The sequence below is a fragment of the Rutilus rutilus genome (genome assembly GCF_951802725.1).
Source record: "Rutilus rutilus genome assembly, chromosome: 8".
Lineage (NCBI taxonomy): Eukaryota > Metazoa > Chordata > Actinopteri > Cypriniformes > Leuciscidae > Rutilus > Rutilus rutilus.
The window spans coordinates 13160946-13270910 of NC_140222.1; the positions used below are offsets into that span (position 1 = coordinate 13160946).

Sequence of the window (109965 nt, forward strand, 5' to 3'; positions counted from 1 at the left end):
TAATGAATGCCCACCAACAAGCAGACCAAACCACATCTCTGCAGGTTTCAGTTTGATTAAGATGAGCTGCTGGTGTCACAATGTGAAAATGTTTGACATGCTTGCTTTGTTCTGTTTGTGCTGGTGCCATCTGACTGGTAAGTTACAAATTGGGTTTTAAATTATGTTAATATCCAGAAAAACGAAACTTTCCATGTTGTAATCATAATATTATGTTCATATATCTCACCTTTCTTTAGTAAGTTATTTACAAACTACAGCTGATTTCAGGCTTTGTAAACCATCAGGAGCCTTAATCTGTGTAAAATGTTTTTGTTCTCCAGGTGTGTTTGCTGATTCAGTGTCAGTGATGGAGGGAGATTCTGTCACTCTAAACTCTGATACTCAAATACGTGAAGACGACTACATACTGTGGAAATTTGGAGCTGAAAAGGCTCTCATAGCTATAATGAAGGAAAAAAAGCAAATCTTCTCTACAAATGATGACGCTCTTGATGGGAGATTCAGAGACAGACTGAAGCTGGACGATCAAACTGGATCTCTGACCATCACAAACACCAGAACTGAACATGCTGGAGTTTATCAACTAGAGATAACTGGAGCGAAACTGACATCAAAAACATTCAGTGTTTCTGTCTATAGTGAGTAGAGATAATTTGTCCTCTCCTTCAAATATTCTTGTTTTATGAAATGAATATTCTATACAAATTATATTCAAATCAACAGCATTTGTGGTGTAATGTTGATTACCAAAACTCTAAACAGATTTTTACTCTAAACTCATGTTAACTTAAATGAGAACTCTGGTCAATTTTAACATTGAGCTCATTTTTTTATTTGGAGTGCTGTCAATACAGAGAACAACGACAAAAATCGGTGTTGCCTACACCGTGTTATCCTCTTTTTAAAATTTGCACCCTGTTGACTTCAATGGGGCAATATTTAAACCTGCTTTTAGCCTTTTAACAGCCTTGATGTGTCATTACAAGTGCACAGGTCATGTGAGTGATTCCTACAGAGTGAACACGAGTGAATCTGACTGCAGTAGATGTGAAAGATAGGGATAAAAATGATGTTTATTCAGCCAGCGCTCATACCTGTATTTACATCCTGTTTTCGGTCAAAGTCCAAAGTAGTCGATTGTCGAGTTCATGCGCATAGGTTTAGTTACCTATGATCACGCGCGTGAACTCGACAATCGATTACTTTGGACTTTGACCGAAAACAGTATGTAAATACAGGTATGTGCGCTGGCTGAAATAACATCATTTTTATCCATTTCTTTCACATCTACTGCAGTCAGATTCACCGTGTTCACTCAGAAGGAATCACTCACATGACCTGTGCGCTTGTAATGACACATCAAGGATGTTAAGAGGCTAAAAGCAGGTTTAAAACTTGCCCCATTGAAGTCAACAGGGTGCAAATTTTAAAAAGAGGATAACACGGTGTAGGCAACACCGATTTTTGTCGTTGTTCTCTGTACTGACAGCACTCCATATTGACAAAAAAAAAATGAGCTCAATGTTAAAATTGACCGGAGTTCTCCTTTAACACTCATATTGCTTACGTATTTTGTCTTTACTATTGTAACAGTTTTTGAAGATTTACAGATGGGACTCATTGACTTTTCATTGTAAGCATATGTCAATAGTAATATCTTAAAAACAATCTTAAAATGAATTGGTAACCCATGTAGTGAAGCTTAAACTGGACTTGAAACCGGATATGAATAACATAACTAGTTTGTGTCAGTAATCTGGCAGCGGCATTTTGTTTTCTCTGAAGCCAGACTGAAATTTCTCAAAATATTGTTTTCATTCATAATCTCCAACAGTTGCATAGCTACTGCTTTTTTCTAGTTTTTTTTTTTTTAATAAAATGTCAGGATCTAATGATGGCTTCTTCAGAAGTGGTTGAACTGTCGCAATCTTGAGCTCCTTTTGTTACTCGAGGATGCATCTGTACCAGCTGTTCCTGATCCAGCTTACAGTCTCCAGATCGATACTAGTCACGGCAGTAATGAAAGGGAAAGCACACACTTTATTACAGTTTATAAGAGTAGTTTTACGGATATAAAGTTTACCACTTTATTAAGCAACCCCTGAAAAGGTGTGTAGCTTATATATTTGTTTACTGTTAGTTGTAGCAAGTGTTTTGTGTAATTCGCTGTGTATGATAATGAAAGGGAGAGAGAGAGAGAGTTTATGGATAAGACTTTAATGCTCACTTCTTATACCGTGTTTATTCAGCTCTTACTGTGATTCTCTGGAGTAAAACTAACGCTTCATCTTTTATGTGATGTACAATAAACTTCATTAATCGCATCAGTACATTTTTGGCCATCATTCGGACCCGATCTACTACAACAGGCTTGTATTAATAGTGGATAAAAGTAGATGACAAATAAGTTACAACCGTAATTAAACTAAACTATACCTGTTCAATCTCCAAACAGCATATATTCTCTGGATCTGTAGTAGGGCTGTCAAACGATTAATCGCGATTAATCGCATCCAAAATAAAAGTTTGTGTTTACATAATATATGTGTGTGTATGGAGTATAATTATTTTCTATATATAAATACACACACATGCATATATATTTTTTAAAAATGTGTTATTTATATATAAAATATTTATATATAATATAAATTATATATAATATAAATATATATATACACAGTATATACATGCAAATATTTCTTAAATATGTACATGCATGTGTGTGTATTTATACATAGAAAATAATTATACACCGTACACACACATATATTATGTAAAAACAAACTTTTATTTTGGATGCGATTAATCGCGATTAATCGTTTGACAGCCCTACTCTGTAGGCATTATTGTCCGACTCCGGGTCGAAATGAACACCGCCACTGAGTTTCTGTTTTGATATTATCAGATGAGATTGTCCTGCCTCTGACCGCGACCTCTTGAGGCTCCGCCCTCTGTGCCGGAAGCAGCAGCTCATTTAGCTCATTAGTCATTAGCCGCATTTCCACTGTCGGGCCAGTGCGAGCCAGGGCTTTAAACGGGCCGTGCCAGGCTAATAGCCACGGGCCAGTAGCACCGGGCCCAAAATCTGCTGCATTTCCACTGTCAGGCCAGAAGCTCCGCAGCGCTTCACTAAAACACGCTCATAACACGCCTCTCTGGAACAACATCACACTAACCCATCTTTTAGAGAATAGTCTGTTATAAAGAGACAAGAAGTAGGCTACTGACAGGTCAAATAAAAACAGGATTATGATAACCTATATGATTTGTCAGATTTCTTCAAGCGTTCATATTTACAATGTTTATTATGTTAATGGTTAGCGACGGCGTGCATAGTCTTTTGCATCGGGAATAAATATTTCTACCTTATACGGTGTTCAGAATCCACATCGGATCACAAACAGAAGGCATTATTTTAGCTGACAGCATTATCTGGCACAAAACCGCCTGGTTGCGGATGCGCAAAAAGATGTACACTCAAAGTAATCGGATCAGCTCATTTACATGGTGTAATCTTTCGTTTGATCGGTTCATGAAAAGGTTTATTCCACCCCCTTCAATCTGACTGAAATTTCAATAGGTTTGAGCATTTTTATTGTATCTATTGTAACTAAGTGTGTAAAAGTCCTGGCAGAAAGCGATGCATAAGGATGTAGTGTAACGTTGAATTAGCCTATTATTTTTTTCCGAAGTGTTAACAACTTAGTGTTAACTAATAATTGTTGTAAACTGGTACTACTAACAAAATATTAGTGCATTCCTGGAACTGGGCGTCGTTACACTACATCCTTATGCATCGCTTTCTGCCAGAACTTTTACGGGCTTTTCTCTGTAACGGTAAAAGATGAGGAAGCAATTGCAAGTATACTCATTTATTGAAGTGTGATAAACAAAGAACAATGATCAGCTGAGACACAGGATGGTAACGCAGGGACCCCGATGGTCAGATGTTCCAGTGAAGACGGTGAAGTGGTACGGTGAGAATCCCAGGTGACGAGTAATCCAAATCCAGGTGAACAGGAACAGGAACAGGAACAGGAACATGAGCTGCAGCTGGTGACGGGAGTGATGAGCTTAATTGTTGATGATCGCTGATCAGACGACCCGCCCACACAATCAATGCACAACACACACATGACAACAGAACACGAGACAAGAAGAAGACAATGGATTTATGAACCGTGACATTCTCAACACACTGAAGTGATGTTGACATCCGGGTTAGCATTAGCATGAGCCGTCAGGCAAGTGTTATTTAAATAAACTCCTGATGTACTTACAAACTTTCCAATGCCTCGTTTTATGAGTACAGAACCTGTTGTGTGACGTCGTTCTATGGAGGCATGTTAAGGGCAATTTTTAGGGTAACACTGCTAGGCTATTGGCATTAACCGTGGAAACAACTTGTTGGGCTATTGGCCGCGTACGGCATGTTGTTAGCCCTGGCTCGCACTTGTCCAACAGAGGAAAAGTGGCTAATGACGGTTTTGAATCATTTTGAGATATAAGCAGAACTTGTAGTCTTTGCTGATGAACTAAAATTTCTTTCAACTTCTCAAAATGAATATGAAGTTTTGTTGATTTCCATGCACTTTCTAACTTCCTACACTCTCTCCTTAAATTACAAAAATCCTCATTCATCCAAGGTACTTGATGAAAAGTGGCAAATGTAAATTATTTTTGTGGTAATCAACATTATTCCACAAATGATGTCAATTGAGTTTAACTGGAACTGAAACCAGAATATTACTAAACTATTTACGTAATGAAATGTTGAATCATTTTGTAGTTTGAGATGATAGAAACACCATCATCACACTAAACACTCAATCAACACATTGAGCCGAAAATATGATTTTGTTGACAAGTTCTACACAGATTTCTGTTTATTCGCTCATGTTTTCTCAGCTCGTCTGCCTGTTCCTGTCATCAGCAGAAACTGTTCATCATCATCATCATCATCATCACACCAGAATTGTTCACTGGTGTGTTCATCAGTGTTGAATGTGAGTGATGCGACTCTCTCCTGGTACACAGGAATCAGTGTATTGTCCAGCATCAGTGTGTGTGATCTCAGCATCAGTCTCTCTCTACCTCTGGAGGTGGAATATCAGGATAAAAACACCTACAGCTGTGTGCTGAACAATCCCATCAGCAACCAGACCACACATCTGGACATCAACACACTCTGTCACACATGTGCAGGTACCACAGCACTGATGATAGATGTGTGTATTTACTGACCTGATCTCTGTCTTCTGTTGTAGATCGGACTGATGCATTCACTTCTTTCTTTAATTATCATTACAGAACGGGATGGTCAGTCTACTTCACAGCCAGTCTCAGTGTCTCTGATAGTGTTGATCTCTGTACGGGATGGTCAGTCTCCTTCAGTTCCTCCAGTCTCAGTGTCTCTGATAGTGTTGATCTCTGCTTCTGCTGGATCTCTGATGATTGTGGTTGCAGTCGTTGTGATCTTCTGCATCTGCAGGAAATGTAGAAAAACAGGTCAGGAGAGCAAGCAATTAATGTATAAGGCGAAACATTTTTAAGGTACAAATTTCAATATAGGATTAAAAAACATTGTTGTTTTAACATACTGTTTCTGTGATTATTAATGCAGTTCAGACCTGTGAGGAAGACAGAAATAATTCAGCATCCTGTCAAGAAAAACCACGAAAAATGGTAAGATCATTTATGACTGTGTTGCAATAAGTTGCAGTCAGTCTGATTCAAGCTTTTGTGAGTAAAATGCCTTAAACAGAACACACACAAAAAATGCTTTTATACTATTTATACTAAGTATAGGCCTTTTGTTTGTACCTCAGTGTAAAAATTAACATACAGTTCCATTTTGCTGTCCTACAAATTAATTAGCACAAATCAAAATTTATAAGCACGCAGAAAAGTATGGTATTTTTCCTCAATAACAATAAAAGTTTATTGATAAATTATGTTCAATTCATCCAAACATAAAAATTCTCGTATTTATGTAACATACCGTACTGTTACAAACCTGCATGTCACTGTCAGTAAACTTTCTGATTAAGTTATGTTGTCTCTCCTTTTGTGGTCCCCGGAAGAAAGTAACGTATCTTCTCCATCGTGAGTTATAACGGCACTTCCGTGTTTAGGCAGAAAGTGATGCCTGAAGACGCTCGTCCTTCTTTATTCGTGCTCTTTTATTTATCACTAAGAACAAGTTTCTAAGCTTGGACATATTTAGAAAGTTAAGTTGTAACTTAAGTAAAGTGAAAGGTCGGGGCCGCAGATTTGTCAGTTATAAAAAATAAACTTTTTTAGCGCAATATGTTCTTTCTTACATGATATTATTGTGATTTCATTACCTGAAAGGGAAAAGCACGCTGATTGTCATCGAGTCGATCGAATATGATATCTTCCACCAGACAGTAACCATTAGCAATGCAACAAGAGATCAACTTTATACAGTAGAACGTCACGGAGAAGCAGGTAAAGTCGCGCATGCGCAATAGAACGCCGTTCCATCAGTGGCCAGAGCCGAGGCTGTGTCTTGAACAGTTACCGTGGATTCTTGGAAGAATCACTAGAAAATATAGACTATCCTGCACATAAAAATATAGATTATACATTACATAGACGACAGCGATCATTAAACAATGTATACAATAAATTTGAATTTTCAAATCTTAACACGATGGCCGGTCAAATAAGTTATTTTACAGAAACAGTTCATATTCAGGTATTTAAATTTAAACCCAAATTTTGTTACTTTTGTTTGTTTGAGTTTTTTTTATTATTATTATTTTTAAATATGACTACATTTTTCCTTGCAGAAATCAAAGAAGGAGGCTGTGTATGCAAATGTCCCCAAAAAACGATGATCAATAACCGTGTCTATACTGGAATAAATGTTAGAGCTCATACAGCCTTGACTCACATCTCTTAGTTCACATTATTCTTTAGTTTCATGCTTTTTACACTCTCATGTGTTGTTATTGTAATGTCTGAGATTGTGTTTGCATGTGTTAGTTTAATTTAGTGGTTCACGCATCCAGAAACTCAACTAAATTGACTATTTATAACTTAATGTACATTGAAATTCACTTTTGACTCAACACAGTATTTTTGGATACATTCTTTTTTTTTTTTTTGTCAATAATATTATTTATTTATTTCCATTCTTTATTCTTGTGTTACATTCTGTAGCCTATTTTGTACCGTATCTTATATATTGTCTATTCATGTTGTTAATTTATGTTGGCCTAACCATAAAGTGCTCTGTCTGGAGTGCACCCAACTATGGAATGACAAAGCTGACATAATAATAAATAAATATATGAAGAAATAAAAAAAAATACATAATTAAGAAAAAAAAAATTCCACATTTATTTCTTTTTTTTCATTTACTTATTTATGCATTTATTTATTTATACTTTTATTTATTTTCACATTTGCTTATGCATTTATGTATGTCTACATCTTGTATTCATTTTGATGTTTTTGAGGTGGCGAAAGAAAGTAGGCCATCTAACCCACACTGTCTAGCTGTGTCTTGTCTGTACACCACCATTACCCACATGTATCTGACTACAAACCACTAGAAGATATGCACCACCTTCACTGACGTCGTCCATATAGTACGTCGTCGGCCATTTTAGATTGGCTTTCTTCTGTCATCTCGCAATCATCAAAATTAATAATAAAAAAAGTCCCATTTAAAAATGGCGCAAAAAAGCCTATGTATGTGATAATTTTATGATATAACATAATATGATAGGCTATAATAAATATCACACGAGAAGAGTGTTTATCCGAATATTTTTTTGTTGTTGTTTTGCACACACAAAATAAAAAAAAAATAAAAAATCCAAACTCCACAGAACCGCTCCACCTCTAAGCAACATGTGGTGTTTTCTTAATGAATTAATCAGTATTTGAACAAATCGGCTGAATTAAATCACTGTTTCCATCTACATATCATAATAGGAATAACACCTGGTCACCAATTCAATTAATAAAAAATATAATAAACTATAAGATCTCCCTCTTGATGGAAATAAATGATGTTATTTCAATAAAGAGGTGCATCAAAGATCTTGTAGTGACAATGCAAGAGTCAAGCACACTGAAAAGTCTCCTCCAGCTCATCTCAAAGATTTTAAATGATTTTTAAAGTCTGTATCTTTTACAGTCTATAGTCTGGACTGACAATTCATGGGTGAAATCCAGGCATAGACTCTTAAGTATTTGCCTATTTAAATCCAAACAGCGACTTTTTTCTTTCTTAACCGGGCAGTGTATATATACACAGTTGAGGCTAAACAAACCCTTACTTATTGTAATGAAACCTATTAATAAACGTGTGCAGTGTCACTAAATTACCCTCTCTCACACACACCAACATGATTGCTAGCATTATGAATGAAACTATAACATCAGAAATTAAACATTATTTGACCACTGGAGGGATTGAGTAACAACAGCAATAAAGTCACACCTTAAAGGAACACTCCACTGGTTTTTGAAATAGGGCTTATTCACCTTCTTTCCTACATTTAGATAGGGGGCAAATGCATGTTTGTCTCAGTGCATGCATTGGTTTAGTTTGACAGGGTCGGCGTTAGCTTAGCTTAGCACAATGAATTGAATCCTTTGTTGCCAGCTAGCATGTCCTGAGTAAAAGTGATCAAAAAAAAAAAAAAAAAAAAAACACCTAATTATTCACCTGCGTATTATTCACAACGAGTATTGGCCTGTGTATTCACAACGAGTACAAATAGCGATGCAGATTAACACTAGGCGATTTCCTGGGCAAATATTGACTTGGGACAATATTAGGGGGAAGCACTGGCGAAGCACAGCTACTTGGGCGCAGAGGTATCACGCAACACATTAAATCCCACGACTTCCGTCAACATACCGGCGTGAATAGTAGCTGGCTATTTTTCCTACAGTACATGAATGGCGATGAACATGGCTGATTTTGTGAGAGACGAAGAGGGTGACTTCTCAGACAGTCAAGATCCAGAAGAACCATACCTCTATGAACCAGAGTTTTCAGAAGATGAGCTGCATGCTTTTGAAATAGAACGACAGGAGGAGGAGGTTGCGATCGAACAGCCTGAGGACATGAGGATGAGAGCCAACACGAACTGGTGGTGTGAATGTGGGGGAATATGCCAATCTATGCCGACTGAAATAGAGTGTCTGTGCTGTAGAGAGTGGGACAAGGTCCAGCCATCGATAACCAGGCTCAACGCATCAGATCAAGATGAGCGTGCCCGCAGTTGTGTCACAGCTACCACGGATTTCACAGTGCCGTTTATTCATCCTGCAGTACTCGATTTTTTTTTGCCACCGTGTTTAAAAAAAAAAAAAAAAAAGATCACTTTTATTCAGGACATGCTAGCTGGCAACAAAGGATTCCATTCATTAAGCTAAGCTAAGCTAAGCTAGCGTCGGCCCTGTAAAACTAAAACAATGCATGCACTGAGACAAAAATGCATTTGCCCACCTATCTAAATGTAGGAAAGAAGGTGAATAAGCCCTATTTCCAAAAACGGTGGAGTGTTCCTTTAAAAAAAAATGCTTTTCACCACTCCCAAAGTGTATGATTGCAGAAAAATACATGCTTTTATTGAACACTAATGGAGTAACAGATTTTGTGTGAAAATAAAGTGACGTGGACAACTGCGTTACGTCTAGCTAGCGGTACGTTCACACGGGGCGTCAGCGTCATTGACTTTGAATGGGTGACGTCAAGCGTTGCCGAAAAGAATTGTGGATCCGTCGGCGGTGCTTCACTGGCGTTGCTCGCGGCAGAAGTTGAGAATTTTTCAACTTCTGCCGCGAGCAAAGCCAGTGAAGCGCCGCAGACGGAAGCGTCAGCCAATAGGATCGCTCTATGCAAATACAGTAGCCAGGCGGCAGCCAATCACGTTCATCCTGTTCAAGAGCAGCAAACTGAGGATCCATTTTAAATTTCATTGGCTAACGCTGCTATGACCATGGCGTCAGTGCCAAACTTCAGCCACGCCTTCCGTCAAGCGTTGACGCTGACGCCCCGTGTGAACGTACCGTAATACGTCTAGCGTGCCGCTAGCTAGACGTAACGCAGTTGTCCACGTCTGTTGCCATGGTTACTATGGCAGTACAAGCGGAAACCAGGGATAATGTGGATATTACGTCATTGACAGGTTTACAAGGGACGGGCACTATTTTAAATTGTGAATTTCTCTGAATTTACAAATTCTCTGAAGCAGTTATGATAATATAAGAACACAATTAAAAGAAATATATAACCGTGCAAATGATTTTGGATTTTTTAATACAAAATCTTACATATTTTACCTTTAACGTCCGTGACAACCTAACTACTCTCTACAAAAAAAAAAAAAAAAAAAAGGGGTGGCAATCGCCCCTAATACTCCAATACAATGGTAGACCCTACGTGTTGCATTGAATGCGACATAACTTTCTAACCTATGCAGGCCTCGTAACATATTAAACACTTGATGAAAAAAGTTGCATTACAATGGAGAGAAACAAATATACAGGAAGAATCTGAACCAGGAGCCATCATTTCAGAAGTGAAGGGACAGAAATGTCAGGTTTTATCTGACCATTGTCTAATTGACAGATACATATTTTATCCCATCTCCTGCTTTTAATTCAATAAGGAATCAATGTATTTTAAAATATTATATAAATGTACAATTTTTTTTTTCATAAACATCAATGGGAGACTATAAAAATTGCTTTTTGTTACATAATTGTCAAAAAAAAAAAAAAAATGAAGGGCCGATATCACAACACATCTCTTGTGGGGTGTAATGGAAAATTTTGATTTTCATTTATTTTTCAGTAAGACATTGAGATGACCCTTGCTGTACGTGGTCTGCCAACTTATGACTAATGTGTGTGTGTTTTTAAACACGGGGAAACAGGTGAGATGTCAGAAGGAGGCAGATTGAAAAGGGGACCTCTGACCCCTTAGAACATGTGAGTTTGTAAGAATAAACTCAGCAGGATTAGATCACTAGCAGAGAAAACCTTCCCTTGTTTAGATAAGAGCCTGTGAGCAGGAAACCTTGAAAGAGAGTATAAAGGCTGCTCTGCCCTCCCTACCTCGTCGCACTTGTTTCACAGACTGTACTGGTATCTCTGTGCGGCAACTGGGCCTTCTTGCAAGAATAAATTCTTTTAAAAGACTATTTGACTCAGAAATGTCTCTTACATTGTGATTGATTGATACTTCAATAGTTTAAAAAACAATTTGTGTAGCCAACATTAACATTTACATACATAAGACTACATTAAAAACTACAATTGCATTTACAAACAGTATACAGAACAAATTTTTTTTTTCAAATCTTCAAAAATTTAAATGCAAAATTATCCAAAAACAGAAGAAGAAAATACTACATTGTAACATATATTGACTCTCATATTGCTTTGCTTATATTGTTATACTTCATTTATTTGTTGATTTACATTGATCATAATAAAGGACAATAAAAAGGAAAACCGTTCTCACATTTGTTACAACCTGACCCAAAAGCAAAATCATAATAATAATTATAGAATTAATACTACTACTACTAATAAAAATAATAATAATAATAATAAATGTATCTATTCATTTTTTACTTAAACCATGAAATAGCAGTGCACTTTTGTATGTAATGATATTTGAATGAAACCACACATAGAGGAAACTCAAATTCCACTTTGAGATCTGACACAGATTCAGTGCAGATGGGATTTCACTTGATCGTTGTGCTGCATCCTGTCATCTGTTTCAACAATGACAACATACTCAATTAGACACATTATTTATTTGGTGAATCAAATACATACAGAGGAAATACATAATTTTATAAATCTATAATATCTATTTGTGTTAAATTGTTTGTAATATTCACCGTTCTGACATAGAAGTTGTGTGCAACAGGAATAAACAGCCACCAGCAGAACAGCAGCAGCAACAGCAGCGGGAATCAGACTGGGAACTGGAATTACAGACAGTCATTATTACTGGAATGCTACTGATTTTACAGAAATACTTTCGACTTTGGTCATCCATTGAATGAGACTGTTTACATAAATGGCGCCATCTGGTGGGTTTTTGAATAACAGCGGCTCAAACAGCTCAATGGTTAACATCAGCCTTTTTTTAAATAAAATTTTCATGTTAAATAGGTTATCCTATGATTCACTTACCCTCAAGCCACCCTACATGTATATGACTATTTTCTTTCAGACGAGCGCAATCAAAGTATTTAAAATATATATATATATATATATATATATATATATTGTAGCGACAATGGGTAGAAAGCAACCACCAACTAATCTTCTTTTTGAATATTAATTCAAATTCTCTACTTCTCGATGACTGAGGGGGGAAGATTTGTTCAGAACGTCTCATGATCATCACCGGTCTGACTAATTGAAGGAGCCCCCGGCACTAACACATAACTGGTCAATGGCTAGCTTTGTGGCCTACTACGGACTGGTTAAGATAAAGACAGTGTCCGCACATTCCAGAGTCAAATCACCAAGACCAGAGCCATAAGTCACCCATCCCGGTGCCAGAGAGTCTGCAAAAGACCCTTTAAAAGAAGAATCGACACCAGCAGATGTTACTGAAACCCCCGACAACATTCCTGAACACCTCCTCCTTAAGACCTCTGAACAAACAGAGTTCTGTCTCTTCACCAGAGAACTGATTCTTATCAATAACTATACATAAAATCATTCAAGAACAATTTTCAATGGACTCATGATCAAACAATCATGCAACTACCTGGGTTGTTTCCACCACTTATATGCATATTTTAATAAGATAATATGTTTTGATCCCATTTAATTCAGGTAATAGTTATTATATTAACTATTAGAAGGAGTGAATGAATGAAAGTGTGTATGTTTCATATCAATGCTATCTTACGAACACAACTAGCAAGATGGCTTGAATGATATCGGTGTAATATGTTTTGATCTTCTTTTAATTAGAAATCATGTCTAAACTGTAGCCTCTGTTCTCTCTGCTAGTAAGGAGATCCCAGATAGCGCATGATTTATGACTTTGCAAACAAAGGCAGTGTCTAATTGGTCAGAACTCATCCTGGAGGTTGGACAAACTTTTAGTTTAAAACCTTAGACCCAAAAACAAGCCTTCTCTCTCTCGCTGCTCTCGAAGGTCTCTCTTGAAGCTCTCTCTCTCTCGGTGCTCTCTCTCTCTCTATAGGAACCATGTAAACGCGCAAACGAAATAACCCAAATCAAGATCTGAAGAACATGGGTTAAACAGCTTCATTCAAGCCATCATCATCTACTCTCAATTTCCTTTCTTTTCTTAGTTTCATTTCTTTTCCGTTGTGAGTGTCGGTTCTAAGTTAAGTTTTGCGACAAGATTTCGAGCCATGTTTCTTCTGCAAAGCCAGCTTCAAACAAAGACTTTCATTCCGCCAGCACACCACGTGACTGACCACGTGACCCAGACATCAGGCACGAGGAGACCGAACGGACCGGGAAAACCCCTTTCACGCAACAAAAATGGAATCCCCAAAAGCTAATACGCAAGTACTCCAGACTTTTAAGCTGAAACTGGTGTTTTGATAAGGGTAATAACCAGTCTTAAGAAACGATAGAAGGGTTAAATTAATGATTGATGGTTCGTTCAGGTCATGGCTAAGTGCATATGGAATCGTGAGATTTCATCCTTTCACTCTTAAACCCACTCTTTCCTCACTCTATCCCTTTCTGCAACGCGTATGAATGTGTATGTGTGTGTGTGTGTGTGTGTGTGCGTGTGTTTGTGTTAGAGATTAGCTTTATGTATTAGTATATAATCAATAAAGTATTGTTTGTATTTGAAAAGAGATTGCTTGTGTATGTGCTTATCAGATTTATTGTCTTGAACTTCGATTTAAGTTACCTATGCTTTTACCCTTAATTTACTTCGTAATTTATTGTTAGCTGGGGATTGATTCTTTCTTGGCTAGGAATATATTATATTTCCTAGAGTTAATACTTGTTTATGCTTTCTGTTCATTGGATGAACTGATAAAATGATCATACTATTGATTCTGCTACAGTAAATTCTGAAAATAATTAAAAATAATTAAAATATTAATTATTGGTCATATTCCGTTATGAATAATAATTAATAATATTTATACGTGGGCGTATAAACGCTACAATATATATATATATATATATATATATATATATATATATATATATATATATATATATATATATATCCTTGCTCTTCCAAGCTTTAGTGATTGAAGCACGAGATTTTGAAGCCTGAAAAAGTGCATCCATCCATCATAAAAATAATCCACATGACTCAATGGTTTATTAAAGGCCTTATGAAGCGAAGCAATGGGTTTTTGTTAGAAAAATATCCATATTTAAACCGTTAAAAACTATAACCAACTTACGGTGGTATAGTGCAACTTCTTGTGTGATGTTAGGTAAGAATAGACATTTCTTGTGATTCAAACAAATAGGTCTGGGTAACAAATTCAAGTTCCTCTTCCTTTGTATCGAAATCGTCCAATAATTCTCTTTAAAAATGCTCATTGTTTATTGTTGTAAAAATTTGTGACCAGTGTTTTATTTTGCTGTATCCTATCCTCTGTGTGTCGGCGTTCGTCAATACGTTGTATAGAAGTTACACTTCCGTTGTAAGTCGACTACGTAAGCTCGACGGAAGCTGGTTATTATTGTTTATAAAGTTTTAAACATGGATGTTTTTTGCATGTGCATGTGATATGGCTTGAGGGGAGAGTAAATCATGGGAGAATTTTCATTTTTGGGTGAACTATCACTTTACATTGGTAAACATCAAATGATTGTAAGAGTAACACGCGAGGTGAAAATTATGTTACTTTGACATGCATGCGAAGGTGGAATGATATTCACTTCACAATAAGTTTTACAAAAAATGTTTTCTAAAACTGCAAGGGAGAAGTGCCCTGAATGATTAAATGACACTCACCAGTAACAGTCACAGTGACGTTCCTCATGATGCCGAAACTGCCCCTGTTGATCTTTAGTGTATAAAGTCCAGAGTCTGTAAATCTCATGTTTGTGATGATCAGAGACCATGAAAACCAATAATTCAGCTTCAGTCTGTCTCTGAATCTCTCATTACTATCCTTCCACTGAACATCTGTACAGATCTTACTGAGATCTCCAGTGACTAGAGCGATGAGAGTGTCATTAAAATACCATGTTACCATATCATTTTGTTTCATTACACCAGCGTCTAAAATGACAGATCCTCCCACCGCAATCTTCTTTTGTTTTCCAACAGATAAACCTGAAACACAAACCAACGGATGCTGGAAGGAGCCATTTTTGACCCACACGCTACTCATTTTACACATGCATGTATAACATACAATTTAATGCATTACTAAAATGAGAATATAAACGACCATAATTTAGAACTTTATATATATATATATATATATATATATATATATATATATATATATATATATATATATATATATATATATATATATATAAAATAGCTTCTTGTGATCACAAAATTATATAAACTTTAAATGTACTACAGGGATGTTTACAATTAAAATAAAAATGATTATGTGATTTAAACATATAGCCTATAACCTGCCTTTCACTCAACTTACTCTGGACAGAAACCTTGAAGATCTGTTCACTGTCGCTGCTGCTGCTAAACTGTATACGATAAACTCCAGAGTGTGTTTTTCTGATGTTCATGATGGTCAGAGATCCAGTCTGATGATCCAGCTCAAGTCTGTCAATGAATCTCTCTTTACACTGAACATTTGTACAGATCTGACTCTGATCTCCAGTGATTTCAGCGATGACAATGCCATTATAATACCATCTTATCTCTCCTTGTTGGGCTGTTGTAACACCAGTGTTTAAAGTGACTGAAACTCCCTTTGCCACATTCACTTCATGTTCACTAACACCATGAACACCTGAAGAAGACACAAAGTTATTATAAGCTGAACACAATTATGTAACAGGAAAGTCCTGTGAAAATATTTTTTGCTTGAAGGGAAGGGAAGCACCACGAGTTTCAACTCTGCTCTTGCATTCGGTTTAGAATATCCAGCATTAGAACAAATCAGTCTGGACAGTTTTAATCATCTGTAGAGCTCTTAAATTGAATATTTGTTGGGAAGAAATTAGATAAGATTCTTAAGGGTGTATGCATTGTCATGTACTTTTTATGTATTGATTATAAATGACCCTGGATGAAAAAACCAGTCACATGTGTCATTTTTTTTTTAAATTGAGATGTATACATTACCTAAAAGCTGAATAAATAAGCTTTCCATTGGTGTGTGGTTTGGTAGGATAGGACAATATTTGGCCGATAACAACTATTTGAAAATCTGGAATCTGAGGTTGCCAAAAAATTAATTGAGAAAGTTGTCCATTTTTGTTCGCGATTGTGCCTGCATTCACTCACAAAAATAAATGGTTTATATATTTAATAGGAAATTTACAAAATATCTGCATGGAAAATTATCTTTACTTAATATCCTAATTTCTTTTGGCATAAAAGAAAAATCAATCATTTTGACCCATACAATGTATTATTGGCTATTGCCACAAATATGCCCGTGCTACTTAAGACTGGTTTTGTGATCCAGGGTCACATGTCTAAATGCTGCAATCAAATCGCCTTCAATTAGACACATGAAATCAAACAGCAGAAGAACATCATTTATTTACACATTTATACTCTTACACATCACTCACAAACACCTCTTCAAACACATCCCCTTCCCACACAGAGATCATTACTCGTTTTATCAATCCCTGGACCCCGGTGTAAATGAGCTTATTGCTATTTTCCACCATATTAGTTAATTTCTTTTTAATTGTACAGTATCAATGCCCTTTTATTTCAAATGCATTTATAGAATCCGATTTATCAGCAATTGAAAGTGTTAGACTGATTCAACAGAACAATTCAAATTATTTTGACTATTCCTCTTAAATATTAATAGTGATTCAGAATAAATGACCAGGACACAATTTTACATGCAAATGTGTTACAGCAACCTCATAAAATAACAATTTTATCCAAAACCCAACTGCAATAGCTAAAAAATGATTACACCAGAATAAATTTACACAGGGTCATGTTCACACTACACACTTTTTGTTTCATTATCTTCAAAAAAGACATTGTAACAAATAAATACACTTACCACTCTTTAACACACACACTGAGAGCAAAATAAAGACCCTCATTTTACAGTAGTCACACAGCCCTGATTCTGTGGAAATAAAAGCTTTTGTCTGTGTAAATGCACAAGTAAAATTGTGTTCTTCTGTATAAATGCAAACCGAAAGTTGTTTATGACTAGTTGTGTCTGCGCTTGTTTCGCTGACACTCCCAGATAAAATGTCCAGACAGCAGGTTATGCAACATAGGTGTTTTTACTAGAAACAGACATTTTCTTTCTAAACCTAAAGTTATGATAAAGGGATAGTTCAACCAAAAATGAAACCGATATCATTTACTCAACCTCATGTTGTCCCTCCACTGACGGCCCACAGATTTATCTACTGTCGCTTCAAAAAGTTGAAGAGCACTTCCATTGAAGAGCACTTGCATCTTGGTAAGATTTTTGTGTAAACACAATCACCTCTATTATGTGTATTCTTGTATGGACTACTGAAATCTGTTATTGTGACAAAACTATTGCCATGTTAGCAATGTGCTCAAATTGCTATGAAGTTCAGGTAGTGGCGTACTGTCTTGAGTGTTTAAAAGATGCAGATTGTGCTGGAGTTTATGCTGAATTTAGTGCGTAAATCATATTGTTTACACACTGGCCGCTTTGCAGTTGATGCTTTCTGTTGGACTCACAACCCTGAGTCCAAAAGAACGCAACAAAGGAAGGGACACACACTATCGTCGAATTTAACCCAAGGTTTGTTAACAAAATAGAAAGTAAAACAAACGCGTGCTAATGTAACGTCAGCAAAATCAGTAATGTAGAGCAGTAGTTCCCAAACCTGTCCTGCCGGCACCCCAACACTGCACATTTTCTTTGTCTCCCTAATCAAACACACCTGATTCAACTCATCAGCTCATTATCACATGGGTTAATGAGCTGATGAGTTGAATCAGGTGTGTTTGATTAGGGAGACAAAGAAAACGTGCAGTGCCGGCAGGACAGGTTTGGGAACTACTGATGTAGAGTAAGTGCAGGCATGGTCTGTGGTGTACTGTGGCTCCAGTGTAAAAAAGTGTAGAAAAGAAAAAAATACAACAAACCGTACAAACAAAGTCAACAAAATAAGGAGCGCCAGAGTGGTAACAAATGTCCAAAATAGTACAAATGTCCTTAATTTACATTATATGATAAAGTTAAACACATTTTCCCGAATATCTGCTTAATTGCAATTAAGATATTGATTTTATACAACAGAATACAGCAGATGTTTATTTTAAACAAGTTAAAATTGTGTTACATTTTAAACACAATATTGTCTGTTTTTTCTACTTTGAAAAAAATAGTTTTAAACAAAAGCCACACACAGAGGAGTTTTGTTACTGAATGAATCTGCAAATCAAGTGAGCAGTTTTAGTTTAATATTTAATTATGAGTTTCATGTTGTTCCTGTTGTTTCTCTGATGTTCTTGTTCCCTTCACCTATTAAAGCCTTTGTCCACCGTCACCTTGTTGTCCACCTGGGCCTGTTGGCCACCCTGGTCCCTGTCATATTTATATTTCTATGAAAATAAGGAAATTATTTTAACTATAGTAAAACTTTTAGTGTGATTTCTTTATTTATTATAATTGTTGTTGTTCAAACAGTTCAGACTTGTGAAGATGAGATCATTTACACAGAGCCAACGTTCCACAAACGAAAAGCACAGAAATCGGTAAGATCATACTAGTTTATGTTCGGGGTCTCTATCACTTCAGCAGATTTAAACACTGACTCAAATCACATATTGCTCAGTACACTCACACAGGATATTATGAAATATTTCCACTGATGTCATTTTTCCTGTGAACATACTTCATGTAACTGTCACAGTGTTTGAGAAGAAGATAAAGTAAGAATGTTTAACGGAATCAGGGTTCCATTCATAACTTCCATTCATAACAAAACTGAAATAAGTGTGTGTGGTTTATCTGTAAATCACTGGCCGACAGCTGATCTGTTTCACTGACATCCTGAGCACAAGCTTTAGCTTTAGCGCTGTTAGCAGCTAAACACAACAACAACAACAGAAACTCTTCTAAATCTCCAACGTAGCTGAACATTAAACACACAAATATTTTCCTTTACTAAGAAACACATGAAATACAAGTTCATTTCAACATTTACTCTCCAGCTGGAGCATCTAATCACTGATGCTGTGAACATTGACACATTACTTGCACTTCAGTGAAATCCTTTGTTGAAATCAAGAAGTCACATGTGTCAAGGCCAAATAAATGGGTCACAGATCTGTTGTGAGGGGGTTACAGACAGCAGGGCAAAACTAAAAAAAAAAAAAAAAAAAAACTGTTGTGCCAAATATTGGTCTATAAATAGACTCATCAACCTCTAAAAGGTAAGGATGTTTTCCATATCTTTTGTTGTTGATGTCAAAAGGCTGTGTCCAATCTAACTCGGGCAGAGTGTCACAAACAGCCGCAGTCTGGGCTAAATCAAGCACAGATATTGCCTCTTCTGAAATGTTTCTCATACATTTTTATGAAAACAATTTTTTTTTTTTAAGTTACAGCAAGGTTAGACCCATGTTTAGATTTCACTGTATTCCTTGAATTATTTCTTTTGATTTCAGTCAGTCAGCTTTATCCGTCTATGGGAAAATGCGCTGATGGATGTTCATTAAAAGAAGAGTGGATCTGCCGCATTACAATGAAATTCAGTTCTGGTTCACGTGTCTTCCAAATACCCTGAATTCTCTAGAACACCTTTTCATTCATGAAACACTTCACTTGGCTCAAGGTAATATAATGCTGGGTCCCAGGTTGCTTTAAATAGCACTCGAGTTGTTATATTTAGCTTAATATAAACATGTGCAGTTCATGCTAATATTACTATGTCAATATTTGACTTGAATAAAACTCCCTTACCCATGAAAGATACACAATTTTGCTATGTGACATCATTATTTGATGTCCTGTGTAAAAACCACCGATATAGAGGAATATTTTTTTAAAAGATATATCTAGTGATTGTTTTTTTTTTTTTTTTTTTTTTTTTTTTTTTTACAGAATGTTAAAGAAGAGGATCACACAGAGTACGCACCTGTCGCCATGAGAAGATCAGATCCAGCTTTTGAAAACCTTATCTGTGTCTATGGGGACTGAGAATCACACATGTAGCACACATTAAAATCTATTGATGACATTATATTCAAACTTCAGATTTTTATTCTAACCAAGGAATTTAACAATTTTAGACTGGTTTAACTTTGAGTGTTATTTGGAAATCCCAGCAGACACACAGCAGGATCATTCTGAGGGGTTTGAAGAGAGATATTCAGAGATGGATTCATGAAGGGCTAAAGAATTATTCTCCTAACTTTACCATCATCAAAACTGTATGAATCAATTAAGCATTTTCAAGTTCGACTCTCAAAGCCTCACAATCCCGACTGTGCATTTACATCTCCTTTTTCTCTTTCTCTCTCTCTCTCTTTACACCACAGAAATGTGGTTTGACCTGATGGGTGGACAAATATCACGTGGCATTACTGTAAGTTGGTAACCTATTGTTTCAAACAGGAAGCTTCAATGCTCCACGTATTGATTTTCCTAAACACCACATTTTCTTTGCAGACACGTGACTACTTCACCTTTCCTGTAAGGATGTGTGACGACGGGTTATGGACGTTCAAGTCTAATTTAAAACGCACACGCACACACACTCTCTCTCTCACACACACACACACACACACACACACACACACACACTTGTCTGGTTTACTATCTTTGTGGGGACTCTCCATAGACTTAATCAGGCATGAAAACAGGTCAGGGGTAAAAAAGGTGAGAAGGATGCAGCATATATAATGCCCCCCCCCCCCCCCCCCCCCCCCCCCCCCCCCCCCCCCCCCCCCCCCCCCCCCCATTTTTACATTTCCAAAAAAAAACATTCTGTATGATTTATAAGCTTATTTACCCATGGGGACCTCTATTTAGGTCCCCACTGTGACACGAGTCCCCATGAGTCTGTGTGCATTCAGGTTAAAGTCCCCACCGGGATAGAAACACACACACACACGCGCTGTTTTATACACTCCTGATGCTTTGAAAGTTTTCATGAAACTTTCATCGCTTTTAAAGGCTTTGTTTCTCCATTCCTAATCGGAAGTGTGTGGTTGTTGTCAGTTTGTGTCTGTCAATAAAATGTGGTTGAAGGGCATTTTTTCCCCATTACTGTATAGATGAAACTAGATTGACTTCTGCTTTACAAAAAAACTGTTTTTATAACGTAGGCCTACTGAATATCAATGCTGTTTGACTGAATGACTGAACATAACATTCATTCCGAGGCAAAAAAACAAAACAGTAATTACAGATTTTGTAGCTGCACATTTTGTCAAAATTGTATTGTTGCTGTAAAACAGGTAGGTTTAGCGATGTTATTGTAACGGGTCCCGGCCAGGGGTCCGCTAGCAGATGTATTTTGATACTTCTGGTTGAAGTGCCCTGAAAATGTTGCAAATATAACAAAGTTATAAGAGACGCGGGACAACTGTTGCTCACTTTCCATTCAACCGGAATATATCTTTTATTAACAACTTCATTTCAACTTTATATCTGCATTCAAGAATTATTAGTGTTATCTTTTGTTGCTCTGTATTGAAACACGGGTAATATCCACAATTGGATAACATGAAGTCACATTCTCTTCAAAAGTACATTTCCACAACATTCACTTATCACAGTTTTATCTTACCGTAAACACATTTTTTTCTCTAACCATATTCTCTGGTATCTTTCATTAACCGAGTATTTCTGTATTCATAATACCTTTTGTAAGTTAACTCAATATAACAGAATAAATCCCATTTGCAGTTAAGTTAAATTGTATTTACATTACATGAGTACAAACTTCAATATTAAACATATTTGTCTCATAACTTTTACACTTAATTCCTATGAACCGAAATAAAATGATAATCTAATATTGTCACGTGCGTTTAATACTAACTTACCACGTGCGTTTCAACCAAAGCTACATCTGTAAACTGATATTTATTTATCTGTAAACGTCATTTATTACCGTAATGCATAGTCTTCCACACACAGTTACTTTACACAGTGCCGTCACAGGTGGGGTGCGAGGCCCTGTGCGAACTTGAAATGCGAGGCCCTGCTCTTTGATGTGGATGCTCAATTGCGCATGAATTACAGTCACACGGACATAGCTGTTCTAGTTCTATTGCACGCATAATCTCGCTGCAATACGTTTTTATCAAGCGTATAATACAGCATAATCATGCACATAGTCTCAACTATGACTTTTTGCTATTTATTTCAGAGGGAAAAAAATCAACTGTGCAACAACGAGTGGCTTTACATCAACTCAAGTCAGCTCGAGAATTTTCGTGTGAATAAATACATAGATCCACCTACTTAACCAACGTAGAACTTTCGCTTAGCGTGTTAGAGGTTCTGGGTTCTAATCCACATTCGTGTAGTTTTTTTTTTTTTTTTTCTTTCTCGTATAGTTTTTTTCTCTCATCAAAACCGATTATGTTCGTCAGTGGTTGTATATCAAGCTGGGGTGTTTTGTCATTTCACCAGAACGAATAGAGAGTATCCGCAACGGATTGAAGCGCGCGTCCGAGTGAAGACAGTGCGGTGTGTGGGCGAGCCACACGAGAAAACACTGTATCCGCGTGATCGCAGCGGCAACGAGCACTTTGATCACTTGATAAAAAAAAAAACACATTTCAGCACTAGATCGTCTCTTATTTAAAAAACGAACGAAATGAATGCTCTGCCAGTTAACTGGAGATGTTTTATTTATTTGTAGAATTGATACATTCGTGCCGCGAGATGTTTTAAAAAGTGGTGGGGACAAAAAAAAAAAAAAGAAAAAAAAAAAAGAAAAAAGAAAAACAGCAGGGTTGCGAGGCCCCGTAGTGGCGCGAGGCCCTGTGCAGTTGCACAGTTCGCACAGTCTATGAGATGGCTCTAACTTTACACATACACAGTAATAAACTCAGAAATATCCCTGATCAGTTAGGAATAGATAAAAGAAAACATTAGTGCGAGCGTCGGCCGCCATTTCCTCTCAACTTCACAACGTTATCATTGAACTTGACTATTTACACACTTATACCTTTAGCTTATTAAACACACATCACTGGGGATTTATATTAGCTTATAACTCTTTGCAAGTCATATAAAAGATGTACAACAAACCTGGAAATGTTACAAATATAACAAAGTTATAAGAGACGCGGGGCTGAGCTTCACTTCCTCTGCGCCTCGCTAAGGGTCCCAGAGTGACGCGGCTGAAAGGTACTGCCACCTTGTGTCTGTTCTGTGAAACAGCATGTCATAGCGTGCTTCTGTGCATTCTCTCAACAGTATTCAATTTGTAATAAAAGAAAAGAAAACAAAAGATAATGATCTCAACAAAACCTATTTTTTGTGAGTGTCACATCATAGCATTGTTACAGAGTTTTGTCTTTGTGTGTAAGGTTCTGCTATCATGACTGATATTAAATTGACTCAATATTAAAAGGTTATCTCACCTAAATATTAAAATAGCCATAATTCACTCACCCTCATGTCGGTCCAATCCACACCTGTAAGACTTTATTATTAGAGAGCAACAGATAATCAACTCTATCAATATCCTTGACTGAAATTTACACCTTTCTTTTTTTGAGTTAATTTTATGACATTGATATAATTTATAAATATCTCTATCTGGTGGGTTATTTAAGGAAATGCATCAGAGCACTGTGAACTCAACAGGAAACTGCACCGCACTCTCCATAAAGACAAAGAAGTTTTAGCAGCTAATGGATTTCCACCACCGAAAAACGCTTGCTATAGCTCTGCTACAAGATTTATTTACGGAGAAGAGAAAAACACCCGCAGTGTTTGTGTTGGGTAGACTAGTGTGGTGCTGGTGGATATTGAGCAGACATAAGTCGTCCGGTCAGAGACGAAGTACACTTTAATGGATTGAGGCTTGTAGAGACAGTTACAGTCGTAGAATTGAGTTGAGTGAACAATTGCAGTACCAGTAGTAGAGGGTATGACAGAGTAGTTTGGAGTGTAACGTAGTATGAGTGGTTCTAAAACAAACAGAAAATAATAATACTAAATTAGTCATGAACAGTAATAACAAGAATGAACACAATCTGTCAATTATACGTACATTATGTATATAATTATACACATAGCAATCGATTCAGACAAGTAGAGACTATATTAGCACTTAAGAAAAATGACATCACGTTCTCTGACACGTGAGCTGACTGGAATCGATACATATGGTTTCATTAATATGAACAATCTCCCTTTTCAAAGTAAACAAGAACATACACATAACCAAAACGACCCAAAGGGACACATAATTACAATATAATACGTAAATATCAATATATAACTGTCTGTGTATGCTTTCACTAGCGCCGTATATGGATGATGCAATCGACAATGCGTGTTGCGTACATACGCGATTATAACTAACTAACGCAGATACAATCAATCTCACATTCAAATCGCAGCTCTTTAAAGATAATGAATAACATAAAACAAATCACTCACTTGTATATGAACGCACTCTGCAACAACCACAGTAACAGCGGGACACTAGCAAAGTCTCTATACGAGCTCTCCGAACTGCTTCTGGTCAATATTGACCCGTTAAAAGGAAAATTACTGAGTCATCAGAGTAATGCGTCTTAAAGTCACAAGGGGGCGCTAATGTCTCAATATATGCATCGCTGGCCTTTTCAACAGTTTGAGTGCACCCCCATCCTTCCTGTTGACTGAGCTTTCAATGTTGTTACGGAAAGAGTGAAGCTGATTTTGTTGGTTCTTGTCACATGACCTGCGGTACGTTTGCAGCATTCTGAAGAGTTGAGACAGAGCCCGTCTACGGAGAGCCTGGCCACTCCCTATTAAGTCCTATTGTACCGAATTTTGGTAGTAGTTCCACCAGAGCTCCAATGGGGGCGATCGCTCATGAGTGCAAAATGAATGGGAGTCTATGGGGCTAGACGGCTAAATTTGTCTCTTTCACCCGATTGCCGTTGAGAAATCTCAGATTTGATTGTAGGTTTTGCAAGTTCAACATGGGTTATAGGTCGAAAGTTGAATGAACGAGTACTTATGTCCTTTCGATTTCTAACAGGCTGAGTTGTTGTTGCCCATAACAGGCTAGCATTCTGCTAATGAACGCTGATTGGTCAGTGAAGGACTGATCACGACCAGAGATACGGCTTGATGGCATCGTGGCGTCCGAAGCAGGACCAGAAACAAACAAAACAAAAACTCTTCTAGCACGTGTGTTTGCCTGTGTCAGCTGTGTTGTCGATGCCTCGAGAGAAAAGAAAGTGCAGAGCGCGAAAGCACCAGAGTGACTGAAGGATTGCCGTAAAGCAGAATCTCTGGTCGTACGATGTGTGACGTCATTGACTATTTAAAAGACTTTTTAAAGCAAATAAGTGACTCTAAAAAATCTAACACCCAGCAATGTGTAATTTCTTTGCATCTCCTTTCGAATACAACATTCAAATTACTAGACAAAAAATTATATCCTGAGAAAAGTGGATTTTGAGGGGTATAGCACCATAGACCTCCATTCATTCTGCACTCGTCCTGTGAGCGCCCTCATATGGAGCCAGAGTGGAACTGCAACCAGTTCAGAAGCCATGTACTGAGAGTGGAACTTCTCCCCTTATTAGACATTCTCTAGTTGAGATTTTTTTTTTATCTCGCTGCGCCTGGAAAAAAAACAAGCGCGTCGCTTCAATTGTGAGTGCGCTTCCCGCGCGCCTACATTTGAACGAACTTGATCGCACAAAAGACGCGATATGTGAACGGCCCCTCGGCGAGCTACCTCCAATCAGGCCACAAGCTACTGGTAGCTCACGAGCGACGTGTTGGAGACCCCTTTCTGCGCCCAGCGTTTCTGGAAATGAACGAGGGTAAAACCTTTTTAAGACCTGACTAAATGAAATGTAAGACCGAAATGAAGTCTGCATCCTCCGAAGGCCGTATTTGAAGGCCGATTGCGTCACAGCGGCACTACGAAACGTCACAGCGGAGCGACGAAGGATGTCCCAATTCAAAGGCTGCACACTTCGGAGGTCGCATTTGAAGTCCGATTGCGTCACCGTGGCGCTATGAAGGCTGTCCCAATTCAATTCTGCATCCTCCGAAGGCTGTATTCGAAGGCCGGTTGCGTCATCGCGGCGCGACGAAGGCTAAAGCGATGCCAAATGCACCCTTCGTTTCCCCGTGAAAGAAAGGATACATAAATGGACACTTTATTTATGGGCACTGGAGAGTAGGGAGAGGATGGACAGGCTGTTTTCTCTTCTTGAAAGAATGATTGAGAAATATGTATATATATTCTTTAACTTTTTTTCACTTATATTTTTTAAAAGGAAAAAAAAAAAATGCAACTTTAAATGTGTAAATAAAAGAGAATTCATTGCTCTGGACATTGTTTATTTTTGTAATGACAGTCATAATTTCTACATGAAACAAATTCTTCTATAATGTTTTTCCCCAAACTATTTACAACATACGTTAAACATATCAAAATCAACATAAACATTTAAATTTACAGTACATAAAATAAGAAAAAATTATGTAGACTTTTATTCAGCTGAGTGGGAGACCCTGGTGCTGCTGGACCGGGATGGGCTCCACAATAGAGATCCTGGTAAGGTTTCTGCTGGTGGACATCATCTGGGACAGTCTTCAGAGTGTTTTACTGCATATTTCCACTATCCACTAAGTTGTCTACCAACATGTTTGCTGGGCTGAATCATGGAATAAATATTGAGATACTTTATTACACTAAAGTACTTTTAATAACCACTACCGCATTGGGGAAAAACTACTAGTCATATATTTCAAACCTTAGTTAAGCAAAATTATCTTGCATACTCTAATGTACTTAAGGTATCAAGAGTAAAAGTAAAGGAATTCTGGAGGAAAAAAAAGCCTTGTCAGGGTTTTTATGATGGTTCTGCCTTTAAATTACTGCATATGTTGCATTTTACTTCTGAATATTTTCAAGGTTGATACATTTAAACTATATACTTTTGTGTAGTTTAATGTAAAACAATGCATCATATTGTAAAATAACATAATTTTGTATAACCACCACTGGTTATTTTGAAAAATAAAGTAAATGTAGGCCTATTGTCACAATATTAACAAATTGTTGCTAACTACAGCTCCGTCCCATTTCAAAGGGCGCATCTGAAGTGCTCGGACCCATAGATATCATATAAAGGCTAGATGTCTTAAGGCGGAGTCACTTCCGGCATCACCAGCGGCCATCTTACCACAGGGCTCTGTAAATTAAGGTGAGTGAGCAGCACGCACACAAATCCTCTTATCTCGCTGAAATCTGGACAGATTTACAAACGGTTTGGTTTCTTACAAACGTCATTGTGGCTATAATTCTTTCATATGGAAGTCCATTTGTATAATTATTCATATGTATGCAGTTTCATAGCTACATCTCTGACGTTTATAACAAACCAAACCGTTTGAAAATCGGTAGAAAATTTAGCAAGTTATGATTATTTTAAAGTACATGCACCATGTTACGAGTGAGTGAACACCCTGTGGTAAGATGGCCGCCGTGTGCGGACGTCGACCTCCATTGGCCAGCAGCGCGGACGAGACATCTAGCCTTATATGTAGTCGTTTAATAGCTGTCTAATTGATGACTGGTCTATTTTTGGGCTATGGTTAGACGTCTATTAGACGTATAAATGTAGTCATTCGATAGCTGTCTAATTGTCTATTCTTGGGCTATGGTTAGACGTCTATTTGACGTATATATGTAGTCAGTGGTGTAGTGCAGGGTATACGCAGGTATACGGCGTATACCCACTTCTTGTTCAGTCGGCATTGCGTATACCCACTTCTAAATCCCCTCTGATGTGCGTGTGAAAACACCCAGTCAGGGTCGTACCAACCATTGAGGTCCCCGAGGTCCGGACCTCAGTAATTGTTTTTAGTTTAGCCTATATAATGAAAGTTGTGAAATAATTGCCTAATATTAACTCTAATTTGGTGCTGCAATGATTTGCCCATCGCGACGATAACCGACATCTGAGCTGCTTCAGCACTCAAACACCCGCTCGTCAATGTCGAAATGTTTGAGACCAAAGCAAGCGGGATTTATGTTCACTCACAGAAGCGCGGGCCGAGCGCGAATCCCAACGCGACGCTTCACGCTTGAGGTAACGATAATACAAGTAGCTAAACTGAACAGCTGTTTTTCGATCGAAGTTTTAAATGACCGACAGAAATAAACAGTTTGATCAAAGACAGTGGAAACTATAAGCTCAATTTAACAACACAAGCACCATATTAAATATATTGCCATTATTATTATAAATACAATGTAATAAATGTATTTGTATAACGTTACCTCGAATGTATTTGAATATCAGCACTTAGACTTTTCACTGTTTGTATCACTCCGCTTGTCTGTGTTTGCGCAACTTGCATCATTAAGCCAGAAGGTGGCACAAGTGATGTCTTTATGAATGAGCAATTGAACCATTGATTAAATGAACATATTAGTCCAAAAACATAGATTAATTTAGGAAAGAAAAAGTAGCTGAAACTGATCTTTGATACTCATATAAATTGCTCATATGCCTCTGGTCTGGACACAGAAGGATTGCATTGGCGTTAGTTTGAAATGTAACATCTATGCAAAATAATCCTTGAACCATTTCTTATTTAAGGCCATTCCCGTTTCGAATATGTGATTGTGTATTGTCAACAATAAGCATAAACATTCTGCATTTCCATTTTGTAGTGTGGATCATTCATTGCGACATTTAAACTGATTCTCATGTTTAAAAATATCTGATAAAATACTTCATGCTAATGCCCACTGACATGCTTTTAAAGCTACTGTTGTCCATTTATTTTGGCCTTCAAAACACCTTAAAATGCACGTCGAGATCAGGAAAATCTATATTTTCTCAAGGGGGCATGCCCCCGAACCCCCCTAGCAAAATAATTTTTGGGACCTCGGTTTTTATAAAACCCTGCGTATGGCCCTGCGCCCAGGAAAGACAGTGTTGCAGTGATCCCTTGGTCGTCCAATTTTCATATGTGGTTGGACTAAGGAATAGTCACTCAAAATTCATAATTATTTAGTATTAATAAATAATTAAAAGCCAGTATTAATTACAAAAACTGCACCTCTTCTGTGGCTAATATTAATTTTATAATGATCCTTTTTCTGTGAAGTCAAGCAGCAAAAGTTAAGTGATATTGTGTAAATACTATACTGGCCCATTTTGGGGTGAACTTATATGCAAGACTATCTTACATCACTGTTTATAACACAGAGCGTTCATCGTTCCTGTGGCGCTTAAAAAAAAATTGAGGCATAAATTAAGAGTATACCCACTTCTCCAGGCACCACTACATCACTGTATGTAGTCATTCAATAGCTGTCTATTCTTGGGCTATGTTTAGACGTCTATTAGATTTTCACTGACAGCCCAAAATTAGCCTTGTTTTAGCCTAGACGTCTGGGCTGTGTTTTGACGGCTATTAGACGTCTATTAGACGCAAAATTGCTTGCTGGGTTATATGATATCTATGCTCGGACCGGTCTACGGAGGATTGTTCTTGTCGCCTAGCAACAGTGACTGACAGCTGCCGATGAAGAGCGGGAGTAACATTCGCACTGGACTTTTTATATTCAACTGAGTTTTATATTCAAATAGGGTTGAAAACCTGTGTAAATATATTTACAGGGTTCGTACACTTTTTCCAAGGTCAAATTTAAGCACTTTTCAAGCACTTTCCAAGTCCATTTTAAAGCTTTTTCCAGCACCCTACCGTAAATTACATACCAATACATAGTTAAAATTATTATTTAATGTTTTTATCACATCAAAAGAGATAAACAGCCAAATGTTTCATAATAGCAGAGGGCTGCACGATATTGAAGAAAAATTAGATATGCGTTCCCACTGAGCACAGACACGTCCAAACGACGTCATTACAACGTCTTTGTCGAACGTTCAGAAGACGTCCACTGAGTAGCCAGAATGAAAGTTTTTATGACGTCTTTTTTAGACGTCTTTTTGACGTTCAATGTTGACGTCCAAGTGACATAAAAAGTCAACGTTCAAAAGACGTCCAATGAAGAGTCAGCTTGAACGTCTTTTTTAGACGTCTTTTTGACGTTCACTGTTGACGTCCAACTGACATAAAAAGTGAACGTTCAGAAGACGTCCACTGAGGAGCCAGAATGAAAGTTTTTATGACGTCTTTTTTAGACGTCTTTTTGACGTTCAATGTTGACGTCCAACTGACATAAAAAGTGAACGTTCAGAAGACGTCCGCTGAGGAGCCAGAATGAAAGTTTTTATGACGTCTTTTTTAGACGTCTTTTTGACGTTCAATGTTGACGTCCAAGTGACATAAAAGGTGAACGTTCAAAAGACGTCCAATGAAGAGTCAGCTTGAACGTCTTTTTTAGACGTCTTTTTGACGTTCACTGTTGACGTCCAACTGACATAAAAAGTGAACGTTCAGAAGACGTCCGCTGAAGAGCCAGAATGAAAGTTTTTATGACGTCTTTTTTTAGACGTCTTTTTGACGTTCACTGTTGACGTCCAACTGACATAAAAAGTGAACGTTCAGAAGACGTCCGCTGAAGAGCCAGAATGAAAGTTTTTGACGTCTTTTTTAAACATCTTTTTAGCGTTCACTATTGACGTACATAGTGAACGTTCATTAGACATCTCTTTTAAATGTTGATTTTTGATGTCCAAGTAACATCTTTACAATATTGTAAATGAAAGTTTTCACAACGTCATTTCAACGTCACTTACAGACGTCTAAAGAACATTCATACAAAATTTTAAGATGCACAAACGAAATTAGCTTTACTATTAGCTTTATTAAACCATGTTTTGGTCATCAAACAGGCTTTTGTTCCAAGGTTGGATGACAGCATGGTATTCAATAAAACTCATTCTAGTCATAGTAAAAGCAGTGTGCAGAACTACTGCTTTAAAATTGTAAATAATAAATTAATACCTATCCCTTTGATGCACCTGTCTAAAACATGCAAATACTTTTTAGTAGCCTTATATTTTTGCAATTGGAAATAAGTGACATCTGATTATTGATTAAAAAAAAGCAAAAATAGTTTGAAATGACAATTTTTTTCCATCTTTAATGAGGTTTTCAGCAAATTATGAACAGGCTGATAAATAAAACAACTCTAATGGTTACACTGAACTGCCAAGTGAACAAAAAACAAATTACTCCAGACCAAGATTGGGGGTGGGTGGTTGGAAAGGGGGAGAGAGACATAAAGTCCCCTAAACTAGAAATAAACACACGCGCCTTACAGTACTCATGTAAAATTCCTCATTATTTCCACCCCTGTATGCCCTCCACGGCACGTTTAAGATGTTCTGCTGCATGATGCTTGATTGTAGCCTCTGTAGCTTCTTTATCCCATTTTATGACTGCAGCTGCAAGAGTTGAACAAAAACAAAAAATCCATAAGTAACATTGCAAGTTAACATACAATATTTTTATACCGGCTCATTGTTTACAAGCGTGGAGGAGGATTGTTCAAATTTATTGTATGTTGAATGACATATTTATGGATTTGTGTCAGTTTATTTAAAATGGTTTGTATTAGTCTTCGCAAGTTCACTTTGTAAACAACGGGGCGGTACTTCTGCCTACGTCCAGCATGAAACTGCATTGATTTGGACTTCAACAATTTGGTTACCGTTGAAGTCCATTGTGTGGAGAAAAATCCTGGAATGTTTTCCTCAAAAACTTAATTTCTTTTCCTCTGAAGAAAGAAAGACATGAATATCTTGGATGGCATTGGGGTGAGTAAATTATCAGGAAATTTTCATTTTGAGGTGAACTAATCCTTGAAGTGGCAATACTACAGTGACCAATGGTGACTGGTGTGGTATATGGCAGCAAACAAATGACTGAAAATGGGTTCTGTAAACTCGCGTCGCTGTATGTTAGGAAGGTGTAAGACTGCAATAGACAGTGGCCTTGGGTGACAAGATATTTAAGATAGCAATCATGAATTGAGAGAGACTGCATATAATAAAATTTCTCAAGCACAGCCCAAATGTAATGCTTTTGGATACTATAACTTCCATTTTAGCAAATACTAGATTACTTGTAGATGAGTTTAGAAAGAGGTAATCCAGTGAAGTATCCAGCTCCAGCGTTATCAGTACTGCTGTCAGTACTGGAGAAATTGAGAAAATGCACTTACTATTTATTAATGAAATATAGATGTTATCTTGCAAATTCCATCTTTGCCAGCCGTTTCTATACGAGATAATATTAAATCATCTGTCTATGATGCATTTTTGATATTTGCAATGCAGAAGAGAGTTGTTGTAAAATGCAGTCTCTACTGTTGCATTGCGGTTACTTGTTTGATAATAAAAAAGAGCTATTTAAGTAAGGGATAATGTAAAGCAAGGCGGATGTTATAGCGAATACAACCCCGCAGGCTGATGCGGAGGGGTCTTGAATCTGCCTGAAGTGGTTGTATTCGCTATAACAACCGCCTCGCTCTACATTATCCCGCTTATTACATGGCTACCCACCAAATAAATTAATAATTTGACATAAAAAATTGATTTAAAAAGGAGTTTATTCATTTAAAAAGGATTGTATTGCTTCTGCTAAAGAAAATACTCCGTTACGTCTCTACGGTTAGAATCCTGCGTCTATAGCAAACCTGTTTTTCATGGCAACGGTGTGTTATACTTAGCAGATGTGTTATCAAGAAATAACACACCGCTTTCTACATTAGAGTTCAACCAAGCCATGTAATAATGGACAATAATTTCGAGCAAGGGACGCTGTTTCCAACTTCAAGGTGGTTTATGTGTGTGCGCACCGAAACCGACCGCAACTAGACAAGGAAATTATATTTTAGGCTTTGTGTGCGCATTTAACCATCAAATACACAACAAAATATGTCAAAATGACCGGATTGGAGAGTATTCACTTAAACAGTTCATATCTTAAATTGGTGTAAATAGTTTGGAGAAAAGGGGAGATTGGTATTATTTGATCTGCATTCAGTCTAATAAACCTTCTGATGATGGCATCATTAATGTGAATCAAACAAAAGGCAAAGAGAAAATACTCACAGCCCTTGAATGATTAACTTTGTCTTGATGAATTGTCTTAATGCTTACCCTCACTTTTGTCTATCTGAGTGCTTTTAATTTATTAAAATAGAACAATGTAAAAAAAAAAGTAAAAAAAAAAGAAATTAGTTCATTGTGTTTTTAAACTTTATGCATGTAGCATGTGCTTTTCAATTTGCAATTTTTTTAAAAGTTTGTTCAGTAGGTTACCAGTTTAAAAAGTACAATTGGGTATCATTTTATTATAATAATACTAACATAATTTGTGTACCTTTACCTTTCAAAAGTTTTAGTCGTCTCCAGAGGCAGTTTCTGCTTCTTCACCTTCCCCTTCATATTGAATTTTGCCATCAGCCGGTTGGTAAAGAGCCTGAAGAAACAAATTCACCATTTAGAAATTACATGTGTGTGGTAATCTACAGGAACTGTAGCATGGGTGAGAGTGCCAAGAGTGAATTAAAGAAATGGGGGCATGGGACACTGTTGTTTTCTGGAATCGATTAAACAAACCTCTTAGAAGTGACCATTTGCTCTGAGAAAGACCTCCCAGAGTATCTTGAGATTGGCCTTTGAACATTTTCAGAATCTGAAAGACAAAATTTGTCAAATATTACTTTATTGTTCGTAATAGTGGATATAGCTCTTGTAGCAAGTTGTGTGCCCATATAACTCGAGCAACCCCAGTGCAGAGCTCCTGCCTCTGTTGTACTGAGCGGACAGTGTAAAGATATCTAGGCTATATACTTCTGGCAAGGGCTGCACGATTTGGGGAAAATGTCATTGTCATTGGAATTATTGAGGTCAATATTGTGATTGAGATATGCAATCACGATATAATAAACAAATGGTTTCATGAGTCAACTTGCTTGGTTCTCAAGGAAAATGCACACACAGATTATTGATGATAATGCTGAAATGTGTATTTCTCGACTCAAACTAGCAACAACAACTTAATTATTGATAATACCTATAATGATCAATAAGCCATTGATGACTGGATAAAAACTCTTAAAACTTAATTGTAGCTAAGAAGACACACCTAAGAAGACTGCTGACAAGAAATGTATACACACACACACAGACACAGTATATTGCTTTTAATTTATTTAGCATATAGTTAACAAAATAATACTAATATAAATGAAAGTCAAAAGCCCACAGTCATACCTGGAAACAAATCCTGTTCAAATAGGATATATGGGCCATTCTACAGAATTGGTTTAAAGTTAAACAAATTTTTATGCAAGCAAATTTTATAATATCCAATGTAAACATTTCTAGTAATTGTGCAGTTAATCATCATATTGTATTTTCAGACAGGTTTGGAATATTTATCCTCTCCCCAAAATTGTGACTAATGAAACACAATAATATGAAAGTCAACAACAATTACAATTTTAACTATTCCAAGTGTAATTTTTCCTTTGTAAAAAGCATAAATTTTATCATACGTATTTCAAAGTTAAGGATTCATTAGTATTGTCTAAAAACATTCATATTTCGTCTCAAGCATATATATTTTATGATACATTAATATAGGGCGTATACATTTTAATTTGCAGTGTAATAGCATACGTTTAAAACATTGCATTTTATTTAAACAACATATTTCATGAACATATTTCAGCAGATTTTTACTCATCTCAGTATTGCAATATAGTTAAGGAAAAGCTAAACTATAATAGCGTTACGTTCATGTAAAAATAGCATGTTGTAATTGTAGTAAACGAGCATCTGAGCCGTTCATTCACGCATACAAACGCGATTCATATTAGAACAAAGATATTTACGTTTGAATAGCGCGCGCTTTCAGCGGGTGATTAGCAGATAATGAGTTGCCATGAGAACGACTAACGTCTCTCTTTTTATATAGATTACATAAACAGAATATTCTCTTTCGTTTTGAATTAGATAATTAAAAAGTAAACACTTAAATTATTATAAAGATTACTCTTGACAGTGTGTATTTGCTGAGTTTTGCTTACGTTTAGAGACCTGCTCCAGAAAAAAAGTTCATGTAGAAGGAGAGGCAGAAAGCACACAAAAGCATAATGTTTTGTTTCGATTGTAAGTGGACACATAAAAAAGACATTTTACAGTTTATTTTTCCATATTTCAAGTCTGTATGACCATAAATGACGGAGTATTTTAAGTCTATTTTGCTGCTATGTGAAAAAAAAAAAAAAAACAGCAGAACGCGCGGGCGCATTTGTCGACTTTTCGGTTAATGTGCCCGCGCAAATTGCCGCAGTTTTAAGAAGTTTTTCAAGGTATTAGGGGGCATGTGTGACTTCCAATTCATCTGACATCATCTCTCAACTGAATAACATATTAAATTAATTTTTTTTTAATGTTTACTTACCTGTTTTAGGGTTTTAGTCCAATTAAGGCAGTGTCTCTCTCCACGTGTCAGCAGCCTCTTTCATCGGCAGGATACTTTTCCTGGTGACTTTGCAGTGTGACGTGCGATTCTTCTTCTTTGATTTTTTAACGGCGGTCGCAAACTGTTTTAGTGCATTACCGCCACCCTCAGGTTATAAATGATCTCTGGCTTACATGCTATGTCATTATACGAAATAAATAAATAAAACAAATGATTTTATCCAGCTTGGTAGCTCTTAGAAACTAAAAATAAATATTACATTATTTTATGGCCTGATGATTTATTTAATATTTCTTTTAAAATCCCTCCCATGCCCTAAATTTTCCTCTTCACTATGCTATCATATTTATTACACATCATAACAATACTCTGCTGATCAGGTACATTGCAATTATTACATAAACCAGTATCATGCTTCCCTATTAGATGCAGAGTTTTGTTTGGTCTAGTGTGCCCTAACTGTAACCTTGCAATGATTTCCCCCTTCGTACCCCAACTTAAGGGTTTATAAACATAGTTCCCCTCCCTTGTTTCCTCTATTCTATTGTTCCTGCCACATTCTCATAACTTCTTTCTTTATTATCGATTTAGCTTCTGATTTTCCTTCTTTGCTGTATATTGAAATATTTTGTGCTAGGGTTAGGGTAACCCTAACCCTAACCCTAACCCTAACCCTAATCTCACACATACGTATTTGCTATATTTGTTCATCAGTACAGGATTCTGTGTCCTCCAATGACATCAGGACATTTTGTGATGAGATATATGTGCTAAATCAACATTGAATTAGGAGTCTTTACAAAAACAAAAATACACATATGATCCCACTCCAACATTTTTTATATAAATCTGTAACATTTTAGGCCCTTTGTGGGCTCAACCCTATTTGGAAGATCCAGAGAATCATGAAGCGTGCTCTGCACCACTTGATAGTGGGTTGTAATTCTACTGAATTGCTTTTAATGCTGGAAATGTGCATGCACTGTGCAAGTTTGAGCACACATTCACATCCAAAATTTCACAGTTTCTATTACTTAATCCATATATCAAATAAATAATTGATTCATTTTAGAATGATTGCATAATATCAACTTATTATGCAATATCATTTGCCATTTTCATAATAATGTGATTATTTTAATTTTTTTATTTACCAGTATTTCGTATGACTATTTGTCAAAAAACTTTTTGCATTTCACAATGACACATTTCAGATTGGTTCAGATACTGAAATAGTCTTCTGTCCAAAAGGAGTCCTGGCTTTCTTGCACATCCATACATATCCACAGTAAGGGTCCCTATTCAGATGTTCGATATTAAACCAAATTTGCACTTCCACAGATGTCCAAAGGGTTCCCTAGTCAGATGTTCAGATTTTGAACCAGTTTTGCATGTCCACAGACATCCAAAAGAGTCCCTAGTCAGACGTTCAGATATTAAACCAGTTTTGCACGTCCATAGACGTCCAAAAAAGTCCCTAGTCAGACGTTCAGATATTGAATCTGTTTTGCACGTCCACAGACGTCCAAAAGAGTCCCTAGTCAGATGTTCAGATTTTGAACCAGTTTTGCACGTCCACAGACGTCAAAAAGAGTCCCTAGTCAGACGTTTAGATATTAAACCAGTTTTGCACGTCCACAGACGTCAAAAAGAGTCTCTAGTCAGACGTTCAGATATTAAACCAGTTTTGCACGTCCATAGACGTAAAAAAGAGTCCCTAGTCAGACGTTCAGATATTAAACCAGTTTTGCACGTCCATAGACGTAAAAAAGAGTCCCTAGTCAGACGTTCAGATTTTGAACCTGTTTTGCACGTCCACAGACGTCAAAAAGAGTCCCTAGTCAGACGTTCAGATATTAAACCAATTTTGCACGTCCATAGACGTAAAAAAGAGTCCCTAGTCAGACGTTTAAATATTGAACCTGTTTTGCACGTCCACAGACGTAAAAAAGAGTCCCTAGTCAGACGTTTAAATATTGAACCTGTTTTGCACGTCCACAGACGTCCAAAAGAGTCCCTAGTCAGACGTTCAGATTTTGAACCAGTTTTGTACGTCCACAGACGTCAAAAAGAGTCCCCAGTCAGACGTTCAGATTTTGAACCAGTTTTGCACGTCCACAGACGTCAAAAAGAGTCCCCAGTCAGACGTTTAAATTTCGAACCTGTTTTGCACGTCCAAAGACGTCGAAAAAAGTCCCTATTCAGACGTTCAGATATTTAACCAGTTTTGCACGTCCACAGACGTCCATAGGGGGTCCTAGTTAGACGTTCAGATTTTGAACCAGTTTTGCACGTCCACAGACGTCCATAGGGGGTCCTAGTCAGACGTTCAGATATTGAACAAGTTTTGCACGTCCACAGACGTCAAAAAGAGTCCCTTGGCAGACGTTCAGATTTTTAACCAGTTTTGCACGTCCACAGACGTCCATAGGGGGTCCTAGTTAGACGTTCAGATTTTGAACCTGTTTTGCACGTCCACAGACGTCCAAAAGAGTCCCTAGTCAGATGTTCAGATTTTGAACCAGTTTTGCACGTCCACAGACGTCCATAGGGGGTCCTAGTCAGACGTTCAGATATTGAACAAGTTTTGCACGTCCACAGACGTCAAAAAGAGTCCCTTGGCAGACGTTCAGATTTTTAACCAGTTTTGCACGTCCACAGACGTCCATAGGGGGTCCTAGTTAGACGTTCAGATTTTGAACCTGTTTTGCACGTCCACAGACGTCAAAAAGAGTCCCTAGTCAGACGTTCAGATATTGAACCAGTTTTGCACGTCCACAGACGTCCATAGGGGGTCCTAGTCAGACGTTCAGATTTTGAACCAGTTTTGCACGTCCACAGACGTCAAAAAAAGTCCCTATTCAGACGTTCAGATATTGAACCAGTTTTGGACGTCCACAGATGTCCATAGGGGGTCCTAGTCAGACGTTCAGATTTTGAACCAGTTTTGCACGTCCACAGACGTCAAAAAAAGTCGCTATTCAGACGTTCAGACATTTAACCAGTTTTGCACGTCCACAGACGTCCATAGGGGGTCCTAGTTAGACGTTCAGATTTTGAACCTGTTTTGCACGTCCACAGACGTCAAAAAGAGTCCCTAGTCAGACGTTCAGATTTTGAACCTGTTTTGCACGTCCACAGACGTCCATAGGGGGTCCTAGTCAGACGTTCAGATTTCGAACCTGTTTTGCACGTCCACAGACGTCAAAAAGAGTCCCTAGTCAGACGTTCAGATTTTGAACCTGTTTTGCACGTCCATAGACGTCCATAGGGGGTCCTAGTCAGACGTTCAAATTTTTAACCTGTTTTGCACGTCCACAGGACGTACAAAAGTGGTTCTGAACTGACAGACGTTATACAGACATGATCTGAACGTCTATCTGACGTCGCGTGTTTGCTGGGTTAACTCATTAAATAATGCGATATAATGCTTAAAGTCTGTCAAATTAACTTAAATTATCTTTAAAATATCTTTAAAATGATATAACCAACACATACGTGTTACACATTCTTTTTGTGATAAGAAAATATCCCTACAACTTCAAGACAGTGAACATCAGTGTTCTGTAGCATAAGAAGTGTTATTTTAACATCATTGGGGTTTAGGGGTTCAGGTTATCCTAGGTTTATTTAACAACAGAAACTGATTAATCAAATGTAAAAATAAACACTGCTTAGTTTTCACTGCATGAATTAAATATACTGATTCTTATTAAAGATACAAAAGTTAGCCTATTCAGCCAAAAGAGTGATTTTCTTTGTCTTTTGTTCATGACCGCAGTTATTGCAAGCAAGCCGTTGCGATATGCAATTATGCATATTGTAATTTATACATTTGCAATATTTCGATATATTGTGCAGCCCTAATATTTAAGCCAATCACAAGTTGTATTCTTCAAAATGTATCACTAAGTATAGCCTAAAGCATATGAAAAATATATTTTTCATTATATTAATGTCCAAATATTGCTTACCAGATAATGTGAAGACTTAGGATTTGAACAGAAATATTTAACAGGCTTTCCCGTTTTGGGACACATTCTTGATATAGACAAGGGCTGTTTCTCAATTCCAAGAACGCAGAGAACGGACTTGTGTACTCGTGGACCATGACGTAAAACCATAGACAGTAAAGGTGTGTTCGACATCGGCTGCGGCTGGATGTAACCGATCGGCGAGAGTAGCCGCGTGCAGGCGGGGAGGAGCTGCAAACGGAGACGTGAAGTCGGACACTTTCTGGTTCCCGTAGTAGTGACCGCTCACGTGGTGTTTGCATACTTTACCACAGCTGAAGTGAAATAAATGCAATATTTGCCAAATAATAGATGTTTCAGAGACATTTTCATTCAATACTTTATGTACTGCTCCATACAGCGTCTGTTGAACAAGAATAAAGTTCAACATAAGCTACTATCAATGAAGTGGAGTCTACGTTTTTAAATCAGTTTTAATTTGATAAACATGACACAATATAACATCGCAACGACATGAAAAGAGTGTTTCCTGTGATAAAAAACTGATTTGAGAGTTTTAGAGGAGCTAAAGGTGTTCGAATAAAAACGAAACACACGTGATCGTTGTCATGCAGTGAATCCGGCCAATCGTGGAACAGCTGTGTCGTCATCAGCCCTCGTGCAGCCCAGTGCAGCCGCTCTTGAGAAGCTGCGCTGGCTGAGTTCTCCGGCTACTCTCGAATGGCTCTCGCGGTACTTTGATGGCATACGACATCGTCGCTGTACTCGGGTCCACCAGACCCTCCGGAGGGTTTCAGGAGTTTCACAATTTGCTCCAGGAGGTAGGATAGTGACTTCATGCAGCTCTGCGCAGACCGATCGGCGGCTGACTTGAAGCAGTGCATGCCGGTTAGAAATTTTGTCCGACTTGATACAGCGCCGACTGCAACGTAACTTTCTTACCTATCCAGGCCTCGTAACATATTAAACACCTGATGAAAAAAGTTGCATTACAATGGAGAGAAACAAATATACAGGAAGAATCTGAACCAGGAGCCATCATTTCAATATATGTATCTGTCAATTAGACAAAGGTCAGATAAAACTATTATTTCTGACATTCTGTCCCCTCACTTCTGAAATGATGGCGAATAGCGCGTCAGGCGCGAGTGATTTCAATGTTAAGTCAATGCAAAGACGTGTTTCGCGCGTAAAAAATTCCTGCGGCGCGAATGAGCGCGTTTTTAAGCGCGAATGATTTTATAAGTGCTATTTGTGCATTCACGCGTTTGACGCGAATTCGCGTCTGCCGCCCGAGTTGAAAAATCTGAACTTCTGCGTCAATTCGCGCCGCGTTAACCAATCAGGAGCCTGCTTGCTGCTGTCACGTGGTGAATTGACAGTTTATAATGTTATTTTATGTTTGGCCTCAATAAATTATTTTGTAATATGACTAAAATGCACAACAAAGCAAATCTTTCACATAAAAACTCGATTTCAATATGAGAGATACTCATTTTTTTATTGAATGCTATTTATTCCATATCTATTCTAGATTATATGAAACTTTATTAATCTAATGTAAAGACAACAAACACAATTTAGTGTATAAAAACCTTTTTAAAAAAAATCACAGGACAGGTTTCACTTTTGGAGGCTGGCTCCATTTATTATCAAAACAAAAATAAATGACAGATTAGGTGCGGGCTGTACAGCGCGGGCTCGTCATGCAGCGACCACTCGAGGTATACGGCCTACGCTGTCCTCGTCAGCGTCCTCACCGTTAGGTCCACCAAACCTACCTCCTGGAGCAGATTGTGAAACTCCTGAAACCCTCCGGAGGGTCTGGTGGACCCGAGTACAGCGACGATGTCCCCTACGCAGCTGTTTCTGCTCTCCAGAGCATACGAGCGGTGACTCTCTCGATAAACATCTAAAAAAGATGGCCGCCAACAGGTTTCGAAACTTTCGCCTCCGGATTTCGCCTCTGACGCGCGTGACGCGCGTAAATTTCATTTCAAACTTTTGATTTTACCCGCGTCATTTTCGCTCTTGACGCGCGAATTAACACAAAGTGGTCAAGCGTAACTAGACGCGGCAGGCGCGAATTTGACGCGCTATTCGCGTTTGGTGTGAACGCAGCATAAGCTTTTTGATTGGTTCTATACAACGTGTAACACCATATTTGGAGAGCAGAGACGTTTCAGGGGATACCCGGGAAATGCTCAGAGGTGACGCGAGGAGTTGAGAAAAGCAATATTCATTTCCAGCGAATTTAGTAAAACTTTGTAAACTTTAATAGTCATTTAAATACCTTTACTCAATTATCTGGACTACGAAACTTTAGGAGATTATTTTTGAATGTCTGTTCTTTGAAATTTAGCACAAAAAAATAAATAAAATAAAAATATTATTTCATTGTTTTTCCACATAAACGGCCCATATCTTAAAATGGAACGTTGCGACTTCCGACTCATTTCGCCAGATCGGGTCACATATTATGTTACAAAATCCCATTTTATTTTCAATGGGTTTTCTTGAGATCCTGTACATCCTGGGTGTACATTAAAAAAATAATATATAGAGGTTAATAGCTGGTTTCTATGTGAATATATTGTAAATGTAATTTATTCCTGTGATCAAAGCTGAATTTTCAGCATCATTACTCCAGTCTTCAGTTGTAAAAAAACATTTGAAAGTGCATATACTTCAAAACCCATATGTGTAGCCTACATTAACATTTACATACATAAGTATATCAGACTACATTAAAAAAATACAATTGCATTTTACAAACATTATACAGAACAATAATTTTTTTCAAAATCTTCAAAAATTTAAATGCAACATTATCCAAAAACAGAAAGAAAGAAGAAAATACTTAATTGTAACATATATTGACTCTCATATTGCTTTGCTTATATTGTTATACTTCATTTATTTGTTGATTTGCATTGATCATGATAAAGGACAATAAAAAGGAAATCCGTTCTCACATTTGTTACAACCTGACCCTAAAGCAGAATCATAATATTATATTAATAAACAATTAATTACTACTACTACTACCACTACTACTACTACTACTAATAATAATAATAAATGTATCTATTCATTTTTAACTTAAACCATAAAATAGCAGTGTACTTTTGTAAGTAATGATATCTGAATGAAACCACACATAGAGGAAACTCAAATTCCACTTTGAGATCTGACACAGATTCAGTGCAGATGGGATTTCACTTGATCGTTGCGCTGCATCCTGTCTGTTTCAACAATGACAACATACTCAATTAAACTCATTATTTATTTGTTGAATCAGAGGAAATACATAATTTAGTTTTCTTTTAAAAACCACTATAAATCTATTTGTGTTAAATTGTCTGTTTGAAATATTTACCGTTCTGAAGTTGTGTGCAACAGGAACAAACCGCCACCAGCAGAACAGCAGTAGCAACAGCAGCGGGAATCAGACTTGGAACTGGAATTACAGACAGTCATTATTACTGGAATGCAACTGATTTTACAGATATACTTTCGACTTTGGCCCTCGTTGAATGAGACTGTTTACATAAATGGCGCCATCTGGTGGGTTTTTGAATAACAGCGGCTCAAACAGCTCAATGGGAAACATCAGCCCAGGGAAAAAATAATAATAAAATGTTCATGTTAAATAGGTTAGTTCACCCAAAAATGTTATCCTATGATTCACTTACCCTCAAGCCACCCTACATGTATATGACTATCTTCTTTCAGACGAACACAAAGTATTTTTTTTTAAATATCCTTGCTCTTCCAAGCTTAAGTGATTGAAGCACGAGATTTTGAAGCCCGAAAAAGTGCATCCATCCATCATAAAAATAATCCACATGACTCAATGGGTTATTAAAGGCCTTCTGAAGCGAAGCATGGGTTTTTTTGTTAGAAAAATATCCATATTTAAACCTTTATAAACTATAATAACCAGCTTACGGCGGTAGTGCAACTTCTTGTGTGACGTTGGAGTAGGTAAGAATAGACATTTCTTGTGGTTCAAACAAATAGGTCTGGGTAACAAATTCAAGTTCCTCTTCCTTTGTATCGAAATCGTCCAATAATTCTCTTTAAAAATGCTCATTGTTTATTGTTGTAAAAATGCCAATGTTTCATTTTGCTGTGTGTTTCCACTGTGTGTCGGCGTTCATCCATACGTTGTATAGAAGTTACACTTCCGTTGTAAGTCGACTACGCATACGGATGGTTGACGGAAGCTGGTTATTATTGTTTATAAAGTTTTAAACATGGATGTTTTTTGCATGTGCATGTGATATGGCTTGAGGGGAGAGTAAATCATGGGAGAATTTTCATTTTTGGGTGAACTATCACTTTACATTGGTAAACATCAAATGATTGTAAGAGTAACACGCGAGGTGAAAATTATGTTACTTTGACATGCATGCGAAGGTGGAATGATATTCACTTCACAATAAGTTTTACAAAAAAAATTTTATCATTGATTTAACAATTGTTTTCTAAAACTGCAAGGGAGAAGTGCCTTGAATGATTAAATGACACTCACCAGTAACAGTCACAGTGACGCTGCTCATGATGCTGTAACTGCCCCTGTTGATCTTTAGTGTATAAAGTCCAGAGTCTGTGGAACTCATGTTTGTGATGATCAGAGACCATGAAAACTGATAATTCAGCTTCAGTCTGTCTCTGAATCTATCATTACTATCCTTCCACTGAACATCTGTACAGATCTTACTGAGATCTCCAGTGACTAGAGCGATGAGAGTGTCATTAAAATACCATGTTACCATTTCATTTTGTTTCATTACACCAACGTCTGAAAGGATAGATCCTCCCTCTGCGACGTTCATTTGTTTTCCAACAGATAAACCTGAAACACAAACCAACGGATGCTGGAAGGAGCCATTTTTGACCCACACGCTGCTCATTTTACACATGCATGTATAACATACAATTTATTGCATTACTGAAATGAGAATATAAACGACCATAATTTAGAACATTATTTTTTTAAATAATATAAAATAGCTTCTTGTGATCACAAAATAATGTAAACTGTAAATTTACTACAGGAATGTCTGAACATTACTATTAAAATAAAAATTGTGATTTAAATATAACCTGCGTTTCACTCAACTTACCCCAGACAATAACATTGAAGATCTTTTCACTCTCGCTGCTGCTGTTAAACTGTATATGATAAACTCCAGCATCTGTGTTTCTGGTGTTTGTGATGGTCAGAGATCCAGTCTGATGATCCAGCTCAAGTCTGTCTCTGAATCTCTCTTCACACTGAACATCTGTACAGATCTGACTCTGATCTCCAGTGATTTCAGCGATGAGAGTGTCATTATAATACCATCTAATCTCTCCTTGTTGGGCTGTTGCAACATCAGTGTTTAAAGTGACTGAAACTCCCTCCATCACATTCACTTCATGTTCATTAACACCATGAACACCTGAAGACGACACAAAGTTAAATATAAGTTGAACACAATTATACAACAGGAAAGTCCTGTGAAAATATTCTTTGCTTTGCTTGAAGGGAAGGGAAGCACCACGAGTTTCAACTCTGCTCTTGCATTCGTTATAGAATATCCAGCATTAGAACAAATCAGTGTGGACAGTTTTAATCATCCGTAGAGCTCTTAAATTGAATATTTGTTGGGAAGATTCTTAATGGTACACTTTGTCAAGTACTTTTTATGTATTGTTTATATGTCTAAATGCTGCAATCAAATCGCCTTCAATTAGACACATGAAATCAAACAGCAGAAGAACATCATTTATTTACACATTTATACTCTTACACATCACTCACAAACACCTCTTCAAACACATCCCCTTCCCACACAGAGATCATTACTCGTTTTATCAATCCCTGGACCCCGGTGTAAATGAGCTTATTGCTATTTTCCACCATATTAATTTCTTTTTAATTGTACAGTATCAATGCCCTTTTATTTCGAATGCATTTATAGAATCCGATTTATCAGCAATTGAAAGTTTAAGACTGATTTAACAGAACAATTCAAATTATTTTGACTATTCCTCTTAAATATTAATAGTGATTCAGAATAAATGACCAGGACACAATTTTACACGCAAATTTGTTACAGCAACCTCATAAAATAACAATTTTATCCTAAACCCAACTGCAATAGCTAAAAAATGATTACACCAGAATAAATTAATACAGCGTCATGTTCACACTACACACTTTTTGTTTCATTATCATTCAAAAAAGACGTTATAAACATAACGTTATAAACACGTTACAAATAAATTTTGCACTTACCACTCTTTAACACACACACTGAGAGCAAAATAAAGACCCTCATTTTACATTAGTCACACAGCCCTGATTCTGTGGAAATAAAAGCTTTTGTCTGTGTAAATGCACAAGTAAAATTGTGTTCTTCTGTATAAATGCAAACTGAAAGTTGTTTATGACTAGTTGTGTCTGAGCTTGTTTCGCTGACACTCCCAGATAAAATGTCCAGACAGCAGGTTATGCAACATGTTTACTAGAAACAGCCATTTTCTTTCTTTCTTTCCTGCTCCGCAGCAAGTTATGATAAAGGGATAGTTAAACCAAAAATGAAACCGATATCATTTACTCAACCTCATGTTGTTCCAAAAATGAAATCGGAGACATTTCTGTCCCTCCTTTGACGGCCCACATAACTACCAATTTGTCGCTTCAAAAAGTTTGATCGCTTTATATGATTGAACAGATTGAATTAAGTATTTTATTCCCATATGATAAAATGTACAATGGGTTAAAAACACTCTATGTAGCAAAAATACTTCACAGCATTTAAATGATCTGATAAATGCATCTAAGCATCAGTTAATTGAGGAGAGTATAAGCAAAGAGTTTTAAGGATACTGTTCACCCCCATACATATCACAGATATTTGTTCACAGATGATAATAGAACAAGTCCATGAAGACTATACAAAAACACTATGAAAATAGTGCAAATTTGGTCACTTTTATCAAGTCATCACACATTTGTTTGCTGTAACATTTCACCTGACAAACATCACCATAAGTATTCACGCCAAAATAACAAATGGTGGTAAATAAAATTAAAAAGTTAGTAAAAATTAGCAACACAACAATACCAGTCTCTCCCAATACCTTTAACAATACCAGTAATAACAATTACAGTGTTTGAAGTGCAGACTCAATTCAATACTTGTGTGTTATTTGATTGGCAGCTGCTCTTTTGCATATTAATGCACAAAGATATTTGTGTAAACACAATCTAAACACAGTTCTACTATGTGTATTCTTGTAGGGACTACTGAAATCTGCTGAAATATTGCCATATAAAATATGCAAATTGCAAATATATTAAAAATATGCAAGTTGTGCTGGAGTTTATGCTAAATGTAGTGCATAAATTGTATTCTTTAAACATTGGACGCTTTGCAGTTGAGGCTTTCTGTTACGACCTGTGACTCCTAAAGGACACAACAAAGGAAGGGACACTATCGTCGAATTTAACCCAAGGTTTGTTAACAAAATAGAAAGTAAAACAAACGAATGTAACGTCAGCTAAATCAGTAATGTAGAGTAGCATAGTCTGTAATGTACTGTGGCGCGAGTGTAAGTGGAGAAAAGAAAAAAATACAACAAAACAAAGTCAACGAAAAGGAGCGCCGAAGAGTGGTAACAAATGTCCAATCAAGTATAGTTAAACACATTTTCCCAAATATCTGCTTAATTGCAAATGTGACATTGATTTTATACAACAATATACAGCAGATATTTATTCTAAACAAGTTAAAATTGTGTTACATTTTAAACACAATATTGTCAGTTTTTTCTCTATTTTGCCAACAAAAATTGTTTTAAACAAAAGCCACACACAGAGGAGTTTCGTTACTGAATGAATCCGCAAATCAAAACAAATCAAGTGTGCAGTTTTAGTTTAATATTTAATTATGAGTTTCATGTTGTTCCTGTTATTTGAAAGGCTATTAAAGCCTTTGTCCACCGTCACCTTGTTGGCCACCCTGTCATATTTATCTTTCTATGAAAATAAGCAAATTATTTTAGTTATTAAAACCTTTTGTGTGATTTCTTTATAAAGACATGAGGGCCAGTAAGTATTGTTTGAAAGTTTGACCAGATTTCTTTGTTTTTAAATGCTATTTAGAGAAGAAAGTGCAACGATATTAATTCTGCAAGTTGTAATGGAGGTAAATTAGCAAAAATGGAGGCTAAAAAGACTTTTACGATTAACTAAAATGTATTGTCGAGAAAGGGACTAAATATCTTTTTGAAAATCTATATTTGAGTTTGCTTTATTTGCCCGTGGCCTCATGGGATAGTAAAGTGTTCATCCTAGCTCACTTCAGAATCTTGCTGGAAGAAGTAGATCATCCGAGTACTGTGAATTAGGGCACATTCTCATTTTTCACTATACGGTAGTAAAGTATGTGATTTCAGACGCCATAAGAGAATGATATACAGTAGAAAGTGAATCGCGGATATGTGGTATAGTCAGGACTAGAACTGAAGATCATGAATCAGCCTGAAATTGACCTGTGATTCTATCCATGTCTGTCTGTTAGAGAAGACATCTCTCCGCTCACAAAAAATACCAGAGGAAGCTGACGCCTACATGTACAAGTCATTTGAACCAAGACTTAGAGAGTCTATACAGTGACAAAGAGAAGAAAATGTAACAAATCAGGCAGATCAAACTAAAGGTATCAACAGGTTTAAACACACACACACACACACACACACACACACACACATGACCACGTTTACTAAAGTCTGGGGTTAGTATAAACAAACACAGTTGTAGTCACATTTTATTCTCTATGATTTATTTAATGTTAATGCTTTCATGCTAATCAGAGAGGTAGATTAACAGAAGTCCTTTAGAAAACTAAATTATCAAATGTTAATGCTTTCTGTAAGAGCAATAATTGTATACATCATAAAAGCCAATATAGAAAATATAAAAATAAAAAAAAAGCAAAATAAATACACTAAAATGTAAACTTGCAGATAACTTTTCCAATAAATGGAGAAATGTTGAATTTGACGCTGGATGGTCAAATTATTTTTTACTATGTCTCTTTATGCTGAAGCTGATGAAAGCCTATAATGTAAAGGAGTGTGTGTCTCCTCTGAACTATTTCTTCGGTTTGCAGTGTAACCTAAAAGAAAACACACAAGACAGTAAAATAGAGACCAGTGTTTTTGCATGTACAGTGATGAGTAAAGACTCTCCACTAATAAAATGTGTTGCACAAATAACAATGAAGAATCTACTCAAAGAAATTACAGGATATATGAGGAGTTAATAGAATGTAAATATAATAAAACCATCTGAAGTCAATGTGTTTAATTGTTTTATCAGATAATTGAAATGAAAGATTATTGGAAATGAACAAAGTTCTTATGTTTTTCGTACTTCAAATTATTGCTTTTTATTCTGTGTTTTATGCTACGAGAAACTAAAGCAAGAAGTGACACAGTCAAAGACGTCTGTCTGGATGTAGACTTTAGACAGAAGATCAACAATGACAAATTCTGAAGACAGATGCAACACAATCATCTATATACAATCATACACACTATGACATTGTCTGATTCACAGAAATCAGGATGTTCTCTTCTGACACACACATCTACAGTCACATGATTAATCTGCTACTTGTATAAACCCATAGTCCTTCATTTAAATGATTGACACTACTTCTTTGGATAACCCTTAAATAAATGCTGTATTTGGATCCTCAATCTTAGTGTTTCTGAGCAGTGCGTGACAGACACGGTGTTGATCTAAGAATCTGTTGCACTGAAAGATTCGAGTTACTCACCAGAGACAGTGACACTGAATAACTTCAATTAGGTTTTTTTCATTTCTGTTGATTCTGATGAATCCCAGTGTGTGTGGTTCTGGAGTTCATCTCTCTGTATTTCAGGATCAGTCTTAAGTTTGTCAGATTCTCCTTTAACTGCCAAATCAGTACCTAGAAAAAAGAGAAATTAGAAATGTATCTTTAAACCCTTATTACACTAAATCACATTCACACTCACACCTTCACGAGAACATGAACAAACACATTATCTGATGCTTCATGTATTATCTTATAATAATTTACAATCCTTCAAGCAACAAGACTAGCACTTCAACAATATTACTCTAGACCTACAGTCTCCATGAAATAAAACATTTCAACAATTCCGATGTTTTATGCAAGTATGCAGGCCTTATTTATCTGTGCACATCATTATTTGTTTAAAATTTGTTAATGTGCCTCATAATCTTTAATCAAAATAACATCTCTTCTCTGATTACATGTTTACTGGCGCGAAGGCGGGGCAACCTGTCAATCACATGAGATCCACCAATAGCAAACAACAACAGTCCAGTCAATTCCCAATAGACAAAATCAAGACCTGCCTAACATTTGTTCTTATTCTAGAAGCTGTTTCACTTGTACAATCACAACTTCTGTTTCATGCCGACTTTGATACTGAAATCTTCAGGTTTCATTTTAAGTACATACAGTCGATACAGCTGATGGCATCAGCTGTGTTTGAATGAAACGAGAGAGTGTGTGTGTGATTTGAGACACATGAAATATGCGCTGGCCTCAAATACCCAGATAATAGTCATTATAGTGTTGCTATTAGGCGTATTCGACTTGAAGCGGCTGTGTGCAGACCGATCAGTGTAGGACATCAAAGCACCGTGAGAGCGATTAGAGAGCAGTATGCTTTCGAATCGATCTCGCCATACTTTGATGTCATATGCCGATCAGTCTACACAGCGATGGGTTGATGATGACCTGATGAAGGTCATTAACAGAAAAGCTGACCTGGGAATGTTGTGACTGGCCAAGACAGCAACATAGTATTAACCCAGATCCGGCCCACATCTGGTACACATGGGTTCCACATGTATCAGATGTGGGCTGGATCTGGGCCAACACTACACTTTAAAAAATGCTGGGTTGTTTCAACCCAACTTTGGGTCAAATATGGACAAATAAAGCCGTTGGGTTAAATTTTTAAATTACATTTTCTAACCCAACGTTTGGGTTTGTCCATATTTGACCCAAAGTTGGTATAAACAACCCAGCATTTTTTAGAGTGTATGTTGCTGCCTGGATCTGAATCAAGCATTTCAAAGAGCCATGTAATAAAGAAGTTTATTTATAATCCATGATTCTACAGCAAAACAGCATAAGTGTCATCTTGTGTATGGCCTATAACATTTATTTGTACATCACTATATAGGCTACCTGTATATTTCCATCCACATAAGTTAATGCACATTTTGGGATATCACATAAAAAATGTTGGATGGAAACAAGGTGTGCATAAATAAAAAAAATAAATAAAAAAATTAACACAATTGCATGGCATAACTGGACTACCCAATGGACTGATCTCTTTGCACTGCACCTGAAATCTTGGTTTGGTCATTCTGAAATGCCTCAGTCAAAGTCAAAGGGATCCGACTTAACATGCATGTCATATAACATGCATGTCAGCTTCCACTTTTCCACAACTTCCACTTTTCGTCAAAAGCCACTTTTAGTGGTTTCCAGCTACTTCCATTTTCTTAGAGATAATTGCCACTAGTTTATCATGAAGTTGCGGTTTTGTGTTTTCGACTCGTTGGATGGAAATGGTGCTTAATTGCAAATGTTTTATGCGATATTCCAATTCTGCACTCAAGTAAGGCTAAATTCACAACTTTGGATGGAATGTGTTTACATCACTAACACAAAATGCTGCAAACATGCAACTTTGAAAAATGATTATGAAAATGAAATTGTTACTTACACTTTGGTCTTCTTCGTTTACACTTCCTGTAGAGACAGTAAGTTATTGAGGCCACGACCAGCAGCGACACGGATATAAGTAAAATATATACTAAACCACCTGAAGGTTCATTCAGTGCTGGAGTTTCTGCATGTGAATCTGTAATGAATAGAGGCATACAGTCATAACTCCGACCTGTTAACAACAATTTTAAACATCAAGGGAAGGCAAGTTATTTATGTTGCACATTTTATACACTATGGTAATACTTGTAAAAGATAAGCAATACAAATTAACAACCAATTTATAATGTATTCAAATAAAATAAAATAAAATAGTTAAATAAAAATAAAGTGATACAGTGCAATAAGTAATATGCTGCACAGCGCACAGTCTGAAAATGCATAGTATGGTAGATTTTTCTTCTTACGCACCTGACTCCTAATTACCTGGGGCGTCTCCAATCTACACCCAAGCATCTCGACACTTAATATCTATATCTGGGGCGTCTCCAATCGACGCCGAATAATCTTTATACTCTAGCTCTGCATCTACAGTCAACAACTGGCTTCGAGTTCAGACAACGTCTCGTCCCTTTCCCTATAACTCTCTCAAAGTGTCTAGTAAGCTTCCCTAACTAACTTGCTCCACTAACTATCTTGCTGCGCAGCATTACCTAGACAGACTCCAAACAATGCCTTCGAATATGCTTTAATCACGGCCGGGGGATCTCAGACAGATTTCAGAGAGAATCCCACCAGCAAAAAGAATACAACAGTATTTATAGAATAGGAGCATGGCAAAAATGGCATTACCTAATGCATACATTACCTAATTTCCCTACAATTTGATTGGTTCTTCATATGCAAACCCTTCTGTTACTAAGTAGAAGCAAACTCTGTTTTCTTGTTTACTTCATTGTTAATCACAAGTTTTCAAACCTAGATGTCTGTCTAGTTTAATTTCCCCTATTTGTTATTTTTACACTCACTAACTCAAAGTCATGAGTTTTCGACCAAAGGGTTTGGAAACATTTAAAATTCAAAAGCATATGTTTCTGCAAGAAAAATAAATGTTGGTTATGTTTATGAAAATCCATCACAAATGGCCTCCATGAAGGAAACGCACATTCATTTGAGTATTTACATGACTTGTAAATATTCAAAGTATTTAGCATTTTTCAAAATCATTTTATAGAAATCACAGTTAGATAAGGAATGGGCATAACTAGATAAATTATATTTACTAAAGAACTTTTTTTTTTATTCATTTCCACAGTGATTTCAAAACAATATTTAAAAATGAGTTATACATGTCATCATGAATTCATGACATCATGGAGATATACTGTACTGATCAAAGGTTTGGAAACATTAACTTTAATGTTTTTGAAAGAAATATCTTATGCTCATGAAGGCTGCATTTATTTGATCAGAAATACCGAAAACACGGTAATATTATGAAATTTAAAATAATGGTTTTCAATTTTAATATACTTTAAAATATAATTTATTTCTGTGATGCATAGCTGAATTTTAAAAATCATTACTCCAGCCTTCAGTGTCACATGATCCTTCAGAAATAATTTGAATATCATTCTGATTTGATACTGTGATACTCTGATAATTTGTTATTATTGATGTTGTAAACAGTTTTGCTGCTTAAGATATTTTGTATTGATACATTACAGCATTTATTTAAAATAGAAATATTTTGTATCAATACACACTACAATTTAAAAGTTTGGGGTCAGTAATGTTTTTATTAATTTTTTGGAAAAAAGTAATACTTTTATTCAGCAAGGTTCAGCGGATGTTAAATTGATAAAAGGTGATAGTAAAGATTTATATTGTTAGAAAAGATTTCAATTTTGAATAAATGCTGGTCTTTTTTCACTTTTATTCATCAATAAATCCAGAAAAAAGCAGCACAACATTGATGATAACTGAGTAAAAAAATATATATAATGTAGGCATTTGATGAGCATAACAGACTTCTTTCAAAAACATTAAAAATAGTAATGTTTCCAAACTTTTGATCGTTACTGTATTTTAGTTAGGGGAAAAATAAATATAGGCCCACCTTTTTTTTTTCCCAACACAAAAATATGTTGCTACAAATCATAGTCTGTGAATATGACACTGGCCTGATGGGTCTAGAAGTGAGACATTAATGACTAAATTGTACTAACCAATAAGAGCAACATCAAAGCTCTTTATGATGCTGCATCTGTTGCTGATAATCTGTAGTTTATATTCTCCAGAGTCTGTGTTTGTGATGTTCATGATAGTCAGAGATCCAGTCTGATGATCCAGCTTCAGTCTGTCTCTGAATCTCTCAGTATCTTCATCACACTGAACATCTGTACAATCTCCAGTGATTTTAGCAATAAAAGTGCCATTAAAATACCATGTCATCACATCATTTGGTTTTCTTATTTCACCAGGATCGAAAGTGACAGATTCTCCCTCCTTCACTGACTTTCTCTTCATTTCATCAGTAACAGCTGAAACACAAATAAACATCTGACTGAAGAATCTTCTTGGGGAAAACTTCACAACAAAAAAGGAACATGAATTTGCATACTAATATTCTGGATTTTGAGAAATTCATTTGAAAGATTAATTCGATTGCTAAATAAAAAGTGAACTGTGATAATTTCAACCCAATTTCAGAACCCAAATTTGATCTAGCTCAATCGCCCGTCTTTCCCATCCTTCAAGCTTTCTCCCAATGCGGCACATCTTCCCCCTCCTCAAGCAGCCAGGAGCAATTCGTTCTCGGAGACGGAACAGCAAACTTTGGAGGAGCCTGGACATGGTGAGAGATGCATTCCCTGAACTTCTCCACCACTGTCTCAAGGGTAGCGCTGAAAAGTCTGGAAGGCGAGACTAGGGCATCAAGGAGGAAGGTCTTTTCACTCTCCTTAAAGGTGCGGTAAGTCGTTTTTAAAAATGCTGTTGGCCAATGTTGATATTTGAAATCAATCCAAACAAACACACCCCTTCATCATTGATCCGCCTCCAAAACTCACACTCCTCACAATCCTAACAGCTCTGCTCCGAGTCGCTCCTCAAACACAAAGATCCTCCTGCATGCGAGGTGAGCGCATTAACAATGACACTAAACATTACAAGCAGTCGTCAGTGCGACTCTCACTAGTTGGCCTCCGTTACGCACGCAATACAAGAGAGGATGTTTGTTTATCATAGCAGAAGCGCATCAGAATAATGCTGATGAAAAATAAAGTGCAGATGATGAACAAATGACAAGAAAACACAAAAAATGTACATACATTGGTAATTACAAAAAAGAGTTGGTTGTGCCAACAGCACAACAGCTCCAGACACACAATGACACTCAACCAGTGCTACTCACGTGTTGAGCAAATCAAAGCTACATCTGTGTCTGTTTTCAGGCCTTCCTGCTTCGCTCTCTCCAGCGCTGGACAGCTTTTCTAATATTAATGCAGGTCCTAAAACTCTTTCCCAGACATAACCCTTCATTTTCCAGTGATTTCTTCTGAACTTTTCTCTTTTGTACTGTGTCTCATCTCTATTTCTGTAGTCTTTCTTCAGTTCAAATCTCCCTCTTGATCGTTCTCTCTCATCCATGGTCAAACGCCCCCTAATTCTGATTGGCTACACGTTTGTTGTTGTGTCAGTCCGACTAACATCCAAACAGCATATTTCAAAAACGTCTCATCCCACCTTTAATGGCTGAAGGGTTAAGCCACAAATGCCTCTCCGTCACTACCATGGACTGTTCAATGCCTCAGAGGATAGACCCTCACCCTGGTCCAGGCCTTTGAGTAGGTCAGTCTGATTCATTAATTAATTAATTCCTTCCTTCATTCATTCATTTGCGAACCAGCCTAGATGTTATCTACCCAGTTAACACAGAACGTTCCCCTAATGTTATTTTTTGGTTATTTTTTTGGGAACCAAATACTTACGTTAGGGGAACGTTCTTTTTTGGTTTTATTTTTATGTAACAATAAAATAACGTTCCCAGAACGTTGCTGGGTGGTTACCATAAAAAATAACGTTCTGGGAACCATAAACTAACATTCTGAGAATGTTCTGGGTACCAAAAACTAACGTTATGGGAACCAAAAATTGTTAGCTGGGTAGCATGGCTTGGATGTAACAAAAATATCCTTGGGGAAATTCTCTTTACCCAAGGCATTTGTCCATAACCCTGCGCACACATCCACACAATAATCGCGTAACATGAATTTAAAGGAACTATGCGAGCAAAGTAAGGGTGCTTCCACGAACCCACCACCTCATTGTGCAGGTCCGGAAGAAAGGAAAGGCTCACCGGAGCTAGGGACTTATGATCTGTGTGACGGAATGGCTGCGTCCCCCTTATTATCATCACCACCCTGTCCCCCTTAAATCGCCACTCTTAGTCGGGTTCCTGACTGGAGTAGGTGTAAGAAAGAGAAGGGGCGTTGTAACAACCAGGACTGGCGGCGTGCGATGAGGCACACTTGAATCGAAAGGAGCCGTGTCACCGTCACTGTTAAAGGATTAGTTCACTTTCAAAAAAAAATTTGCTGATAATTTACTCACCCCAATGTCATCCAAGCTATCCATGTCTTTCTTTCTTCAGTCGAAAAGAAATTAAGGTTTTGGGGGAAAACATTCCAGGATTTTTCTCCATTTAATGGACTTCACTGGCAACCAACGGCTTGAAGGTTCAAATGTCCATCTCAGTGCAGTTTCAAAGTCTCTACACGATCCTAGTCGAGAAATAAGGGTCTTATCTAGCGAAACGATCGGTCATTTTCTAAAAAGAATATATATATATATAATTATAACTAATTATATATATATATATATATATATATATATATATATATATACTGTATATATATTATATATATAATTTTGAACTGCAAATGCTCATCGTGTACCATCTCTGAGATGTGACACGCATTGCGTCATCACGTTGGAAAGGTCACACATCACGTCAAGTTATTTGTCTGTGTACTCTGGTTCAAAAAGGTAGGCAAGGGCAAAAAATCCCATCTCATTTTCTCCTCCAACTTCAAAATCGTCCGACATCTTTCTTTTCATTTTTTTTTTGTGACCTTTCCAAGTTGATGACGTAATAAGTGGCACATCTCAGAGACTGTACAAGATGGGCATTTGTGGTTAAAAAGTATATATATATATATATTTTTTTTTTGAAAATGACCAATCGATTTGCGATAAGACCCTTATTTATCGACAGGGAACGTGTCAAGACTTGAAGCTGCATTGAGACGGACATTTGAACCTTCTTTGAACATTGGTATAGTTCAGGGTTCACCAATCTCGGTCCTGGAGGGCCGCTGTCCTGCAGAGTTTAGCTCCAACCAGCTCCAACACACCTGTTTGAAAGTTTCTAGTATGCCTAGTGAGACCTTGATTAGCTGGTTCAGGTGTGTTTAATTTGGGTTGGAGCTAAACTCTGCAGGACAGAGGCCCTCCAGGACTGATATTGGTGAACTCTGGTATAGTTGGTTTTCATTTTTAGTCCATTCTGTGTAGAAAATTTGTTTTGTTTTTTAATGGGAGCAGGAGCTTTTGAAAGCACAAGCAGGCGTCTATCAGTGGACCGGTCCACTGATCAGTGGGGATTTCTTTAAGACTGCAAGGGAAGCTCGGCTTCCCCTATAATGTCAAAAAAATTAATGGTCAAAAATGTACTATTGTGTTAACATTTTATTGACTAAAAATGCGTTAGAAAACGTTCATCTCAAAGACGAGTTCGTTCAGAATCCGCTACATACAGCAGGTTGGCTGACTCGATTTACTTCTCATACATTCCCGTAGCGTCACAGACAGCGCATTTCCCTGTTGAAGCCCAGCGTCCATTGACTTCAATGGGGCTGCTCTGAACAGTTTTTTTCAGCGCTTCGAAACTAGACGGTCATTGGATAAATGCTGCGATTATGAATGAGGAGTGAATGAGGAGTGGGCTGGCCCGGACTCCGGGCTTCCGCGTGATGATTGGAGGGGCTGCATCTCCTTTTGATTGACAGCGATTTCATACAATAAAAAGTCGCTGCCGCTGAAGCTATTCAAGCTCAGTCCCATCGCGGATTTTTCAAGTGATAGTCAAAAGACAAACTGCTGCTACCTCTTTTCTTGGTATTTGCTTGTCGAAATTGCTAGCCATTTTTCATAATACATTTCACACAATTATACATTTATACCTTTATTATATTATTACTTATCCTATTATATTTTTTATAATATTATTAGTAATAATTAAAACAATAATTATTAAAATAATTAAAAATAGCCTATATATTATTAGTAGTATTATTATTATACTTTATTATATTATTATTTATTCCTTTATTATATTATTACATTTATACAATTATAGCTAACTCTGCTGGCCATTGAGAGGACAGTGGTCAAGTCACTGGAAAAGACGCCTAGTTGGAACGATATAGGGTCACAGAGCATTTTCTTGAAAAGGAACGTTGGGCAGAATTTACGTATAAATAAATGGACAATTTTTATGATGTAGGCCGAAAATGAGCTTCCCCTCTTTGAAAGACCAGCAGCCGCCACTGCCACTGATAGACGCCTGCCTTCAAACGCTCCCATGTGTATCTGTGTTGCGCTCAGTGAAAATCGTCATTGAAATATTTTTCTCAAATGTATATTTAAAACATGTTTTTGAAGAGCTAATCCTTGTAGCCAATCACAGACATATTTGATGAGCGTGTGAGTACAACGGCCATTCAGAGGTGTTTACGATTACGCTCAATAGTGCTCAAAGTGTCACATTTTTTACATTACAGTATCGACTTGGTACCGAAGTCTGAAATTTTGACAACACTACGTGTCACTGCCATCAGGCTGAAGAATGGCCTTTCTTTCCCATCGGAAGATGAGCCGCTGGAGCCACCGGGACCACGCACACTTTACCTGGACCATCCCATCTGAGCAATATCTTCCCTGCATGTGCCCCAGCACAACGAGGACACCAGATCCCCTATTTATTTTGGACACTTTTTTCCCCATTGACACTTTATTCCCATTTTTGACATTTTTGACCTCTCCGAGGTCTGACACCTCATCCACTGTCTGTCGCTGCTCCTCCCTCCACACCTGCCAGATATTTTCCTTCTAAGTGGCCACAGAAAATGTCGTGCTTCAGGCCAGACCAATTCAAACATAGTCTGCCCGTGGAACAAGTCATAAGCTCCCATAGCTCATCGTATGCACGGCTTTGATAGGAGGGAAGTGTATCAGACTTAGATGCAATGTCTGTTAATTACTCCACATCTAGTTCCTAGTGAACCAAAAGTCAGCATCCAATCCAACCTGGGCCAGATACAAGAGCCACTTCCCCATATCCTCAGCAAATGACAGTGCCGAGTTCCCTCAAAAGGGAACAATGAGTATGAAAGAGTAGATGCAGATGATAAGAATTGATTCATTAATTTAATCAATTTCTATTCAAACTGAAATGATGCAGGTAATTGTAAAAATAAATATATTTCAGCTAATAAACACAATGATCTGAATATAACATAATTTTAAACATTCAACTCACCATGGACCGAAACATTAAAGGTCCTATCATTGTTATTGATGCTGATGATTTTTAGTTCATATTCTCCAGAGTCTGTGTTTCTGGTGTTCGTGATGGTCAGAGATCCAGTCTGATGATCCAGCTTCAGTCTGTCTCTGAATCTCTCAGTGCCTTCATTACACTGAACATCTGTACAGATAAAACTGAGATCTCCATTGATTTGAGCGATACGAGTGTCATTAAAATACCATTTAATCTTTTCTTGTTGGTTTGTTTTAATACCAGTGAACAAAGTGACTGAATCTCCCTCCATCACTGACACGCCATCTGATCCAACACCAACACCTGGAGAAGAATTGAACAGTTTTGTAAATGGCATTTTAAGCCAAACGAAACTAAAACAATGTTGCTGTGAAGATGTTTTATTCTACAGATCACAAAGACTGTGTGTAGAGAAATCTGACTGTTTTCATACTGCAACACATGTAATCAAACAGCAGAAGAACATCACTGATTTACACATTCACTCATTAGACAACAAGATTATCATGGACGATCTTCTACATAACACACATCCTGATTTAAATTCCCCATTCTCACACATATAAAACCCAGCATTCATACAACCAAGTAATCAGCATATTGTCATAGACCTCTAATGCATATTACTCATATACATTATTTTCAGTTTACTCTTTAAATATCCCCTGTACATAACATGTTAACATTTACATCTTTATGCATTTACAGATGCTTTTATCCATAGTGATTTAATACACATTCAAGGTATATTTGATACACATACATACATACAAACGTACGTACGTACGTACATACATACATACATTAAAAGTCCGTGCCCTGACATAGACTACGTTACCCATATTGCATGTGTTCATTTGTAGTTTGCTCCATCGCGGTTGCGCGAGGTACTTTCACTTTGGTGTGGTCCAGTGCCATGAGAGCATCATTCGGTGCATGCAGAGAATTGCCATCCTTTGTTAATCCTGCGCTAATCTTGTTTGTATGAGTGCTGTGTGCGTCCTTAAGATGTAAGTATGGCTTTTGCGTGAATGGCGCGTTTATTGCAGAGTTATTAGCTCAGGTGGTGAAGTTGTTATACTCATGTTATTCTCGATAACCTACTGCTGCGGCCCGTTACGGCGCTCCACATGTGCTCCTAAAGTAGCCATCCACTGTATATACTTTAGTTATTGCCTTGCAAATAACTACACATATTATATTTAATGTATAGTTCGCCTGTTTAGGCATTTTTCACTATTTGGAGATTTGTGGCATTTATGCAAGTTCATTTATAGTGTTAGAGCTCCCACTAGTGGATGTTTGGTTGTACTGCGGGTTATTTCTTTATGCATCTGTATGCAACCATAGCCCACGTTTATTAATATACATTTTATTGTATTTTCTGTTTCAGATAATCACACACACACACACACACACACACACACACACACACACACACACACACACACACACACACACACACACCCACAAACACACATATTTTGTCATATTAATACTTGTGAACCATCATCATCTCCATGTACCTGACTCCTCCTCAATAAATTCTCGAAACTGCACCATTGGATTTGTCTATTCCTTCTGACCGCGGAAGACTCAGTTGATGAGCAATCCATAACCAGCCTCAGACGCACACGGTCTCTCATACATACATATACATATACATATACATATATATATATATATATATATATATATAATTGAAACTTTTCAGATTAAGTTTTTATATTAAGTCACTAGACCTAAGGATTTATAAGGAACCCATTTTCAATATATTTGGCCATATTTAATATATTTTTTCTTCATTCATCACACAACTCTGTCTGACTCCGCACCCTCAGAAACACATAATTCTTCAAACACATTGTTCTGAAATACATCATTCTAAATCGACAGAAAACTACCAATTAATATGTCTATTTGATCAACTCCAACCAACCTTGAGTTGGTCAAGCTTTTTTTCTTGCAGGGGGAAACGAGAAATACAAAATAGCCTATAAACAATAAATATATCTATGTATTTATGTCGAGGTGAATTAAACTCAAATTGATTCAATTTATTAATAATAAGCTACATTTTTCTTTTTCTTTTTTTCTTTTTAAATCGTAATCCAGTAAAGAAAAAAATCTTACCATAGCCGAGCAAAATACTCGCTGAGATCAAAATTAAAATAAAGTTCATTTCCCACACGTTTCCTCGTGAAAAGTTTATTCTGTTCCTGCTTGACTCGTGTTGTATTTGACAATGTGAAACGAAAATAACGAAAGTTATTTCACTTTTAGTTATGTTCTTTGTAATGGGCGGTCCTCGAGATTAAAAGTGTTTGTTTCAAATCCGTTAAAATTATTTTTCGGATAGTATTATTAGATCCGACTTAAATATAGAAATTGTAAGAAAATGTAGGATATATGAATTTATAGGATAGAAAATGTTCCGATCCGCAGCCCTCCGGAGCAGATACGCAGAGCTTCTATTTTTGCAGTCAGTTGAATGTATGTTACTTGTCTGTTGAAACAGTGTTGTTGAATGTCAACTGATGCACTGTTGACAAGCTACTGAATGGCTACTAATAACTAGTAAAGTCTCAACAAACGGACTATCAAAATAAAGTGTTACCTTTTTTTTTTTCATCTTTTATCCACACTAGTTCACTTTCTGTTAATTTATTTAAGTGTAGACAAAGCTTCCATGCATGATCTAGGTGCTTGCTGTGTGAAAAATCGATCGATAAACGGATATATGGCAAAGGAAGTGCATTTAAACTTGCTTGCGCGTGCACGCGAAGGGGAGTGCGATTTGTCCGGTGCTGCGTTCCAGTCCAAAACTGTCATGCCCTTCACTCGCAAACTTCCCTCCGTCTCGTTCACTCGGATGTACGTCATTGCGAGTGCCCACTACTGGCGGAAACTGCAATGGGCTGAATTGGAACGTCCTAAGCCCTTGATCACTTGGAATCAGCTGTGGAGTTGATTTATTATTTACATTTTTTTTTCCTTTAAGAATTTGTTTAATGCAGCATCCAAATGTTTATGTGTGTTTGGGTTGTTTTAAACAAAAAATATATATAATTAATATATCATAGAGTTGTCTGTTGTGGTGGTGATTAGATGAGATATGTGGTGACGTCACAATCGTACTGCATTGTGGGACATATAGGTGCCTGAAGTGTACATTTGAAGCAGACTCGCTCCCTCGGTCAAAATAGAGGGAACGAGGGTCTGTCCATATAAACTTCCCTCGTCCACTTCACGAAGTGGAACGCACTTCAAAATGGCGGCAGGGATTCCCCCAAGGGGAAGTGCTTAGGGAAGTTCGCAAGTGCGTGTCTAAAAGTGGACTGGAACGCAGCACAGGGAGTCGGATTTCGGTACAACACCGGAGAGCTCCGCAGCACTACAGGGCAGAGTGCGCAGGACAGGAAGTCGAGCAAAAGACAGAACAAACCAAAACAAAATAAAAGATCCGGTTAATTTTCTAATTAAAATACACCGTGATCATGGCGGATCATATTTCCCTACACTAGGGGAGAGCGGGGCACAAAGTAACGCTTTTTGACTTTCTCAGTTTGTGTAAATCTACTTATGGTTCAGAGTATTTTTTTTTTTCACACATTAATTTCCCACATGTCTAGTACAATTATGTGTTTTTGTTTTATTAATACAGTATATACTTTTTTCTTGATATACCCCGAAAGAATGGAAGTGAAATGTGACAACATGCCCCATAGGTGGGGTACATTGTAACGTGTGGGGCACATTGTAACATAACATATGACAGCTTAAAATGTTATCTGATCTAATAAAAAAAAATATACAAAACAAACTAAAATATTTTCTAAATAAAATACAATTAAAAAACCTTTTCATATAAAATAATGGCAATTTTTAATAATTAAATATAAACTCATTTTTGAGTTTTGACTACAAACACATGAAAACACAGCTATACAACATAGTTCAAAACAAATAAATAATTAGTCATTTCTGAACATTGACTCTCAGTCTTTATTCACCTTTTTCTCACGTTTTCTCAATAAAATAAATAAAAGTATAGAATATCATAGCATATTTCTAATAGGGGCACATTGTAACGCAGTGTTACAACATGCCCCCGCCTGCACAACTGGGATTTAAACCCTGCTAGTGTCTTCTGCTAGTTAGCGAAGCATTAAATAACTATCTCAACTGTTAAATAACATCTTGGAGATTAAAATAATATCAGATTTGTGTCATTTTAAATAAACACAAAAAATAGAGATGAAAAATTAACTTAAGTAAGAAATTTACTTTTGCTATGGTTTAATAAATGTCTATGGATATCTTCCAAAAAATTTTTTTATTTTGGCGTTTTTTTTTTTTCCTATATAGTGTTGATATGGCAACTAGTAGCCTAAATACACAAAGTTTTGTCATCCAAGCATGTGCGGAAGTATTTAAAACAAGCGTGTTACAACTAACCCCGCGTTAGGTTGTGCCCCGCGCTCCCCTACACCTTGAAAACGTCATAATATACCATTCGTCATAACGTTAGGCTTGTTTGAGATGCGCCTCGCCTCGCCTGAAATGTATGCGAGAGTAGGCGGCTGCAGTGAGAGGAGGAGTGAAAAAAGCGCAGGCAAGCCGGACAGTTCTCTCTTCTCGTAGTGGATCTGACACCTGCGAGATCAAAGATGGATATCGCGGGATTCACGCTCGTGCACAGTGTTGCTAATAAACTGGATGAAATTTAAGTTCTGTTGCTTTTATATGAAAATAAATATAATGAACAAGACACCCAAAGTAGCCTACTTATTTAATTCCATTCCAAATACATGTTTATCAGTCTTTTTTTCTTTAATACAGACATGTGTTTTTTTTCTTTTCTTTTTTATAAAAAATACATTGCATAACCCAAAGAGATCGCACTGTTAGATAGTTTGGGAATATTCACACATACATAAAACATGATATCAGAGTTTTAAAATCAAACATTTTAAAAGAGAACAATACATCACGGTTGTTTAAACCAATGAACATTAAGCTGTGTCGTCAGCAAGTCGTTTCCCATCATGCTTTTGATCAGCGCAGTCAGTGGAGAGCAACTGCGCTCGACTGCAGAATCCGACAGGTGTGCCTTGCGCTCGCGAGAGATTTTTGACATACGTCAGCATGACATCACAGCAAGGCGGACCGCACTCGGACACATTTCTAACCGGCATGCATCTCGCGCTGATCACCGGTGATCGATTCTGCGCAGATTTTGCTCATCTCAAACAAGCCTGTTCTGTTTATAGAAACTACATATCGCGCGATCATACGTGAATTAGCGAGATCTCGTGGGTCCTCGTGACTTCAGCTGTCAGTCATGGCCGTAGCCGTTCCGCAACAACTCCGGACCTGGTGGGTATTGAAGGACAGCGGAGCACGGAGCCGATCCGCAGCCGTTCCGCAGTTGGTGGAAATCCGGGGTAAACCTACCCATCTCCACCCCCTGATCCCTAAACCCACCCCTAAACCTACCAATCTCCATTCTCCACCCCTTAGATCTGGATCCAACTCCACCCCCTGGATCTCGTGTACTGCAGTGAGGTGCTACCGGGAGGAAAAGCCATAAAGAAGAGTTATGAGGAAAGCCCTTATGACCAGGCGTGTTTTATGCAAAAGTAGCCCATTTTCCGGAACGGTACAAGGATAAGAACATATTTATGTTAAAGATTGTAAAAAAAAAATGCGACAGTAGGCTAAAACCCTCTTTTTTTTTGGTATTCCTGTAAAATATATGGAGAAAAACTGCAAGAGGCATATAGCCTATTAGTTATCTTGATTGATTTAAACATTAGCCTACTAAGCATTCACAGTAGTGATAAGACTACTGCATTATGTTTAAACTAAACTCCATTAGTTAGAAATATTACCTCTGTCAAACAAAGTTTTTATTTGACTTTAAACTGTTCTGTGTATTGGATCAGGTTCATAAAAAGGACAGGAAGAAGCCCTTCACCTTCAAACTAAACACGTACCCCTCTCACACATATGACGTGTGTCCATCCAACAGGTCAAACCACACTCACTTCTGGAGAAAACAGAACAGTTTCAGATTGACTCAGAAGATGAACTACTAGTGTAGCTACTATCACTTCAGTAAAAATGGTTAATGTGAGATGCTAGACTGTTTTAAATTATTTAATTTTTGTCATACCCAACAATTGAATGAATATACAACTATTGTAAATCTAATAATCTTTATTTTACCATGACATTTTGGTAGATTTACACAATATTTCAATCTCCCCTGGTTAGTCAGACAATAACCTTTAAAAAACTGTCAATGTTAAATGATAAAAATGAATGTATTAAATATTAAGAACATTTAAAGTCTTAATAAGAGACATATATGAGAGCATATATGCATCTAAACACAACATGCCATCAGTGTGTTTGTGTGGGCGCGCATGTGTGTATGTGTGAACTAGGAGGGTAGTCAAACTGTTGGGGGAGGATTCACACACCAGTAACCCGTTCCATTGTGTTATAAAACATTTTGAATTATTTTTTTGTAGAGCATTATTAGGTCAGATCTTTCACTGAGCTATTGAAGAAAATGTTTCACATGCTGGTCTTGTTCTGTTTGTGTGGTGGTAAGTTATAAACATTTATATTGCTTATTATAGCTTAGATTCAGGTCTCTGTTTATGGTCTTTATTTGAGTGTACAGGGTCCTGAAATTATCAGGGAGTTTGCAGTTTGGAAATGGAAATGTAATATATGTTGGGTTGGGGTAATTTCTGTTAATATGTACCCTGGACCACAAAACCAGTCACATGGGTCAATTTTCTGAAATTGAGATTTAAAAATCATCTGAAAACTGAATAAATAAGCTTTCCATTGATGTATGGTTTGTTAGGATTTGACAATATTTGTCTGAGATATCTATTAGAAAAACTGGAATCTGAAGGTGCAAAAAAATCGAAACATTGAGAAAATCGCCTTTAAAGTTACATTTATGTTCACGATTCACTGCATTCACTCACAAAAATAAATGTTTTATATATTTACGGTAGGACATTTACAAAATTTCTTCATGGATCATGATCTTTACTTAATAAACAAATGATTTTTACCATAAAAGAAAAATGTATAATTTTGACCCATATAATGTATTGTTGGCTATTGCCACAAATATACCAGTGCTACTTGTGACTGGTTTTGTGATCCAGGGTCACAAATAATCTAAACTAATGGAGGCTACGAAAGGAAATCTATTGGACTGCTTTTAAATCACAGGCCATTTTTTGAATCTCAGTTTCAAAAATTGACATACAAATGGAAATCCTCCTTCCATGATTCACCCAGGAACGATCTTAAAAAATACTTTTCAAATGAATGTGGCAAAAAACAGAGGAATCTTGAGTGCATATTAAAGGTAGATTTTGAAACGGCCGGCAGATTTTGAAAATACTCAACTCAAATGGTCATACCTTCTTTCCTTTGACTCCACCCATTCGAAGAACATGGACATGGAAGGGGGTATGGTACGACCGTTTGATTGACGCACTTACTGTCCAATGATTCTAGGTGGTCTTGGAAATGATTGGCTGGAGTTTTTCGAGTCCTGCCCGTCCCACAGATGATTAAATTGCTTAATTTTCATTTCAGTGCTTCTAACTCAGGAATAGTATTTCAAGTGATTTTGAAAAAATGGACAAAAAAGAGATTCACATACCCCACCTTTAAATTATGCAGATGCAGTGAGCCTGTCTAACGATCTAAATAGCTCAAATACAATTTTTTTCTATTATTTAAAAAATGTATTGAAAATATCCAGCTGAATTAAACTTGCAACGTGACACATAACTTTGCACCTTTTATTTGCTCTTTGCATTTGATTCACATTTAAACTTTCAGGCTGACTAACAGGCATTAATCTGTGACAAAACCATTTCATGTTCTCCAGGTGTGTTTGGTGATTCAGTGTCAGTGATGGAGGGAGATTCTGTTACTCTAAACACTGATCTTACTGAAATACGTGCAGATGAAGACATAACGTGGAAATTTGGAGCTGAAAAGTCTCCGATAGCTGAAATCAACGGTGATAAACAAAAATTCTCCACATATGATGTTCCTGATGAGAGATTCAGATACAGACTGAAGCTGGACGATCAAACTGGATCTCTGACCATCACAAACACCAGAACTGAACATGCTGGAGTTTATCAACTAGATATAACTGGAGCGAAAAAATCATCAAAAACATTCAGTGTTTCTGTCTATGGTGAGTAGAGATCGACTGCGTTTTGAATTATGAGAGGCACTTCATGTATGGGGAAATAAAAAAAAAAAAAAAAAAAAAAACCCAAATAAATCATTTCAAATCATAAGGTTGAGCTACCAATAATCCTTATCCGCCAGTTTGACTCAATGAGCTGAACATTTCCTTCATGTTCTTTTTACAGACATAAGGAGAATAATGTAATGTTTGGTATTTTAATGTGTGACAATGATATAACAAGATTATCTATGGCAAGAGCTCTTTTCATCCGCTGCATTCCTCCTGAATATTTTCCTTTCTCCTTTGTATTCCACTGTCTTTTTTCCAGTTAATGATCATTTTGATTAAGGCAACCTGTGTTTCATAATACAGACATTATGTGGTATCACTACAGTGATATTTAACACGTCAAGCTTTTGGTGTCAGTCATGGTCTGTTCAAATGCTTTTGACATCTAATTTCATAACATCTAATTGTAACCAGTTTTTGAAAATGCTTATTGCTTTCATAGAGTGAAGCTTTCGCTGATTTGTTTAATGGCAGTTACTACAATAATTCATGCAAAGCCTCATGGGGCATTGAAAAAAGGTGGATATTCTTATTTTATTCAAATTGAGTGTCCAGTCCTGTTCACTGTCCTGCAAATCATAGCTCCAAAACCCTTAGAAGTTTCTCATAAGTTTGAAGGCCTTTATTAGCTGGTTCAGGAGTGTTTAATAGGGTTGGAGCCGAACTCTGCAGGACAGTGGACCTCCAGGAACAGGTTTAGGCATCCTGTAATCGTTTTATTGTTTGAGATCACAGACTTTCATCACAATAAACATTCACTGATCATACTGAATTCTGAGGTGTCTTGATTAGATTTATCCTGAGTTTCATTTAATTTTCAGCTCGTCTGCCTGTTCCTGTCATCAGCAGAGACTGTTCTTCATCATCATGTTCATTGCTGTGTTCATCCGTGTTGAATGTGTGTGATGCGACTCTCTCCTGGTACGCAGGAATCAGTGTATTGTCCAGCATCAGTGTGTGTGATCTCAGCATCAGTCTCTCTCTACCTCTGGAGGTGGAATATCAGGATAAAAACACCTACAGCTGTGTGCTGAACAATCCCATCAGCAACCAGACCACACATCTGGACATCAACACACTCTGTCACACATGTGCAGGTACCACAGCACTGATGATATATGTGTGTGTATTTACTGACCTGATCTCTGTTTTCTGTTGGAGATCAGACTGATGCATTCACTTCTTTCTTTATCATTTTAGAACGGGACGGTCAGTCTACTTCACAGCCAGTCTCAGTGTATCTGATAGTGTTGATCTCTGCTGGATCTCTGATGATTGTTGCTGTAGTCGTGATCTTCTGCATCTGCAGGAAACACAAACAAACAGACCCAAAAGGCAAGTGTGTTACCTACTGCTTTTAAACAAGTATTAAATATACCCTCCGGCCTGTTTCACAGACAAGGGTTTAGATTACGCAAGGATTAGGCCTTAGTTCAATTAGCACATTTAAGTTGCTTTTATAATCATGCCTTAGAAAGAAACATTACTGGTGTGCATCTTGAGACAAAACAATGGCACTGACATATTTTAAGATATGACAGTGCAAGTTGCTTTCAGTTAAAACATCTCAAACATGCATTTTAGTCTGGGACTAGGCTTAAGCCTCGTCTGTGAAACTATCAACTGATAGCCCTAATGATCATAAGGTGAACACCCTCTAGTTCCTTTTCATTGAAATAAACCAAAATAATATGTGACGTTACTGAGTTATGTACATAATGGCACACGAAGTACAAACAGAAATGCCATCTCAGTGAATCCAAATAACACCGGTCTACACTTTATTAGAAGTCGTCTGCTTCAGAGATAAAATGTGCTATTAATTATGTATGTTGATGTGCTAAATTCAAATATGACAGTGAGAACAAGTGATTGGCTACTGTTTCCAAGATATTTAAGTTTTTACGTTTTACATCTGTATATTGTGTAGATACTTGTCGCCTGTCATAGATTCAGTCAAAGATTTAAGAATGGTTAAAGAATGTCTTTCTAAATGTAATGATATAATTGTTGTTGTTCAAACAGATCAGACTTGTGAAGATGAGATCATTTACACAGAGCCAACGTTCCACAAACGAAAAGCACAGAAATCGGTAAGATCATACTAGTTTACGTTCGGGGTCTCTATCACTTCAGCAGATTTAAACACTGACTCAAGTCACATATTGCTCAGTACACTCACACAGGATATTATTACATATTTCCACTGATGTCATACATCCTGTGAACATACTTCATGTAACTGTCACAGTGTTTGAGAAGATGATAAAGTAAGAATGTTTAACGGAATCAGGGTTCCATTCATAGCTTTTCTTTGAAATTTAAAACAAAACTGAAACAAGAGTGTGTGTGACAGCTGATCTGTTTCACTAACATCCTGAACACATTTACTTTAGCGCTGTTAGCAGCTAAACACAAAAACTCTTCTAAATCTCCAACGTAGCTGAACATTAAACACACAAATATTTTCCTTTACTAACAGACACATTAAATACAAGTTCATTTCAACATTTACTCTCCAGCTGGAGTATCTAATCACTGATGCTGTGAACATTGACCACATTACTTGCACTTCAGCGAAATCCTTTGTGTGAAATCAGGAAGTCACATGCTTCAAGGCCAAATAAATGGGTCACAGATCTGTTGTGAGGGGGTTACAGACAGCAGGGCAAAACTAATAAAAAAAAATAAAAAAAAATTGTGCCAAATATTGGACTATAAATAGACTCATCAACCTGTAAAAGGTAAGGATGTTTTCCATATCTTTTGTTGTTGATGTCAAAAGGCTGTGTCCAATCTAACTCTGGCAGAGTGTCACAAACAGCCGCAGTCTGGGCTAAATCAAGCACAGATATTGCCTCTTCTGAATTGTTTCTCATACATTTTTATGAAAACAATTTTTTTTTTTTTTTTTTTTTTTTAAAGTTACAGCAAGGTTAGACCCATGTTTAGATTTCACTGTATTCGGTGAATTATTTCTTTTGATTTCAGTCAGTCAGCTTTATCCGTCTATGGGAAAATGCGCTGATGGATGTTCATTAAAAGAAGAGTGGATCTGCCGCATTACAATGAAATTCAGTTCTGGTTCACGTGTCTTCCAAATACCCTGAATTCTCTAGAACACCTTTTCATTCATGAAACACTTCACTTGGCTAGAGGTAATATATATTTAGCTTAATATAAACATGTGCAGTTCATGCTAATATTACTATGTCAATATTTGATTTGAATAAAACTCCCTTACCCATGAAAGATGCACAATTTTGTAATGTGACGTCATTATTTGATGTCCTGTGTAAAAACCACCAATATAGATGAATCATTTTTTTAAAGATATATCTAGTGATTGTGTTTTTTTTTTTGTTTTTTTTTTACAGAATGTTAAAGAAGAGGACCACACAGAGTACGCACCTGTCGCCATGAGAAGATCAGATCCAGCTTTTGATAACCTTATCTGAGTCTATGGGGACTGTGAATCACACATGTAGCACACATTAAAATCTATTGATGACATTATATTCAAACTTCAGATTTTTATTCTAACCAAGGCATTTAACAATTTTAGACTGGTTTAACTGAGTATTATTTGGAAATCCCAGCAGACACACAGCAGGATCACTCTGAGGGGTTTGAAAGAGAGATATTCAGAGATGGATTCATGAAGGGCTAAAGAATTATTCTCATAACTTTACCAATCATCAAAACTGTATGAATCAATTAAGCATTTTAAAGTTCGACTCTTAACGCCTCACAATCCAGCCTGTGCATTTACATCTCCCTTTTGTCTTTCTCTTTCTCTCTTTACACCACATAAATGTGGTTTGACCTGATGGGTGGACAAATATCACGTGGCATTACTGTAAGTTAGTATTGTTTCAGGAAGCTTCAATGCTCCACGTATTGATTTTCCTAAACACCACACTTTCTTTGCAGTCACGTGACTACTTCACCTTTCCTGTAAGGATGTGTGACGACGGGTTATGGACGTTCAAGTCTAATTTAACACACACACACACACACACACCACATGATGGCGCTGTTTTAGACACTCCTAATGCTTTGAAAGTTTTCATGAAACTTTCATCGCTTTAAAATGCTTTGTTTCTCCATTCCTAATCGGAAGTGTGTGGTTGTTGTCAGTTTTTGTCTGTCAATAAAATGTGGTTGAAGGGCATTTTTTTTCCCATTACTGTTTAGATGAAACTAGTTTGACTTCTGCTTTACAAAAAAAAAAAAAAAACAGTTTTTATAACGTAGGCCTACTGAAAATCAATGCTGTTTGACTGAATGACTGAACATAACATTCATTCCAAGGCAAAAAAACAAAACAGTAATTACAGATTTTGTAGCTGCACATTTTGTCAAAATTGTATTGTTGCTATAAGACAGGTAGGTTTAGCGATGTTATAGCATTGTTACAGAGTTTGTCTTTGTGTGCAAGTTTCTGCCATCATGTGACTGATATTAAATTGACTCAATATTAAAAGGTTATCTCACCTAAATATTAAAATGGCCATAATTCACTCACCCTCATGTCGGTCCAATCCACACCTGTAAGACTTATTATTAGAGAGCAACAGATAATCAGCTCTATCAATATCCTTGACTGAAATTTACACGTTTCTTTTTTTGAGTTAATTTTATGATATTGATTTAATTGATAAATATCTCTATCTGGTGGGTTTTTTAAGGAAATGCATCAGAGCACTGTGAACTCAACAGGAAACAATGTTCACAGGAAAACGGACTAATGTGTAAATAACATTATTCTTGTGAACAGCAACTTTTGTGATATTCAGGGGTTCGGAAAGAATAATCAAACTGCCAAAGTCACGTGATTTCAGTGAACGAGGCTTCGTTCCGTCAGAGCTTTGAATGGCTGCCGCTATGGGCGATGATCTCTGTGAACCCATGAGTGTCTCTATGTCATTTTTATATATCGTTGGCATTTGATTACACATTTTTATAATAAAAATATAGAGTTGTAGTTCATGGTCTTTTGTTTTGATTAACCAAGCTCTCCATAAAACAAGCAAAACAATGGTATTGGCATTATATGATTAGTTCATATTCTGTAATAGTTTACCTTCAACGTTTACAATGGGTTTATAGAAGGTGTTTTATGCCTGTTTGGACTGAGTTTTTGTTGCATTTACACTGTTGTGACCAGCAGGGGTCGCCAGCGTGTGGAGATTCGAACGCTTTGAAACAGTGAATCATTTTTCGAATCAGTTTGTTCAATTGATTCAGTTTCAAAAAGCTCCTTAATTTCTCCCAACACTAGTCTATAATGAACTAAATAAGACATCTACTTGAAAAGTGCGCTGCCTCCTGATGCCCGTTTATAATAATAACTAACTCAATTAAAGACAGACTTCTTTTGTTTATTAGGTTAACAAAAAAAAAAAAACTTTTTACAGAGAGATACTGTGGTGAATCACACCAGCTAAACACACCAGGAAAGTACTATAAAAATATTTTTTTCTACAGATCATAAAGATTGTAGGTCTGGATAATATGTCATAATGTAACATGAAAACAAACAGCAGAAGAACATCATTGATTCTCACTTTCACTCATCAGACAAACAGTGGACAAAAACACACATCCTGATTTCTCCACACACACACATTTTTCACCATAATTATGACTCAAATAATAGCATTTCATTTTTTATTCAAAATATTGCTTTGGCTTTCAAAAATACATTTTTATATATCATGCCGGTAATGTGGTATTTGCCTATAAGAATAACATTATTGACCAAAATTATGCATTGCTAAACCATATACTGCAACTGACATGCAATCATATTTCCCCGTATCAGCCTACAACTGAAATGGTTCCTACTATAAAATCATAATTTTATATGTGATCTTTACAGAGTCATTTCTGAGTGGTGTGTGATATAACAGTTTTACTGTATTAAGAATCACTAATAACAGCTGGAGAAAGTTTAGAGAGACACAGATTCCATCCGCTATAAGTGAATCATGTTTTAATATTAATCACCACATACAGTAAAGATGGAAAGATTTTCTTGACCCACATAAACTGCTTAAAAGGCACTTTTTTCCCAAGGCTAATGTAAAGATAAGGAAAACTAAGGAAAATGTCTAATATTCAGCCCAGAATGCAAACAATATCTTACAAAAAAAAGTGTTAGGAAAACTACAATATTTGCCTTTACTTCTAACTGATTTGTGGTAAAATGACTTCTTTAAACATTTACCTGACAAATAAAAATATCACGTGACATGAGGTTATTTACATATTAATTGACACCAGATGAAAGACAAATCCAAAAATAGGAACAAGAGAGCAAGATATCTGCCAAAAGAACCAATGAATAATATAAGTTGACAAGCTGAAGTTACTTATAAAGTAGACCACATAATTAAGTAAAGTGATATTTTTCTACAAGACAAACACAAAATACAATAATAAAAAAAAAAAAACTGAAAAGAGACACAAGATGGAAAAACAGACAAATAACGTCTCCTCGTAAAAAAAAAAAATTAGCACCTCATAAAACGTTACAGATGTTTTGTTCTACATTGTAACACTCCTGCTGACAAACATCACATCTAGTATTTCACAGGTTTACTGCCATAGTAAAAACTTTTAATGCAGCCTGTATCATATATGGGTCGAGTTACAGGCATTGAATAGAATAAATGCTCCCAACAAGGTGCTTCACCATAAGATAAGTCGATGAATTTCTAAGCTTATTAAGGCAGGTTTTGGTTCCAGAGCCACTAAGAGTTGGTAAACCATTGTTTTCTGATCAAGGTGCATAACCAAGGGTTAGAGTTAGTGGTTAAATTAGAAACATTAACAATAAGGACACAAGACATTTCCAGTTACAGCAACATTTCCAGTAAAAACACCTACAGTGTCAAAAATGCAGACTGTTAAGAGCACTTGTGGTTATACAATGTATTTTCTTACTTTGAATTTTTGTCTTGTTTTCCACAACTAATATCTAAAAGTTGTGTAAGGGTCATGTTCTGTGTCGAGCATGTTTCATTTGTTCTAGTTTTCCCGCTTGTTTGATTACCGTCTGTTGCCTTGGTTACTGGTTAGAGTCACACCTGTTTCTCTGATTATCTGATTACCTCTGATTACCTGAGTCCTTATATGGAGTGTTTATTTACACTTACTGGCGGAGAGTATTTACATTTACATTTATTCATTTAGCTGACGCTTTTATCCAAAGTGACTTACAATTGCTATATATGTCAGAGGTCGCACGCCTCTGGAGCAACTAGGGGTTAAGTGTCTTGCTCAGGGACACATTGGTGGATTCGAACCTGGGTCTCTCACACCAAAGGCATGTGTCTTATCCATTGCGCCACACTACCCCTTTTTTTACACTAACCAGTGCCCACCAGTGTCTGATTGGGCCAGAGAAAAGCCCAAAAACAGCTGTAACCTGTCAGAAGCAGTGGCGTAGTAAGGCACGTTGTGAATACTTTTTGATCCGATCGACCCAAGTTTGAATCCGCCTTTAGCCAAACTCGTTCTACTTCCTTTTCCGATCACATATCAGATTGGAAAGGTGTTTGATTTCAATAAATATTAAGAAAATATGTGTAAAAAAGTTTAATTCCTCCCGGTTATTTTATAATAAAGTGTTTATCGGGTAGGTGTATGGAGGGCTTTATTGTCCCAATAAGGCGGCATTTATTTAATAAATATAATAATTTACACTCAGTAGGTCTATGTTATTATTGCATACTGTTTTATAATGTACTAAAATACAGAGGAGCAAACAGTATCTAACTCCTAAAAAATCTAAATTAAGTGTGTTAATGCTTAAAATAAGGGGAATATCTGTCAGATCTGTTCTTCTTGAATTAAGTTTATTTTTCTGACCCTATAGGGAGACGCACTTAATGTGTATGATTTTTTTTATTTTATTTTTTACAAAACAAGACCTTTATCTAAAGTAATTTTGCTTCTTAACTAAATGTATCTTGATTTAATGGAAAACAAGACAAACATATATATATATATATATATATATATATATATATATATATATATATATATATATATATATATATATATATATATATATATATATAATTTTTTTATCTTGAGAGTTATTTGTGGAAATGCAGTTAGTTCTATCTGTGTGGATTTAAACAGACAGGAAATAATAATTCACATGCCAAATCACTGTTTCAGTCTGGATCACTGTAGCTGCTTTAAACCTCTATAGGATATATTTAAAAACATCAAGCACTCGCTGATCTTTTAACACGTTAGTTATTCTATCACTCATATGCTACATAATGCTAAGGGGCAGATTTACTAAACAGGGCAAATTAGCACAAGAGTGAAATTCCAAAGATGCGCCGAAAGTTCTGCTCATGATCTACTGTCAATACGCAAATTAAACAACACAGACCCAGTCAGATCATTTCCATAAAGACCAACACAATCTACCAGCTAGCGTCTGGTTTAAGACGTGCTTTTTTGGGAGGTTAATAATGGCGCACACACCAGTACATTGATGAGTGCAAACCTTAGTAAATCACCTTGAGTGATTCATTTAAATATTGGGGCAAGGTTCGTGACTTGATTAATCGAGACTGTTATCCTAGATGATGCCTGTAAACGCGTAATGTACTGTCTTTATAAAGTATCTTCTTATTAAACTGTCTGTACATTTACAAAGTTCTCAATAACTCGGTTTGCATGTAGGGACCCTCATTATGCTACCGTGATAGTGTGAGGCTATTTTGAGCCTTGTTAGTAGTATTAACTAGCGATTTACCTTTACTTACTCTGTGCCCCATACACTAGCGTTATAAGCTAATCTGATTTTAGAGATAAAACTCTTTACATTCGATTTTGATGAAAACACATCCCAGGGAACGATCGACTCGGTAACCATGTGTTAAAGGGTAACTAAACCCCTGGGGCTCATTCTTCGTACGTCGCTAACTCAGTTAGCTGGATTTGATTGTTGGCGATTTGGCATGATCTTGGATCGTTTGGTTCTTCGAAGCTCATCCTGGACTTGCTGTCATAGCAACAGCTGCGCAATCTTAAACCTGCTCGGGAGCAGGCTTATTTCATGTAAACAGGATTAGATCGCGGCTTCATAAGCAGAGCTGATACGGGAAGTCCAGCGCAGTGCGATAGTGCACTTTCTGAGATGTTTTTTTTTTCTCGTGACTCGTGAGATTGTCGTTTACATTATTAAATTGTTGGAAACGCACATTTATTTTCGACTTGTCGGAGTCTGGCTTTAAATACAGCACAAACTGTTTGCATTGCCCTAAGATTATTTGCGAGTGGCTAATTCCTTTATAGTACATTTGTGAAATTTGCTTTTTGAAAAAAAAAAAAAAAAAAGGGATTATATGATGTCACCCTATCAATATATCTTACCGGCAATTTTATAAAAGCCCTCTTTTAAGGACATGGTCGATAAATGTCCGGGGAACACTATTAATGAAACTATTCATGTACTCCTGTAGTATATATTGCAAAAAAACGCAACGCAATACCATTTGCGGTACAGTAAGTGCATGAATTCGACGTGTTAAATTCTTTATGTGCGGCTCAATAAGTTTGCAAAGATAAGACATTCCTTACGCGGAAAATCTGTATCTTTCATACAAGTAACTATCAGGAAAGGCAAGGGGATTTTGTCTGGCTAAAAACTCTTTCTTTACGAAGTGCTCGTCTAACAATTTGTGCTGAGATGTCCACCGGATTTAGAAGAAAAGGTGAAGTCATTGCAACAGACACTTGGAATAAGTTACGTAACCTATATGTTTCTTTGCTCACAGCTGATTGGTCAAACTTCAGTCTGAGATGTCGAATCCAGAACATAACCTGCCCCGGAGCAGGTTAGCCGTGCAGCGTAAGATACCATGGCAACGAACACCGATTAAAGCCGAGCTACTTTCATAGTACCTAAAACCCAGGGTTGGCGGAAACTAAACTGAAGCATAGCTGGCTAGCCACCTAAACCGGCTTCGTGGTATAGGCCCCAGGTATCACTGGAACATAAACAGACGGGGACCAATTTGCAATTAATATAAAGTTTCTGACAGTGTACGTGTGTGACATTGAGGCAGTAGCCAATGACAGCACTAGGAGTAAAAGCTGCAGGATTGTGTTCGAGTATACAAATATGTACGAGTATCACACGAATTTGACAACTTGTTAAATCTTGTGAATTATTAAGACTTTCAGACTATGTTTGTACTGATTGGGCTATGGGTTTTGTGAGAAAAGTTTTAAGAAACAACAAATGCTTGATAAATGTTTGATTTAGGGTTAAAACCAACACATACTGTACACACCATTGTGAATATTTGCCTTTGCAGCTGTCCGTCTCCTCCGTTTACTTCTCCTCCAACAATAATGGGCTGACTGAGTCCGAAAGGCTCTTTTGGTCTTTTCAGCTGAAAAAACAGAAAAGAAAATATCATTATGTATAATATATAGGATTATTTAAAGGAACAAGTACTGATTTACCTTACAAACATTGGATGTTACATTATAAAGCATTAAAAGCATGGCAAGTGTTGTGGTTAATATGCATTTACAACAAATATCACTTTAAAACTATCAATACTGAGGTAAAAGCATGGTCAGTTTTGTGATTACTGTCCTTTGCTACACCAATCACAGTAAAACTAAGGTTACTGAGGTTTAAAGCATGGTAAGTTTTACTGTCTTTTTACTACACTTATCACAGTAAAACTAATGTTAATGTGGTAAAAGCATGGTAAGTTTTACTGTCTTTTTACTACACTTATCACAGTAAAACTAATGTTAATGTGGTAAAAGCATGGTAAGTGTTGTTTTTACTGTGCTTCTACTACAAATACAACTTTGGAACTATTTGTACTATTTTTAATCTGATATGAATATCTAGGCCTATAGCACGTCACGTGACAGGCAGTGTTTAATCACCCTATTTTGAATTAGAAAGCAATGAAACGCAAAGTCTCCGTGGAGATGGCAGATATAATGGCAGATTAATATCGACAAACAGAAAAGACATTATATCAATCACACATTATTAGGACAGCGTATTTACGTATTTACTACTTACCAACATCTGACACACGTGAACTGATGCCAAATATCGCGATGTGTTCGGAACGAGACTTCTTCAGCGCGATTTCTTACTAATAAAATATAATTTAAAAAATATCAATAAACAGCAAAGCAATCCAGCTTCCCTGGCAATAAGACCGAAATAATAATATTAAAAAATACATAAACCATGTTAAGATAAGATCTCGTGATGCTGATTAAACAGCTTCTCTGCTGCAGCCGACAGGAAGAAAGAATCGTGATGTGATCACGAAAGCCGCTTCCCATTGAAAATACATTAGTTTAAAAAACGTGCTACGAAAATAACGAAATAAACGTGTCCGTGGCACGAATCAATAGATTAAATTACGTGACCATCACGAACTGACGTGAGACTGGGTGTGTGAGACCAAGATGGCTCCTGCATGCTTAGTCACAGTATGATGGGACCAGTGCCAAAAGTTATTGTCACATGACAATATATGACGAGTGGATAGTGCCACGGATAACATACCGAAGTCGACAGTTGTGTACTTTTACGTGACAGAAGATGGGGTACGTCGCACCCTATTTTTTTACAGTCTATGGTATGTCATTAATGTCATCTCTGAATGGTTTACGAACATAATATTTAAAAAAAAAAAAAAATTCACTCACTTTCTACTGGATATGAGGACTATGCAAATTATACACCATCAAAGTCACAACTTTTTGCACAATTATTATCAACAACTTTAAAGTTCAACAGATAAATTCATTAATTGTAATCTATAAACATATTGTTCTGGAACATGTAATTCTGAGTTTTTACTTTTGAAGGTGGCAATAATTTTAATTAACACAGTTGACCATAAAGGGGCGAATACACAATATGAACCTATTCACGATATTGTTTACATGGAGAAGGTGACAAGAAAGTATTTTAATAGCCGATTATTTTCAAGAAATCAACAATACCCAGGGGGCAAAACCCCTGTTTTTTAGGAAACCAGACATGGGCTGCTGTAAAAGGTTGTCATATAAAAATGAAATCTATGATGTCTGAGGATCACAACCTGGGTGGACAACCCGGTCAACAAGCTGCTGGAAACTTGTAATTAGGGTCAAAACAATGCTACCTCAAATTCTGCTTTAACTCCCCGGAATCACACAGATATGCTAAAAAGGTTTAATTATATTCATGAATCCTGAGCCATATCTCCCTGATACTTTATGCTAGAAACAAAGCTGAGCACACCTTTTAAGAGTGGAAGATAAGCTTTCATCTGATGCCTTGATTGTACATGTAATTATAATGTAAGAGTTAACAATGCCTCTTAATTCATAGGTAGGCAAAAAAAAGAAGAAAAAAATATTGAACATTCCATTTGTAATCGTTAGCATTCTTTTCCCTTTGTTGTTGTTAAAATAAACAAATTACCATGTGAAGTTAACTTTTACTAGATGAAATCATATTTTAATCATTTTCACTAACCAGACAGTCCTCATGGCCCGCAACACATTTAGAGGGAATTCAATTTCAAGCCTATAATAGCCTGTCAATTCAAACAAGATCCAAGAAAGAAGTTTACCATTAATGATGTTAATTGTATACTGCTCTGTTTCTATATGTACAGTATATCGTTTGCATATTTATGCAATATCTATTATTTGTATTGCAATGTCTAGTATTTCTAATATTCTTTCACAAGTGGGATAGCTTTTTTTATTCTATCGAAGAAAACAATAAAGGATTTTGGGTTAGGCTGGTTACTGTTCAATCCAGGTGTTTGGAGTGTGAGACAAAGGTACTGACAACTAAATGTTGAAAGACTAAAACACATGTGTGGAGTAGGTTTAAACGTATTTACTGGTTAAAACTGTTACATTAAGTAGCCATTTGTACCAAAAAAAAACAAAAAAAAACGATTAATGAAACTGACAAACAGATTACAATTCAGGGTGTTAACTAATTTCTGTAATAATGTTTATACAGTTTGTTTAGCTGTTTTCGGAGTCGCTGCTGCTGTCGCTGCTCTAGTGTTTCAGCATGCTGTGTCCTATTTGGTTGCCAACCCCTGGCAACGGCATCCTATGTAGCATGAGCAGTTCTTCTGACAACCTTTAACCAGAGATGGGCACAAATACATCAAAAAGTATTTAATTACAAATAACAAATACTTACTCATCAAATGTATTTAAATAAAATAAAAATGTACTGCTATGAAAAAAGTATTTAATGAAAATAAAAGTAATTTGTCATTTGAAAATACAAAAATACAAAAAAAAATGTAAGTGTGGTGTTAGGTACATGTAAGAGTCTAGAATATTGCAATATTATTGTTTAGTGCAGAAGATGCGCTTTTAACGTACATGTTGCCACATACTGTCATATTAAAAGATAATTACGCATATAACACAAAATTTGTATTATATTACACAAAAACTAGTTAACGCTGATGTGAGGGTGTTTCTAATAGCGCGGCTGTGACAAACTTGACAACTTTCTCTCTTCCGACTGCCATCTATTTTTTTTTTACTCTTTTTGAAAGTTGTTCTTTTGCTATTTGAGCAAGTTGGAACACAAAAAAATATATTTAATGTAGTCTTTCATTCACTGCTATAGAAGTTAACCCAACTATGATGCCTTCCACTTCTGAGAAACCCAAAAATGTGAACAGGGTCAATAGGATGTGTCACATCATGTGATTTACTTGCCAAAAACTGTGATAGGCAATTTGGTAGTCCTATTTGTATTTTATGTCTATGGTCCTAGGGATAGTTCACCCAAAAATGAAAATTAGCCTATGATTTACATGATTTTGTTTTATTGATTAAAAAAAAAAAAATGGATAAAATAACACCATTGTAAACATACTCGTGTGTGCTGACTTCGAGGGGACCGTGATCCTGCCTGAAAAGAGAATAAGCTTAGGCCTATTCACGAAACAAACGGGTTCAGGCACGTCAGATCAGCCGGTCGCAGGTCGAGCTGTTCCACTAAACTAAACGCGTTCACCTCACGCCACGGCAGCACACACTCTCCACTGCTGATAGCCCACACAAACACAGTGATGGGGACATCGATCTCTCTTTTTCTTTTCTGACACTAAACATCGCTAATTAAATCGTGAGAAATTGATAATGCGTGGATTGAGGAAGGGTATTACATGCCGTTTGAGGCGTCGATGAGACTAGCGATGCCTGCACAGTGTGTGCATCTACAGCTCTGATTTGGACTGACTTACTGTAAGTAAATAATGTCTTCAGTCGTTGTCCCTCCTTGCTATTCGACATGACGGCAATATTTTGAAAAGACTTGCTTGTTCCGTTATATTATCCGGGTTAAGTTTGCACCAGGCTAGACTCTAACGTAGCAAACGTTACTCACCGGGACACCTGGCTAACCCACTCATTCTCCTCCAAGCACTTATAACTCTTTGAGTGCCATGGCTCCCCTCTCTCACGCCTGACCGGTTAAAAATTGTAGGGCTGTGGTCCATAAAGAATTTGATGGTTTCCCACATCCTCAGTCGTTCTCCAAATAGCCATAATACAGTAGGAATCTAGCAGAGTATGGGTTGCGAGTTCCTCTTATGACGTCATCACCCAGTAACTGAAAAAACACGCTATCTCTGAAGAAACCCCAATAAATGTTATTTTAACGCATTTTAAGTCAGAAATAATTAAATATATACATATAGAGCACTTTAATTTACACATTAATTGGTTGTGGTGGTTAACCTGCAACTTTAACCCTCAGACGGTCTTCGTTTCGGAGTCACATCCTGGGCCTTCCCGGTCAGAAGTGACCGGAGGCCTAAAAATGAAACTTCCTCCATCCCAGTAAAACCAATGCAATTTATTTTTGTTCTATAATATTTATTCTTTTTAATTTTGTATTTTGAGATCATTTTATTGAATTTATTAATATTTATGCAATATTTACGGTCTATTTTTGGCATTGAAAATAATTTAAAAATTTATATAAATATATGTATTTAAAAAAAAAAAAATTATACAGTATTTTAGTTTAATATAGAGTCTAGGCCTTCAAAAAAAAATGTTTGAAGCAGATTAGCACCATCTGGTGAGAGTATGGAGAGAAAGCGTAGGAGCATGGTGTAACCACTAGATGGCATCTACAGTTCTCTATGGAGAGGCATGTGAATTCCCCAGCTGTTTATGGACACATTTACTTTTTTTTTTTACAGAATTTGTAACAAAAAATGCAATTCATTCAATTATTGTAACACTTTTTGTAAAATAATATTAATTTTTTTTTTTTTTTTTTTTTTTTTTCCCATTCATTTTCTATGGGGGTCATTTTTGACCGAAGACCACAAGTGTGACTATTTTTTTTACGACCACTTAGCATGCTCGAATCATGACCTCAAATTTTTTTTTGTGTGCACATACCTAATGCCATACAAGTCACCAAGTTTCGTAACATTCCAATGAAGCTGTGATTTTTAAAAATTCAAAACAGATTTTTTGTAATCAAAATTTATTGGTGTTTATGTGTATAAAAGTGTGTGTGTATGTGTGTGTGTGTGGGTGGGTGTGTCTTTTTTGTACTCTTGATGTTGTAGAGTGTCACCCCTTTACAGCGGTGTACTTTTTTTTAGGATTGAGGCCGATTTGTAGATTGTACACACAAAAATTCTGAGAATTTTTTTTTTTTTGTCAATTTCCCATTCATTTCCTATGGGTCGGTCATTTTTGACCGAAGACCAAAATCGTCACTATTTTTTTTACAACCACTTAGCATGCTCGGATCATGACCTCAATTTTTTTTTGTATTCACATACCTAATGCCATAAAAGTCATAAAAGTTTCATAACATTCCGATGAAGCTGTGATTTTTAAAAATTCAAAACAGAAAATTTGTCGGTCAGAAATGACCAAGGACCGTCTGAGCAGAATTTGAGGTAGCATTGTTTTGACCCTTATTACAAGTTTCCAGCAGCTTGTTGACCAGGTTGTCCACCCAGGTTGTGATCCTCAGACATCATAGATTTCATTTCTATATGACAACCTTTTACAGCAGCCCATGTCTGCTAAACCCCCTTTGCCCCCTGGGTACCATGAAAAAATATATGACAGGGAAATAGTCTTTTAGTCACAAAATGCAAAACAATGTAGGTAAATGTTTAAATGTTCAAAACTAGGGCTGTCAGTGTCGACTATTTTATTTATATATTTTTTGGTCATAATGATAGATCTGAAGTGAACAATAGCCTTTAGTATGACTTAAATACATATTACAAATGAAGCAATATAACTGGTTCAAATAAAGTATTAAAAGTAATTATTTTATTTTATTTAACAACACTATTATAATACACGAAGAAATATATAAACAATGGACATAGGCTATGTATATTATGTACAAATGCCAACAGAGGGCGCAAGAGGGCTGAAGATAATTGTTAAACTTTACATTAAGAGCAGTAGACCACTACGGTGACGCATTGCTGCCACATACATATTATTTTTTTCCCTCAATTATGTCATAATAAAAATATCTTATGTCGTTTTAACGTCATCTTTTCTTGTAATAACGAGATGCTATGTCGTTAAAACAACATCTTTTTTTTGCCTTAATAAGGACATGTGTAGTCATGTAGCCTACAAAATATTCCTTTATCCACAGCGGGTGTCAATTAAAAATGTATGTGGGTTACTCCATGCTCTATTGCAATTAATATTTTCATACAAAAGGGGGACCATTTGTATCTGGAGGCAGGGATAGATTTTGCACATAAAATATTTTATATTACTCTGTTGTTAACTTTTCTGTCTAGAAAAGATAGACCATTTATTGAAACATTGCTGTAGAAAGACCAACAAGTTAGAGTCTGTTTATGGAATATTCGCTTTTGTTTTATTAAATCCATGCAATTGGTTGATGACAAATTGCTTAAAATTAAGATACAATTAAACAAAATTCACTTTAAAGAAAGGCTTCCTGTAAAACAAAACTTATTCAGTTGTCAAAATCATGTCTCCCAATATAGCCTATTGCAAATCCAATCTTACTCATGCTATTCATTTTTCATTATCAACATGGGAAAAATAACATTACAATATTGGGACGACGTGTGTATCAGGAGTCTTATTAGGTGACGTACTGAGGGACGATGTGTGTATCAGGCGTCTTAGGCGAGGTGCCTGGTTCGGACGTTATGATTTTTTATACATTTCACACGTACGCCGCAGCCACGTCGCCGTAAGGTATACGTTACTACTGCGACGTCGTCGTGACGTCGCCGCCGGTCTGTCATCTGATGTCTCTATCAATCCCATTCAAAAATAGACACAGACTGATGGCGACGGAAGGGTAGACTGCTCCTTCGCCTTCTTCAGTGTAGTCTTAGAAAAGGCACTATCCACTCGTCATACACCCCTACAACTACAACTTGCCTCCCATTTGCTGCTGCCAGTATATAAGAGTATGAACCAGAGTACAGCAATACATACATCCCTGCAGAAGACAACGTAAAGGAAATTGCAATCAAATTCAAAACTAATTAATTAAAAAAATGGATCCCAGAAATCAGCCTCAAGGTGCCTGGAATTCATCAGAGAAATCAGGAATACTGCAGCCTACACTACCACCACCGGCATACCAGGACAATCCTGCTGGATACCCTCCCTCCTTTCCAAGCCAGCCAGTGCACCAGGGCCCCTATGCCCAAGGGCCATATCCAGGGCAATCTGTGGTCGCCGTGCAGCCTACAGTTTTTGTGACCGCCGCTCCACTGGCCAATCCATTGCCAGATTACCTGTGTTATTCCATCTTTACCATGGTATTCTGCTGCTTACCTCTGGGTATCGCTGCACTTATTTTCTCCTTGTCCGTAAGTATTAGTACTTTCCTTTTATTTATGAGCTATTTATTTAATTTCTTTAGTCTTTATATAAGCATAATTAAACATAACATCGCATTATAAATCAAATCAAAAAAGCAGTTAATGCGATAGAGAAGTCAAAAAATGTAGGCATGTATTTACCATGGTTTACATTTTAATGTAAGTAATGTAAAATGTAAAAAATATAAAGAGCAAGGAGTCAAGTTCATAATTACAGGGATTAATTATTTATTTATCATTACCCTTTCAGACACGCAAAGAAAAAACTATAGAAAAATAAGTATTAATTATTTATAATGTATACATATACAAAATGAGACATTGTAACATCGCCTGTTACAACTTGAGCTTGTGGGATATGTAAGCATTATAAAGTTCCTTCTTCCAGCACATAACTGCCATGTTCCACTGATAAACACAGATGGGTGTTGGTCCAGTTTTTTTTCTCAATCAAATGACTAGCAGTTCGTGAGAAAGAGGTGTGGGCCTGGAGACCCTCTCAACAGCAACACATTTTTAAGAGAAAACTATTATTATAGTTTAGTTATTTTTACTGTTGTAATAGTATAGGCTACATAATTTGACTGAAAACAAAAGCTAAGACACAGTGTTCACTCAGAAACTGAAAGTCAATGTAACAGCATGTTTTCAAGTAACAGCTAAACAAATTCTTAAAATTTTAAAGTTTATAATTTATCTAATGGCGCTTTTCCACTGCATGGTACAGCACGGTTCGGCTCGGTACGGTTCGACTCGGCGCGGAACGGTTCGGCTCGCTTCGCTTTTCCACTGCGTGGTACGACTCGACTCGGTACGGCACGGTTCGGTTCGCTTTAGCTCGGTTGCTTTTCCATTGCAGTTAGTACCGCTTCAAAATGGGTGGGACTGATCGTTATAGTTGCCGCCTCTACTGCCATGACATCATCGTAAACGCGCCACATTTCAAACGCACAACACAGGGGATGGTGCTCTTGATTCTCGGCATGTGGATGTTTTTAAATTAAACGTTCTTATAATGGTTTCCTATATGGAAGGAAAATTCTTAACGTGTAATTAAACGTTGCGTTCATATTCTGGGCTCATCTGATTTTTTGTACATAGCATAGCCTACTTTATGATTTTAGTATCATAATGATTAATAAATGCACGCACAATTATCCGTGAACTTGATTTGAACAAATGCCTTTCAACTTGTGTGTGCAAAATTCAGAATTAAATGAATGTGCAGCAATCTTTACAAATAGAAAGTCTAGGCCTAATGTGTAACTGCCATTAAAAAAGCGCATTTAGTTAATGTTATGTTATTTTTTTTTTCCATCTGCCTATGTTGATGAAAAGTGAACAGCACGAGTAGAGAGACATGGAGCGAGTCAGACATAATTTTGACCACTTCATTAAGTTTTGTTTTGTAGAAAGCATTTCTTTAAAGTGAATTTCGTTTTGTATAAATTGTATCTTAATTTTAATAATTTTTTCATCAAACAATTGCCTGGATTGAATAAGATGCAAAATAGACAATTTAATCATTGAGGCGCCCGAGCGGTCACTTGCATTGTACGTTAACTGGAGCGCATCTCATCCTCAAATACACAAAGCTTGAAATGTCTTTAAACGAAATAATTCAAAACAAAAAGAAATAGGCTACTCTCTTATGTAATCCATTAGGCCTATGTGCATTTCTCTCTATAGGCGCGTTTACTACGAATATGGCGATCGTCAACTTCGTCTTTGCCATGCAGAGACAGACACTGACAGAAAACACTATTTTATAAATAAAAATCAGTGCACGCGTTTTAATAAAATTAAAACTTTAATTGTGATCATTAAAATAATTGAATATTAAATATTTTGTGGCCAAGGTTTATGGCCTCATTTATTAATAGTATATATATATAGGCTATATATAGGCCTAATTTTATTAAATTGAACAAGCGCAAAATTCAGCATTCAATCAAATATTCAAAAAGACTTAATAATAATAATGTTATTTCAACATAATATCTCGTTATTTCGACATAATGTGCGTGCAACAAGCAAGATGTGCGTTTGTAAATCCAGGGACGCGTGCAGTGATTTTTATTTATAAAATAGTGTTTTCTGTCTGTGCATGGCAAAGATGAAGTTGACGATCGCCATATTCGTAGTAAACGCGCCTATAGAGAGAAATAACATTATTATTATTAAGTCTTTTTGAATATTTGATTGAATGCTGAATTTTGCGCTTGTTCAATTTAATAAAATTAAAACTTTAATTGTGATCATTAAAATAATTGAATATTAAATATTTTGTGGCCAAGTTTTGCTCATTTATTAATAATATATATATATACACACACACACACACACACACACACACACACACACACACACACACACACACATATGTGTGTGTGTGCCCTCAGCACATGCGTTAAAAATTATCCGGCGCCGCCCCTGACTGCAAGAAACAGTTTACAAGAAACTTTTTAACTGCAAGACACTACAGCGTTGGCTGTTGTCTACTGGCTATTTAAATCTAGCGGGTTTGTCTCGTGCATGGTCTCGTGTCGCAAATACAATGACACTGGTAGTGACGATTCTGTCTGACCAATCAGTGATCTTCAGTGTTTTCACGTCACATTTTAGTACCGGTACGGTACGCTTGGAACCTCAACAGAGGTGGTACCATTTAAAGCGAGCCGAAGCGAGCCGTACCGTACCGTACCATGCAGTGGAAATGCGCCATAAGCGTGCCGTACCGAACCGAGCCGTACCGTACCATGCAGTGGAAAAGCGCCAAAGCGTGCCGTACCGAACCGAGCCGTACCGTACCATGCAGTGGAAAAGCGCCATAAGTAAATTCACTGTTTTTTAACATTTTCTGAATGCTTATAAAAATATTTTTCATGCTAATATTGATCATTTTTAAATTTCTGAGTAATGTTAAAAACATCAATTCAATTGTGAAGCATTAACAATCATGTATGTAAAAAATATATATTTTAATGAATATTTGAATTATTTTTATTCAAAGTTTGAATTATACATTTATTAACAATTTGTGACCCTGCCTGTGAAAACCCAGCTAAAGTCATTATTTGTGATTCAGTGTTTTTTACATAAAATCATCCTACATAATGTAAAGAACATTCTGTGAAAATATAACCTTAATATCTTTAAAATTGACTGAGTAAGGCCATGTCAAAGATTTGCTCAAATTCGGCCTCAGAAAATCATATTTTTGAGAAATTCCAATTTAAAGATAAGTTATTTTTTAAAACTGCAACACATTTGATCCATAGTTATCCTGCATATGTGACTTATAACACATTGAAGCTGAGATTCTCCCCTTTTTAGTGATATATGACACATCAGTGGAAAAATTCTTAAAGTTTTGTAAAACAGATCTATTTATTATGATGTGCATGTCCAAAAAGCTAAAAGCATAAAAACATTGAAAACGAATGGGGGTACCACAAGAGCTTTATCGTAGCAACAATTACCATGTCAATTCAGTGGAATGATTTGTATAACTTTATTAGTAAAATGAAATATCAGTGAAATGTCAATAATATATTAATTAAATAACATACCATTTCTCATTCTCTGAAATTATCATTCTCTTACTGGCCCACGGTGTAACATTGAGTAAATCTGGAGTAAAAAATAAATAAACAAATAAAATTTCAAGGGATAGTTCACCCAAAAATTACAATTCTGTCATAATTTGCTCACCCTGATGTTGTTCCAAACCTGTATGAGTTTCTTTCTTCTGCTGAGCAAAAAATAATATATTTTAAAGAATGTTTGTAACCAGACAGTTGACGGACCCCATTGACTTCCATAGGTGCCACCAACTGTCTGGTTACCAACATTCTTTAAAATATCTTATTTTTTGTTAAACAGAAGCAATAAACTTATACAGGATTGGAAAGGGTAACATGAGGGTGAGTATGAGTAAATAATTTTTGGGTTAACTATCCCTTTAACAGGTCAGTCTCAAACTTTGTACACATTCTAAAATTGTCTAGATGCAAAATAAAATCCTGAGTGACAGCAACTCTCCCTCCTTGAAAAATAAAGAACACTTTTCCCCATTGAAATACTTGCAGTTGCAAGAGAAACTGATTTTCAGTTTCACATCTGGACTTCCAGCATTCAAAGCAAATTCTTCTTGCTGGTGTTCCCTCTTCATGTTCGCCAGACAAATAGCTTGCACTGTAAAAAAAAAATCCTAATTTTACTGAGAAAAACTCTAAATTTTAGTGTTTTTTTTGAGTATTTTTCTGTTATTTTAAATTATATTCAAAACTCTGTAAAATTACAAAGAATATCTGTAAATTAATTAATTGACTGTTAATTTAAGGATTATATCATTAATTACAAATTACAGTGATTCTTATTTTTTTCAGATGACAATTACTGTATTATTTATACAGTATTTTTCTGTTTTTTCTTAAATTACATACAAAGTTGTGTAAAATTACAATCAAATTGTGTAATTAAATATGTAGCTCATTATATTAAAGGTTTATATCCATACTAACAATTTAACATATTTCCTTGTCATTTTAAAGTAAATGTTATTAGTTTTAGATTTAAGTGTATTTTTACATTTAAACTCTGTAATTCTGGATACAAGCAAACTGCACAATTATTGTTAAACTGACCTTGCTGGTCAGACAGCAGGCCAACAGGGTTCATGGTGGAACATATGGTGCGTTTAGGTCCTCCTGGGAAGTTTGTATTCATGAGGTTTTACTATTTCTTTTTTTATGTTTTAAATGAATTTATGAAGCCACTGTATCATTACATATTATATTGTTATATTATAATGCTCATATTTTGTGCAGGCATTAGCTTACTTCATTGTAAATAGAAAAGCCTGACAATGTCACTGCTACAGTATAAGTATTGTGGTATTCCTCAATGTTTCTCAATTCTCACTGACACACCATCTTGAGACAAAACAATGGCACTGACATATTTTAAGATAAGTCAGTGCAAGTTGCTTTCAGGTAACAGCTAAAATGTGCATTTTAGTCTGGGACTACAGGCTTAAGCCTTGCTTGTGAAACCCGGGGTATATGTTGCAACTTATATAGAATTATGCCAATGTTAGCAAAGTGTTGTGTTGGACAGAGGATTAACCCTAAACCAACAGGTTGTGTACCAGTGCCACACAGGGTGAAAAGCAAGACATTATTAGGCATAAGAGTGTTTCTAAAGGAAAGGTCAATAATTTGTTAAAGTGCAAAAGAGTCATTATGGGTCACATGGATGTAATAATGTCACCCAGAGTATACCAATCCATTAGTTTTTCATATAGGTCTACATACAGAATTTTATATGAATACATAGGCAGTGTTTGCTCTGTTTAATAGCCTATATAATCTGTTTGGTCTGTTAAATTGCTGTTTAGCAGAGCAGTGGTAAATATATGTTGTTATATACGTTATTTTAAGTTTAATTTTTAATTATACACTGCAATGAAAACGCCATTTAACCAATTGAATAAATATAACAGCCAGCCTACAAATACAGCTAAATAAATAGCACGTGTAGGCCTATATTTTTTCATAATCTTTCTTTTAAAAAACATGTCATCTTTTCCTGTAATTGCAATGTTACCACACTATTGGCTGTCTCTCCGAGTTGTTTTGAGCATGATTGGTTATTCAGACTGTCATCCAGGAATCTGGCCAATGACAACTATGCGCGCCTTTTACAGGTCAAGTTTGAATACGTGTTGGTCAGTGGGTGTGTGTGTGCTGCCTGCTGCTCGCTCGGGATCTTCAGTACTAGCATAATTTACGTCGGTTCTGTGGCAAATATTGTTTAAAACATGGATTATTTTACATCGGACTGGTAAATTTCTATTTTGAGCGAGTTGCGGGATGTAAATGAAGAACAAACAAGGAATATGGACAACGCATTTTAACAACGTGTAACGGACATATTGCAATCTGCAGAAGGTAACGTTAAATAACTTTTTATTTTATAAAAACAATTCTGCTACATCAAAATATAGTGTGTTAAATTGAGAATCTAAACGCTTCGATATTAGTACATGTTTCAATGTATTAGGCTATAATGTTATGTGTTACTAGCATGTGGGTGGGTGACGTGACATGGCAGTTTTGCTGTCTTCAGTGTCAAACATGTATGAATTCAAAATATATTTGCCAAAAACCTTCTCAATATTGTGCAGAACATTATGCTTTATGTGAACATATTCAACATTAAAACAGTTCATCACTCATTTTTTTCAGAATTTTCAACCAAACATAACAAAACTCATATGGTGTGACTGTCCGGCACTTGTTTCTCAAAGTGAGAACTTGAATAAAACAAAAAAAAAAAAAAAGGCAAAAATTCTCAGAAAAATACAGAAAAATAATACAGATGTCTATTTGTGAGCCTACTCTTTTCAAAGTCCAAGCATAATGTTTTGAGTCATTTCTAATCAAAAAGATTTTGTCACACAAATCAAAATCATATGGTGTGACACTATTTTGGGATATTTGAACGGGCAACTGTTTTGACACCCTTGGGAAGGAGAGGACCTTCTTCAGCAATGTTGTACAGAACTAGCAGTGTATTGCTACTGTTCAACCTGAGGTGTGTCATCATTTTTATTTTTACAATAAATCAGATCTTGTTGGCACTCTGACAAAAGTCCCACTTCCAGATGTCTTTTGGTGTGACACATTTTTTTATAAAAATGCAAAAGAAATGTTATTATTTTGTCATAATTATATGTAAATCTATGCTGCTTTGTTATAGCTAGCATGTTGTTAGTATGCTAATGTGTAGTGTAATGGGAATTTTAATTTTCACACTCTAGGTGTGCTCCTGATTTTTCAATATAATGATTAATGTGAACACTGTGAGACAAAGGGGGAGACAGCTGTAAAAGGAACCTCTGACCCCTTGGGATCAGAGGTGGTCCCATTTGGGACTTCTGAGTTTGTAGGAATAAACTCAGCAGGATTAGGTCACTAGCAGAGAAACCTTCCCTTCTATAGATAAGAGCCGGCCTGTAAGAGACCTTGGAAAAGATATAAAGGCTCCTCTGCCCTCCCTCCCGTCGTCACACTTGTTCCACAGACTGTACTAATGACTTCTGTGTGGCAACTGGGCCTTCTTGCAAGAATAAAATACTTTTTTAATGATCATTTGAATTTCAGAGTGTCTCTTACGCAGTTGATGATTGTTTAATGAAAAATTGCCACAACAGTAGCTACAAGACTCAAGGTTGTGCTAAGTGCAGAAAACATCATATGGTGTGACACTTCATCATATGGTGTGACATTCCAAATTGTGAAAATAACATGCCTTTATTAATGATAAAACCTGAAAATGTTCATGGAATACATAGAAAATAGTATCAGCAAGAGTCACAAATATTTTTATCATTTTCTAGCAAGGTTTGTCACAATAAATAGAAAATATGTTGAAAGACCGACGGCATAGGTCTCACATTGAGCAATGTTTTAGAAAATAATACACAAATTTCATTAATTTTCACAAAACTATAATGGATCACAGTTTAGTTATGATAAATGACTTTGATAAAGTGAGTAACTTAAGAAAGGTATAATCCATTTTCAGTTATACACAATTATTTTCATGTCACACCATATGACGATTATACGCACTAATACAACAAATTGTCACATAAATTCTGATTCCAATTGAAAATTTTGAAACAACATATGTTTCTATAAAGATGAGAGTTAGTAGAACAAAAGTCAACCATTTTTATGCCTGTTATTTGAAATTTTTGAAAAAACACTTTTTTATGGTACATATGTCACTGACCCACGTGTAAATATTGTAAGCTAACGTTAACTTAGGCTAGTTAAAAAATTTTTTTTTAAAAACTCGGCATAGTTTTTGACTGCAATGACTGAGAACATTGTCTCTTTAGACGGAGAGGGACTCGAACCACACTCTTTGACTCTAGAAGAATATGCAAACTAGGCTTTTGAATAGTTGTTGATCGCGGGATACGTTAACGTACCGATCAGTCATCATAATATGTTTTTAAGTCTGTGAGTATAATTTTGCAAGCTTTCGCAAATGTCTCTGTTAGTAAAATGCTAATATACAAATAGCTAATATTGCTGTGTATGTGTGTGTTTCCCTCATGATCCAGCAATTTTGGGAATAAATATGATCCAGCCACATGATCTTCAGATGCGGTGAGTATTGTTAGCTATATTAAAATACACGTGAAATAGAGACAGAACATGTAGGCTAACGTTAAACTCTGCTCAAAGGCACACTGGTTCAAACCCTCCAGACAATATTTTATCTATCTTCTTGAGTTCACAGGCCTAGCTGACCCAAAAATTAATGTCCTTTCAAAATGAAAGTATTTTCAAACCTGTATGACTTCTGTGAAACACAAGATTGTTGGGAATTAAACAACATTGGAACCCATTGTATGGGAAAACAAAACAAAGAAGGCATTTCTCAAGATATCTTAATTAAGGTTCTACAAAAGAAATTCATACAGTTTTTTGAACAACATGGAGTAAATAATGAGAGAACTCTATTTTTTGGATGAGCTGTTCTTTTAATGACATGTTCCCAGGGTCCTTTGCTAAATTAACCTTGGTTTTTATCATAGTAAAAGTTTATAAACCATGTTTTTATGGTGGATTGATTACAATACTTTATTACCATTTGGTTAATATAGCAAAACTCTGGTTAATGTTAGTAAGGGTTCTCCAGATTTATATAACACTTAAGGAACACATTAAAAAATGGTCCTATGTCACCCTGATCAATAGTCTGTTAACACACATGTAATAATTAACACACTTTTAAAAATTATTATTATTGTTTTTAAAATATTTTTTAGATCAAGAATTGGAACAATGTTTACGGAGCGCCAACAGCACCAACAGAGAAACAAGCCCATCATTCAGTAGTAAGTATCCACTGCAGTATATAAAACAAAAAAAAGTTATCTCCTTTTTTTTCTCCCTTGTGCCATCCCAGATGTATATGTGACTTTCTTTCCACAGAGATTTTTTGAAAAATGATCCATTTATTGTAAGCCAATATAATGCAAGTGCATGCTCCAGAAACTACATGCAGCCTACAAACAGCCTGCTGTGTTGTTCACACAGGAAGTTTTCTGCACTATCATATGAGCTTTACAATGCTCTTGGATTATTGTCAGAATGTGTGTTTGGACTTTTTTGACCTTAAGCATTTTGTCTATTCACTTGCATTATTCGACACACGAACACAAGAGATGGATAATTTTTCTAAAAAAATTCTAAAATTTGTGTTCATCTGAAGAAAGAAAATCATATACCTTTCGGATGGCATAAGGGAGAGTAAATGAGGGGAGAATCCCCTTCCACAAATGCGTTAGCAAAGGTTACATGCGATGGTAAATTAACTGAAGTAATTTTATCTTATAGTAATTTTATTTGATATTTATGGTAATGTGACCTAGGATGGCAAGTCCCAGTGATTCATTTTAAAACTAGATATGGTGGAAGAATTCAATTTAACAGAATAATTTGAGTTGTTTGTTTGGGTTTGCTATATTACACACATTTTCATCATACATTTCATATAAAGTTCCATAGGTAAAACTATTAATAGATACGTTAAATGTAACTACCTGCAGGGTTCAAAGAAAAGACGTCAAGAACACACAAACTTTGGTACTTTACACAACAACGATGAACTAAAAACAAAAAAGTTTTTCTTTGTACAGATGATAACGTTATTAAAACGATTCCCGTTTCTTACAGATCGGCGAAAACGTCTAAATCGCTGTTTTATCCATGCCACAAAGTAACTGGTGATGTCACTCTGTAAAGAAAGACTACGCTTGTGCACATTCACATTCACACACGCATACCTATAGACTAAACACATAATACCCATATGCATGCCTTTACCGTTTTCACAGATTCACATTTCAGTAGTTTAGACCGAGACAATTTTAGTTGGAAACTGAGTTGTGTAAACGGCCCCTTACTAAGCATATATTAAAAACCCCAGGGCATAGGGATACTCACTTTTGATTGGAATTTGCCCACTGTCATGCAGATTTTAGCTCAAACCCTAATTAAACTGACCTGAACCAGCTAATCAAGATCCTCAGGATAACCAGAAACAGTTTGGAGCTACACTCTGCAGGACACTGGCCCTCCAGGAGTTTGGCACACATGAACTGAAGGGATAGTTCACAGTCAGGCAAACAAGAAAATTCTCCCAAAAAATGTACTCACCCTCATGTTGTTCCAAACCTTTATGCATTTTTTGGTTGCCAACATTCTTCAAAAATATCTAATTTTAATGCTTGACAAAAGAGAGACATTTCAGGTTTGAAAAGACATGATGGTGAGTAAATGATGACAGAATTTTCATTTTTGGGTGAACTATCTCAAGTACTTTAATAATCTCACACAATGAGAATATTTTTTTTTTTTAAACACATATCATATATTTAATTCCCTGGAGAATGAGAGAAAGACCCTCATTACCCATTTCACAGCAGTCTGAAAACACCTCCAGTTAATACAAATATTGTTGGTTTTATTTTGTAATACAATTTGGCATTTTTAGGCATTTACCTTGCAATGATACCTCTGGAAAAGAATGTCCATTGTTGTGAATCTATATGTTCCTTCTTTTGGTGATGCACATTTTTCAATCGGACATAAGTTTTAGATACCAGACAAATCAGAAGACAAACAGACAATTTAAATAAAAATTTATTAAGCTTGTTTAAAGGAAACAAAAATAATTTAAATCATTTTGAGAGAATCATAGTGTGTCCTTTTTTTCTTCTTCCCAGATGCACCAAGCTGATTACTGGCCGTTTGCTGGATTGCTGTTTATTTGCTGTATCTGTCACTTCTGGTACACTTTTGTTGTATGTTTTGATTTAACTTATTAATAAACTTGTATAGTAAGGATTCTGAATGTAAAGACCATATAATATTTAATATCAGAACTATGTGACCCCAGGGGTCTGAATAATTCCATTTTATTTAGATTACAAGTTTACATTGTTTAAATACTATTAAATTATAAACTATTAAAGTGCTGCAAATTAAAGTTTGAGATGATTTTAATCAGTTTTATACAGTTTTTTTTACAGACTTATTTTATCTTCTAAAATAAAACTGTTTTATTACATTCTTGAGCACGTCTTGACAATTTATTGAAAGTGTTTGATCGTTATAATTTAGGAAAGGTCTGTTAAATAACAGTGTTTCTCAGTAGAACTTTTAGTGCCATAACTTTATTAAAGGTGTTTGATTGTAATAATTTAGGAAATACCTGTAAAATAACAGTGTTTCTCAGTAGAACTTTTAGTGCCATAACTTTATTAAAGGTGTTTGATTGTAATCATTTAGGAAATACCTGTAAAATAACAGTGTTTCTCAGTAGAACTTTTAGTGCCATAACTTTATTAAAGGTGTTTGATTGTAATCATTTAGGAAATACCTGTAAAATAACAGTGTTTCTCAGTAGAACTTTTAGTGCCATCACTTTATTAAAGGTGTTTGGTCATTATAATATTGGAAAAATCCATAAAATAAAAGTTTTACACTGTAAAAAAAAAATCGTAAAATAACGGTAAAAAGTCTGGCAGCAAAGTTGCCAACCACTTACCGTAAAATTAAGGTAAAATATCTTAATTCAAACAAGGAAAAATTCTGTAAAATTATAGTTTTTGCACTTTATTGGAATCAAGATATTTTACTTTAATTTTACGGTAAGTGGTTGGCAACTTTGCTGCCAGACTTTTTACCGTTATTTTACGATTTTTTTTTTTTTACAGTGTGGGGTTCAATCACCAAAACTGGCTTGTCCTCCTCATCATGTTGGTCACTGCCTGAAAAAGCAAAGATCTTTTTTTTTTTTCAATTCAAAGCAAGATACCTAAAAACATGATTGTGTAACATGCGAGAATGGGAAGTGGGTTTAATTTCACATTTAAAATGGATAATGAAGCATTTTATATGAAAATATCAGAAAATATTTTTTTCAGTTTAGTCAGACTGGATCTGATTAATTGAGGGGAGGCCATAAGAACAAGAAACAGCCTATAGGTGGTTAGCAGACTTCAATTCAGAGTGTAATGAAACAAATAAACATCATGCCATAAACGTAATTAATTTAAACTGACTAAATCCCAATCAACAAATGTAATAAACATTTAAATCCACTATTTTTGCATCACAGATATGTGTTAGCATTACATTGGCTGGACACTGACAGTATACATTTACATTTATTCATTTAGCTGACGCTTTTATCCAAAGCGACTTACAATTGCTATATATGTCAGAGGTCGCACGCCTCTGGAGCAACTAGGGGTTAAGTGTCTTGCTCAGGGACACATTGGTGTCTCACAGTGGATTCGAACCCGGGTCTCTCACACCAAAGGCATGTGTCTTATCCATTGCGCCACACCACCCCCCACACCAAACCCATTTACATATTTAGCATAAAACAATAATAACAAAAACTTACTGTCAAATTCCTTGTCAGTTTCGTCAAAGTGTCCTGTTCATCATCACAATCATCCTCCAGAAAATAATCCGATAATCAATTCCATCGAGATTAATATCAAGCAAGCTGTTTAAGCAAGCAGCTATTTTCCGTTGTCCTGCTCATACTTCGGTGTCGCCGGCAGATGTCAAAACAACGCATTACGTTACCATCATCCAGCAAATAATACGTAGCAGGCCAAAAATGTCCTTAAAATAAGTTTAATATTATTGGCAGAATACTAAGCTACAAAACAAATAAGCAGTTCTTAAAATATTGGCTATGACAAGAAAAAATCACCACAGACATCTAAACGCGGCTGACATCTCTCTCTTTTTTTGCATTGACCTGATTGACCCCATTGTTGACCTGATTACCGGCGCTCTCGGATTGATTTTAAAGTCTGTTTTTACTCTTTCTAATAGAAAATACACAGAAAAGAAGTTCATGAACCGATTGATATACGAATCAGCAGTGTTGTTGCGCGAAATAAACCCAGAGACGACTGAAATCAATGTTTAGGAAGCCGACGTCCGTTTTTTTTTTTTGCGCAAAAGTATAACGTAGTGTCAATAAAATCATTAATTTCAGTATTTATCATGTTATAAATGAAAATGTAAGTATTGCATCTCAAAACCAATGGTATAATCTATCATTTACAGCAATAAACACACATGGACTATTTTTGTCATTTTTATGGCTATGACTACTTTGACGCTCGTTAACTCATAATTCGATTCTACGACTTTAGCCGGGGTTTCACAAGCGGGGTCACATTTATTAAAAGATAAAACGTACTCGGTTACTAACGGAACCTCGGTTCTCTCTAGAAGAGGGAAGCCAAAAATTACGAGAGGGAGGGCAGAGGAGCCTTTATACTTCTTTCAAGGTCTCCTGCTTACAGGCCCTTATCTAAACAAGGGGTTTCTCTGCTAGTCATCTAATCCTGCTGAGTTTATTCTTACAAACTCACAAGTTCTAAATTGGGCGGCCTCTGACCCTAGGGGTCAGAGCCCCTTTTCAATCTGCCTCCTCCTGATGTCTCACCTGTTTCCCAGTGTTTAAAAACACACACACATAGTCATATGTTGACAGACTACGTACAGTCCAGCAAAGATCATTTCAATGTCTTAATAAATCAACACTGTAAATCAATGAAAATCAAAATTTTCCATTACAGTTAGTAACCGAGTATGTTCTCTTACGAGAGGTCTCTCGAACTGTGTAATATCTTACGCTAGGGGAACACAGTGTAAAACGCTGTGCGTGCTGAGATCCAACACCAAAGTCCCAAGGGTAAGTGCCTGGGGCTCATATAGTGCATGATCATCAGGGACTCGCAGAGAGTCCAGGAAAGAGGGGCTGGAACAGCATCATTCCTGTAATAAGTAGTGCCCTATGAGCAAATTATATCAATAGAGTTCCACACAGTCAGGGCGAAAAAACTGATGAATATTATTGGTCTTACACACTGCCCATAGAGTTATTTAATTGATCAGCGGGCGGCGCTCGAGAAGTTTCAGTATTCTGAGCCGATAGCCTCGGGGGGACAGTACTGATTTTTAGACCGAAAGCAGCTTAGCCTGCAAGGCGGGAACCTCTAGGTTATAAAAACTTATAAATGTAGACGGGGAGGCCCAGCCTGCCGCCATACAGATATGTTGCAAGGTAATCCTATTAGACCAAGCCCACGACAGGAGGCGCTCTGTCAAACTGTAGAGGTTTCGGGACCTGATACCTCCTTGACGATTTAAATAGGCTACCACTCAACCCAGTTGTCCGAACGGACCAAAACCTTTTATCTGGGGACAAAAACGCCTCAGCGCGTTGTCGACTGCCATCATTTCCAAGCAGTTTATGTGTAGAAGCTTTTCCCGTTCTGACCACTGGCCGAAGAACGGTCTGCCCTCGAGCAGCGCTCCCTATCCCGAGGTGGAGGCGTCCGTAGACACCACCTTCACACTAGAGGAAGTCCCCAGGCTTACACCTGACCGGTACCAATCGGTCTCTCTCCAAGGTTTCAGAGCTGAGACGCATCTTTGATCGACCTTGAGGCGGAACAGACCGGAAGTCCACGCTCGACGCGGTACTCACACTTTAAGCCAGAACTGCAGTGGTCGCATGCGAAGCAGGCCCAACTGGAGAACTGATGACCCTGAGGCCATGAGACCCAGCATTTTCTGAAACTGTCTGAGTGGGACTATAGTGCAGCAGCGGAAGGATTCCGTCATGCGCTGAATGTTCAGTCTGCGCCATGGCGATAGCTGTGCTGTCATAGACAGCAAGTCCAGTTCTGTGCCCAGAAAAGATATTCTCTGACTGGGAGACAGTGAACTCTTCACCCAATTGACTTTGAGACCTAGATTCTCGAGATGTTCGAGTAATATGGTCCTATGTCTATGAGCTCTGAGTGTGATCGAGCTAGAATCAGCCAATCGTCCAAGTAATTCAAAACTCGCATGCCCCGAAGTTTCAGGGGTGCAAGCGCTGCGTCCATGCACATCGTGAATGTACGAGGTGCTAGGGACAGGCCAAACGCAGGACTGTGTATTGATATGCCTGGCCCTCGAAGGCGAATCTGAAAAATTGCCTGTGACGTGACGTTTTTTTGTATTTGGAAATACGCATCCTTCAGATCTATTGACATAAACCAGACCCCTTTGACGAATTTGTGAGAGGATTTTCCTGGTTGTGAGCATTCTGAACCGGCGTTTCGAAAGCACTTTGTTCAGCTGTCTTAGATCTAGAATGGGTCTGAGACCCCCGTCTTTTTTCTGTACCAGAAAATATGTGCTGTATAGGCCCCCTTCGCTCTTAGCTTGAGATAAAGGCTCTATGGCCTCTTTGCTCAACAGTTTCGCTATCCTGGCTCGAAGTAGATGTGCTACTTCCCTTTTCACCGTAGTTTCGTTTTGTGCCGTGTAACGGCGGGGGCGTTGAGCGAACTATAGCGAATAGCCTCTTTTTATAATGTTCAGCACCCGTTCTGATACCCCGCGGAGCTTTGCCCATGCAGGGTTAAATGAGATCTGGGCTCTGGTCGTGACATGGTGGCAACCGGAGAGCATCGGTATGCGTGCTTGCAGCATTCGAGGTGGGGGGCGCGCTGATCACAGCGGGCAGCCTGCCCACGCTCAACTCTCCTATGGCGGTTTGCTAAGAGAGAGCGAGCGGGGCGAACCCCGTAGGGCTTGTCATGTCTGTGAGTGAATGTGGGCGTGGGACAGCAGGCACATTTACTACACTGAAAACACCATCTGCTTGAGCAGAATGTATGTGCGTTGGTTTCGTTTTTAAAGAAAACCGTGAGACATGCAGTGTGTAGTGTTTGTGGGCACTGGGTCGGGGGCACATTCACTACATTCAATGCACAATCGACATGAGTCGATTTTATGTGTGCGAGCCCTGGAATGTGATGGGCTGTGCCTGTGTGTAGGAATGAGCACCGGGCTGTGGGCATTTTACTAAATTCATAACACCATTGGCCGTGGCCGGAATACCAGAAAATACATTCTTTATGAGATTGATCTGGGTCGCCGTAAAAACGGCGTTTGTGTGCGTGCAAACGGGCTGTGTAACCGGCTTGTTTTCTGCTAAATACACTGGAACAGTCGCATTTTCTGGAACTGAACGAGCGAGAAGTTTTGGTGGAAGTCTGGCCGCAGCGGGACTTGAACACCATCGTAGACACCATCGGTGTGAGCTGGATGACCAGAATTGTACTCTGGGATTTCTCTGAGTTGCCATAGAGACGGTGTATGGCTGCAAAATAGGCATCTGCAGTCGCCATTTTAAGGGGACTGACAGAGCGAAATGCTTTGAAGGCTCATATGTTTAGGTGCTAATAAATACTCAAGCACCATCATGTGCGAGAGGCGGGTTCGCTTTCTGTATGTAAGAAAGCTGGCCGCGAGCTCGGAGAAGCGAACGGCATAATTTTTATCTGCCGTCAGAGCCAGGATTCGAACATGGGTCTCTGGCGCGAAATCCTAGGATTTTGCCGCTGAGCCACAGGGGGGAAACACATAAGCCAACCATACAGTGTCATCATGTCTTGTGACGGCGTTCGTTTGCAGGGGTGCAAGGTTATGGCTGGCGAGGATAAACAGGAAAGAAACTCCCTCAAAACACGCAAGAATTTGTTGTTTTTTATTGCGAGTGTACACAAATATAAGTTAACTTTGCAGTTTGAATTAGGCTATGTCCTGTATGAACAAAATGACGAGATATTAAAAACATACAAAAACAACATTGTTTCCACTGTTTGATCGCGCCCGCGAATCTCTCACTCACTCTCTCTCTCTCACACACACACACACACACACACACACACACACACATTCCAGCATGGCAATCTCAGATTATGTCCCTAAAGAACCTGCGTATAAAGTAGTTCCGCATTACATTAATTAATTAATTAATTTGCACACGAGTTTTATTTATTTTCATACCGTGTATATTCATATTCATGCACATATTTCCAGGCTCGGAATTGCTTACATGTATTAAAACTCCTAGCCAATACCAGATAATGATACACATGATAATACTGTATCTGAGGCAAAGCTGCATAATCAGTGCTCAGTGCTTCCTTTGTTAGCGCATACGGATCCACACCATTTATGACTGAAATTTTCGCATTGTACCTCTCTCTGTCTTGTGTTAATAGAGTCTCTTTATAATCTCTGTCACTTTGTCTCTTCATGATTTTCGTAACATTATAAATGGAAAGAAACCCAGCAAGCAATTTCGCGTCTAATAGACGTCTAATAGCCGTCTAAACACAGCCCAGACGTCTAGGCTAAATCAAGGCTAATTTTGGGCTGTCAGTGAAAATCTAATAGACGTCTAAACATAGCCCAAGAATAGACAGCTATTGAATGACTACATATATACGTCTAATAGACGTCTAACCATAGCCCAAGAATAGACAATCAGACAGCTATTGAACGACTATATTTATACGTCCAATAGACGTCTAACCATAGCCCAAGAATAGACAGCTATTGAACGACTATATTTATACGTCCAATAGACGTCTAACCATAGCCCAAGAATAGACTAGTCATCAATTAGACCACTATTAAACGACTACATATATACGTCTAATAGACAGACAATATGGGTCTAGGCTAAAACAAGGCTGATTTTGGGCTGTCAGTGAAAATCTAATAGACGTCTAACCATAGCCCAAGAATAGACTAGTCATCAATTACACTACATATACATGTAATAGACAACAAAATGAGGCATAAGGATTCTTTTCACTCAAATATAACAGGTTCTCATAAATGAAAATCCATTCAAACTAATTGAATATAAAGGGATTTATTTTGAACAATTATATAGACAACAAAAACTTAGACAACATTCAAACATAAAAATGAACAAATAAAACATTGGAAAAATATGTAAAACAAATTAAGATATTAAAATTTTTAAGAATTAACTGTTTACTTTTGATCCATAACCCCCACCCCCTGCCCTCTCTGGTGCTTGTTTGAAATGATTAGAAATTGCATTTTTTATTTCACATTCCGTAGCTGATGGAAAGCTGGTCATCACTGCGTCTGCCAAATGAGAAAAAGGAAATAATTATTGCTCAAGAAAAGCATTGTTGACAGTCATTTAACTAATTACAGTCAATCACTTTTGCTAGGATGCACACTAGAGCTGGCCAATATAGAGTTAACAGAATATAGATTGAGACTATATAATTTATATCAATATAGACAATAATTTATATCAATATTATAAATTAATTAATATCAATAATTGAACATTTTTGCTCGCGTAATGGTGATGCAATACGGGGTGTAACGATACGCGTATTGTATATATATATACATACACACACATATATAGGCTATATACATACATATATACATCTGAAATTTTCTTCTCGAATGTTCATTTTTATCAAGCTCATATATGCAAGTTCAGTAATTTCACTTAAATGGCAATGAAAATTACCTATTAATTGTCATTTAAGTGAAATTACTGAACTTACATATGATACTTACTTGATAAAAATGAACATTCGAGAAGAAAATTTCAGATGGCACTTAGAGGCTTTTGCATCTGAACTCTTCATATATGTGACCCTGGATCACAAAACCAGTCTTATGTTGCACGGGTATATTTGTGGCAATAGCCAACAAAACATTGTATGGGTCAGAATTATAGATTTTTCTTTTATGCCAAAAATCATTAGGATATTAAGTAAAGATCATGTTCCATGAAGATATTTTGTAAATTTCCCACCTTAAATATATAAAACATTATTTTTGTGAATGGATGCAGCACTATCGCCAATAGAAATGGACAACTTTAAAGGCGATTTTATCCATGTTTCGATTATAAAAATTTAAAGTACTGCGGAAACAAAGACACCTACATCTTGGATGCCCATAAGGTAAGCTAAAACATATCAAAATTTAATTTCAAAGTGAACTATCACTATAAGTCATTCTTTATCACTTACTCGTATAACTCTAATAAACATAAAAAGATACTTATAGGCGTAGTTCACTTAAAAAAAAAAAAAAAAAAAAAAAAAAAAACATGTAATCATTTACTCACTTTCACTTGGTTCCAAACCTGTATGGCTTTCTTCTGTTGAACACACACAAAAAATATATTTTGATGAATGTTGGTAACAAGACATTTAATGGTAGTCATTGACAAGTGTTCTGTATATTCAATTGTTGTACTTTGTTGACCGATTGCTGGATAATTTGCAATAAACAGTGTCTTTAAATCAAATAAAGTGGATTACATCACTCCAGTTCTGAGGTTTTTACACTGGCTATCTGTCTGTCAAAAAATTCATATCAAAAAACTACAGTTGGTTATTAAATTAACATTTTAAGGCCAAAGTAAATTTATAATCTTCTGATGCACTATGAAGAGCAGACCTCTCAGGTCATCTGGGACAGTAGCCAGCTACTTTTATATCTCCAAAGTCAAAACAAAACATGGAGAAGCAGCATTCAGTTTTATATCTGAAACAAATTCACTGAAAACTGAATGTATGCTGCATATTGTAATTATTTAAAAACAAGTGTAAAGACTTTATGTTTGCCACTACCTTTTATTAATTGGAAAGGAATTTTTTTTTTAAATAATTTCTTTTCATGTTGCACTATGCTGCTGTTAAATTTTATGTAAAGTAGGAATTTGCTTTAAATCAAAAACTTGTATTTATTACTCTAATTTAAAAACAGTATCTTTATAATAATAAAAAATAGTAATGAATAGTTTCATGCTTACCACATTCATTGAATTTAGATACATTTGCAATAACACGTGCAGGTAACGTTAACTTTTTGGAGAAAAATACTACTCTGCAATGTTAATGTTAAAATGTCACGGTTTCTACACATTATAACAACTAGGCTAACTAATTTAAACAATGAACATATCAAAAATAACACGCATACTTACAAGATCGATGTAGAAATGTGAAGGTTTTCACTCAGACTGTTGCTCGCCCGTTGCTCTCCGACAGCTGCCTCGTGTAAAATAAAATGGCGGAAATGTTTATCGCGAAATTTGGCTAAAGTGATCTAGTCGCGCAATGCCAGTAGTCCCAGTAGACATGTCTCAGTAGTGTTTCGATTGTGCCATCTAGCGGTTGGGAAATGCAATTGCATGTGATTAGATTTTTTATCGTAGATTGTGTATGAATGTTATGTTTATGTGTGACAGAAAACATATTAAGCTGTGTGAGCGAAAACATTTCAAAGACTAATATTCTTATACTATATCGCTGGTCTGAATCTGGGCTATAGCCAAGCCGTACGTAGACCAGATTGCCTTGATTTCGCCAGGTGGGCTAAAGCAGACCCCATATAGCCCGTCCAATTCGGAGCTAAATCGTGACTACAGATCGACCATGTCTTGAAATTACATATTGAATCTTGTAGATATCATACCAATGCGAACATGATGGAATATCAACCATTTCATGCACTGCCTGGCAAAAAACAACAATTAATCAGTTTTGACTAAAAGTGGGCTACAATAGCCGGGTCTGAATACGAGCTAAATTGTGGCTACGCACAGCCTACACATATAACATGTAAAATAAAGTAAACCAAACAACTTGTAATCACAGTAGACTTTGCTTACATGATGGAATATCATACATCTCACAAGTTATTTTGGAAAAAAAATACATTTATCCAGATTAAATGTTATTTGGGCTAAAAGTGGGTTACGCATAGCTGGGTCTGAATACGAGCTAAATCGTGGCTACGCACAGCCTACACATATAACATGTAAAATAAAGTAAACCAAACAACTTGTAATCACGGTAGACTTTGCTTACATGATGGAATATCATACATCTCACAAGTTATTTTGGATAAAAAAATACATTTATCCAGATTAAATGTTATTTGGGCTAAAAGTGGGTTATGCATAGCCGGGTCTGAATACGAGCTAAATCGTGGCTCCGCACAGCCTATAACATGTAGCCTAAAATAAAGGAAGCCAAACAACTTGTAATCACGGTAGACTTTGCTTACATGATGGAATATCATACATCTCACAAGTTATTTTGGAAAAAAATACATTTATCCAGATTAAATGTTATTTGGGCTAAAAGTGGGTTACGCATAGCCGGGTCTGAATACGAGCTAAATCGTGGCTACGCACAGCCTACACATATAACATGTAAAATAAAGTAAACCAAACAACTTGTAATCACGGTAGACTTTGCTTACATGATGGAATATCATACATCTCACAAGTTATTTTGGAAAAAAATACATTTATCCAGATTAAATGTTATTTGGGCTAAAAGTGGGTTACGCATAGCCGGGTCTGAATACGAGCTAAATCGTGGCTACGCACAGCCTACACATATAACATGTAAAATAAAGGAAGCCAAACAACTTGTAATCACGGTAGACTTTGCTTACATGATGGAATATCATACATCTCACAAGTTATTTTGGAAAAAAATACATTTATCCACATTAAATGTTATTTGGGCTAAAAGTGGGTTACGCATAGCCGGGTCTGAATACGAGCTAAATCGTGGCTACGCACAGCCTACACATATAACATGTAAAATAAAGTAAACCAAACAACTTGTAATCACGGTAGACTTTGCTTACATGATGGAATATCATACATCTCACAAGTTATTTTGGAAAAAAAATACATTTATCCAGATTAAATGTTATTTGGGCTAAAAGTGGGTTACGCATAGCCGGGTCTGAATACGAGCTAAATCGTGGCTACGCACAGCCTACACATATAACATGTAAAATAAAGTAAACCAAACAACTTGTAATCACGGTAATCTTTGCTTACATGATGGAATATCATACATCTCACAAGTTATTTTGGAAAAAAATACATTTATCCGGATTAAATGTTATTTGGGCTAAAAGTGGGTTACACATAGCCGGACTATATCGGGTCTATATTTAACCCAGACGTTGAATAGACGGCTATTGCTTGCTGGGAATATTCGAAATTTGCTTGTAAAACTCATAGACAGTATGGTAAAACATTGTAAACATAGCAGCTTTTGCCCTCAAAGATCGGCGTCTCCGGGGAGGTCACGTGAAATTAATTGGCCTGTGGGAACTATGTATTCATAAAGTCAAAGGGTAGTCTAATAATGTGGTGTAGCCTAAGATTAAATATTAGAAAAAGAAATCAATTTTAAGACATCTTGCCATACCAAAAGTGGACGTTTCTGTAGAATGACCCAGCTGCAAAATTAACTTGTCCTCTTGAAACTTGTGGCGGCGAGAGAGAAATAGGGGCAGGAGCGGGGGTGTTCAAAGGAGCCGTTTTATTGGTTGGCGCCTTGTCTGTCATTGTATTTCTGAAAATGGCATTTTACACATTTGTGACTGCTTGTCTGCAGCTTCAAATTCAGAATACAGGTTTGTTACTATTGTCTGCAAATGTGCAAATTTCAACATTCAACTTCAGATTTTTATTTTACAGGTTTTCACATTGCTGTGAGTGTAGCCTAAATGTTCACGCACAAGCACGAATATTTATTGTACAAGTTCTCTACTCTTTTATACCTTCATAAATTCAGAATGAGAACAGAAGTGGTTAACATTATTTTTCACTATTGTTTTCACAGACTCGAAATGCCAACTACTCAGGACAGCAAGCATTAGCAGAGAAGAACTCCAAAACGACACGCACCCTGAATCATGTCGCCGTTGCTCTTGGGCTTGTTTCCACTGTTTTGTTCAGTGTCTTAGTGATTGTGGCTATTAAGAATGAATAACAGCTATTAGAGCTGTCATGTTTGGATGCAGATTATAAACAGATTTGGTTCTCAGTATTTGAAATGTTATTTGCTCATTGTACTTAAAACATAGCCGATTATGTTGTGTTTAAAACAATGAAAGCTTTGATTGGCTAAGTAAATTTTCTCATGCAAAACTTTTTCTTGTTTTTCTTAATAATTGAATTACATTTTCCGTTATTAATAACAGAAATATATTCTTAGTGCATATGAGATGTCAACAAGAAGCAAGTCTCAGCCAGGTTTGTCAATTGATTATTATTCAATTATTGGGGTCCAATTGAAACATTTCAGTGGTGGTCTGTGTTGTTTGCAGCACTATCTATCTATCTATCTATCTATCTATCTATCTATCTATCTATCTATCTATCTATCTATCTGTCTGTCTGTCTGTCTGTCTGTCTGTCTGTCTGGCGCACTCAATGAGGACGACCATTGGGTTCCAGAGTAAATGGTGACAGGAAGGGAAGGACACCTCTAGTGGACACCCGGGGAAACACAAACTAGACACTGTGACACCATTTTGCCTCACTGAAGGTGGCAATACTACAAAGTATATTCATCAAGAGATTTGTATGCCTTGATCTTTAATCTTGTATAGATGCTGAGTTTTTACACAAGATACAGGCCTAAAAAGATGTCTGGCCACTGGCCAGTGTAATTTTTTACCATTTAGCCAAGTTGGATTGATCCTTGACCCATGACATTTTTTCTCAAAATAGCTTACTGATCTGGACTAAAATGTAGGGTATGTGCACTTCACAAACCAATTGCTTGTCTAGTAAATAAACGACTTACAGAGACAAACATGGACATGTTTTGAATGTAATTTTCAATTTTCTCTGCACAGTCCGTCGTCAGTGGCCAAAATAATTCAAAGTGGCTTGACAATTTTTACAAAAGTGTTCCACCAGCAATTGCCTGTACCGTTGTACTTTGAAGATCAGGAGCAAATTGATGCAATCCACACTCACCAGACATCAATTCTGGGCAGCACACCCACACACCCACAGTGACAAGATCAAATTCACCATGTCTTTAAAAAAAAAAATTCTCTATGTTTAATTTTTTTTTTATCAGTCAGCAGGACCACTTTGACAGGAGGATAGAAAAACAGTTAAAGAAGAGTGGCAAGCCATAGGGGAGTCATCTACGGGAGTCATCATAATTCATAAATGGTGTTAATAAATAATGTTTTTGTGAACAACAATATTGTCTCTTTTCTTCTAAATGGCCCTTAGAATTTTAGAAAAGGGATACATTTTGTTTGTCTTCATAAAATGCTATGTAGGACACTGTTTTGAATAGTACAGCAGATATTTCATCGAGGATGTCACGGGTCGTAATAAGATCCAAAAGCAGAGGGGATGCAGAAAAAAAGTCTCTTTAATGAAACACAAAAGCAGGCTGACAAACAGCACAAAAGGGAACATAAAAACTCTCTCCAGAGAGATGGCTCACTTCGGGCACATGAAAATAAAAGGAGAACCGAAAAACAATCCCAGGGTTTCCTTGACAACAGAGCAGAGTCCACTTATAGGCTCACCACAGCAGAAGGCTCGCAGACTGGAGGTGCATAGAACGCGGTCTGTAGCACAGGACAAGACTGGGTCAGTGAGCAGTCAACATGAGAACATTTCACACATAATAATCCGACAAAGACCAGAGAGAACAAACACTAGAAATAGACAGGGTAATCAGAAATAATTAGAGACAGGTGTTACCGCAAAGTAGCGGGGACGCTGATTGAGAAGGGCTGCAGGAG

At 36.7% G+C, this 109965-nt stretch overlaps 2 protein-coding genes and 6 long non-coding RNA genes across 18 annotated transcripts; 4 read left to right on the forward strand and 4 right to left on the reverse strand.

Annotated features, from left to right (window-relative positions):
• Window positions 1-3864: 3864 nt before the first annotated feature.
• On the reverse strand, window positions 3865-6475 carry LOC311294864. 2 transcript variants are annotated; one of them, XR_014628116.1, is made up of 4 exons: window positions 6023-6475; window positions 5607-5636; window positions 5251-5491; window positions 3865-4097 (listed from the first exon to the last, which is right to left on the reverse strand). It is a non-coding gene; the product is annotated as an uncharacterized lncRNA (long non-coding RNA). The 2 variants fall into 2 exon arrangements; XR_014628117.1 differs by having other exon boundaries at window positions 5607-6473.
• Window positions 6476-11657: 5182 nt separating this feature from the next.
• Window positions 11658-15249, reverse strand: LOC311296091 (uncharacterized protein). Its single transcript, XM_084417737.1, has 3 exons — window positions 15002-15249; window positions 11913-11999; window positions 11658-11783 (listed from the first exon to the last, which is right to left on the reverse strand). Exons 1-3 carry the CDS (start codon window positions 15243-15245, stop codon window positions 11737-11739), a joined length of 378 nt encoding a protein of 125 aa, XP_084273863.1. The 5' UTR covers window positions 15246-15249; the 3' UTR covers window positions 11658-11736.
• Window positions 15250-18840: 3591 nt separating this feature from the next.
• Window positions 18841-20596, forward strand: LOC311296207. Its single transcript, XR_014628523.1, has 3 exons — window positions 18841-18913; window positions 19829-19995; window positions 20265-20596. It is a non-coding gene; the product is annotated as an uncharacterized lncRNA (long non-coding RNA).
• Window positions 20597-31414: 10818 nt separating this feature from the next.
• Window positions 31415-36043, reverse strand: LOC311295136. Its single transcript, XR_014628172.1, has 4 exons — window positions 35772-36043; window positions 33920-33995; window positions 33687-33779; window positions 31415-31738 (listed from the first exon to the last, which is right to left on the reverse strand). It is a non-coding gene; the product is annotated as an uncharacterized lncRNA (long non-coding RNA).
• A 5452-nt stretch (window positions 36044-41495) lies between these two features.
• LOC311295151 (uncharacterized protein) lies at window positions 41496-78984 on the reverse strand. 10 transcript variants are annotated; one of them, XM_084416365.1, is made up of 12 exons: window positions 78929-78984; window positions 78556-78631; window positions 77798-77899; window positions 68608-68772; window positions 53757-54071; window positions 51587-51724; window positions 49609-49761; window positions 46056-48942; window positions 44899-45216; window positions 44304-44627; window positions 43146-43226; window positions 41496-43011 (listed from the first exon to the last, which is right to left on the reverse strand). In XM_084416365.1, the coding sequence occupies exons 8-12, from the start codon at window positions 46096-46098 to the stop codon at window positions 42968-42970; spliced, it is 810 nt and encodes a 269-aa protein (XP_084272491.1). In that variant the 5' UTR covers window positions 46099-48942; window positions 49609-49761; window positions 51587-51724; window positions 53757-54071; window positions 68608-68772; window positions 77798-77899; window positions 78556-78631; window positions 78929-78984; the 3' UTR covers window positions 41496-42967. The 10 variants fall into 10 exon arrangements, 6 of the variants coding, with proteins under 6 accessions (XP_084272491.1, XP_084272490.1, XP_084272489.1 ...); XM_084416364.1 differs by having other exon boundaries at window positions 78729-78978; XM_084416363.1 differs by having other exon boundaries at window positions 78556-78978.
• Window positions 69592-72617, forward strand: LOC311295153. The gene is made up of 3 exons (XR_014628200.1): window positions 69592-70213; window positions 70461-70627; window positions 70847-72617. It is a non-coding gene; the product is annotated as an uncharacterized lncRNA (long non-coding RNA).
• A 5938-nt stretch (window positions 78985-84922) lies between the features above and the next one.
• On the forward strand, window positions 84923-109410 carry LOC311295152. Its single transcript, XR_014628199.1, has 2 exons — window positions 84923-85381; window positions 108030-109410. It is a non-coding gene; the product is annotated as an uncharacterized lncRNA (long non-coding RNA).
• On the forward strand, window positions 89826-96455 carry LOC311295154. Its single transcript, XR_014628201.1, has 3 exons — window positions 89826-93579; window positions 94245-94313; window positions 96207-96455. It is a non-coding gene; the product is annotated as an uncharacterized lncRNA (long non-coding RNA).
• Window positions 109411-109965: the final 555 nt, after the last annotated feature.

Coding starts and splice junctions, on each gene's coding strand:
- LOC311296091 (XM_084417737.1), bottom strand. CDS start 15,245: ATGGTAACATGGTATTTTAATGACACTCTCATCGCTCTAGTCACTGGA. Junction 12,000..15,001: donor CGTCACTGTGACTGTTACTG/GTGAGTGTCATT, acceptor CTGTAATTCCAG/TTCCCAGTCTGATTCCCGCT. Junction 11,784..11,912: donor ACAACTTCTATGTCAGAACG/GTGAATATTACA, acceptor TTGTTGAAACAG/ATGACAGGATGCAGCACAAC.
- LOC311295151 (XM_084416362.1), bottom strand. CDS start 61,334: ATGAACTTTATTTTAATTTTGATCTCAGCGAGTATTTTGCTCGGCTAT. Junction 54,072..59,131: donor CTTTAATGTTTCGGTCCATG/GTGAGTTGAATG, acceptor TTTGTGTTTCAG/CTGTTACTGATGAAATGAAG. Junction 49,762..51,586: donor TAAACGAAGAAGACCAAAGT/GTAAGTAACAAT, acceptor TCTTTTTTCTAG/GTACTGATTTGGCAGTTAAA.